Source organism: Muntiacus reevesi, chromosome 4, assembly GCF_963930625.1.
Source record: "Muntiacus reevesi chromosome 4, mMunRee1.1, whole genome shotgun sequence".
In the NCBI taxonomy this organism is placed as follows: domain Eukaryota; kingdom Metazoa; phylum Chordata; class Mammalia; order Artiodactyla; family Cervidae; genus Muntiacus; species Muntiacus reevesi.
The window spans coordinates 158,896,062-159,040,240 of NC_089252.1; the positions used below are offsets into that span (position 1 = coordinate 158,896,062).

Here is a 144,179-nt window from a genome sequence, read left to right on the forward strand (position 1 = left end):
ACATACCTAGGTTTTGTCCTTTCCCAAGGACAGTGACAAGTCTTTTGCCTGATAAAAAAACAGGCAATTGCAGGCAAGACTCACAGACAGCTGAGGTTTCTGGGAATGGCAGGAGTCTGTCAGATTTGGATACCAAACTATGGACTCCTAGTAAAACCCTTCTCTGAGGCTTTAAAGGGACAGGATTTTGAGCCCCTACTTGGATTACACGGTGCCAGAAAGTCTTGGAAACAATGAAAACAAAGCTTGTCTCAGCCCTGGTTTGGGACTGCCAGACTTAAAGAAACCTTTCAAATTGTATGTCCACGAGAGACAAGGCACAAGTCTCAGGGTGTTCATTCAAACTCTGGGGAATATCCCTCCATCCGTTGCCATGATAGCATCACTTCTCCCACAGATTGATTTGTCAAAATACCAATCAATGTATTCAGAAAAGGACAAGGAGAGGGCCAAAGAGCAGGGGTTCACTCTTGATCATACCCCACCTGGCTGGAAATGTCATGCACAAGGAATTATTTTGACTCCTGAGGCCCTCTTGGATACTATGCTGCAGCGCATGTGTAATAGTAAGCATTATGGGAGAGATGCCTCCTTACAATGGATTCAGAAATCAAAAATACATAATGAGGTGTAACCTACAGAGGACCATCCAGCAATCACTCAAAATTGCATGATTTGTGCTAAAAATAATCCAAAGACTGCTGTCAGACCTCCTCAGACAGGAACCCAACACAGAGGAACCTGCCCCACTGAGATCTGGCAAACTTGACTCAAATGCCTCAAACTGTAGGAAATTTTAGATACCTGCTAGTATCTGTGGACCCTTTTTGAGGACGGGTAGAGGGACAGAAAAAGCTTCCGAAGTGGTAAAGGCCCTCTGATGAAAATTACCCCCCAATCTGGACTGCCTAACTCCCTTCAGTGTGATGACGGGCCTGCTTTTGTCTCGAGCATAAGCCAACCAGTGTCTCCAGTTCAGTCACTCAGTCGTGTCCAACTCTTTGGGACCCCATGAACCGCAGCATGCCAGGCCTCCCTGTCCATCACCAACTCCCGAAGTCCACCCAAACTCATGTCCATCAAATTGGTGATGCCACCCAACCATCTCATCCTCTGTCATCCCCTTCTCCTCCTACCCCCAATCCCTCCCAGCATCAGGGTCTTTGCCAATGAGTCAGCTGTTCGCATCAGGTGGCCAAAGTATTGGAGTTTCAGCTTCAACATCAGTCCTTCCAATGAACACCCAGGACGGATCTCCTTTAGGATGGACTGGTTGGATCTCCTTGCAATCCAAGGGACTCTCGAGTCTTCTCCAACACCACAGTTCAAAAGCATCAATTCTTTGGTGCTCAGCTTTCTTTACAGACCAACTCTCACATCCATACATGACCACTGGAAAAACCATAGCCTTGACTAGACGGACCTTTGTTGACAAAGTAATGTCTCTCCTTTTTGGTATGTTGTCTAGGTTGGTCATAACTTTCCTTCCAAGGAGTAACTGTCTTAATTTCATGGCTGCAATCACCATCTGCAGTGATTTTGGAGCTCAGAAAAATAAAGTCAGCCACTGTTTCCCCATCTATTTGCCATGAAATTATGGGATCGGATGCCATTATGTTCGTTTTCCGAATGTTGAGCCTTAAGCCAACTTTTTCACTCTCCTCTCACTTTCATCAAGAGGATCTTTAGTTCTTCTTCACTTTCTGCCATAAGGGTGGTGTCATCTGCATATCTGAGGTTATTGATTTCTCCCAGCAATCTTGATTCCAGCTTGTACTTCCTCCAGCCCAACATTTCTCATGACGTATTCTGCATATAAGTTAAATAAGCAGGGTGGCAATATACACCCTTGATGTACTCCTTTCCCAATTTGGAACCAGTCTGTTGTTCCATGTCCAGTTCTAACTGTTGCTTCCTGACCCGCATACAGGTTTCTCAAGAGGCAGGTCAGGTGGTCTGGTATTCCCATCTCTTTCAGAATTTTCCACAATTTATTGTGGTCCACATAAAGGCTTTGGCATAGTCAATAAAGCAGAAATAGATGTCTAGAGAACTGCAAATTAACTAGAAGCTACATTCACCCTGGAGACCACAATTTAAAGGAAAAACCAAGAAAATGAATTATACATTAAAAAGGAGCTTTGCTAAAATATGTCAAGAGACCAACTTAACTTGGGATAAAGCCTTGCCAATTGCCCTTATATGGATCAGAACAGCCCCCAGAAGCAGGCTTAAATTAAGCCCCTTTGAAATATTGTATAGGCCATTTCAGGTTTACTTTAAAAAGCCTGAATTTGGACTCAGGGAGGATGGTTTTTTGAGACACTCGTTTGTCTTCTTGGTCTGCTAGCTTTCCAATTAAAGTCATTATTCCTTGCCTCAACAGCCTCATTACCAGATTAACTGGCTTGCAAGCAGAGCAAGCTTAGGCTCTGTAACTAATAATGGAAAACGTAATTCACCATCAGCATTGATTCCTCTCCCCAGAAGCAACCACTTTCAACTTTTTGAGCTTTTTAAAAAATTTACCATCATCTTTCTAAATAATATTGCTATTTTAAACATTATTAAGATGAAGACCTACATTTCTTTTATTAAATTATAAAATGCTGGTTTAATTAGTTTTGGTCACGCTGGGTCTTCATTACTGTGTGCAAGGACTACTCCCGAGTTGCAGTGTGCAGGCTTCTCATTGCCATGGCTCCTTTTGTTGCGAGCATGGGCTATAGAACTCACTGGCTCAGCAGTAGTTGCTCTCCGGCATGTGAAATGTTCCTGGATGAGGAATTGAACTCATGTCCCCAGCATTGGCAGGAAGTCCAAATGCTGTTTTTAATTGGACGGTCCGGGACAAGGTCTTGTGAGCTCTGATGGAGACATTTATTTTTGTCCTGCTTGCTCACTTTGAAGAGGTTTTGCCTTTCACTCATTCCCCCCTCTGCACAACACACAGCTGTAGAGATGACTAATATCCTTTTACATAATGGCTTGGTAGAGAGCAAAATCAATCCCAAATATCCCCATTTATTAAGAATAATTTTATACTTTCTCTAAGTTGACCCCCTAGGACATTTAAAACAAAATTTTTGTGCTTAAAAATAATGTTTAGCTTTGCATCTGATACCTTTTTCTCCCTTTGGTTGATCTCTTATCAAGTTCTTGTATTTTGGTAATAGTTAACATTGATAGCTGCTTTCAATTTTTAATCTTTTCTACCTTTGAGATGCATGCTAAGAGGGTCAGTTTACCCAGGGATTGAGAAACCACTGGGAGCCAGATCTAACCTGCCACCTGATTTTGTATGACCAGAGAGTTAAGAATGGTTTTTACGTTTTTAAATGATTGGAAACATAAAAACTGTTGTGATGCATTAAAATTATAAGAAATTTATATTTTGATGTCCATAAACCTTGGTTGAAACACAAGCAAATTCATTTTTATACTGAACACCACAACAGTTATACAATGGAAGGAGTTGTGACGAACTGTAGCCCATAAAGCCTGAAACATTTACTATCTAATGTTTTACAGGAAAATGTTGCTGACCCCAGTTTACACTCTTTCCAAGGTCCATCATGAAAAGGGATGTTCAGATTGGACAAATTATTTTAAATCGACCATGAGTTTTGTGTTCTTTGTGGGAAAGTTTGCTCTTCTTTCAGGAAATGCACCTCAACCAGAAGATTTCAAATCACACACTGGAATGAGAAGAGTTACAATACAAGAAGGTAAGATACCTGCACAATATCGAAAGCAGCTGTTTTTATTATGGGCAAAATCACCTATGTGGAAATACAGATTATGATGTCCTCTGGCAGGCAAGCCTGAGACTATGAGTGATGGAGAACCCAGGGCTCCTTCCCTGCTGGTCCCTGAAGGCGACACTGGGGAGGAGCAATTTAGGGGCTTTTGGATGGGAACTAGGAGGCAGGCTTTGCCACCTGTGCAGTGGAGGCCAGAGACAGCCAGAAGCAGCGCCCTACACGGGGACTCCCAGCAATTTGTCCTTTCTCCAGTGCACGTGTTTTTTACTTTTCCTCCTTTACTGTGTTATTTGGCGTCACCCTTGTGCCTCCAGGGGCTGAACACTCAAAATTTCAGGAACCAGGCTGCATAGGTTTGGGTTTCAACCCTTCCATATATTAGTTTTGTAATTTGGGGTGGGTTCCATAAGCCTGCCTACTCTGATCTATAGCAATGTGAGAATAACATGATTTGTTGCTTTAAGCCAAATGGCTTGTTGCAGAGCAGCACATAACCTCAAAACTCCTTTAAAAATACCTTTGAAAAAGCATTTATCCAGTTTTACCTCCATTTTAGTCTCCTTCCATTATTAAAATGTCATGTCTTCTCCTGTATCCTTCATGTTGATGTCAGAGTCATTTTTATAAAATGTTGTTTCTCCAATGTTTAAAATCCTTCAAATTCTCTCACCTGACTTAGAGTAAGACAAAAACTCTTGCATTCTAAATCTATGGGATGTCTCTAATTTCTCCCTTCTCTATGCCCACAAAGCTGCCTTTGCACTCTATGCTCCAAGCAAATGGAATCTTTGCCATCACTGAACACTGTGATCTTTCTACACCTCTGTGCTTTGCACTGGGTATTTCTTCTCCCTAAGATATCCTCGGAGAAGGAAATGGCAACCCACTTCAGTATCCTTGCCTGGAGAATCCCATGGACAGAACAGCCTGGTGGGCTGTGCAGTCTATGGGGTCGCAGAGAGTCGACATGACTGAGCAACTCACACACGCACAAGATATCCTCTCCACCCTGCCCTAATCTGTAAAAACTCTCATCAAACACTTCAAGGATTACCTTCTTCAAAATTTTCTTAAAAACCTTCATTCTCGGGCTGAGTTATATGCCTTTCCTTTTTATGTGCCTTTATCACAAATTAAGAATTGGAGTAATTTTTTTTTTCCAATTCTCCTAAGGTATATAGCTAGTGTTATTCTAGAGGTATCAGAGAGATTGTAATCTTTTATATATAATTAATATCTTAGGGTTTATTTCTCTGGGGAAAGGAAGGGCACTGCCTCCAGTTAGAAGGGCTGTTCTAAACTACAGATTCTTTTGAGAACAAGAATTAACCATCTTCATTACTAACACTGGGCCTAGTTTGTGCTTATTCATTAAACAAGAACATGTGAATAGTTATTATCTTCAAAGGAACTCAAATGAAAAATACAGAAATAATCCAAAAAAGTTTTTAATTTCTGAGAATACCCAAGATACCTAAGTAAGATGTGGTCTCTGACACATCTTAAACCGATCTGTGTGTTCCACGGTGTCTGGTACATAGTAGGCACCTGATGGTCTGTGGACTTGTCTGTCTGCTCCCTTTACTATTTAAATGATCTGCATCTTGAGTTGTACCCAGGTAGGCTTTACAGTGCCACTAGGTGACCAAAGGTTTGGAATCCCAGCCTAAGAACTACTAGTTTGAATGACCCAAGAAGATAAAAGTTCTTGAGAGTCTGGCAAATACTTAAAATTTCATTTCACTTTGAAACATAATCCTTGACCCATTATATGTTCACTTTGAAAATGGAGGTGGTGATATGAGACTAAGAAATAAAAAACCTCTTATCATAAAGTCTCAAGAAACGTGTGAAGTATAAATACAGTGAAACTTTAAACAGGTATCCAACCAAACTTTTATTGGGGTTTTATTGCAATCTACTTTCGGCAATAAGGGGAAAGTAACCATAAGAACTCTGATCAGATTTTATTAAACAAAGCACTTTTGCATGAATGCTTAATGTTAGTTGTATAGTCAAGCTCAGCTTCCAGTATCAACTTGAGTACCTCGTCATGGGAATTTATGCCAGAATGACAACAGTAAGGCATTGCAAGATCCTAAATAACCTAAGATGAAACCATATTTTACATATAATTTTTAGGACAGTATACTAATACTCTACAATAAATAAGGATTTAAAAAATGTGTTGCTTAGCCCTTGTTGAAATAAATTCAGTTATTAGCTCATTCTTTAAGTACTCCAGTTAATAAAGGTTTGATTGTACTTCCAGAACTCTGACTTTTCCAAAGATAAAAAATTAGTTAAGGATAAAAATTAAGCTTAAAAGCAACATTCACACTTGCCTTTAAAAGCATGTTCACATCATATACGAGATAATTTCCTCATGCCTGGAAACCTGGTTTATGTGGCAGAAAGTCATATGCAAAGCACAACTAGAGGGCACTCCTCCCATCTCCATATCCTCCAAAAAGCCACACTTGGCCTCAGTGTAAAAGTTATATTTTATTGCCATGCTACAAAATGTATGAAGTTGGCACTGACAGGGAGAAATAGAGAACAAGGGTGGGGAGGGCAAAAGGGCAAAAGATGTTGTTACATATACAACAAGGTTTAATCAACAGTGGTAAATTTTGCCAATATTAAAAATGCAAACCAAAATTTAAAATGCTGATATGAAACAGCATTAAAATACCATTTATGCATAGTACAGTATCACTTATGTCTTATTAGAGAAATATGGAATGTTTATAAATGAAATTAACCATAAGGGGTAAAATTCATATTTCATGTACAATTTGGCAATGGTAGTCCCACTGTTAGACAATTTTTTTATAAAATACAAAATCAAAAATCTAATAAGCTACCTTTATACAAAGTTGCTATATTTATGCCTTTACGTAGGAAAAAAACATTTATAATGCAAATTAGGACATACAATAATCTTACAATATTATACAATGTAATGAAAATAAGAACATAACACAAAATTTGTCCTTTATAAAATGTATATTTTGCATTTACTAATGCAAATGTGGCACACTGGTGACTACTGTACTATTAATACCAGTCTGTTTCCATGCTGTTATTATCCAATCGTCATAGAACTGCAATTGTAATGATGCTACAAGAGAATTTTTATACCAAAAAAATGAGGAAGTAGGGATAGGGAAGGGGGATGTAAAGAAGAGCAAAGACAGGGTGCTGGTTTGGGCAGAGTATATTATGGTATGTCATAAAATATGTGTTAGTTTTTCAAGCCAAAAACATTTTCTATACATTCTATGATTTCGTACCAAAGCCTTTATTCAAATTTGGCAAACATCAGGGAAAAGGTAATTTAGTACCATATACCTCACATATCAGAGATAAGAAAAAGATGCCAATACATTAGTTACTTCTGAATGTTGTCTCTGATGGTATGTCTGTTTCAAGGAGATATACATATATATATATATATGTATATGTGAATATACATATATATTTATACACACACACTACACATTGCACAAACACTTGGACATTATGGGTTAGGAACAGCACAAGGGGAAATGGGATGTATTTTTTAGCCTGCTAAAACCTTTACCTTGAGGCAAAAATATGGTGGCACATTATTGGGAAATTATGAAAACATAAGGCCCCTGTCCCATTTTTAATAGAACATTATTGAGGTACATTTTTATATGTTGTGCCACAGATTTTTTGGGAGGGGGTGTGATAAACACTAGCTTAACTTATTGAACTGTGGGGTCAACATTAATATCTATAAAAACAAAGATTGCTTGGCAAATTTTCTTAAGTCCCAAATGTGATCTATTCTGGATATACTGAGAAGTGAAAAGCTTTTTGCTGAGTCTTCAAAAGTAAAGTGCATGTCTCATCACTCCACAGCAGCAGAAAATAAAAGGAACTATTTGCCAATCTTCCTGGAGGGAGGGAAGGCACCATATTTTCATTTTTAAAGGAAGATGAACCTGGGAAATAAAATACACTGAGAAAAAAACACATGTTATACCCATATCAGTTTCCAACCGTGGTCTGGGATAAAAGCTACTATGATCCATACAGATAAGAGGATTCCATTAGGGAGAAAACACATGATCAATGATTATATTTCCAAAGCCAGAAAGTGGGATCACATGATCTATCAACAGAACAGAGTATCTAAAACTAGGTCTGTCTCAGAAAATCTGAAACATATGGCCACAATTATATCCCAATAAAATATCTCATTCTAAAATGTACCAAGTAATTGGTACATTCTTCCAGAACAGAGCTTAATGCCCATTACTAGACTACAGCAAAGGACAAGTAGTGTTCTACATTACTTTTTATTAAATAGGGACACGGGATTTCCAGAGATATCTAGAAATTAATACCAGTTGTATACATCTTCCCTAATACTCATAGTACCTAAAAATCAAATTCTTAACAGACAAATTGGTCCCGTTTTCAATTTTAAAGCACACAGTATTTAAAGCATAAACTGCAATGGTTATATTATAGTTGCTTAAAAAATATAAAAATTAATCAGCATCTGGAAGGAAAAATGAAAAGGCTGAGAGAAAGAAAGAAAAAAAAAAAGTACCCAACCTCCAAAATAAGTAAATAGGTCAGCCCTTTCGTTTGGAGGTTAACGTTCTGTCTTGACTGCTTGTTTCCGAGAAAACCATATGCACTGGTTCCGTCATAGTTCTTATTCCGCGTTACAAAGATCATCACATAAATTTGGCACAATTAGCAATCTACTCAGAAGAAAGCACAGGTGGAACGATACATGAAAGGGAAGCTGCACACCTGCTACACCACTGCACTCTTTTTAGAGAACAGTGACCACTTTAGTAAGCACCAAATTCACAGAAAAAAAAATTCTGCTATGCACATAAACCAATGGCACTGAAAATGATAAAGACACCTTTAATAATTTATTTTCTTTATAATGGTCCCACCCTATTATTTTGCTAATCCACTCACTGTCCCATAATTAGGGCATTTATGGGACAGGTTGGCTGCTATATGACTGAAACTTTTTCATGCTAAATTAAGCTTAGTTACATCTGATAAATCCAGATCATAATCTCAGAAACTTCCTCGTATTTAGAGGAAATGGTGACATATTTTGCAAGGTTATCCAACCTTCTTTCCACTCTACCTTCTCTTGTTTCTCTAGGATTTGGGAAACTGGAAAATTCTTGACTTTCCAAGAGCTAGACATATGAACTCTATAATCAGTTTATATAAACTTCATTTTCAATCCTAAATTATGACACAATCTCATTGCTGTAAGACTTCCACTGTACCTGCTATGCTGGCAATAATTTTAACACGCTATTAAAATCAAGGGATAACCAAAATCACTGAGTGAAAGGACAGCAGCGCCGAGGAGCAGTACAGTGGGCAAAGTGTAGCTGCAGCCACGTGACCGAGGGAACCACTGCTAAAGTGCTGGGAGAGCGCCCACGGGAAAACACAGTACCTTCAGGGAACTCTGCATGTTAAAAGTACTTGCTTTTTTTTTTCCTCTCTTCTCAGCTGCTTAAGAGATCACCTATGGACACAAGTGAAATTTAAAATTGAGAGAATGCTTTTATCAACATGAAAAGTAAACAGCATATAAATAAATACTGGACAAGGGCAACCCTGTTATAGAATAACAGTTAAGTTCCAAATGAACCTTCAAAACCACAATTGGACAAAAATGCAAACTAAACAACAATGAACACATACCAATTTCAAAACTATATACAAACTCAAACATTTTAAATTGAAAAAGACATGAAGCAACAAAGTTAGACATCCCAAACACCAAAGGAAAAACTGAAGGTAAATGGTAATCTAATGGCACAAATGCCTCCAGAGAACAATGTTACTGTAAATAATCTGTAGGAGAGAAACTTTCAAGAGATCATGGTTCAGATTTTTCAAATGTTTTTGGATAAAGTGACCTGAGACTGATTCTTGAGCCTATTTATAATTCTGATTAAGATACTTGGGCATGCCCTTCAAATGACATCATGAGATGATGAAACAGAAAATCTCATCTCTTTCCTGCCTTTCAACACACCAATGGGACACCATGTTCACGAACGTAGAACTTTCTAGAAATGCTGAAGGCAAAGGAACTGACTGGTACACAGGAGGTATGGTACTTCTATTTCCATTACATATGTTTTGGCTCAAGTCAAAAAGCCTACAATTAATGAAATAAAGGATTCCTCACGTTACATGCTGGAGGCCACATACCATGAATAGTGAATCTACAAATAGTACTTTCAAAGCTACAGTTATCTGTTAGCAATGCACGTTATCAAGAGGCTCTGTTTCAAATGCCAACCATGACTTACACATGAATGATATACATGAGTTCAGAATCTTGATAAAAATCGACCAGCCCGTCACTCACTTCAACTCTCATTTTAAATAGGCACTGTGAAAATGGGAATGCTGCTGGACAGTAATGAGTAGTATATAATGAAATTAGTGTTCTTTTATGAGTACCTGCTCTACATTAATTCCCTTTAAAGAAGCACATGAAATATTCAGAAAAAAATTTTTCTATCAGTCTATAAAAGGAGTTAGTGTTTAGAAATAAAAATGAAGCACTTGCATCTTCATTTTTTTTTAAAAAAAACTTCACAAAGGTGCAAATAATGTAAATGCTTTCCAGGGCTCACATGGGCAGATCAGTACTATTGTGTCTGGTTTTCCTAGCTGTGCCATCATCTCGTGGCAGCGCTTTCTGCAGACTGGACATAGCGGCAGTCCTCTCGATGTCGATCACGGCGTACAGCTCTGTGCGCCTGGTGGGGGTCTGTGGGAGGGGGGTGGTCGGCGTTTTGGGAGTTTGAGGGTTGTCAGAGTCACTGCCGCCTTCCAGGTCAACCTGGATGTAATTGAGCTGCCTGTGTTCCAAACTGGGGCGTCTGATATCAAAGTTAAAGACCGTCGGCGTGCAGTCCCGACGCCTCGAGTACTCTATTTTGTGAGCACTTGCCGGCACCGTTACGTTCTCTGTGTTGACATAGTTATGCATTGGGTCTAGACTGTTATGGTAGCCGTTCAGAGATGGGGTCTTTGGTCCTACGTTGTCATCTTCATCCCTACTCAGCTTGCGGGCTTCCCAAACAGGAGGCAAAGATGGTAGATTTTCGTAGTTTAACAATGCAGTTCTTCTCTGAGCTGAGTTGTTGATATTCTGGGTGTCTGAGGTACTGGTGGACGGCAGACGACCTCTCCTGAACCCTGAGGCACTGGGGAGAGATAGGCCATTTAGATTTTCATACACCAGTTTGTTAACAGAGGGCACATCTCTCCGCTCATCACTGTCATAGCCAGTGTCCCATTCTGTGTTATTTGCACCACTTCCACTGATTTGATCTCTTCCAAGTTGTTCCAGTTTCTCTTTTTCCATTAATTGCTTCTGAACTGGTGTTGGTCCTAAGACAAATTTAACTCCTTCAGGTTCAAGAAGAATCTGAGGGTCCCTGTCCTCAATATTACTTGACTCTTCTTTTGGTGTGTTGCTTTCAGCATTAGAAACTCTCGCCTCCAATGGGACATGCACACTTGTGCGGTTTTTCCGTTCTTCTTGCACACCTGTAGTGTTGACATAGGTATGTACCTAAAACAAAACAGGAAAGTGAGTAGCTTTTTTAAAAGAAAAGAAAAAAAGAACAAAAAATCTGCCCGACTATATCAATTAATTTTTATTAACTTTCTAAGTATATTCTTCAAGGCTTTTGTACCTGTTTTTTACTAATAAAAAGGTTGGGAGGAGGTGGGAGAAATGTAGAAAGGTCTTCCTAGCTTGATAAAAGAATAACTACTTCAAAATAGATGTGACGGTGAAACATGATAAGCATTCTATAAAAAGTCAGGAACAAACAGGGATTATTACTTTGATGTTCTAGAAATTCAGTGCATTAAAAACCTGATTTGGAAGTGGGAAATAACAAGTATTAAAAAGGAAGAGAGAAATGTATCATTATTTATAGATCATCTGACTATATAAAGAGATAAACCTTATTAGATTTAGTAAGAGTTCTGTAAGATACATAGAAATAAAATAGGTTCCACCTCGTAGGAAATTATCACTACTTAGAAAAGCTCATGGTATTTGGGGGAGACAATATAAAATGTTTAGAAGTCTGAAAAACTCAAAAAATAAAACTCAAAAAGAGGGATACTTAATTATAGTAAAAACTCATTTAACAAGTAAAAAGTACAAAGATGGATTTTAAAAGTGAAAATTCCTTAATGATAAACAGTCATATTGTTGACAAAAGATAAGTACAACTAATTAATACACAGACAGTGTTCAACCAGATACATCATTCCTATAATGAAAATAGTTGGGGATATTAAATTGCTCTGTTAAAAACACTGACAACAAAATCTGTCTTACTGCTAGTAGTCCACTATTTACAAAAACTGTAATATAAAAAGCTTTCCTTTGAGGTTATTGTAAGAGAACTGACCATTAGTTTTGTCCATCTTCATCTATAGATGCACCTCTCCTGTGGACCCACAAACTTAACTGGAATGCTAAGTTTCCCTCAACACCTGTACATATTTGGGTATATGTCAGCAAATATATGCTCTGTCCTCTGAAACTTCACTACAAAGGTCACATACAAAAGTGACAACTAAAATTCAAATTGACTGAAACCTTCAAGTGTTAGCAGGATAATACTCTAACCCCATACAATACCGTGGGACAGCAGCACATGCTTACTTGTTCCTCAGCCACCAGCAAAGGATGCGTAGATTCTTCACCTACTGAGGGCAGGCGGGCACTCCCCACGGAAGGATGTCTGCTGGAAGGGTGGGATGAAGCATCTCCAAACGAGGGATATCGGGGATATCCATTGGGTAAGTTCTGAGCAGCAAACCCTGGAGCTGAGTTTGCGTTTATTGGTTTAAGAAAGAATGTAGGGGTAGGGCACAGAGAAAAAGATAAATGAGGATACAATCAGCACTGAGAGCTTTAAGGAGGTGTTTCTGGTAAGGCACACAAGAAACTGGAGCAGAACAGCACCTCCCTCCACTTTTAACTTTCCACTAACATTTAAAATAATACGAAACACTTTGTGTTTTCATATTTAAAATGTTTATAATTATAGCTAACAGCTTTTCAAAACTAATAACTACTATATTTATGTTAGCCAATGGTAATTTCTAACATGGTATAGATTAAATATCCATAGTCTATAGTTTATAATAGAAGAGGGGAAAATAGACACTTACTTGTAGGTGTTCGAGGTGTCCTAGGGACTTCCAATTCTGTCTGATGGTTATTCCTTTCAACCACGGGTTCCTCCACTACGTTTATACTATTATTCTGCATAATCTCTTGTAACATATTAAATAATTCTTCTGCACGAGCGCACTTAAAGGCAAAGATTCCTACAAATATAAACCAGAAGAAAAAAACATGGTCACAACATCTAAGAAAGACAAAGGAGCACTTGTCAAAGAACAAAATTATAAAGGAAGCATTTTGTGCACCAACAGCATGAAAGGCCTTTCAAATAAATGTCTGATAAATTAATTATATTTCCTGTTTCAAAACACAAACCCAAAAGAAAGTTCACAGAATAATTTTTGTTTGTCCATGGGTGATGGCTCAAAATAAGGAAGGCAAAAACAAGATTTGCACACTCTCTCTAGTCTGCTTTCTAACAGCAGGGGGAGTCTAACCTATCATTACCACAGGAATCCACCATTTGACAGGCGCTTGCTCTGTGGTTTACAATCATTACCTTGTTTAATTATTGGATTACCATTCCACTCTGATACAGAAGGAATTTGATGCAAGAGGTTCCCCAACTTGTCCAAGGACTTTCAAGAAGTAGATGGCAAAAAAATAAAACTATGTTCTGCTTAACTCCAAAGTTTAAGTTCTTTCTCTCAAGTTGTAACAGTAAAGTGAAAGTCACTCAGTCATGTCCGACTCTTTTGCAACCCCATGGACTGTAGCCTGTCAGGCTCCTCCGTCCATGTAATTTTCCAGGCAAGAATACTGGAGTGGGCTGCCATGCCCTCCTCCAGGGGATCTTCCCAACCCAGGGATCAAACTCAGGTCTCCCGCATTGCAGGCAATTTCTTTACTGTCTCATCCCCCAGGGAAGCCCTATAACAAACAGTAAAGACAGAGGCAATTTCCTGGGACTAAATCATTTACTTACTTCAAATCTTAAAGTTAACATGAGCCAAAATTCTAGACATAGAAAACCTGCTTAATAAATGTAGATAAGTGAATACATAGTGTACTATATCTCCTTTTTAAATAATCCGCTTATTTGAGGATTTTTTTCATTCAGGATAAAAGTAAAACAATAATTTAAACATATATAAAATAATTGAATTACAGAATGATATTCAAATATGATGATGTTTGGAGAAAAAAAAAAAGGCTCTACCTACCTTGTCCAGTTTGACACCTTCGACCACTTTCAAAAGAAAAGAGATTTGAATCATAACCATAGCGTCGGAGGCAGAGGTAGTGCCATTTTACCGAGTCACGTTTGCGAGTGTATAAAATCAGTTCTGTGTCTGTAAGTTCCATTATGCCAGAACCTAACTCATTTCCATCATCATCCACATTAATGACCTAAAAAAAAGTTTAATTAGTGCTAACTTAATGCTCCCTCTTGGCAGTCATGAACATATTTCACTAATTTCAGGAAAATGTACTATTGCTGATTGGTTCAGTTATTGTTATTTCATTCAACAACCAATGTTTTTGTATGGCATGGATTATGTAGCAGGGCAATACCTGGGTCATATCCCCAAAGAACTCACATTCCCACTGAGGAGGTGAGATACACAAAGACAAAGTCAACATCACAGAACTGTAAATGCTTAACTAACCTAACAAATGAGTACAACAGCCACTGCAAAATGCAGGAACTGTAGCCAAGGGTTGTTAGAGACGCCTTCACATATGAAGAGAAGGGACTTTAGCAGGGCTTTGGGTATAAATAAGTGCATGCTCAGTCACTAAGTGTGTCTTACTCTTTGCAGCCCCATGGACAGGATTAATAGCCCACTAGGCTCCTCTGTCCATGGGATTTCCCAGGCAAGAAGGAAATAAAGAGGGTGAGTTGGTGGGTCAGGACTTGGGGGGCACACCCTGAAGATACAGTGCCACAGCGGAGACAAAGAGGGTACATTTCAGAGAGACCAAGACAGTACTGGCACCGAGTCCTTGTCAGGGAAGGCCTTGCACTGCTGAGTTTCAGAAAATGGCCTGAGACCTTAAAAACAGATAACACTCGGGGGGAATGTACTATACGCCCGGGATGGGCAAAGTGCTTTACTTGTATTTTGTCATTTAATACCAATCCTAAACTGCAGGTAATACTATTGTCTCCATCGCAAACAAATGAACAAAGACTTGTTGACAATGTAACTTGTCAAAGGTCACAAAGCTATGAAGCAAGAGGGCTGTGATTTACACCAAGGTTTGTGTGATCCAGAGGCTGGCTTATAGCAGACTGAGGTCAGAATATGAGAGGCATTAATGGCTGTGGGTGAGTAGGGAATGGAGCACTTTGTGTCTAAGTAACAGAACACCACTGAAGTTTTAGAATAATGGAAGAGGAAGATAAATCTGATGTCAACTGCAGGATGGATCACATAGGTGACTGGAGGTAGAGTTCAGTTACCAAATTACCCAGGCATTAAACAATGACTGGGAACTAGTGACGGGACTGAAGAGGCACCTATAAGACGGTGATTTAAAGACAGTATTATCGGGTCATTTCAAAGAGGGCTGATGGGACCAAAGCCAGGGTCTCTTATCACTGTGACCAAAGACTGAGTTCTCTGGAGGGTGTAACAGTCAGTCGATAGCGCTGTGTTCTCCTGACGGAGATGTGATATTTAGCCACTCATATCATGACTGATGATATAGGGAGATATAAGATTTAGCCACTCATATCCATGACTATGATATAGGAAGGTAATAAATGTAAAAGTCTTTCAAGTTGGGGGAAAAAAAAAACTATTATCAGAACTGTGTGGTTCTAATTGGATATGGAAGACCAAAGGAAAAAGGATTTCACACTGTCAGTAAAAAATGTTGTCCTTGTTGGTTAAAACAAGAAAAGGCAGACTGAACAAAAAGGAAAATAAAAAGAGTCTGAAGACACCAGTGAGGAAATAAGAAACGTGTTAAGTGAAGTAAAAGAAAAGCATCCAGGTAGGCAGCAAGAGCTACAACTCATCCAGTTTTTACTGACCTTAAACTTGTTCCGATGGTTATCTGGGACACTGTCTTTATCTGGACAGCTACAACAGCTACCCATGGCTTCTTCAGAAGACCATGTGAGCACTACATGAAAGATAATTTGCAAAAAATTATTAGATATACAAATCCCAAAACAGAAAAAGACTCTAATCACCTAACATTAGCCCTGTATTATTTTAATGAGGAAAACTAAGCCCAGGAAGGTAAATGGCTAGAGCTAGACTTCATACAACTAGCTGGAGAATTTTACTCAGCATCAACAAGAATAATTTTGTGAGGCAGACTTCACAGAAGCCTCAAATTTAGTTTGCAAAAGTCTGCCTATTTTAAAACTAAAAGAAACCAATTTAAGGTTTCATACATAACACTATTATACTTAAGTCATTCATGAAATTAACCCTTTATGGCTTACTAGGATTGAATGTCTATCTTCATTAATAAATTTCCAAAAGGATGATAGACTTCTGGCTTGGCAAGTATTTTGATTCATACTATGCACTGTAGTATTCTTTATGGATCCCTCCAGACAAATCTGGTTAGTAAGACACAAAAACAAATCTGAAATAGTTCATTAAGAGAGAAAGACAACTCAAAATTCAAACAGTAACACAGAATATTGGCAAAACTCTAAGTGTGTCTATCTAATCCATTCTGACTGAGGGTAAGAGATAAGTGGTTATAGTTACATTAAGTGTTCAAGAACACTCCAAGTGAACAAAGGAAACTTCACTTACAAACAAGGGAAAGGATCAGAATGGATGTGAAAGTATTTGAAAAAAGAGGAAGGGAAAGGAGCATAAGAAGTTACTAAACATTAAAATACAAATCTGATTAAAGCTTGTCTAGAATTCTTCAGCAGATCTTTACTACCTTCAGGAAAAATAAACGCAAAAGTTCAAAAAGTCCTTTACATTACGGCCCTTGTCTACAAATCCAGTCTAACCTCTCACTCCTCTCTGCTTCAAGCCCCACCCAGTCATACCTACCAGTTTCCCGAGAGCGTCTTATTTCCTCACACTTTTCCACGCTGCTCCTTCCTCAAGATTCAACTCAGAAGACAGTGCCTTTTCTGACTCCAGTCAGCTGGGCAAGTTCTATTCCTTATGTATCCCCAAAGCACCCTGAGCTTCCCAGTATCACAGCCTCTTCCACACTGTTTACTTAGCAGAAATTGTGATCGACTGTTTACTTATCTTCTGTTTACTATCTATCTTCTTCCCTCCACTCTGAGCTCCTTACCAGGAAGGATGGAATTTATTTATTCCTGCTTTCCATGTGCCTTACATAGTAACTAGCACACAGTAGATGCTCTAAGTCTCTTGTAAGCTAAATGAACTGCACTAAAGGAAGATAAGGAGGTATAAGGATTAAACATTTAAGGTATAAGGTATAAGGTATTTAAGGTATAAGGTATAAGGATTAAACATTTAAAAAAAGTATACTAGTGTATAAACCAAAAGAAGTGATAAATAAAATAGTAAAATTAAGATTCATATTTCGTGGTGTCCTCGCACTGGTCAGAATGGCCATCATTATAAAGTCTAAAAAAATAAAGAAGGTGTGGAGAAAATGGAATCCTACTATACTGTTGGTGGGAATGTAAGTTAGGGCAGCCATTATGAAAAACAGTATGGAAGTTCTTTAAAAAAAAAAAAAAAGAAAAATAGAATTGCCATATGATCCAGCAATCCTACTCCTGGGCAAAAATATCTACAGAAAACTCCAAGTTGAAAAGATACATGCACCCCAATAATCGTAACAGCACTATTTACAATAGCCAAGACATGGAAGCATGCTTAACGTCCATTTAATGATGAATGGATCAAGATGATGTATATACACCTTAAAGTGAAAGTCGCTCTTTGCGACCCCAAGGACTACACAGTCCATGGAATTCTCCAGGCCAGAATACTTGAGTGGGTAGCTGTTCCCTTCTCCAGGGAATGTTCCCAGCCCAGGGATCAAACCCAGGTCTCCTGCACTGTACAATGGAATACTACTCAGCCATACAAAGAATGAAATCTGGCCATCCGCAGCAACATGGACGGACCTAGAAATCACTCACAAAGTGAAGTCGACAGAGAAAGACAAGTAACCCATGACAAAGCACTTCTATGTGGAAACTAAAACGCGACACAAATGAACTGACTTACAAAACAGAAACAGGCTCACGTGCATAGAAAAGAAACTTATGGTGACCCAAGGGCAAAGGGGGTGGAGGGAGGGAGAAATTAGAAGAGGTCTGGAATTAGCAGATACAAATCACTATATATAAAATAGATAAAACAACAAGGTCCTACTATATAGAACAGAACTATATTCATTATCTTGTAATAACCTATAATAAGGAAGAGAACCTGAAAAAGAATATACATATAAATGAATAATATGTATATATTTACGTATATATAAACTGAGTCACTTTGCTGTACACAACAAACTAACATAACACTGTAAATCAACTATACTTCAATTAAAAATGTAAATAAATTTATATAGGGAAAATGTGTGATGACATAATAAATAAAAAATCTTGTTACATACAGGAAAAAAAAAGACTCATATTTGGTATCTTGTAACTAATATGCCAGCTAAGTATCATGGTGTAAAGATGACAGTCAATCGTGTACCACCGAAGAGTCATGAGTCTAAAGGGACAGACAGAGCTGTCAACAGATAGTGCATTATGATAAACCTTGTATTATTAGATCATAAGAAGAGTTCTATGGACACAGAAAGAAGCAACTAACTTTCTGCATTAGGGAGGGAAGAAGCAGCATTTGAGCTGGTACTTTAAAAGGTGAGCAGAAACAGTGTGCTAAGCAAAACACAGAAATAGGCACTAGATAAAAAAGTAGATGCAAAGATAAAGGTCATGAAAGGTGGTGCCATCCTCAGGAGAAAGTGAGGGATCCAGTACCACGAGAGTGCGGGGTAGGCTGAAATACAAGCAGGAGCCAAACTGTACGTCCTCAACAACAACCGAGGGGTCTGGGATGCCAACTAACTGACCTGAAGCTCACCTGCCTGCAATGCCCCCGCAGTCAGATGGACGTGACTCCATCACGACACGTATCATATTCTACTGTCACGTTCCGCTGTCTCACCGGCACTGCACTGTGGTCTCCACGAGGAGAGGAAGCTTGTCTTCTGAATTTTCTAGGGCGCTAAGCATACTGTTTGACACGCAGACAGTTACTGCATAAAAGTTTAATTTTTAAAAATCAAATCACTAACTGTCTGGGCCTTCCCTGGCAGTCATACGCTCACTGCAGGGGCACGGGCTCTATCCTTAGTTAGAGAACAAAGATCCCACATGCCAGACAGCACAGCAAAAAAAAAGAAAAAATTTAGTAAGTGTTTAATAAATTCTGAGGAGACCAAAAGAATATTTCACGAAAAATTTTAAAGCAGAGAGATGACAGAAACAAAAAAACAAAAGTCTTCTTGAAACTGCTTATCCATACTCACCACTCACAACCGAGGGGTCTGGGATGCCAACTAACTGACCTGAAGCTCACCTGCCTGCAATGCCCCCGCTCCTCAAGAATACAAAGAGCTAAATGATTACTACAGTGTGGCTTTTACTTGAATACAAAAATCTCAAATGAATAGTTTTCAACTATTTCTCAAAAGGAGTAGAAAAACCATTCTTCTGCTTAACATCTTCTTAGGCTACCTGTTCAGGCAGCACCTCTGATTCTGTCAGGGATGTATGAATGGTGGTACAACCTACCTGGGGACTCTATCCATATTCAGTGTTTCAGTTCAGTGCAAAAATAATGAAAAGCCTAACATGTGACACGAAATCCTTGTTTGCCATTGCAAAGAGAACAAATTTCATCCTCACAAGATGGAAAGCCACTTAAGCATTTTAAGCAGAAAGTGACGTGGTCATGACTTCATTTTAGATACCTCCATCTGCAAGGTAAAGTTTTAAGTGGGAATTTAGCTCAGAGGAAGGGAAAGCCAGTTAGAAACTATTGAAAACTGAAATATGCCAAAGACTTAAAACTGGAGCAGCAACAGTAGCAAAGATGAAAATTGTGAATTTTAAAAATATTTAGGAAATCAAGTCAGCAGCATTGAGTGTCTAGCTAGGTATACAGGAAGTAAGAGGTAATTTTCAGTGCAGATGAAGGGTGCTGGTTCTATTACTTGAAATAGGAAAAGTCTTTTCAGGTCTTCAAGAGGAAGTGATGGTGGTTAGTTCAGTTTTAGACATGTTAAACTGCGATTCCCTGGGAATAACCGAATGGAGACATGTTATAGAGTTAAGTACATCAGAAAGGGCTTGAGGGAAGAGGTAAAATATTGGGACACATGGTATTTGAAACTATAAAACAGAAGATCCTGCTCAAGAACGGGATAAAGAGCAGTCTGCTGAAGCTGAAATTTTGGGGAACACAAATGTGTAAATACTAGAGAAAAACAAGTGAAGGAGAAGAAAAACAATCAGAATGGTACAAACTAAGAAAAGAAAGTGTCACGAAGGAGGGTCCTCTCCATGATGGAGTATTAGGTAGAGGTAGAAGCCATTATGCAGTGAGCAAATGGAAGATGAGGAGTAGTCCTCCAGAGAATAGAAAAGGCTCTTTTAAGAACACAGTGAGAAAGGAAAGCCTCAAGTGACAGGGTATGCTTGGACATGGTTTCAAAAGAAAATACATTTCTTGAGTTATTTATTGTTTTAAGATGACACAGGTTTATGCAGATTTGTAATCAGCATGTCAGTTCAGTTCAATTCAGTTGCTCATTCGTGTCTGACTCCTTGCAACCCCATGAACCGCAGCACGCCAGGCCTCCCTGTCCATCACCAACTCCCGCAGTCCACCCAAACCCATGTCCATCAGATCGGTGATGCCATCCAACCATCTCATCCTCTGTCATCCCCTTCTCCTCATGCCCTCAATCTTTCCCAGCATCAGGGTCTTTTCCAATGAGTCAGCTCTTCGCATCAGGTGGCCAAAGTATTGGAGTTTCAGCTTCAGCATCAGTCCTTCCAGTGAACACCCAGGACTGATCTCCTTTAGGATGGACTGGCTGGATCTCCTTGCAGTCCAAGGGACTCTCAAGAGTCTTCTCCAACCCCACAGTTCAAAAGCATCAATTTTTCAGTGCTCAGCTTTCTTTATAGTCCAACTCTCACATCCATACATGACCACTGGAAAAACCATAGCCTTGACTAGACAGACCTCTGTTGGCAAAGTAATGTCTCTGCTTTTTAATATGCTGTCTAGGTTGGTCATAACTTTCCTTCCAAGGAGCAAGCGTCCTTTAATTTCATGGCTGCAATCACCATCTGCAGTGTCAGTAAAGTTTAAAGAATATAGGAAAAACCAAAGGAAAGAGACAGTCAGAGGACGGATCAAGACAAGCAGGGAGACGAGACTAGAGCTGAGTTCTGGGACCCAGGCTCAAAAGCGTGCCCAGAGGAGAAGGAATGCCTTGTGCTCCGAGTAGTTGTCACTCAGTAGAAAGTCACTCAGTCAAGTCCAACTCTTAGTGACCTCAGGGACTATGCAGTCCATGGAATTCTCCAAGCCAGAATACCAGAGTGGGTAGCAGTTCCCTCCTCCAGGGAATCTTCCCAACTCAGAGAATGAACCCATGTCTCCCACACTGCTGGCAGACTCTTTACCAGCTAAGTCATCAAGGAAGCCCTCTGAGGAGAGCGAGCAGAAAAGAAAGGTGAGTGAAACATATCAGAGAAGCTGAAACAGATAATATCCATCATCTTTCATTTCTTCTGTAAAACAGAAGGCAAGTTTGCAGAATGAGGGACTTGAGGAGAATGTCAGTATTTTTCCCTGAGGAGCCACACAAGAAAAGCAGCAGGATTATTAAGCAGGCTATGCTGAGACTGAGCAGAAGCTGGAGAGTAAGATTATATTATTTTTCTAGCTGTGCTCAGCAATCCAGAGGGTAGACAGTTCAACTGACCCGGGTCAGAGTGCAAAAGGACAAAGAAATGAAAGGATATTGGCAATATAGGGGTTTGAAGTGATGGGCCAACAGGTCTGCTCAGGAAAGCAGCACAGAAAGAAGAGGGCTGATGAAACCGGAGAAAACAGAGGGAGGCAAAAGGGAACAGGAGGCCTCAGCATGGTTAAAAAAATCGGCTTAGTATGAGTGAGAGTGGCAAACAGCTGGACAGGCCGTTCTGCTCAATCTTCCAACACAGAAGGAGACTTTTTTAAATGCAGTTTTCACCCACGTCTCTGACTCCTCCTCCTGAAGCACAAACTCCCAGGAAGGGGTAAAAACAAGACACTAGATATTCTACATCTATGACAATCAGATTAATACTTGGAGACAGTCTGGGTTACCTAGACCTACTAATATGCATGAATACTGTAAACACTTGATGAGAAACCACATGATCTCATAAATTCATTCAAGTTTATAACTCCGCAAAAATACAAAGAGATGTATTATACTCCCTTCTAAAGGTAGCCTCTGCTTGGGAAGACCAACATTGCAACAACTGTGCCAGACATTTCAATTAGTAAACACTGTCTTCTTAAAGTCAGTTGTCCTTATTTTGAGGTCTGGGAGGTAACAAGGTAGTTTTTTAATCACTCAGTTGTGTCTGACTCTTTGCGAGCCCATGGACTGTAGCCCACCAGGCTCCTCTGCCCACAGGATTCTCCAGGGAAGAACTGGAGTGAATTACCATTCTTTTCTCCTGAGGATCTTGACCCAGGGACTGAACCCAGGTCTCCGGCATTGCAGGCTGATTCTTTACCATCTGAGCTACCAGAGAAGCCCAGAGTGGTATCAGGAGGCAAAACAATTGCATTCAAAATACCGTTATTAAAATCTCCAGTTTAAAAAAATACAGTTTGTGGACTTAGTGATTTTTTTAAAAAGTAAACCTCCACTTACCTAGATCTGGCCATTAATCTTCTTAGCCTCTGCTGCAGCATCAGGAGTTTAATCATACTTCAAAACCCCATGTTTTCTTTGTTTGCTGACTTAACCTAGAATTAACAAGAAAAAGTCAAGAATTTGTTATTTCTTTAAAGACAGTTTTTCTTATGAGACTTCTGGCAGCACTGTTGGTTCAGTTAATCTATTTAAACAAACTAAAAAGTCTAAATTTTTATTTTAAAATTTAATATAAAATATCTGCTGCTGCTGAGTCACTTCAGTTGTGTCCGACTCTGTGTGACCCCATAGACGGCAACCCACCAGGCTCCCCCGTCCCTAAATGTCTACATGGTACCAATTAACACAGCCTTTTCGAAAGAAAAGTAAAAATGCAGTAGCTCTAAAAGCCCATTTTAGCCAATGGCAGGCTAATTCTCCATCTCCAGTCACTTCTCCAAAATCTCACTGTCACTCCTCCCAGAGCTGACTCTAGAATCCACGCTCTGAATCTTCCTAATCCACAAGGGCCCCCAGAATAAAATCAGAAGAGTCAGTCATCAGAAAACAGTATCAACAAGCATGCCATAGAGCCTCAGGATAATGACATAAATTATAGCAATAAATTACAATCTAGAGTTTCAAGAGATTACAATATACTTTTGAAAATTTTCTGGCTATTCACTTTTTACAACACATGGAAAAAACTCAAATTCAAACATGAGCACTAGCATTTACTGAATAGCTATGTTAAGCATTATGTTAGGGGTTTTACAAAGCTTCATTTTAATCTATGTATTAACAAATATGACTGATACCCAAAACAAATATTTTCAAAACCATGAACCCACACACAAACAAAATTTTTCATGCTGGACTTCTAACCTATACATAAAATCAGCGGTTTAGCTAGGAGTTTGCTCAGCACCTGTGAACTGCTGCTACACCCTACATTAGGTGGGCAGCAACCAACTGCCTTCTCCTTAGCAGTTTTCTTCCCCCTCCGGAAGTTTAACATACATCATGCTTTACCTCTAGCTTATAAAACTGTCCAGCTAATTCTACCATAAATCGTTCCTCTTATGTGATGTTTGTCCAACTCTCTCTCTTAAGAGATTTTAGCCAATTAACTAAGGAAAAAAAAAAAAAAACCTCTCTTCTTTTTACTCGATCCACTCATAAGCATCCCACAACCCCTATCCTGAAAAGAGTTTATTCATAGTAAACATGATTAAAAGATGTATCCCAATATCAAGGAAAAGTCCTAAGTTCTAAAATGAAGTTAAACATACAAAAGAACCAGTGTGCAAATCTATAAAGCTCTTGATAATATTAAAAACCCTCTGTGAGAAACTCTGAAAAATTTATATTCTCACCTTCAGATCTTTTTTCTTTTACTTCTAATTTTTAAAATTGTGGGAAAATTACACATAACAAAATTTACCAGCTTACTCATTTTTAAGGGTACAGTTTAGTAGTGATAAATATATTCAATACTGTACAACCAATCTCAAGAACTCTGAAACTCTACACCATTAAAAAAACAACTCATTTCGCCTCCACCCAAACACTAGCAACCACCATTCTACCTTCTGTTTTCATGAGTTTGACTAAACACCTCATGTAAGTAGGATTGTACGGTTCAGTTCAGTCGCTCAGTCATGTCCGACTCTTTGTGAGCCCATGGAGTGCAGCGTGCCAGGCTTTACCTGTCCTTCACTATCTCCAGAGTTTGCTCAAACTCTGCATTGACATGACATGAGATTGTACAGTATTATCTTTTTGTGCCTGCCTCATCTCATTTAGCATACTGCCTTCATGGTTCATCCATGCTGTAATATGTGTCAGAGTTCCTTTCTTTTTAAAAAAAAAACAAACTTATTTTGCATTGAGGTATAGCCAATTAACAATGGTATAACAGTTTCTGGTAAACTGAAAAAGGACTCAGCTATACACATACATGCAACTTGCTCCCCCAAACTCCCCTCCTGTCCAGGCTGCCACATACCACTGAGCAGGGTACTTTGTGCTATACAGTATGTCCTCATTGCTTACCCATTTTAAACACAGCAGGGTGTGCAAGTCCATCCCAAACTCCTTAACATCCCTTCCTCCCAGCAACCGTAAGTTCATTCTCTAAGTCTGTGAGTCTGCTTCTGTTTTGTAACTAAATTCATTTATATCATTTCTTTTTGGATCACACACATCAGGGATGTCATACAGTATTTCCCTTTCTCTGTCTTCACCCAGGACAGCAATCTCGAGGTCCACCCATGTTGCTGCAAATGGCATCATTTCATTCTTTTTAATGGCTGAGTAATACTCCATTCAGAAAACTAAGATCATGGCATCCGGTCCCATCACTTCATGGCAAATAGATGGGGAAAGAGTGGAAACAGTGGCTGACTTTATTTTTCTGGGCTCCAAAATCACTGCGGATGGTGACTGCAGCCATGAAATTAAAAGATGCTTACTCCTTGGAAGGAAAGTTATGACCAACCTAGACAGCATATTAAAAAGCAGAGACATTACTTTGCTAACAAAGGTCCATCTACTCAAGGCTATGGTTTTTTCAGTGGTCATGTATGGATGTGAGAGTTGGACTATAAAGAAAGCTGAACATCGAAGAATTGATGCTTTTGAACTGTGGGGTTGGAGAAGACTCTTGAGAGTCCCCTGGACTGCAAGGAGATCCAGCCAGTCCATCCTAAAGGAGATCAGTCCTGGGTGTTCACTGGAAGGACTGATGTTGAAACTGAAACTCCAATACTTTGGCCACCTGATGCAAAGAGCTGACTCATTTGAAAAGACTCTGATGCTGGGAAAGTTTGAGGGCATGAGGAGAAGGGGATGACAGAGGATGAGATGGTTGGATGGCATCACCGATCTGATGGACATGGGTTTGGGTGGACTGCGGGAGTTGGTGATGGACAGGGAGGCCTGGCGTGCTGTGGTTCACGGGGTCGCAAAGAGTCACACAGGACTGAGACTGAACTGAACTGAATGCTCCATTGTGTATATATACCACATCTTCATCGACTGCTGTGTCAATGGACATTTGGGTTGCTTCTATGTCCTGGCTATTGTTAATAGTGCTGCAATGAACACTGGGATGCATGTGTCTTTTTGAATTATTTTCTCATAGTATGTGTCTAGTAGTGGGACTGCTAGGTCACATGGTAGTTCTATTTTTAGTTTTTTAAGGAGCATCCATACTGTTCTCCATAGTAGCTGTACCAATTTACATTCCTACGAACACTATAGGAGGGTTCCCTTCTCTCCACAACCTCTAGCATTCATTGTTTGTGGATTTTTTGATGACAGCCATTCTGGCTTATGTGAAGTGACATCTCACTGTAGTTCTGATTTGCATTTCTTTAATAATGAGTAATACTGAACATCTTTTCACATGCCTCTTGGTCATCTGTATGTCTTCTTTGGAAAAATGTCTGTTTAGATCTTCTGCCCAGAATTCCTTTCCAAGACAGAGTAATATTTCACTGAATAAAAACTTGCTAATCCATCCATTGATGAACATTTATCTACCATCTGGCTATTGTGAATAATGGTGCTATGAACATGGATGCACAAATATCTCTTCAAGACCCTGCTTTCAATTATTTTGGATACATACCCAGAAGTGATACTGCTGGAGCGTATAGCAATTCTATTCTTAATTTTCTGAGAAACTTCCATACTGCTCTCCACAGTGTATCTTCTTTAGAGAAATGTCTATTCAAGTCCTTTGAATACTTTTTAATCAGGCTGCCTGTTCTTTTTGTTGACTTTTAGTATAAGTTCTCTCTATATATTAATCCCTTATCAAATATATGATTTGCAAATATTTTCTCACATTCTTTGGGTTGTCCTTTTCACTCTGTTACATACTGTCTGAGGTAACAAATTTATTTCTCATTACGTCCAGTTTGTCTACTTTTGCTTTGGTGCCCATGCTTTTGGTGTCATATCCAGGAAAGCATTGCCAAAGCCAATGTCATGAAGCTTTTGTCCTATGTTGTCTTCTAAGAATCTCATTGCTTTTTGTCTTCCACTTAGGTCTTTGATCCAGTTTGACTTAATGTTTGTATATAGCGTTAGGTAAAGGTCCAAGTTCATTCTTTCGCATGTGGATATTCCAATTGTCTCAGAAGCATTTGTTGAAGACTCGTTTTCCCCACTGAATGGTCCCCACTGAATGCTTTTCAAAACTTATTTGACCAGACATGTGAGGGTTTATTTCTGGGTTCTCTATTCTATTCCACTGGTCTATGTCTGTATTTATGCCAGTACCACACTCTTTTTAGTATGTGGCTTTGTAGTAAGGTTAGAAATCAAAAAGTGTGAGTCATCCAATTTTGAGATTGTTTTGGCTATCCAGGGTTCCAAGATTCCATATGAATTTCAGGATAGGATTATTTTCCTATTTTGGGGGGGGGGGGGCGGAAATCATTGGAATTTTGACAGGGGTTGCACTGAATCTGTAAATCTCTTTGGATAGGACTGGTGTTTTAACAATATTGTGTCTTCTAATCCATGAGCATGCGATGTGTTTTTATGTCCTCTGTAAGCAGTATTCTGTAGTTTTGTGTGTTTTACCTCCTTGGTTAATTCCTGAGTATCCTATTTCTTTTGATGCCACTGTAAAAAGAACTGTTTTTGTAATTTCTTTTTCACATTATTCACTGCAAATGTATAGAAATGCAACTAATGTTTACATGTTGACTTTGTACCCTGAATTCGTTTATCAGTTCTGAAAGTACTTTTTGTATGGAATCTTTAGGGTTTTCCACATGTAAGATCACCTCACCTGCAGAAAGAGATTGGTTTACTTCTTTTCTCTGAACTTGGATGACTTTGTTCTGCTAGAACTTCCAATACTATGTTAAATAAAAGTCATGAGTGTGGACATCATTGCCTAGTTCCTGGTCTTGAGGGAAGAGTTCTCAGTCTTTCATTATTGAGAATGACATACGCTGTGGGTTTTTCATACGTAGCTTTCATTGTGTTGAGGTGGTTTCCTCCTATTCCTAGTTTTTTTTCATGCTTTTATATGAAAAAGTGCTGAATTTTGTCAAATGCTTTCTTTGCATTAATTGAGATGATTTTTTTTCCTTCATTCCGTTACTGTGGTGCATTATGCTGTACCATCCTTGCATTCCAACAATAAATCCCACTGTAACATGGTATATAATCCTTTTATTATGTGACTGAATTTCATTTCCTAGCATCTTGTTGGAGATTTCTCAATGTTTACAAGAGATATTGGCCTGTAGTTTTCTTGTAATAGCCTCGTCTGGAATTGTTATCAGGGTAATACTGGCTTGTTATCAGGGTAATACTGAATTGCAAAGTGTTCTCTCCTCTTCAATATTTTGAAAAAGTTTGGACAGACAGTAGTTCTTTAACTGGTAGACTTCACTGGTGAAGCCAGGGCTTTTCTACACGAGAGATTTTTTATTATTGATTCAATCTCCTTACCTTATAGGTCTATTCAGATTTTCTATTTCTTTGTGATTTAGCCTTGGTAGGTTTTGTATTTTTAGGAATTTGTCCTGTTCATTTAGTTTCTTCAATTTGTTGGCATACAACTGTTCATATTACTCTCTTATTATCCTTTTTATTTCAGTAGAAGTGATAATGATGTCACCAGTTTCACTTCTGGTTTTAGTAATCTGAGTCTTTCCTCCTTTTTTCTTAGCCCACCCAGCCAAGAACTTTTCTCTTTTGTTGATGTTTTCAAAAATCAAACTTCTGGTTCACAGGCTTCGTTTTTCTATTCCATCTCATCTCTCTCTCCTCTAATCTTTATTATTTCCTTCCTTCTGCTGGTTTTGGTTTTAGTTTACTCTTCTTCTCCTTCCTGAAGCTGTAAAGCTGTAGACCTCTCTGCATTTTAACATAAGCGTTTGTAACTTCCCAAATCCCCCTTAGCACTGCTTCCACTGGGTCCTGTCAGTGTGTGTGTCGTGCTGTGTTTCCATCTTCTTTTGCCTCTAAGTATTTTCTAATTCCCTTTGTGATTGTGATTTCTTCTTTGTTGTTTAAAAGTATGTTGCTTAATTCCCACAATTTTGTGAATTTTCCAGCTTTCTTCCTGTCATTGATTTCTAACTTCATCCTCTTCTAATTGAAGATGATACTCTGCATATTTATCTTTGAAAATCTTTTGAGACTTAATTTGTGGCCTAACATCACAGTCTACCCTGGAAAATGTTCCATGTATTCTCACCCTATTGAACAATTTATCACTATGTAATATATTCATCTCTTGTAACCTTTTAAAATGTAAAGTCTAGTTTGTTTCATATTAGTACAGCCACACCTGCCCTTCTTTTGAGTACTAATTGCATGTATATCTTTTCCATTTTTGTAAATTTTTTTGGTCACTGAATCTCACCTGAGTCTCTTATAGGCAGTGTATAGTCGGCTCATGTTTTTATCCATTCTGCCAATCTGTCTTTTAATATTGGTAAGGAGAGCTTTGTTATTGTTGCTGTTTAACCACTACATTGTGTCCGAGACTCTTTCCAGATCCCGTGGACCGTAGCCTGCCATGCTCCTCTGTCCATGGGATTTCCCAGGCAAGAATACTAGAGTGGGTTACCATTTTCTTTTCCAGGGGGTCTACCCGACCCAGGGTTCAAACTCGTGGCTTCTGGACTAGCAGCTGGATTCTTTACTGCTGAACCACCAGGTATTACTGCTATCATATTACTGTTTGCTTTCTATATGCTTTAAGCTTCTTTGTGTTAAGTTGTAGTAAAATGTTTAAATTCCTTTCTCAGTTCCTTTTTTGTATATTCTATGGCTATTTTCTTTGTGATGACCATGGGGACTACATTTAACAACTAAAGGTATAACAGTTCTACTTGAATTTACACCAGCTTAACTTCAATAACATACAAAAACTCTACTCCACTACAACTCGATTCCCACTCCTTTCAGTACTGATGCCACAAAATTGCATCTTTATATACCATGTGTCCCAAAACGTAAACTAATAAGTAAATGCATTAATCTCTTAAACGACATAGAAAATAATTACAAACCAAAGATAAAACAATATGAGATTTTAGGCTAATAATTTCTTCCTTTAAATGTGTTAACCTTTTAATCATGTAGAAAATAAAAAGTATAGTTATAAATCTTTGTTACAATAGAAGTAGCTTTTATAATTTCCTCTGTATTTACCTTCATTGAGATTTCTAACTCTCCTTACAACTTCAAGTTGCTGTCCAGAGTCATTTTGCTTCACCTTTCAGAACTGTCTTGTGCATTTCTTGCGAGGCAGGTCTACAGGTAATGAACTCCCTTAGCTTTTGTTTACTTGGGAATATCCTAATTTCTCACTCACTTTTGAAGGACAGTTTTGCTAGATAACAGGATTTTTGAGGGGTAGACTTTTTTTTCTTTTGGCACTCTGAATATATCAGCCCACTCCCGTCTGGCCTCCATAGTTTCTGATGAGCTGCTACTAATCTTACTGAGAATCCCTTATAGTATGTGACAATTAAGGCTTCTTCCTGCTGTTTTCAAGATTTCTGGCCTTTGTCTTTTGGAAGGTTGATTATAATGTGTCTTGTTCTATGTCTCTTTGACTTAATCCTTCTTGGAGTGCAATGAGCTCCTTGGATATTGATGTTCATGTCTTTTATCAACTCTGGGAAGTTTCCAACCATTATTTCTTCAAACGTTCTCTCTGCTCCTTTCTTTTGGGGACTTCCACAGAATGTACACTGGTCTGTCTGACGGTGTCCCACAGGTGCCTCAGGCTGTTTGTTTTTTCCCAATGTTTTCCTTGGGAATCTTAAATCTTTGCTGATTCTTTGTTCTGCTTGCTCACGTCTGCCTTTGAATTTTTGTACTAAATTTTTCATTTTAGTTACTGTACTTTTCAGCTCCAGAATTTCATGATGCTGCAAATGGCATTATTTCATTCTTTTTATGGCTGAACAGTATTCCACTGTATATATACATATGACATCTTCTTTATCCATTTGTCTTTCAATGGATATTTAGGCTGCTTCCACATCTTGGTTATAGTAAACACTGCTGCTATGAACATTGGGGTGCATGTATCTTTTTGAAGTAGTTTTCTCTGGATATATGCCCAGGAATGGGATTGCTGGATCTTTTAAGGGTGCCAGTTCTTTAAATTTTCTGGATATCACTTTAGTAGGTGGGGGAGGGGCTTGCAACAACAGTAGATGCTCACCTTTGTCTACACCTCCGTGACTAGCAGCAGCAATCTCTGACCCAACTGCAGACTGCTGATATTTGGAGAAGTAGGTACTGTTTGCCTACTCCGTCTCCTCAAGCTGTATGGAAGCTGCACAAAGGTGGCAAAAGAGGACGGCTGCAATTTTACATTTGAGCCTTTTCCTGGCAGCACAAGCCTTCAATAGTTCCATAATTCCAAAACAGTTACATCAGATTCTGCTATCTAGGTAGGGAGACAGACTCCTGATGTTTCTTACTCCAGCTTCCCAGAATCCTCTCTCGGGCTTCTCTTGGGGATCAATATTATTTAGCTTCAGTGTTTTAAATTACTTCATTAGCAGTGCCAAATATTATGACTTTTTTGCTTGCTTTTTTATTGCTTTTCAGTGCAAATATACAGCGTATCAGTTGTATCAGGAATTAAATGACTTTATGTGCTCATTTAAAGGGGTCTGCTGTGCTGTGTGTGTGCTAGGTTGCTTCAGCTGTGTCCAACCCTTCCCAACCCTATGGACTACCATAGTCTGCCAGGCTCCTCTGTCCACTGAATTCTCCAGGCAAGAATACTGGAGTGGTTGCCACGCCTTCCTCCAGGGGATCTTCCCGACTCAGGGATTGAACCCACGTCTCTTACGTCTCCTGCACTGGCAGGTGGGTTCTTTATCACAAGCGCCACCGGGGAAGCCCATTTAAAAGGATACTTCCTGTAAAAACAACACATTCTGAGTTTTAAACAAGTGGTGCTGTGTGGAGCGGGTGGACAGAGGGTACCTTGCCTTTGACTTTGGAACATGAATGCCGCAGGTATCTTCTTTGGTTCCTTCTGACTAGCAGAAGGCTTAGAACTGAAAGGTGACTGGGAGGTATTGAGGGGGGAAAAGCAGTTTAGCTACTATACAGAGCTACAATCGTGTAACATGGATGTTTTTCTAGGGAACAGTCATATATGTGCTTATACACGCACACACACACGGACACACACACACACACTGAACTGTGAGTTTATATTCAAGGGGAATATAATGATTCTACCAGAAAAATTATCAAAGAGCTAAAAGTTACACTAAATACAGTCAACTAACATGCTTTTTAAATAAACTGGTTTTAAAGCCCCTACTTTATACCAGACATTGATTCACTTGAATTATCCCAACCCACAGGACCACCCTGTGAGGTAGGCACTGCCATTATTTCTATGAAGCAAATAAGGAAACCAAGGCTTGAGGAGACTAGGTCGCTTGCCAAGGTTAACAACTGATAAGAGGAAAGGCCAGCATTGAATCCAGATCTGACTACAAAGTCCAGGTTCTAATTAATATACGTAAATAGCTTAAAATAGAACTTAGCATATAGTAAGCATGTAGTAAATGATAGCTTCTGAAATAATAACAATAATTTATTATAAGATAATACTGTATGCCTTTGGTACTCAGTCAAAATTTCTATGCCTAAAATTTCTTATTCATAAGATTAGGACACCTATTTCACAAAGTTATTATGAAAACCAAATAAATTCTGGCTATAAAGACATTTAGAAAAATGTACAGTGCTTAAAAAGACAGTCATTATTATATCACCACTGCATGTAAAATCCTGTCTCATATCACAAAGGAGCCTTTTGCACTGTAGACGCAAAAGCCCAGAATTTAAGCACCATCCTTGTAAGAGAAGTTACAGTAATGACTTTAGTAAAGCTGTCTTAAATGATTTCAATACAAATTCTTGCAGAATGACAGGCAAAGAGAACACTGAACTCTATTCATTAGCATGATTATACATTTGCTGCTCAGCAAGATATATTTGCTCTTTAGGTTCACTAGCATGGAGGGTGAACTTGGCTTTTACTACAGTAGTTATGTTCAAATACAGCCATGAAAGAATATCTATAGCTAGAAACATAACAATATAACTATATTTTGGCAACAGCCAACTGCCATATTTATTGATAATTACATTAAGACAATCAAGAGAGCAGCATTCAAAATCCGTATTCTTTGTGTCGGTGGTCTGGTTGATTGTTTTTAAACCAATGGGGAGGTCTTTTCTTGTTATTATTTTTTTTTTTTCATATTTATTTACTTATTTGGCTGTGCTGGGTCCTAGTTGCAGCATGCGGGATCTTTTACTTGTCACATGTGGGTTCTAGTTGAACCTGGGCCCCCTCCATTTGGGAGCACGAAGACTTTGCCAGTGGACCACCAGGGAAGTCCCTCTTTTTTTTTGTACTGATATACCTTAGTTTTCTGTTTATTCTTAACATTGCTAAGGATTTTTTTTATTTATATTACTCTAATGAAGAGAAATTAAAAAAAAAAAAGTTAAGGAAGGAGATTCTCAGTACATTCTGCTAGTCACTAAACCAGAGCCATTCTGTAAAAAGTAAGGATACATGCCACACAGTTTCCTTGGTTAGCTGAAAGTTTAAAATACACATGTATACAGTAAAACAAAAAGGTACCCAAGTATTTTTAAGCATCTATCCATGAACATGGTTGTATCTGCATAACTCTAAATTTTCTTCAGGTTTTTTATTCTACTAAGGGAAATGTTGGTGAACCATTCCCTTTTTTAACTCTCAAAAAAAGTCAATTACATTACTTAAAAATCACTTCAATATCTAGTACTTTATTTTCTGGAAACTTCTTATGTTTAATCTAAATTCCTTGTATTGCAACTTAAACCAGATTCCTCTCATTTCAGTCTTCTCTGTATGAGACAAGTAAAACCAGGATTGTCAAAAAAGATGAAGTACATGCCTATACATATTTGAACAGCCAGAGACTGATTTTCCTAAGGATAAATCTAAAATATTAATAAACATTTATTTCTTACTTTAGACATAGTTTTTTAATTAAGCTAACAAAAAGTTACTTAATAGATAAAAATGATTCTAAACAGCTATCAATAAAAATGAGTTCATTTTTCCATCTGGGCAATAAAGCATCAAACAAGTATTTTCTGAGCACCAATTCTTTGTGCCAGGCACCGAGTCAAATGTTAAAGAAATAAAGATGATGTACACATTCCCTGATTCTAAGAAATTTACTATTTAGTGAAGGAGGCAGACAAGGAAAGGAATACAAGGCAGAGTTACAGATCCATGCAACAGTGCCATATGAACATTTAACTCAGAGCAGAAAGAAAGGCATGGAGCCACTAAGTCAAGTCTCAAGAGATGGAAGTTTGCTAGGGCAAGGACAATCCAAATTAAAAAGAGTGCATACTATTAGGTTAGGAAAAAGTAACTGCAGTTTTGCACTGCTGATATTTGCCAGTTGCTATTAGAATACATTCTTAAATAAATGTGGTTATGGTACACATCATTCTAAAGCGCATTTCTCACATTATGTTTTGTTAGTGACTTATCACATGCTATTTATTTTATATTTATTTTAGACTATGGAAATGATGTTAAAAAGCAAATTCGAGAGATTTTGTTATTCGAATTCAAAATGGGTTGTAAAGCACTGTGGACAACTCGCAACACCAACAATGCATTTGGCTCACAAACTGCTAACAAACAATACAGCGCAGTGGTGGTTCAAGAAGTTTTGCAAAGGAGACAAGCGCAGTGGCCGGCCATTGGAAGATGACAACGACCAACTGAGAGCCATCATCCAAGCTGACCCTCTTACAACCGCACGGGGAGTTGCTGAAGAACTCAGTGTTGGCCATGCTACGGTCATTTGGCATTCGAAGCAAATTGGAAAGGTGAAAAAGCTCAGTGAGTGAGTGCTTCGTGAGCTGACCGGAAATCAAAAAATAATAATAATCGTCATTTTAACGTAAAAATTGCAATGCCTGCAGTTGGCATTGGTCAACTAAAAGGGCCCAATTCTTCACAACACCACCCAATCACACATCGCACAACGAGCACATCAAAAGTTGAATGAATTGGGCTTCCAAGTTTTGCCTCATCTACCATATTCACCTGACCTTTCCTGCCAACGGACAACCATTTCTTCAAGCATCTCAACAACTTTTGCAGGGAAAATGCTTCCACAATAAGCAGGATGCAGAAAATGCTTTCCAAGAGTTTGCCGAATCCCGAAACACAGATTTTTACACTATAGGAATAAATAAACTTATTTCTCATTGACAAAAACGTGTTGACTGTAGTGGTTCCTACTTTGCTTAATAAAGATGTGTTTGAGCCTAGTTATAATGATTTAAAATTCATGGTCCAAAACCGCAATTATGTTTGCACCAACCTAATAAAGCACAGAAACCTAAAAGAACATGATAGCCTCCAAAAGCAAATAGCTCCTTTTAGTTGGAATGTAGGGTATGCATGGGAAAATAACAGGAGACAGTCAGGAAGGTGGGCTCATGCCATTTCATGAAGTGCCAGTTTGTACTGCTGAGGACAGTTCACATTTTCCCTTACAATCTTAAAGATGCCACTGATGTTCTACCAAAATACTTCCCTATAGAAGAAGAAAGTCTAGAATAAATACAATGAGAATATCTAATTCCAAAGAATAAAATTACCAGTGTTCTACTATAATGCCTGAGGTCTAACCAGTAAGTCACAGCATCTATCTTTAAACATAAACATACTTCCAACAGCATCAAGACCTGCAGTGGGTGTCACTGTAAGATCATGACCTGAACATCAGATTCTCCCCATTTCACTTCTGGAAAATGTCACCCACTTTAACACACTGAATTTGACAAAATCACTTTCAATCAAGCATTTGGATTTAGGATAGAAATCCAAGAATCTGTATGTATATCTTGATCTACCATCCATATCACTACCAGCCAAGGATTGTGTGTATGTCTGTGTGTTTAGCAAATACTGAGAAAAAAGTACTAAAATGGCTTAAGATACAAAATATAACCTCTACCTTTAATAGCCCCAGTCATAATTCAATCCTGGAATCATCTATAATCTTGGAACATACTTAAACTCAAAAACACTGGTGATGAAATTTACACAATTAAATCTAGGTGCCCATAATCTCTGCCCTAAGATACAGAAACACACCTACAGATTTGCAAACCCAGTACATGAGTCACACTCTGCCTCAGCTAATCCAATGCTGTAATCAGTTCCAATGGCAACAATCCCAGCACCTTCAATCAGAGGAAAGTTATTATCAGCCTCAGGAGCTCCCAAAGAAAGTTAGTCTAAGTCCTCTGCTGTAATGTAAAAATATGAACCAGAAAACCAAACACTGTTCTCCAGCGACATCAAGGGGTGCACAATCTGTTCGACAGATCACATAGCTCTCTGCACTGAAAATTCAGACTGCACCACAGAAAGAAGACACATGATTGAAAGGTAGCAGCAAAAAAAGTATAGGCGTTCTCCAGAAAGTATTTATCATAACTCTGAAAACTGGGAAGATTACATGTATCAGATCTCATGGAGACAGTGCATTCAGTTTTCTGTGTTTATATCAGAATGCCCTGTTGGTGTTCTTCAACTCAGGGATTAATTCTATGTATCAATTCTTACAACTGTGTCAAATTAACCAATGACTGCTTGTTCCTTATAATAAACCTCTAGTTTATAAATTTAGTAGTAGATACTAGCCCCCTAGCAGGGACTAAACGCTAGTATAATAACTATTTAACTTAGGAGGTTTTACTAAACTGATCAAGAATAAGAGGTGAAGTCCAAATATGAACTTTATAATCTTTTCCCCACTATGACACAACTAATAGTTCTTTAAAGGCACTTGGCTTTATGGCTTATTCTTTAAAACAACAAAACACTAAACACAAACCACTCCTACTTCAATTTCATGTTAAAGAAATATATAAATTATTCAATATCATTCCAACCTGGAGACTCAGATGGTAAAGAATCCGTCTGCAATGTGAGAGACGTGGGTTCGACCCCTGGGTTGGGAAGATCCCCTGGAGAAGGGAACGGCTACGCACCCCAGTATTCTGACCTGGAGAATTCCATAGACTGTACACGTACAGTCCATGGGGTAATAAAGAGTCGGACATGATTGAGCGACTTTCACTTTCACAAATATTAACTTAACACTACAAGACATACAAGAAAATCTCTAGGCATCTTCACTTTTTATATAATATGCTTTACCTAGAACAAAATAAATATTAATGAAGAACAACAGAAAAGTAAATAAAAAGATAATTTTCAAAACTGAATACACAGGTATGTAAGAGGAATATACCATAAACCTGTATTTTCAAACTCAGGTGGTTATCATACTAGTTACTAGACTTATTAAAAATCTAAATATTGATTGCATGTATGAAAAGCATACACACATATTCAATTTGCTCAAAATACATTAAACCAAATGCCAAGCAACTCTATAAAAAAAAAGAAAAAAAAAACCCAAAAAACAAACCAACCCTCAAAACAAACTGCTTCATGAATAGGTCACTCATGACTTTTTGTGTCTGTCTCAGTCCAAACAAATTATCTAAAGAAATGGGCTTGATAATTTATTTTACACTTTTAAAACAATGTCTTCAAAAATAAAAAAGACAAAATCATTTTTTTTAAATGCAATATGGTGTTCTGGATTGAATCTTGGAACAGAGAAGGACATTAGTAGAAAAACTGGAAAAATCCAAGTGAAGTCTGTAGTTTATAGTATTATACCAGTGTTAATTCCCTAGTTTTGACAAGTGTACCCGAGTTATATAAGATTAACATTAGGGAAAACTGAGTAAAGGATATATGAGAATCACTGTACTATCCTTGCAACTCTTCTATGAATCCAAAAGTGTTCCCCAAAAAAAGCTTTATTTTAAAAATCACCTTGCATGCCCAGTAACAAGTTTAAGAGAATTCTCATTTAAAAAAATAACACTTACACTTACTTTTCATTCCATCACCCTAAACAAAATGCATAAACCTAGGGAAAAAAAGACCAGACTAAAAGACATTAAAATGTTAATACTGGCCCACTCAGTAGTAAGATGTAAAGCATTATTCTCTTCATAATTTCTATAGTGTGTGAACTGCTTTTATAATTAACAATAAATAGTTAACTAAAGAATATACAAACCGATATCTTATTAAAGGCTCCTTCAGAAAGAAAAGCTTAGACAAATGTTTAAGCAGGGCCCAAAGGCAGAGGACATACGAAACAGGTTAGGGCAGAGTGTGAAGAAACAGTGGCAAGAAAGATTGCCAGGAGAATCTAAGTAGGCAACACCTAATTAGTAAACCCTGGAAACCTGCCAAAACACAGAGCTTAACATCCACTCTTAGGCCAAAGGTGCTCAGAGTAAGCAATGTTATGCTCAGAATTCATGTCTCAGGGGAATGTCACAAAAGACCCCCTAATAACAGGAATTTATGAGATACAGACCCTGGATTTATTCCAAACAAAAATGCAGTTGGACATGCACAACTTCCCAGTGAGAACTTCTAGAGATACTTAAGGACAACAGTGTGTTCCCCACATTTTTCTCCTTGTTCTTTTCTAAGACCTTCCCACAACCTATGCCCAGTCTTTAGCCCAAAGACGCTATTCAGCAACATGGACAGAGACTACCACGATAGCAGAATCTGAGAGGTGAGTTTCACAAAGTTTTCAATATCTTCAGAGCAAAATATATTCTGACAATCTCATTCAGTCATAAGAGGGGAAATTTTAATCAACAACAAATGTTGTTTAAATGTTTAAACAACAATCAAAATAAAATACATCTGTCCCTTAAAGGGAAGTGCCAGTGGAATCAAACAGACTGCATTTTGATAAAGAACCTCTTTAAAGCTATAATCGGGGCAATCTGTGTGTGTCAGGCCTTCTGTCTGGGTTTGGGACTGTTTTTTAAAAACAGATTTTAATTCTTTATTTATGGTCACCCTCATTCTCAGTTGGTAGTTAGCATGTCCTAGAGCTGTCACTTATTAAACACGTATACGCATTTTTTTAAGTTTATTCTTTCAAATCCTAGACTCTGTAATCAGACACCCATGCCTATTAGGAACAGGTGCAAAAAAAGGCCCTCAGCTCAGAGACCACACATTTTATGTTCAAGAAGATAGTCATCACTTCACAAGCTTCTTAACGGCACCTGTAAGCATCAGAAGACTCTTCTGCTTACTTTCCAGTTCTCGGTCATGTTTAAGAAAGTAGAGGTTGCCAAAAAAGTCATCTTCAGGAATGGTGACTGCAAATACTATCACTGTTATTACTTCTAATACCAACCAAGATATATACCGTTTTCATCAAAACTCAGACACAACTGATTTTAAGACTGATATTTTGTATCCCACCAAGAAGCAGAAGGTGTCAATTAAACTACAGCATACCACTGGTTGTAAGATACACCCAAATTTCAGTGAATAAAACTAGAAAATGTCCCTTGGAATCAATGAAATACCACACAATCAATGAAGACTATCAACTAACACTAATGAAAGGATGTTTAAAATATCTTTTTATTTATGCCTTCCTATACACCAGACAATAGTTACAATCAAGTAACAGGATTTGGGGGGCTTCCCAGATGGCACTAGGGGTAAAGAACCTGGCTGCCAATGCAGGAGACACAAGAGATGTGGGTTCAATCCCTGGGTCGGGAAGATTTCGGGAGGAGGGCCTGGCAACCCACTCCAGTATTCTTGCCTAGAGAATCCCGTTGACAGAGGAGCTCATTAACAGAGGAGCCTGGTGGGCTACAGTCCATGGGTAAAGCATGGAACACGACTGAAGCAACTTAGAATGCAGAACACGATCTCAGTGTCTAAGACCCAATATTCTTTTGAGCCATGATAACTATTTGTCCAGAGAACAACCTTGTATTGCAGACTGTTGGTAACTATTTTCTCCATCTTCAAATGGCGAACTTAAGGGAAAAAAAAAAATCAATCAATCTTCATTGAAAGACAAATTTAGAATTTTCAGTGTCCGTGTCTACAACTTTAACAAAGACAATATGCACTCTCTCCCTAAAGGTTTGGTGGGGTTTTTGCTTCAGATTTATCTTATCTTAAACTCAGAATATCAATCATCTGTGATAAAGAGAATTCTGAAGAGCTGTATTCAAAACTATAGCTAAGGTCACTGGGGCTATTCCCACTGAGCACAACTTATGATAAAACAGAATTTGAAAGCAATGGCTAGAACATCTCCTTTTTTAAAAAAGACAAATGAGGAGAAACAAATCTCTATGGAAAACTGTCAGAATTTCTAACATGCTTTCCTCTGTCACACTTTCAAAGTGCTTCTTCACTAGTACTGGCTTAAGTTATCTACCTTAAATTCTCTTTAAAAAAAACAATGAAAGAAACCAAACCCCCACCCCAAGAAACAAATCAAGAACTTAGTTAATTCAACAGTTAGCTACAAGGAATATCAGTCTCAAAAATATTCTTGTTAGAGCCTTAAAATTTTTAACTTTCTGCATGCAAATTCCAAATTTGAATTCTCTGAAACTATTAACCCTGCTAAAAAGAAGGTAGAATGTTTCTAAGGCAAGAATTTTAATCCTCATATAATGAATAAATGACCTACACCAGGTCTGCTCTCTGAATGTATTTTGAAATACCACATTAGAATCTATAATAATCCTTCATTTTAAACATTCTAAATTCGTCCAATAGAAGGCAGTATCAATCTATGATAATGCTAGCAAAGCAGCATGATATAGTGCAAATATGAGCCTTAGAACTAGAAAGAGCTGAGTTCTCATTTAACGTCTCTGAATCTATGTTTCCCCATAGGCAAGTTAAAAACACCACCACTGCCTAACTCATATGATTGTAACAGGTTTAGAGGCTGCTGCAGAAATCTGGAGTCTAAATTAGAGTAGCGAACAATGAAGATGGAGAAAGGATAGATTAGAGCATCAACAATACCTGCTAACCAACTAGACTGGGAAGAAAAGCAGGAGTCGAGCAGCACACCTACATTTCCACTTGGTTCATATCCATTCAAAGAGCTAGGCAACACAGGGGTGACACAAGGTTTAGAGAAGCAGACAGCTCCATTTTGAACACATTGTAATGTCTGCATATCCAAGTGGAAATGCTCAAAAGACAAACAGAAATGCAAGTACAGAGGCGGAAGAAAGATCTGAACTGGAGATAAGGATCTAGGAGTCATTAGCTTATGGATGCAAGGCACGGGACAAAATGAGATTGCCCCAGTGAGAGGAAAAGTAAGACCTAGAGAAACTCAGAAACACCAACTGCGGAGGAAGGAAACTGCGGAGGAAGAGAAGCCCACGAAAGGGACTGGACAGGCACTAAGAGGCAGGAAGAAAATCACCAATAATTTGTATCACAGGAGCCTAGAGAAGACAGTGATGCAAGGTGAGATGGGATACAAGGAACACTGCAGTACCAATCAGTAAGGGAGATGCAGAAACCATAGCAAGCTAGTTTGGAGAAAATAACACATAGCAGTAAGGAGGAGTAAGCAAGCTGTCTTTAAGCTTTTTGTTTTGCGGTACAATGGACTTAATTTGGACAAAACCACAGACATCTATGAGAATAACATAGATTCTATCAATCTAATGAACTGATTTCCCTTTTAATGCTGAGTTCTTTCTCAGTCACTACCAGTGTTCAGTAGATTCTGCTACTGGTTAAGGATTTGGATGAGATGACTTGAGTTTCTTACAACTGAAGTAAATTTCAAACACTAAACTAAAAAATACTTTGCATTAAAAAGAACACAGGGAAAGATGTAAGAAGAAAGCTTTTAAATACTTAGAAATATAAAGTAATGGTTCTAGGGAATTTTAAAAACCATATTCAATTAATCCTAAGCAAAATGCAAAGAAAAAATAAAGGAAGAAAAAGGAGAGAGAGATAACCCCAATGAACAGCAAGACAGAAAAACTGTTCATCATTTTTGGCCCATTTCAATGTTGTTTACAGTCTTGCCTGACAAAAATCTTGCATGGCTCCCCCTATTCCCCCAGAGTAAAAATTAGAGACTTTTTAAGAGCCTGGCCTACAAGGTCCCAAACACTTTAGTACGGTTTTCTGCCCTCTGACTCCAGTGCTGATCACAGGGGCTTTACAACTCTCCCCTCCACTCTGCTCCAGCCACACAGGCTGGCTCCTGGCTGTTTCTGAATACACTAGGTATGCTCCTACCTCAAGGCTTCTGTAACTGTTCTATCTGGAACACTCTGTGCCAAATACCCACACAGCCTGTTCCCTTGTCTCACGTCTTTGCTCACAAACCAATTCTTAGAGAACTCTCCTGCGCACTGCAGAAAACACCTAAGCCTTCACTCCACAACAGCAAGCCCTTTTCCCATTATACTGCTTTGGTTCGTGGGTGAGTCAGTAAGTCGTGTCCAATTCTTGCGACCCCATGGAGCCCACCAGGCCCTTCTGTCCATGGGATTTTCCAGGCAAGAATACTGGAGTGGGTAGTCATTTCCTTCTCCAGGGAACCTTTCCCACCCAGGGATCAAACCAGTGTCTCCTGCATTGCAGGCAGATTCTCCACCAACTGAGGCACCAGGAAAGCCCTATTACACTGCTATGTTATTCGCCAAAAGACTATCACCAGCAGCAGTGCTATATTTTAATTTCTTCTTTGATTCTTCCCTAAAGCCACAACAAGATGTAAACTCCGTGGGGGCAAGGACTGTTGTCTTCACTGCTGTATCCCCAGCGGTGTGAGAGTGCCATACACATGTTAATTGCTCAGATAGGTTTACTTTGAACAAATAAATACCCTATTATTGGATAATGTCTCACATTAGCAACACACATGATAAATGCTGCGCCTGAATTTCTACAAATATTAAAACATATTGATAAAACTACAAATAATCTCATATTGGTTCATATGGTTGATATATTACTTAATAGTTATTTTTTTTGTTTTTCTCCTACCAGTTTTATTGAGATATAATTGACAGACAGTATGTATTAGTTTAAGATGTATGGGATAATGATCTGACTTATAAAATGAAAAGATGACCACAATACAGTGAACATTCACTTTCTCACACAGATACAAATAAAATAATTTTCTTCTCCTTATGATGAGAACTCTTAGGACTTACTCTCTTAACAATTTTCATGCATAGCATTCAGAGGTGTTAATTATATTTATCACATGGTACATTACATCCCTAGTACTTATCTATCTTCTAACTGAAAGTTTACACATTTCAGCTACTTGCATTCTTTAAAATAGAGCTTAAAATTATCACTTAGATTTGTGTAAACACTGACAGTCACTTCATGAAAAATGCTGTGAATTTTAGTATATAATGCCAGAAAATCTCTCTTAGAAGTAAAGCTATCATGTGGTTTAAAAGTGGGCAAGTATACTCCCAAGATGCAAACTGTATCAGATGTCTTCCTCCTCATACTACATAGAGACTGCCATCTGGACCGACGCCCAAAGAGTGTCTCTGGGCAAGTCAACTGCCTAAGAGTCGTCATCCAAGCTGCAGCAATTCCTCCAAGCTAGGCCAGTCCTCGAAGTCCCTGAAGTCTTGGGATGGGCCTACTTCAAGGAGAATACTCTAGGACTGAGACTACTGTTTATATTAACCTTCAAAAGTGCCTAATATTAACTAGTACTGTCTTTGAATATCAGTTGAACTACCTGTGATGTGCAATTCCAAAACCAATATCTTTGGTCTAATTATTTGATATTTCTATGATTTAGTTACTTGGGAGTTACTTCAGCTAAAAAAGGAATGCAATTACATAAATGGAAAGCACAAATTTGGAAAATCATAGGCTACTGAAATAATGATTAAGCTATTAATAATATATTAATTTCTTCAAAAATTTCCTTTCTTTGCATTAATTCATCCAAAACTCTGTTTAAAAATTCAAAGAATAAAGGGCTCAGCTTTTTTCCCGTTCATCTACAAGTAAGCCAAAAGTAAAGCTAAAAAAGGCGTAAATTCCTATTATGATAAGGCTGAAATTTAAGGTTGGGTTAGCTACCATGCACATTTTCACTTTAACTAAATTACTAACAAATAACATGTTTATTTGTTAAAACTAAGTATGACTGAAAGAAAGGGAAAATATTCAGAATATATTACTTCTCCTTGTTACCAGCCAAGAAATATCTGGATTGGAGGCAACAAATGCTGTTTTCCTAATGTATGGACCCAGTAACACTTGCTGTAGTAATAAAAAAGATAACCAATTAATTATTCAGGTCTCCAAGGCAAAATTGTTCTGAAAATAGAAAAATAAGTTACTTATTTGAAATCAACATCTCTATTTAAACTAGTAAAATTAAGATTATATTAAAGAGTTAAGAAAGAACTTCTAGGCAACAAATTACTCATTCAAAGGTGCTGTCAATATTTCTTACAAGAACTTTGGTTGATTTAAAGATTAAAAACTTTTATGATAGTAAAGGACTTAGATTATAAACACAACTTCCTAACATTTGTGAGTAGGCTTTCAGCTGGCAGCAAATGCAGCGTAATAAATGTTGGGCCTGTTTGCAAGAACCAGTTATGCAATATCCTCAAGCAAATTACTCTTTTACTAGATTTTTTAAAACTTTTGTTGCTCCAGGAGTAAAATATATTTAAGAGTGGAATATGAGCAAAAATCTGGTAAAAGTTGTGAAGCACATGCTGTCTGGGTTTAAAATAAAATTTTGAGGGTTCAGTACTTTTTTAAAAATAAACTTTATTTTTACAACAATTTCAGAAGAAAACTGAGAATACAGATTTCCCATATACCCCACACGCAGAGCTATCTATTGACATTTTATATTGATATCGTAACTTTGTTACAACTGTTGTTCAGTCCCTCAGTATTGTCTGACTCTTTGCACCCCACTAACTGCAGCATGCCAGGCATCCCTGTCCTTCACCATCTCCTGGAGCTTGCTCAAACTCATGTCCATTGAGTCGGTGATGCCATCCAACCATCTTGTCCTCTGTCATCACCTTCTTCTCCTGCCTTCAATCTTTCCCAGCATCAGAGTTTTTTTCTAATGAATCAGTTCTATGCATCAAGTGGCCAAAGTATTGGAGCTTCAGCATCAATCCTTCTAATGAGTATTCAGGATTGATATCCTTTATGATTGACTGATTTGATCTCCTTGCAGTCCAAGGGACTCTCAAGAGTCTTCTCCAACACCACAGTTCAAAAGCATCAATTCTTCGGTGCTCAGCCTTCTTTATGGTCCAACTTTCACATCCATACATGACTACTGGAAAAATCATAGCTTCGCCTAGATGGACCTTTGTCAGCAAAGTAATGTCTCAGCTTTTTAATGTGCTGCCTACGTTTGTCATAGCTTTTCTTCCAAGGAGCAAGCATCTTTTAATTTCATGGCTGCAGTCTCACCATCTGCAGTGATTTTGGAGCTCAAGAAAATAAAGTCTGCCACTGTTTGCATTGTTTCTTCGTCTGTTTGCCACGAAGTGATGGGACCCAATGCCATGATCTTCGCTTTCTGAATGTTGAGTTTTAATCCAACTTTTTCACTCTCCTTTCAGCAAGAGGCTCTTTAGCTCTTCTTCACTTTCTGCCATAAGGGTGGTGTCATCTGTGTATCTGAGGTTACTGATATTTCTCCCGGCAATCTTGATTACAGCTTGTGCTTCATTCAGCCCAGCATTCGCATGATGTACTCTGCATATAAGTTAAATAAGCAGAGTGACAATATACATTCTTGATACACTCCTTTAACAATTTGGAACCAGTCTGTGGTTCCATGTCAGGTTCTTACTGTTGCTTCTTGACCTGCATACAGGTTTCACAAGTGGCAGGCAAACTTTCCACCATTTATTGTGATCCACACAGTCAAAGGCTTTAGTAAAGTCAATGAAGCAGAAGTAGATGTTCTTCTGCAATTCTCTTGCTTTTCCTATGATCCAATGGATGCTGGCAATTTGATCTCTGGTTCCTCTGCCTTTTCTAAATCCAGCTTGAACATGTGGAAGTTCTTGGTTCACTTTGAAGAAGTACTGCTGAAGCCTAGCTTGGAGAATTTTGCGCAATACTTTGCTACCCTGTGAAATGAATGCAATTGTGCGGGTAGTCTGAGGATTCTTGGGCATTGCCCTTCTTTGGGGTTGGGATGAAAACTGGCCTTTTCCAGTCCTGTGACCATGGCTGAGTTTTTCATATCTGCTGGCACACTAGTGCAGCACTTTAACAGCATCATCTTCTAGGATTTGATCCAAATTTCTTGGTTTTAACATAAGTCTTTTTGTGTCAGGGTCCTACCCAGGATACCCACAGTACATTTAATCATCATATGCCTGTAGGCTCCTCTTGGCTCTACAGCTTCTCAGATTTTCCTTGTTTTTGATGACCCTAATACTCCTGGGGGATACGGGTCAATTACATTGTTGAACTTCCCTCTATTAGATAAATAGGATTTATCTCATGTTCTTCCTTTTAAAAACAAAAAAAAATTCAATTTAACAAAAAAAAAAAAACAAAAAAAAAACCTGTCCATTTCTCCCACCCTCCACCCACTGCCTCTGGCAACCACTGCACCCTTCTATCTCTGAGCTGGGCACAGTGAGGTGTGGGTGATTGGTTTCTTTGTTTTTAGATTCCACATATAAGAGGTTCTTTTACTGATAAGTCTTTTACTGACTTATTTTACTTAACATAATGCCCTCAAGTCAATCCATGTTACAAACGTCAAGATTTCTTTCTTTTTATGGCTGAATAATATTCTATTGTATATAAAAACCACTTTGTTATCCATTAATCCATAATGGACACTTGCATTATTTCCATATCTTGGCTATTACAAATCATGCTACAATGAACACGGGGAGGTACACATACCTTGTTGAGCTAGTGCTTTTTATATTCTTCAGATAAATACCCCAAAGTGAAACTGCTACATCACATGGTAGTTCTTGGAGAAGGGCACGGCAACCCACTCCAGTATTCTCGCCTGGAGAATCCCATGGACAGAGGAGCCTGGCGGGCTACAGTCCATAGGGTTGCAAAGAATCAGACACGACTGAAACAACCTGGCATGCATGCATACATGGTCGTTTTAGTTTTACTCTGAGGAACCTCTATACTGTTTACCACAGTGGCTGTAACAATTTACATTCCCACCAACATACACAAGGGTTTCCCCTTCCTCCACATCCTCACCAACATCTATTAATTCTAGTCTTACTGATTGGAGTCATTCTAGCAGGTAGGAGGTGCTATCTCATTATGGCTTGAATTTGCATTTTCCTGATGATTAATGACACAAAGCATCTTTTCATGTATTTGCTGGCCATCTGTATGTCTTCCTCGTGAAAAATGTCCATTTGGATTTTCTGCCCATTTTTTAACTGGATTGTTTTTGGCTATGGAATTATATGAGTTCTTCATATATTTTGGCTATTAACCCCTTATCAGACATGGGATTTGCAAGTATTTTCTCCTACTCAGGAGGTTGCCTTTTTTGTTGTTATTGATGGGTTTCCTTTGCTGAGAAGTTTTTAGTTTGATGTAATCCCACTTATTTTTGCTTTTGTTGCTTTTGCTTTCAGGGTCAGATACAAAAAATCATTACCAAGATCTATGTCAATAAGATTCCCAACTAGACAACATATTCTTAGTACTTCCAAATAATTCTAAAGTTAAAAGTACAAAAGAAACAATTATCAGGAACAACTCATTCACTTGGTTATACTCATTCAGTATACATGACTGAAAGGGATATGTTGGAAAGAACATGTATCTCAAGATAAAATTTTTTATCAACAAGAAAGTATAAGCCAAAAAAAAAAAAAAAAAGAAAGTATAAGCCTATCAAGCAAAATAAACTCATTCCCATTTCATCCACCACAGACCCTCCCCTTTACCCCAAACACACACATATATACACAAGGCAAACCTTTTAAACCTAAGCTGTAAGCCTCGGGCTCACATGAAAACAAAACTAGTTTAACCACACGCAGGCTCCCGCACTCAGACCTGCAGTTCCTACAAGCTGCCCACACGGCACTCTGTGAGCCTGTGATCAGGAGGAATGATGCACAGTCACACCACATTCCTTCCCTCAGCTCACACATCAGGAACTTGCCCTCTCAGCTGCATTCTTCTCCAAACAGCCAGGGTCACCTTAGCAACCCTAGGCTCCTAATATGGACAGCTGCTCCATTGAAAGTCAGCCCTTCTTGGCAGGGAAAATGCTTGTTCTTCAAATTGGGGGAGAGGAGAGGTTTTCCTTTCAATACACATTGCAGGGGTTGATTTAACTTGATCAGCACTTCTGTTCTGCGGCAGCAATTTGTGTTGAGTTTCAACCTACTTTGAGTTTTGCTTTTTTGTTTTTAATCTAAAGGCAAATGGCTAAAAAATAAAATCAAAGCAGCTAAAATGGAATTCTCAGAGAGTGAAACACGAAACAAAAAGCTATCCGAAATAACTCTATTTTATAAAAAGATACAGCTATTCACGTTTTTGAAAGTTAAAATTTACTTAATCTGAACCACAACATCTGAAGCTTTAATATACAATAAGAAATCAGTCAGGAAGACCTGTCAAAGCCTATTTTTGAACAACAACATTGCTAAGCTTCAAAGTGCTGTAATTCCAATCTATTTAATAGGCTATGAGTTGATCTGTTTCCCTTTATCCCACCACCTACATGTGAAATCTTTCTACAGGCTCAAATGTAAACCAGATATTGAACCAAATGACTAGTATAAACCCAGGACCCTCTAGACCTGGAATGACCTAGCACAGCACTGGATTACTCAAAACCAACCTTAATCTGTGTGTGTACCGCTAACGCCGGGCCTGAACCAAAGTAACTCTCTCAGATTAAAGATACAGGTTTATGATAGTTTATCTGATTTTCATACTAAAAACAAATTATTGGGGGAGGGGAGGGGCTACTTTATTCTGAAATATGTGAGATCAAAGTGCTTATTCTATACCCACAAAAGGAATCTAATTCCCACTGGTCAAAATTAAACACTTTATTTTTGAGTATAGAAAACAGGCATGTTCAAACTAAAAAAAATTCACAGTATTTGTGTATTTGTTTTAAGTTGGAAAACTGCTGAAATAATTTTAATATGGGCAAAATCCATATTAATTTATTAAGTACTGTTATAGTGAATGTTAAGTTCAAAGAATACCATCTACATCATTTACTGGTTATATTTTTGCGTGTTACGTATGCTTCTTAAACTTCTCAGGCTATGCGGTTCCTTTGCTTAGAAACATTTCTTCCACATTAAAACAATCTTTGTAATTACATCTTTTAAACAGAGCAAAATATCCATTGATAGGGTGACAATGTAGATTAGTAAAAAGAAACTAAAGCTGATTTTACTACTGGTTTCCTTATTTGTAAAATGATAATACTATTTGTCCTACTGATGGCATGCGTTAACATAACAATGTAAAAATAAGGAAATTATTATGCCATACCAAAAACTCCAAAATTTAAGAGATCAGAAAAAGGGACTATATTACGTGAGGTCTAATTCCCTGAATTTCTATTTTTAAAAAGAGTCAAGGGAGCATTCAACAATGAATGGAATACCAAATCAGTATCAATTTCAAGAGGTTCCAGTTTTCCAACCAAAGATTTTACAAATATTTAAGTGCTGACATACAAATAACTACTTCTTTCAAAAAGGCTCAACACTGGCTTTTAGCAGATGTGAATTCCCTGACCCTTTTTCATTCCACTACTGAATCAATTCCACATTTCCTCCTGGCCCCTAAGATCCTCCACCCACAAAAAAAAAAAAACCACTGCTCCCAAATACCTTGTTATCTTTTTCCATCTGATAGAAGCCCCTCTCTGATCTGATCAGTGCTGGCATTATCCTCCTTAATGTCAGGGTCCATCTTATCCTCTCCTAGGAGTTTCTCCCTCTCCCCTCTTCATGACTACAAGGCATATTTCCACCACAAACTGGGAGATTCCAAAGTTTCCACTTATAGCATCTAGTTAGGGGATCCAACAGAAGTTACTTCTGCTGACACTGTGCTTACCACAGATGAAACTGTCTCTCAAATTTAGAATCTTGCATTTGTACTGTTCCTACTCTGTGTTAAGATTCAGTGATGGGGATTCAAAGAACATTATTCTGCTTCAATGAAGTAATAGAAAAAAGATCAATGTTCATATATAATTTAATGCAGAAATTAACAAGCAATAAATAATGAGAAAATTCTCTAATATTATTGGTACTATCTTTCAACTATTGGGCTTCTGCCACCTAATATTGAGACCTAAGCATTTTAACATACTGTTTCTAGCGGGGGGGGGAAATGTACATTTCCTTTAGGCCCTACAATTCTTTTCTTTGAAAATTCTAACAGACTCCTAGATAGACACTCTTCTAAATAGATGTTTACATTTCCTGTAATCTTCCACAGGATCCTAACTTCTGTTCTAATTCTTAACTTTAATTCTAATATACAGAAATAAGCATAAATTGATCTTTACTAAAATGAAACATAAATACTCATTTTATGTGCCTTATATGTTTAAGAAATTGGGCTTCATTTTAACAAACAACCTGGAATACAATACCAGTTGGACAAAACAAATTAGATGACCACTCAGGTAGATGGCCAGACCTTAGAAAAAAAAGTAAGAAAGAAGAAAGTAGAGGGGACTATAAGAATCAGATTAAGACCTAATGTATAATCAAAATATAAGCATTAAAATAAAAAAATCTTTAGCAAGGTAAAAATGAAAGGATACACAACAAATACATTTAAAGGTCACTTATATAGGGACTAGTTGGAAAATGGAAGAACAATCCTTTAACCAACCAATGATAAATGGATATGACACAAACTGAGGAATATCGCTAACTCACTATTCCTAAACGTGGGGTTAAAAACTAGTACTTCAGTATTTAATAAGATAGTCATGTGACTGCTTAGATACATGGCCTCTCTCCCATCTATGGAATTATTACCACTTTAAATGGCACTCCACAAAAAACGTACAATAGCTAGCATAAAAATGGTGCAAATTTTTGTGCATTTTAAACTCTGTATGCACCTAAATTATGTTGTGTCTCATAAGCAGCAACATATGTTTTGAGGAACAATTCTGGACTAGTCAACATGAAATCCTCTGCATTTCTTTCCTCCTTTGTCTTCAGCAGAGAGCAGAAGTTAAGCCCGTGTTACAGGACTAGGGCAGGGTTAAGGGGGATTCCCCAGGCGTGGCAAGAGTGGAGGCTAGAGCGGTCACCACTTCTCAGCCTAAAGGGTGAAGGGAAGTGTCATCACCAGGACCCAGAAGCGGAGTGGCAGAAGAGGGCCTCTCGACAGAGGCAACAACAACAAACTGGTACTTCAGACAAAGCCACCTTCTTTCATAATAAGCAAAAGTTGCCCCAAATTTTAAATAACTTCTAAAATTCTGATAGGATATATATAACATAAAATTTATCACTTTTAAATGTAGGGTTAGCAATAATTTAACTTGTCATGTCCTTTTAAAACCTTTAACTGTGTAGCATAGTGATACTATATAAATGTGAATAATCTTTTTTAGATTATTTTTACTCTAAAAAAATTATGAAAACATCTAGTTATGTACAAAAATATAGATCTACTGAATACATATAGGAGAACCCTATGGACACAGACAACATATATATAGACAAGATATACATCATCATTGTATCATACTTTTTACTGATGTCTGACATTTAAATTTTATTTGCCAAAAGAACAGTCTCAAAGATGTAACAGATCAGTTCACTAAGATTAAATTTCTTGAAATTTCCGTTTTAACTTTTTAAGCATTGTGGTCCAGGAAAAGAAGGATCTGGATCTCTCCTGAAGTAATAATGCCTTTCAGTAAAGCCCTCGAAGGTCAGACAGTGCTATTCAAAGGTTCAAGGATCCCCTCCCTTAACCCCCTATAAGTAGAAGAAAAAAATAAGGGAAAAGAGTTTCACAAGAAACATGGAAATGAAAGCATGGTAATTCGCTCTCCCTTCTTCCTTATCAGCTAATGGGTCCCCGTTATTTTCAGTTATCAGGATAAACACTCACTTGATAAACTAAATCTGTGGCAGATACAAAAATAGGTAGCAAAGATGTGTGTTGAGTATTTGTGTTCCCCTTAGGACAGAGGATACTGAAAAAGGAGAAAAAATGAGAAAGTTATTTGAGTCCGACAGACTGAATTAATCTGTAGTGATCACTACTACCTACGCCAAAAGTTTCTGAGAAAACTTAGCCAAAGTAAGTTCCTAATGCTGCCAGGCAATTGATTTTAGTTATCTGGTAGAGGGTAAGCACACTGGTAATGAAATTTTACTATCTATTCACTTGAACATTTCATCCTTTATAAATCTAAAGAGAATAATAGTGTACATCAATGATGATTTAAACTCCATTGTAAAGGTGATCATTCAGGATTTTTTTTAAAATACTAGATGTTGTTCAATCTTTTACTACTTACCTGGTAGGAAGCATTCCACTTTTTAAATAGAGGAGTTATAAATTTTCCATAGATAGAAGCGTAGCTAAATAATCTTTAACTTACAACCCCTAAGAGAGTTCCTATGAACCCACTTTACAGTGAAGTCATTTAGATAGCACTATCCACTGAGGTAAAAGGTAAATGAGCCCCAGTGAAAAAAAGAACTTTTTCCTCAAAATGGTCAAACCTATTCCTAAAAATGCTAGGAATGAGCCCTGACTATGAAAAGAGTTTCAAGGTGACTATTTTAATCAGATCCTTTTAATCCTAACTTTAAATAAGATGACCAGTGTCCTGCTAGCAAATTCTGAGGTAGAAAGGAATAGCTAATAAATGTGTGAGAATCTTGTAATAATTAAGAAAAGACATGAGATAAGCATGGGGAAAGGATAAAAAAAACAAAAAACAAAAAATCCAGAGCAATAAGCCTACATTTATTTTATTATTTTATTAACAATGTCTTACCTTGTGGAATTCTCTTCTGAGAAAAACAGATACAATTTTGTCCCTAAAAAAATTTCAGGGAGAAAAGTTTAAGTGTTAGTTTCAACTAGAAAGTCTTCTGAAAATGAACTTACAAAATGCTGGCATAGTACATTTGGATTATTACAACATTTGGTATTAAAAAGCTTAAGAGACATTAAATCTCAAATAATAAAAGCATTTATTATCTTCATTAAAACATTTATTATAAAACTGATTATTGTATTATAAAAATACTTATGATTCTACTGACAAATCATTTTTGCTAAGTACATAATAGCGTACATAATAACAAGTGGCATGTTTTCATATTCTAAGACATCAGTACTTAATCGAATTTTACTCTTGCCAAGATTTGATATTCTGAAGTGTACTTTTTTTTAGCTATAACATATATGCCATAAAATATATCTCTTTAATACGTAACATTCACAGGTTTTTACTGTAATCACAAAGTTACACAACCATCATCACCACCTAATTCTAGAACATTCTCATCACTCCAGTAAGAAACTCTGTACTGAAGGGTATTTTTATTCCTAGGAAGAAGCATCTCAACAAATTTAATTTTTAAATATATACAAAAAGCATATTCTTTACAACACTATGATCATAAGTTGTTTTTTCTTAATGTGCAGAACAAAGGTCAGAAGGGAAACACAAATCTAAAAACTCTAAGAGTGGCTGTATTGGGACAGCAGTATTACAGTGACTCTTTTTCTTATATTTCCTCAAAACTAAAATTTTATATTACCTTTAGAGCTCTTAAACAGCTACAGCTAAGACACACATTTTCCAGAGCTATATGCTAGAATCTGTACTGCAATCCAAAAGAAAAACAAAAACACAAGTCGACACTTTTTTTAAAGTCAACTATATTTTTTATTAAATGTTCTTCAAAGTAGACAAAGTAAGTATAAAGCTAAAAAAGAATTTTAAATTTATACACTTACTAATCTGGTTGAAAAGCCACAGCTGCATCTTACTTTATGACAAATTGACTGTTGCATCACTTTTGCATCTGGGCATCTACTTCTTAATGGTCATTTCTGAAATAAAGATGTAGTAATTAAGAACATATAACAAAAATATAAAATCTTTAAGGACAATTACCTAAATATTAGTGACTAGAGGGAACTGTCAAGAGTTCTTAACCAACCTTCTAAAAAAACATTAACAGGATTGAGGATGAGGTGGGAGGGCCCCAGAATTAAACAGTTATGTACACATACTGAATATAAAAATCAACAATGTCTTCAGTTCTCAATCCCTTTCACCCATCAATTTTGCAATTCCTAAAGATGCCACTTACTGACGGGAAAACAAGAAAAGGAGGAGGTGGAAAAGGAATCCTGAAGTTGCACATTTGGCTTTTGGGTCTTTTTTTTTTGGCCTCATCTTGCAGCTTAAGGGATCTTAGTTCCCTGACCAGGTATGGAACTCAGGCCCATGGCAGTGAAAGTGCCGAATCCTAATCACTGGATAGCCAGGGAATTCCTAAAATTGAATGTTTGAAAACAATAAAATAATTGCTTATTTATTAAGCTTGTCTATTTCCCCCTCACATCTATAGAAACCTAAGCTCCAGAGCAGATTATTTTCTCTTATTTACTGCTATCTCTCGAGCATCTAACGCAATGACTGCCATACCTAAGTGCTCAGTAAACAGTCACTGAAAGAATAAATAAAATTATGAATGATTTCATGTTAATTAATGAAATATTTAACCTGATAGTATGTCAAAGAAGCAACATTTCAAAACATCACTTCTTCCAAACATATACCATTAATGTTAGTGCTGACTACTAATACATCATTAGTATTGTTTCTTTTCTCCAACAAACAAAGTCCATAACTAAAAGACAACCAAGACATGGTCCCCAAGCTTCAAGGAACAAAATAAAGCCATATATTTTGTGATTTTATTACTGCAACCTCTGGGTAAGACTCCTAGAAGAGAACTGCTGGATGTGCGATTTTCCCAAATGTTGCCAAATGGCGTGGATGAGGGCCTTCTTCTTTTTAAAACATGTATGCTCTCTGTTGTAGGACTTCCCCAGTAGCACTAGTGGTAAAGAACATGCCTGTCAAAGCAGGAGATGTAAGAGATGTGGCTTTGATCCCTGGGTCTGGAAGGTCCCCTGGAGAAGGAAATGGCAACCTGGAGAATCCCATGGACGGAGGAGCAGGGTGGGCTATATTCCATGGGGTTGCAAAGTGTCAGACACCACTGAAGCAACTTAATATACATGTTCTCTGATGTGGAGACAGCTAGGAATATAAAGAAAAATCTTTATGAAAGATTTTTATAAATCAGTCAGAAGTGAAAACTTGACTCATCTCTAGAAAAACCTTCAAGGAACCCAGTATTACCCACTACTTCCCATCCTGTAGCTGAATTAGTATTCCATACAATGCTGCTCTTTCAGTAAAAAAGTGAGGAGAAATACAAATATTACTATAGAATTGCTTTTCTTCCTTTCAAAAAGCAGTGGAAGGATAAACCAAAATCTTTTTTAAATGGTTATCTATAGAGAAAGAGAAAGCAGGTTGTAGAAGACAGGGATGGAAGTTAATTCTTCTCAGAATATATCTCACAGTTTTTACTCTGAAGACATGTTTTAAAGTCATATGAACATCAAATGATAATGACATTTTGAACATCAAAATGATAATGACTACCACTGACTGCAACATTAAATGTATTTTTAAAAATCTATCATCTTTCACAGTTATTAGGGCAAGAAGTAATTATCCTGAAAACTAATAATGGAAAAGAATCAAGTATTTATCCTGCCATTTTTACATGAAAGGTACCCCACAGTAACCAGGTCGTCAGTAAGTAAAAGCAGTCTTTTATAGGACTCCAAATAATGAATGTAGAAAGAATGACAGAATTATAAAATACCCATTTTATAATCATTAATGAAAAAATAAACCTAATATTTACCCTGGGAGTTTCAATTTCAAAAAATATCCATAATATTACCACTTCCACCACCTCCACTCTTACAATGGTCCAAACCACCTTAGTTCTCATCTGCATTAATAGTTCTCCATCTGATCTCCTAGCTGCTTCCCTTGCTCACTTCAACAATAGTCAGATTAGTTCTTTTCAAAAGAAAATCAGATCATGTCAGTCTTCTGCTCAAATCTTCTAACTGAGTCCCTCTCATCAGTCTAAGAAGGTTCCCTGGTGGTTCAGATGGTAAAGAATCTGCCTGCAATGCAAGAGACCTGGGTTCAATCCCTGGGTTGGGAAGATCCCCTGGAGAAAGGAATGGCAACCCATTCCAGTATTCTTGCCCGGAGAATTCCACGGACAGAGGAGCCTGGTGGGCTATGGGGTCACAAAGAGTCAGACACAACTGAGTGACTTTCACTCACTTCCCACCAATCTAAAAGCCAAACGCCTTACAGGGACCGTAAGGACTACGGACTGATACCTCCCTTCCCTATCTCCCTGACCTCACCTCCTGCTCCTCTCCCCTCGTTCACTCCATTCTAGCCACGCTGGCCTCTTTTCTGAAACTCATCAAGCACGTTCCCACTTCAGTGCTCAGGCCTTGTACCAATTAACTCCTCCTTTACGTCCTTAAGACTTGGTTTTTAAGTCATCTCATTAAAGAGATATACGCTGGTACCCTGCTGCTGCTGCTAAGTCACTTCAGTCGTGTCTGACTCTGTGGGACCCCACAGATGGCAGCCCACCAGGTTCCTCTGTCCCTGGGATTCTCCAGGCAAGAATACTGGAATGGGTTGCCATTTTCTTCTCCACCTGGTACCCTAGGCAAACCCGAAATATCTGTCTTGGATTTCATTATGTGGTAGAGAATATGTAAGAAGTCAGTCATAAATTTTAAAGATGATAATCACTGAATCAATGAAAAAGCTGGCTTAAAACTCAACATTCAAAAAACTAAGATCATGGCATCTGGTCCCATCACTTCATGGCAGTGAAGCAATGACAGATTTTATCTTCTTGGGCTCCAAAACCACTGCAGACAGTGACTGCAGCCAAGAAAGTGAAAGACGCTTGCTCCTTGGAAGGAAAGCCATGACAAACCTAGACAGTGTATTAAAAAGCAGAGCCGTCACTCTGGCGACAAAGGTCCATAGAGTCGAAGCTATGGTTTTTCCAGTAGTCATGTACAGATGTGCGAGTTTGACCATAAAGAAGGCTGAGCATCGAAGAATTAATGCTTTTGAATTGTGGTGCTGGAGAAGACTCTTGAGAGTTCCTTGGACAGCAAGGAAAGTAAAGCAGTCAATCCTAAAGGAAATCAACCTTGAATATTCACTGCCAGGACTGTTGCTGAAGGTCCAAAACTCTGGCCACCTGATGCAAAGAGCTGACTCACTGGAAAAGACCCTGATGCTGGAAAAGATTGTAGGCCAAAAGAGAAGAGGGTGGCAGAGGAGTGGATGGGCAGATAGCATCACCGACTCAATGGACATGAATTTGAGCAAACTTCAGGAGACAGTGAAGGACAAAGAAGCCTGGCGTGCTGCAGTCCATGGGGTTGCAAAGAGTCGGACACGACTGGGCAACTGAACAAGAATAATCATTGAAACACAAATGTAATCAATTTTCATATCTTTGTGTCTAAACGTCTATGGGATTCCCTGGTGGCTCAGATGGTAAAACATTTGCCTGCAATGCGGGAGACCTGGGTTCAATCCCTGGGTCAGGAAGATCCCCTGGAGAAGGAAAAGGCAACCCACTCCAGTACTCTTGCCTGGAAAATTCCATGGACGGAGGAGCCTGGTAGGCTACAGTATATGGGGTTGCAAAGAGTCAGACACAACTGAGGGATTTCACTTCTTTCTTTTCTTTAAAGATCTATGAAGCTATACTGTCCCTTTTACAAGATTCTCATGTTAACAACTTCAAAGAATTAATGAAAATACAGCTACCATAATGTGGGTGGCTTTTTTTTTTCAGGTTTGATTTTGTTTTTAAATCATCTGTATCATAACCCTAGAAAGAAGTGGTGAAAGATTTGAAGTATATGAGTCCCATTAAAAAGCAGCTACCAAAATAAACGGCATTCCCTTTCCTCCTACTCCTCTAGGGATTTGTTGGAGAATACATTATAAAATTCCAAGTAAACTCAGGAAAAGTTTGACTCTTTCAAATTTATCTGTTACCTTTAGGCACCATGATCACCAGAAAGAATCAAAGGAACTCAATAACTCCAACATGACTAGACTAGCTATGACATGGTAGGGATGTTTGAACTTAACAATTTTTTAAAAATAAACAAACTCCCCGTGGGCTAAGGCCTACTCTGCCTTTTAAACATCCTGTGTGTGGCTGGCAAGCTTCAGGGTCCTAAGAGAGATAGCCAGGGGACAGAGAAAACAAGTATGACTCAGTGATCATATTTTAACAGTCTCTGAAGACCAAAACAAAAGATACCAGTTCTGGCAAGAGTTCTCTAGCATTGCCCCAAAACTGACTTATCCACATACCTTTCATCTGAACAATCTATTTTCACTTAGTTTAAGGCTCACAAAGCATTTGCTATGTGTCTATCAGACCTCATATACAAAAATAAACCAAAAGTATAATGAAAACAATCAGCTGGGGTTCTAAGAGTCGGATGATGAATCTAATGTTAAAATCTGCTTTGTTTGAAGAGGGAGGTGAAGAGAAGTCTTGAATACTGTTGTGCAGCAATGCCGCCACTCATTGGAAATCAGACTTCAACCACTTAAAAAAAGGCTAGAGATATTAAAGGAACCTTTACTGAGCAACTTCTGTGTGCCAGATATTTATATTAGCTTGCTTAATTCTCAGAACTTCCCTACGGGAAAGGGATTAAGAAAACAGAGTGGTTAAATAACCTGTCCAAACCAGAAAGAAACAGCTTCAGAATGCAAAATCTCAGTCTCCCTTTTTCACTGTTATAATGTGCACTAAACTAGAATAAAAAGATTAGTCACAAATACCACATTTGCCCCATAGGAGTAACATGTAACTCCAGGCTGCTCATTTGAGAAATCTGTTCTATTCTTCCAAAGTTGCTTTAAATAAGAATGCAAAAGAGGAAGGTCCACTTTATACATTAATAAGAAACATGTAGCATTAGGGATGAACCAGAAGAATATGCTACATTTAGCTCTAAGAGAACTGAGTAAGAACACAGCTCACTAATTAGTATTCATTCATAATGATTTACCTGAATCACCCTAAGTATCTGACAGCTATTCCATATTCCCTGAGAAGTCAGGAGGAAAATGTTAAGATTTAATAGAGTAGGTAACACAGATATTGATCAAAATAGTTTCTGTACTTTTCTGGATGTTTAAAATACTTCTGTCTCTTTCTTTCTTGATATATAGATATATACATATACATACATTCATTAAACGTTCTTCATTAACTTCTTAAAATTTACAACTAAATTATTAGTTATGATTCCTAATTTTCCTTTTCTGGAAAATTCTCTCATGTGGAACACCTTCCTGACACTATAACACATACTAACTTCAGTTCTGTTTATTGTTGTTGCTATTTACCCAGAAGCAATTTTATTTTTAATTGGAGGGTAACTGCTTTTCAAGACTTCAGTTCTTTATACTCAATAGAACCTGATTTTTAACATGGCATTATACTTTTTTCTAAATTGTACATTTGTTACTAGATGTACGCATTGCCTATCAAACAATGAAAGCATCACACCTACTATAAAATAAAAATCAAGGTGATTACTTAACTATCAAGACACATTACCCAGGAAATGTCCTCAGTTATTTGGAGAACATGAAGATTCCTTGGAACAAATTATCCCTATGGACTAAAAAACACGCCATTTAAACAGCTTACCGCTTTACACAGAACAGAGACTCAACATTCATGACCTAAACCTGCCACAGGCCTAATGCCTCGGTTGTGTCGTCCAAACACTCGTGCCCTGGCGATTGTCAGCATAAACTAACACTTAGAAAGAGAGCTCCCTCACAATCTCAAATCGCTGCCCTGATGGTTAAGAATGATGAAGGAAAGAGGAGGGAAGAGGAGGACACGCCCTTCCAGGGCGCTAATTGTAAATAATACAACTTTCGCCTACAGTGTTTGCTGTTCTGCTCTGCATTTTAACAAAATGGCAGTGCACCGCATATAGAGTACGCATTGCTTCGTGAAGCTTATCATACACACCCCCTCTCCCTACAGTTGGTGTGTCTGTCTCTCTCCTTCCCTTCCCTCCTCTGGCACACAACAGGAATGGCTGTTACTTTTTAAAACTTTTTAAAAGTCTCTCTTGAAGTTGTTACAATATTGCTCCTCTTTTCTGTTTTGGTTTTTTAGCCCAGAGGCATGTGGGAGCAAACCTGCACCCCCTACACTGGAAGGCACAGTCTTAACCACTGGGCCGCCAAGGAATTCCATTAAAACTTTTGTTTTATATACAAACATGCTACACACATTCTGGCCATGATAATAAAATATATTTCTTAGTTAAAAAAATTAAAAAGACATCTTAACATGTGAGTCTATGTAGAACATTAAGGTAAGTATCTCATGAGTTAGTTTTCTTCTATGTCTTCAACATTATACATAATGAAGAGATATATACAAATTAAATTTCACAGAGCCTGTGGCTTCACTGTTTTTCATGAGTTTTTAATATAACACAAAAAAATACTCACTATGGAGAGTAGTTTGGTATGAAGGCAGATTTACTTTGACTCTATTCCAGGGGGTTGAGTTTTTTGAATGCCAAGAGTATTTGATAGTCTCTTCTTGAAGATGCTGTAATATGCATGTGCTCCCACAAACTGTTACCCAACTGCATTAACTTTCTCAAAAACGGCAACAGTTTTTATAAAGCTCACTTTGGCCCTTGTATTTTCTAGGGGATAATCAGTAGTAATTCAAAAATAGAAGTCAACCTAGAAGAGTTATACTTTTTTTCTAAATTCCTTCTTTATCTGCTAGGAGGAAACTACTATTTCCATTCTTTAGTAGTTCTGGTATACTCTAAATATTTTCAACAATGTAATAGACACAAATTTTCCCCACAATCAAACTCTTCATTTCTCATGGTGGGCACTTCACAAAGGAAAATGAAAGAAAGAATGACCAACACCTTCAATCAGTTTTCAACAAAATGAAAAGCAGAATTCATGTTTCACGATAGAACCATCAGTAAATCCATAACCCAGGGAACTCAAATAAGCTATACCTGTTCTCTCTGAACTACAGCTATGAAATATTGTTTCTCCTAAAATCCACAAAACTTTCACTTACAGCCATCTGATAATTCAAAGGAATTCAGTGACCCTCTATAACTTTGTCCTTCCTCACTATATTAATACATAAAGAATTTCCTTAAAATTCTTTATTTAAATGGTATGTAGGGGGAAAAAATGGTAAGGAGGGTGAGAAAGACAAGCCTTATAAATTGGCCATATCAGAAATAACAGAAGAGATTTTGAGACGGGGGGCAAGGACAGAAACCTGTGAAATCATTTTATATTTTATAGGTAAAGAAAATGAAGCAGCAAATAAGCAAGGAAAGATGTGAAGTTCATATTATAAACAGTATTTTACCCTAGAATTACCAATTCCAACAAATCTTTAGCTTAATACACACATAGCATATATATATATAATCAGAACAGATCAGGATGTTGAAGAGTTTAAATCAATGCATGTATTCTGAATACAGTAAACAAGTTAAGGGAAGTCAGAAATGCCTTACGTATCCTTTAGGGATGACAGAATTCCAATAAGTAACCTGATTCCCTGGTACAGTTCTTTAGGACAGTCTATGCCAGATGGATCACTGCTCTGGCCCAGTATGGCATTTTTTACTTAGATGACTAGTTAAATGCACCATTAGCTAAGGTTTATGAAGATAAGAAAGTGTGTATATGCCAACATCCTGCTTTCAACTTGGTAGTTTCATAAAAGGACCACTGCCCATTTGAGGACTGCTGGTCCACTAAACCTGTTCATGACAGAAGAATAAATCTCAAAGTAAAGGAATGGGACAGCAGCAGACTATATATATAACATCAACTGCATTTAGACAAAAACCCATTGTATACAGCCTGCACTAAATCAAAAATTTTTTTAAAAATCATAAAGAAATGAGTTCTCAAATTTAGATTTACATTCTAGGAAAGATTAGATTAGGTAAGGACAAAAAGCATAGTATATTCAATATTAAAAATGTAATACTTTGAGAACAAAAGTCACTTTTAATTTCATGGACATTTACCTTACATTAAGTATTTCTCTAGTACCAACTCATATTTAGACTTCTACAAGAGTATGTGTGTGAAAGGGCACTTGGTCTACTCAATTTCACAAAAATTACAGCCTCCTATTTAGTCCCAAAGGTACAAGTGAACAAAATAACATTATTATAAAGTGCTGTTTTAGTAGCATAGAAAAGTCTGTAGAACAGACAGACTCATACTAAAGGAATAATTAACAAGAGTTTTGGTTCATGAAGAAATACTCTAGCTTGGGTGACATCATGGTAGCCAGGAGAGTATGTCTTCATGATTTCCCCCCAAATCAAGCTGGATATGCCCCAAGTTAAATAACAGTTCCTATTTATTACTCCTAGACATCACTTTTAAGCTTTAAAATAGAAGCATGTAAGTTAATTTAAAATACAAACTGATCCAAAGGCTTAAAACTTAATTGTTTAAAGAAAGCATTGATTCTAACTTAAAAAAAACAAACAAACAAAACCTCAACAACTTTCCTAAAGTAGAAGAGGAGTTTCATCATTTTCAACCTATCAATTTATAATGTGCATGTCCCCCTCATTCCTTCCATATATATGTTTGTCTCTATCCCTCCCTCTCCCAGGGCTGTGTGTACGTGAGAGAGAGAGAGAGAGAGAGAGAGATGTATTATTTACTCCCTCCTTAATCTTGGCCATGCTATGTCCCCTCTTCTTCTTGCTAACAGCTCTTACACTCAATTACTGGCTTCCAAGCACGATACTCAGAAAGAAAACATTTTATCAGACTGTAGCCTGTGGCAAATTAGAAAAATAGCCACAAAATGAAAAAAGGAAAAAAGTCATTCAATTAGTTGAAAATAGATAAAATTAAAGCCATAAATTTTCAATTCCTTTAAAATGCCTAAATACACAGACATATAATACAAACTAATAAACTTAGTAGAGTTACTCTAACAGATTTATTTACAGGAGTTTGAGCGAAATATGTTGGGGGAAGGTTATTAAAAGAGTTCATTTAAGGACCTCCCTGGTGGTCCAATGGCTAAGATTCCACGCTTCCAAAGCAGGCTCAGGTTCGATCCCTAGTCAGGGAACCAGATCCCACATGTCACAGCCGAGTTCGCATGTTGGAACTAAGACACAGTGCAGCCAAATAAATAAATATTTTGAAAAAAAAAAGTTAGTTTAGTACAGCAGTTATGAGCACAGGCTTTGGAATCAACTTTGAGTTCATGTCCCAGCTCTGCAATGACTGACTGTGTGATCTCAACCCGGTCACTTACCGTCTCCCCTTATCACCTCATTTCTACTGTTGTAAGGATGGCCTGTGATAACGCTTATAAGACAAATCTGCATGGTACCTAGAACACAGTTGAGAGCCCAGCACACATTACATGTACAAATTAGATACACTCAATGCTTATCACTATTTTTGTCTGCCTAGCATCTGAACTCCCTTATAAGCTTGGGAACTTCCCCACTTTATGATTTTAGAAAGTCACAGAGTTTCCCACATCTTAAATTTAAGAACCTCACAGCATTTTATGATTTCAAAAGGTGAGACACATTTCCACATGTCCTGTATAGCCAGGACACAGGCTCCGCCAAACAAAAAAAGCTCAGCTCAGAGTAGAACTGGGCAACTAACGAGAGGAGAAGAGACCAGAAGGAACGCTCAGATACTAATGGAGCAACCGCAGGAAGGTCAAGCCCAGGGCAGAGCAGCAGCACGTGGAGGCAACCAGCGCCGGCAGTGTCAGTGGGGCGGGCTGCGGCGTCTGTCAGTCTGTCTCTAGATGGTACGGGCACCCTCATGGGAATCGTTGTGCAATGTGATTTCGGGCATTGTTTCTGGCTGCTTAGTCCTGAATCTGGTTCTCTAACTCTCAAAACAATTTGATGAGCCACTGAGCTCTATCCGATAGCCTTTTAAAACACAATATGCTTTAATTGGTTTTTACTGCCACCAAAAATTCTGATTTAAACAATCCATTCTCACCTGCCCCAATCTCACAGGGGGGAGAAAAGACTGTTTTTAATCTCTCCAAAGAAATACAAAAGTAATGTACACTTTCAACCAATGGATTTATCCTGTGAGGTCTTGAAAATCTTAGTTTTATAAATTTTGGATAATTCCTCTAATTTAGAATATGAGAAATGTCTAATCTATTTTAGATTAGAATATGAGAAATGTCTAATCTATTTTAGATTTACTTCTAAGGAACACAGTCAAGGAGAAGTAATGATACTGGAAAATGGCTATATGCAAAGGAGTAAGTACCACCACGGTAAACAGAAATTATCCCAACTTGCCTGAGACCAACCTTCCTGTATTCCCAAGAGCTTTCTTGCCAGTAGATTTTTCCTTGGGGTCCTATAACCAAGGGAGTCCCTCCTCCTCTTAAGGGTTAATTTAAAGACCAAATTTTTAAATTACCATCAAAAGGTCTTAAATATTCCTATTTGTCTTATCAAGTAACTCAGCAAAATATCTGTATAATACAACCACTTAATTCTCTGTTGAAACAGTGCAGAGCCAGTCAGTGCCTGACTGCCACAGGCTAATTTTTCAGTACATAAAATAATCCTTTCCCTCTGCCAGATTTCTCTGCCTGGCCATTTTGTAGTTCAGTAATGCTCTTTCCATTGTTTAGAATGTTAAGCCCGAATCTGTTAATTTTACTATATGTCGAAATAAATGTAATATAAAGATTGTGGGGATTAAGAAAATGGGAGTCTAAGTTTTTTTTTTTCATCCCAGGAACCTGCTACCATATAGAGTCAGAACTATGTTTTAATGAATAAAAGAGCAATCTAAACAAAAGAGCAATCTTTAAAAAGTGATAGTTTTTTCGGACTAAAAATCTGGAAAAAAGAATCAAGCATTTAGAAATGTACACTGACATCTAACCTATACTTAGCATATTAAAAACTCAGCAGAAAAAAAGTGAATTTTGAAAGAGATTTGTGAAAGAAAAAAAAAAGGCCACAGAATTGTAGGGCTCATGACAGTTAGAGCTATGTTACAGGACAGAAGCTGTTGTGACCCCGAGAGTTAAATTACTCAAGGAACCAATTTTTTGATTCCTAGCTGAGTGATGTCATTAAAACAGCTTGCCCTTCAAACAGTCAAAATAAAGTTAACTGCACACCACATGGTATTAATTCTTGGATTTAAAATAACAAAAAAAATACTAAATCCAAGGCAAGCAATTTTAAAACTCAACTTTTAATACTCTTTAATAAAAAGTTTTGTTCTATGATAATTTATAAATACCCTGGACTTATCAGTGTAGAAAAAATCATCAAGAAAAGTAAAAATTTTCCATAGTATCCATAACTCGCAAGAAGTGTAAAAATCAGTTTTGCCTATGTGCTGAGGGATGTTTCATTAATCACCAGTAATAATTTACTGCTTGTTATTTCCTGGCTGCTATTAGAACATAACTTATACTAAATACCATGAATTTAAATTTATGCTATTTAACAATAACAAAAAAAACTGTTGTTTTTTTCTGGTCATAATCTACCTGCCCTAAAAGACACCATAATCCCTTATGGAAAACTTTCTTTGTATTTGGTCATATTAAAGGCAGCAGAGATCAAATTGCCAACATCCACGAGAAACACTGGGCTGGATGAAGCATAAGCTGGAATCAAGATTGCCGGGAGAAACATCAATAACCTCAGATATGCAGATAACACCCCCCTTATGGAAGAAAGTGAAGAACTAAAGAGCCTCTTGATGAAAGTAAAAGAGGAGAGTGAAAAAGTTGGCTTAAAGCTCAATATTCAGAAAACTAAGATCATGGCATCCAGCCCCATCACTTCATGGCAAAAGCATGCAAAGATGGGCTCAATAAAGGACAGAAACAGTATGGACATGACAGAAGCAGAAGATATTAAGAAGAGGTGGCAAGAATACGCAAAGAACTGTACAAAAAAGATCTTCATGACCCAGCTAATCACGAAGCTAACATACTCCCCATCAAAACAAGGGGCAAGAACAAAAAATACATGATACCCAAAAGAGAACAAAGAGAGAATATATGTATAAAGAGACAAGGTTTACAGCAAAATGGCAAACCTAAGACACATACTGCTATTTCCCCTTCCTCAAAACTGGCTGACACATGTAACAGGTGACAGCTCTGCAGAAGTTACCGAAAGCCACAGAAACCTCTAGATGGCTATTAGAAAGCAATGGATGTTATCAGACCAAGCAAAATATTGCCATTTCTGGTTTAAATTGACAGGAGGCAGGTTACAGAGAAAAATTATTAAGGAGGGAAAAACAGCAGTAGACTCACAAAGATTTACTGAGCTATTTATTTTACTTTTAAGGTTACATACAGTTTCATTTGGGCTTCCCCAGTGGCTCAGCAGTAAAGAATCCACCTTCAATGCAAGAGTCACGGGAGATGGAGGTTCGACCCTGGGGTCAGGAAGATCATCTGGAGGAGGGCACAGCAACCCACTCCAGTATTCTCGCTTGGAGAATGCCATGGACAAAGGAGTATGGCGGGTTACAGTCCACAGTGTCACAAAGAGCTGGACATGACCGAAACAACTGAGCCCTGAGCACATTTGCAGTTTGTTTAGTCCTCACGACAAACTTGTGTGTCAGCCACCCAGTCGTGTCCAACTCTGCGACCCCATGGGCTAGGGCCCACCAGGCTCCTCTGTCCATGAAATCTCCCAGGCAAGAACACTGGAGTGGGTTGCCATTCCCTTCTCCAGGGATCTTCCCAACCCAGGGATCAAACTCAGATCTCCTGGCATTACAAAAAACAAGTTTACAGAATTTTAAAGGACCACCTTGCCAGAGTCATACATACATACAATCAATGTGGAACTGGGGCTCTAACGTGGACCTGAGCACTTTATCACTCCCTTTAATGTATTGAGCAATTCAACTGACCTAACCCTCTATCCATCCTCCCATGTAAATCCACCAGAACAGATTTTTTTTTAAATAAAAGTTTAATTATATAAGCAACAGCCGCCTCTAATTGAAAGTCTGGAAAATATAATGGATGTACCAAAAGTCGTATCTTTTTTTATTGCTTTTATAATTAGTATTTTAATGAATACCTTGTACATAAATCTCTGCACAGTTTTATTCCACATTTATAAAGCATTATAAGTGGAATTCTGGGTCAAATAGTGGGAATACAGTCTGCCAGAACATCTGACTTTAATATTGCGGAACTGAGGAAGAGATTATGGTTCCTTAAGAAAAACAGCTACGCCTTATTCTCCCGTTATCCACAGTGCCTAGGCACATGAGCAAGTGTTCTCACGACTGCTGGATGGAGGTTTCTCTCCCCTTAGTACACAGTCTCTGAAGAGAGAAATAAACAGAGCTGGCTCTCAAATTAGAAGACAACTGTGCCAAATATCAAATCCATTAGTGGGCTGCATAAAACTCTTTTTAGGGAGAAAAGAATATGAACTTTAACATTGCCATTCAATATACTTCCATGTGTTTAAAAGACTTTGGTATCTTATAGTATATTTTTAAAATACAGTATTTTAGCAGATATATAGCATATACTGAAGACTGTTTCTCCCAGTTTACCTATATGTCTTAATCTGCTATTGTCCATGGAAATCATTTCAGAACATGTAGAAAATTCAGAGCTGTATATTTTAATAGTAACTAGATTTCTTTTACTTTGATTTTCTGTCAACAATCATTATCGGTTTTCATTAAGTTCTAATGATGTTATAGCAGACAATGTTCCCAGAAAAATGAAAAGGACTGACTACAAAATGACGTGCCAGCAGGCACTGAACTAGCACTTTCGATGTATTAATTTAACCTTTACAACATTACATTATATTATTATTACTATTACTTCTATTTCAATGGTAAACTCAAATCAGAGAAAGATTAATGCTACTTGTTTGGGGACTTCTGGTCCAGTGGTTAAGGCTCTGTTTCCACTGAAGGGGGCACCCTTACTTCCACTTATTTCCTGGCTGGGAAATAAGATCCCATATGCCAAGCAAGTGGGGCCAAAAAAAAAAAGAAACTTGCTTGTTTTTTTTTTTTTAATCTAGGTATTCTGGCCATTTTTTTGGATCCTAAGTATTCTGGCCATTACTTTGCCAACAAAGGTCCATACAGTCAAAGCTGTAGTTTTCCCAGTAGTCAAGTATGGATGTGAGAGCCGGACCAGAAAGAAGGTTGAACGCCAAAGAATTGATGCTTTTGAACTGTGGTGTTGGAGAAGACTCTTCAAAGTCCCTTGGACTGCAAGGAGATCCAACCAGTCAATCCTAAAGGAAATCAGTCCTGAATATTCACTGGAAGGACTGATGCTGAAGCTGAAGCTCCAATACTTTGGCCACCTGATGCAAAGAGCCAGCCCATTAGAAATCAGACCCTGATGCTGCGTGAGACGGAAGGCAGGAGAAGGGGACAACAGAGGATGAGATGGTTGAATGGCATCACTGACTGAATGGACATGAGTTTGAGCAAGCTCCAGAAGATCCTGAAGAATAGGGAAGCCTGGCGTGCTGTAGTACATAGGGTTGCATAGTCGGACACGACTGAGCAAGTGAACAACAAATTCTGGCCACACTTCTCATCACTACACAAAATTGACTCTCAATATCAAGCAAAAAGCATTGAATAGCTTTCCATGAACACTGGTGGTACAGGGCAGGATGACAGTATGCTTTCCAGAAAACAGGAAATTCAACCAGTCCAAATGGACTACTTATTCATTAGGTAAAGAGTTATTTATTATAGATCAAAAACTATCAAAATATGGGAGCATTCTCCAAACCTTGAGAAATACTAGGTCTAAAAAGTTGGAGAAAGATCAATGTAAGGTAGATTTCCAGTTAGACAGATCTAACCTAGTTAGACTAAAACAGAATTATTCACAAGTGTCAGGGCATAGAGGGAGTAATTAGTTCTGCCTAGGGCATTCAGAGAAGTAGAGAGGAGGAAATACCTCAACTACACCTTGAGTAACAGACTTCTAAGGGAATTTGTAAGTAATAGTCTGTCTCCCAAAATCACTCCCCACAGAAGGGTCAGGTTCTCACTGCTATGAAAACTGCTGCAGTAGCAGAGAACATGTCTCAGCACAAAAGAACCATCTTACGTTGACTGGAGGAGAGTATGGGGTTGCAACAGGTACAAGTGATCAAACCCCTGTCAACAATATGGGAACCACCAGAAGCAGCCTGTCTACCAAGCTTAATTGTATAGCCAACACAGCTACAAAACTGCCTTTATTTAACATACTTGCATTTACATTCCTAATTTTAGAAAAAGCTAAATTTTAAAACTAATGAGGAATTGGGGGTGGGGGGAGCAGACCTTCAGTTAAGCATGACTGGCCTTGACTCCTCCCTGAAACCTCATCTTAAAAAGTTAAAGGACATTTTAGAAATATAAAATCCATAAGGATATGGGATGGGGAAGGATACAATAGCAAATAAGAGAAGTGAACAATATTCTGGATGCTAGAAATGGGGTAGTGGGGGAGAGGTAACTAAACTAACTAACTAGACCAAAAAAGGTGAAGTCTAAACCTGAAAGGAAGAAGTCATCAAGCTGATAAACACAAAACGTAGAATAATGGTCACCAAGGCCTAAGGGTGGGGGTGGGGGTGGGGGGGGTTAATGAGCATTTCCGGGTTAATGAGCATTTCCGGCTTAAGAGGTACAGAGTTTCAGTTAGGGACGATATAAAAGCTCTAGAGATTAAGGGGAATACACTTAATGCCACTGAACTATACACTTTAAATGGTAAATTTTGTTATGTATATTTTACCATATTACCACAGTTTTTTTAAAAAAGCAGCAGCAAGATGACTCATGCTGGAGAGATTCAGGTATTGAAATCATGATGAAGACAAAAATGCAGGGTGCGGCTGGAAACTAGATGACTGGTTGAAAGTTCATTTAAGTGGCCTCACCCCAAAACCGATCTTCTCACCATCCCTGGTGAGGGTGGACCAGAGACACTGATCTTTGGAAAACAGGTCAAAACTGAATGCTAGACCAAACAATTACTGAAAAACAGGAGAATTACTTGAAAGTCTGCATTCTACATAGGCAGAAGGTTGTCTCCAAGAAGAAAAAGGAAATAACAGATTATCTGATTATCTGATGTATCCAACCATATTATAGTATATATTTGTCAGGGAATTGCAAATGAATTAGTAGGCACAAACTCCATAAAATTTCAAACTCAGATAATTATTTGAGAAAACATAGGTTGGATAAGAAAATACGATCACAGTGAATCTTGTGACACAGCTGCAAAAAATTTTGCGTAGTCATAAAAATTTAAATACTAAATAAAGAATTTACCCGCCCCCAAACCTGATATCCTATAAAAGGAAGAATAGAGAAGGAGAAATATGTATAAACGTTTGCAGGCAGCAGAGAGATTAAGATGACTAATCCTCATTTTTCTTAGAAGGAAGTGAGTAGTTACTGTCTAAAATAAAAAGCCAACAAAAAGTAGAACTGACTTGGAAAAATAAAGGTACAACAGAACAAACAGCTGAAAGAACTGAAATCGACTGCCCCTAAAGGCTAGGAACTGGATATGAGATGAGAAGAGATGATGCCCTGCTTTTTTTATAAGCCTTGAATTTTTAAAACTATGTATTTACAAATATCATTCCAATTTTAAAATAAAAGTTCAGGGAGGCAAAACAAAATTGTAATGATGTTATTAAAAAGATCTAAAATGGTCTATATTGACTATACACCTTTTTTTTTTTTTTCAAACTACTGTGTTAGCTTTCTGTAATTCTTAGAATCTTCAGTCACATTGAGGTCAACCATGCTACCTGCTGCTCTGCCTTTCAACGCTGCTGGGCATCACCAAAATAAGGCTCCAGCAGGAGGAAATGGTGCTGAAAATGCTGCCCCTGACCAGCATGCTAACCCACCAGGCAAGAACAGAGGGGTGGGGAAAAATCCTGATGCCAGGATGACCAGTGGAAGAGGAGGAGAACAAGGAGGAAGACAACATAGGCGGGGAAGACGTAACTGATGCCACATGAACTGAAATGCCTTAAAACGGGACCAAGCAACAAAGTGTTTTTACATGGGAAGGAATGCTAAGGCTAGATAGATCACTAGAGTTTCCAGAACATGTCATCTGGGTGGTGTCTTTAAACACACAGTTCATTCTTGTTTATGCACTTTGCCCTGACCACACTGGTCATTTCTCCCTTGTTCGTTTGGGATTTGAAGAACACATCCAAGCATCTCATTTTGAAGGCATGATGACAACCGTAACTGGGTATACACTTTTAGTGATAAAACTGATACTTTATCATGGCCTGGCAACTCCTGTTAAGTTTCACAGGTCTCATCACTTGCTGGGAGTTAGTTATACTGCTGTTAAGGTCGCTGATATCAGTGGCAGAAAAGGGTGTTCCCTCTCATCTGCGGCTGGTGGCTGGGTATCTGTTCCCTGGAAATGTCTGACGCTACTCTGAAAGCTCATGCTTTTGCATTAGCTAGTGGGAGAGGTGTCTCTTTTCTGGTTTGCCTCCTTCGTTCTGTGGCTGAGACAGGTCTTCAAGCTGGTGTATTTTGGTTTCTAAACAATCTGAATGAAGAATCCCCACAGCGTCATGCTCTACAGTGATGCTCAGTGAGTGTACCGTCCCATGAGCTGCTTCTGCTTCAGGCCGCCTTACCAGCGTTACTTGAACAGGGATGGATGCAGCAGTGGCTGGAGGGGACTGTGCCAGCAGAGACTCGTACTGTGAGAAGCTTGCTGGATCTTCATTCCTATTTGTTGGAACCAGGAAGAAAATGAGAACTGTGCAAACCAACCAGTGAACAATGACCAGCGTGTCTGAAGTAGCAACACTACCCCTGTGGTGGGGGAAGGTGTGAGTGCAGCCCACCAAGCCATGCTTCAGCAGGAAGGCTCTGCTGGCTTTCAGCCTTGCACAGGCCTTCATTTTTCCACTCAGACATTTTTGTTGATTGTCTTCATATGCAATAACCTTACTGATCACCAGCCTCATCTGCCTTACTCTACCAGTATTTGCTAGGCATCAGTTAATGTCATTTTGGACGGGGACTGCCAAAATCCACGAGCTCTACACAGCTGCTTATGATTTCTAATTTGCTAGCTAGCCATAACGGCTGGGATGGTGCTGGCAGCACAGAGGCCACACAGATGCACAGTGACCTTCAGAAGGGTAAAAGGTAGTCCTGAAGACTTTGATACTTGCAGTGTTGCTGGCTGGAGTTGTCCTTCTTCTTCTGGGGCTCCTGTTTGAGCTGGTTATCGTTGCTCACCCAAGGATTCCCTTGGCTCAAACGCCTCGTTTTCTCCCACCACAGGACCGGGCACTTGGAATCCTGCCTACCAAAATCACTGCAGCTGTAACACGGACGGGTCCTACATGGTGCTTGAAAACTGTAATTGAGCAGGCTTCGGCAAATGGCATCCAGAGCTCTGACCCTCACTATAACTGGCAGTGCCAGTGACCTCTACGCTCTTGCTTTCCCTATGCATACCTTACATCTGGCACTGCTCCTTCACTAGGTGTGACTGCAGAAATGCAAAACTTGGTCTACTGGCCAATTTGCCCATTTTTACTGATGGTCGTGGTACTGATAGGAATCCTGTCCTTCCAGATCTGCCAGTTGAAGTCCCTTTGTGCGTGTGCATGCTCAGTTGCTCAGTCATGCCCGACTCTTTAAAACCCCATGAACTGTAGCCCGCCAAGCGCCTCTGTCCTTGGGATTCTCCAGGCAAGAATACCGGAGTGGGTTGCCATTGCCTCCGCCAGGGAATTTTCCCGACCCAGGGATCAAACCCGCATCTCCTATAGCTCCTATACTGGCAGGCGGATTCTTTACCACTGAGCCCACTGGCAAGCCCTTCTGTGCCTTTATGAACATGTTTAAAATGACAAGTACCTTGGAGGCCAACACCTTGTGAACTATGAACAGAGATCTGGCAAACAAGGCACCTCCACAGTTGTCCAAGGACACAGTGGCTGTATTAACTGCCCTGACCTTCCCCTTGTGTTTATGTGCCCTTTTCTGTGGACTCTGCGGAGACTTCTCCCAGTGACCTCTCAGCACTGTTTAAGCTGCATGTGTTTGACTTGTGTCCTCACCATGCAGAGAGCAGCAGTTCGAGGCTCTGCTGCCCTTCCTGCATCTTCTGACCTCACTGCTGTCTGGCGTCTGTAAATGTGTAAATACAAGTTCCTGGATACTTTAAAACCTTGGATTAAACAGAATGTGCTTTGTACATCTTTAAACAAAATGTATATTAATTTATTAAATCTGCTTGTTACTTTTTTAAAAAAACACCTTTCTTACAGCACAATTCATGAGCTGATACAGTATGCAATTCACTGGAGAAATACTCTGGGCATGTAGCAATTCTAAAGCCTAACTGTTTAAAACCACTCTATAAACACAGTATTTTATTTATTCATTTCCCCCTAAGAATATATATTTGGATATATTTATATAAAGGCTTATATTATTTGTAACTCTTGGATCAAATCCAAATTTTGACATTTCGAATGACTAACATTTATAAGCACCAGTGATGGTAGAGCTGAACTTAAATAAAGTCTGAGTGTCAAATGATACAAACAGACAAACTGAAAGGCTACTCATGGAAAAATATATAAAAGTACTAAATATGCAAAAGAAAACAGGAAATAATCTTATCTACAAGAACTGTACAACTTGCAGCTTTTTAAAAGTCACATTCTTGTGGGCACAAATTCACCAACTAAATATAATCTAATTAACATATTCCTTCTACACAGTTGAAACAAGAACTTCATTCCAGAAAAAGAAAATACTTCAAAGCACAAGATTAAAACCATGAGCAACTGCATCAGAACCTACTGAATCTTTTTTTAATTAATAAAGTTCTTTTCATATAAAAACCTTGAGACCTGGTTTGCTTTTCAGCAGTACTAAGGGGACAAAAGAGGACGAGATGGTCGGATGGCACCACCGACTCGATGGACCGGAGTCTGAGCAAGCTCCAGGAGTTGGTGATGGACAGAGAGGCCTGGAGTGCTGCACTTCATGCAGTCGCCAACAGTCAGACATGAATGAGCGGCTGAACTGAACTGAACGGACTGTGCTCATCTACAGCATATAGTTGCTCAACTTCATGTGTCAACTACCTGACAAATTTACAAATACTTAAATAACTATCACGAAGGTTTAAGAGCATTAAAATCATATGTGTTATACTGTTTATACTGTGCATCCATATATTCAAGCAAGAAATAAGATCGCAACCAAAGAAAACCTCAAGCATTATCATACTCACATATCAGAGAATATGACAGACAGAAACGCCTATAAGACAAGACTCCTTCACTCAAGGAGTCTGAGATTTAGCAGTGCAGAAGGGAATAAGAAGTGTGTGTGGCAGAGGTGCCAAGACCAAGACAGGAAAATGACTCATGAACAAACTAAATAAAAAACTAAATGATTGAGTACTAAACTACAAAATATAAAGGGTAAATTTAGAGGAAAGGAAGATAACAGGTGCCTTGACAAAAAAAGTAGGCACTGAAATGGTCTCAAAGAAGTAGAGAAGCATTTGAAAAAATAAACGAGAAAGATCAACGTCTCTGTCTCTCTTGTTCTCTCTCTCAATGTTACCGTATACTTAAAATTTTTCATATGAAATACCAGAGGCAAATGTATGCAAAAATCAAAAAAGTAATCTAAAAGAGAACTGGCCCAGAAAAGGGAAAATAAATGAAGTAGTAAACAGAGGAAAACTTATCCACAAAGAAAAAAAAACCTTAACAACCATATATGTTGTATATCAATAACTGTTTGCATTAGCTTCAACCCATTATTTGAGGGAAAACGAAAGTGTTATAATCTCATTTCCACAATAAGAGGCTGACAAAACAAGTTTAAACAACAAAACTATATGAGATTTTCTGACTCCCAGCCCTATAATGTATCCACTACAATACAACACACTATTTTATGTGATAAGCATTTTACACTGAACTGACTTCATCACCAACCTCAGTTTCTTATAACCAAAAACATTAGAATGCTACAAAAAAAAAAAAAAAGCAGCAGCAGCCCATCTTAAAGTAAGTATGCTGTAATACACAAGCGCCAAATGGGACTCAGTTAGGACCACAAAACTTTAACAACCAGAACGGTGGCCTTTCCAGTAAATTGGTATGTTACTATTCCAGAACTATTCCTCTAGCTAACAGGCCATTCTAATGGGAAGACAAGGGGAGAGTACTCCCCAAGCAGCAAACTTCAGAGCTGCAGTCACAGTCCCATAAACAGAACTTTATCATTGTTTATCTAAATTATTTTGATTGTATGCTAACAGCTACCTAGAGACTGAAAATCAAAGAAAAATAATATAAATGAAACACTATAAAATAAATACAATCATGAAATGCACAAGTTACTATGCCATAGAGTTATTAGTTGCAAACTTACAAGCTTTCTCAGGAATCATAGTTAATATTACTTTTTACACCTGAACTATGGAGAAGGAAATGGCAACCCACTCCAGTACTCTTGCCTGGAAAATCCCATGAATGGAGGAGCCTGGTAGGCTACAGTCCCATGGGGTCGCAAAAAATCAGACACGGCTGAGTGAATGAATACACTTCACTCACTTCATACTTTGTCACTGGAGAAGGAAATGGCAATCCACCCCAGTATTCTTGCCTGGAGAATCCCATGGACAAAGGAACCTGGTGGGCCATGGTCCATGGGGTTGCAGAGAGTCCGGACACGACTGAAGTGACTAAGCACGCACACCTAAACTAAAATTTTCCTTAAGTTGATAACATCATATTAGTTTAAATGGTTATCCATGTTTACTAGTATACCCAAGCCTAAATTAATATTCATCACAAACTGAAAAACACTCATTGGTCAAGCACCTGAGAGTCATGGTCCCTTACATTCTCTCTCATTTCTTTCTCTTTTCCAATATCTAAAGGCAAAAGAGTCACACTTCTCCCATTATTAGTTCAGTTCAGTCGCTCAGACGTCTCCGACTCTGTGACCCCATGAATCACAGCACACCAGGCCTCCCTGTCCATCACCAACTCCCGGAGTTTACTCAAACTCATGCCCACTGAGTCGGTGATGCCATCCAGCCATCTCATCCTCTGTCGTCCCCTTCTCCTCCTGCCCCCAATCCCTCCCAGCATCAGGGTCTTTTCCAACGAGTCAACTCTTTGCATCAGGTGGTCAAAGTATTGGAGTTTCAGCTTCAACATCAGTCCTTCCAATGAACACCCAGGACTGATCTCCTTTAGGATGGACTGGTTGGATCTCCTTGCAGTCCAAGGGACTCTCAAGAGTCTTCTCCAACACCACAGTTCAAAAGCATCAATTTTTCAGCCATCAGCTTTCTTCACAGTCCAACTCTCACATCCATACATGACCACTGGAAAAACCATAGCCTTGACCAGACGGACCTTTGTTGGCAAAGTAATGTCTCTGCTTTTTAATATGCTATCTAGGTTGGTCATCACTTTCCTTCCAAAGAGCAAGCGTCTTTTAATTTCATGGCTGCAGTCACCATCCGAAGTGATTTTGGAGCCCCCAAAAATAAAGTCTGACACTGTTTCCACTGTCTCCCCATCTATTTCCCATGAGGTGATGGGACCAGATACCATGATCTTAGTTTTCGGAATGTTAAGCTTTAAGCCAACTTTTTCACTCTCCTCTTTCACTTTCATCAAGAGGCTTTTTAGTTCCTCTTCATTCTTTACCATAAGGGTGATGTCATCTGCATATCTGAGGTTATTGATGTTTCTCCTGGCAACCTTGATTCCAGCTTGTGCTTCTTCCAGCCCAGCGTTTCTCATGATGTACTCTGCACAGAAAGTTAAATAAGCAGGGTGACAATATACAGCCTTGATGTACTCCTTGTCCTATTTGGAACCAGTCTGTTGTTTCATGTCCAGTTCTAACTGTTGCTTCCTGACCTGCATACAGGTTTCTCAAGAGGCAGGTCAGGTGGTCTGGTATTCCCATCTCTTTCAGAATTTTCCACAGTTTATTGTGATCCACACAGTCGAAGGATTTGGCGTAGTCAACAAAGCAGAAATAGATGTTTTTCTGGAACTCTCTTGCTTTTTCGATGATCCGGCGGATATTGGCAATTTATCTCTGGTTCCTCTGCCTTTTCTAAAACCAGCTTGAATATCTGGAAGTTCTCGGTTCGTGTATTGCTGAAGCCTGGCTTGGAGAATTTTGAGCATTACTTTACTAGCATGTGAGATGAGTGCAATTGTGTGGCAGTTTGAGCATTCTTTGGGATTGCCTTTCTTAGGAACTGGAATGAAAACTGACCTTTTCCAGTCCTGTGGCCACTGCTGAGTTTTCCAAATTTGCTGGTATATTGAGTGAAGCACTTTCACAGCATCATCTTTCAGGATTTGAAATAGCTCAACTGGAATTCCATCACCTCCACTAGCTTTGTTGGTAGTGATGCTTTCTAAGGCCCACTTGACTTCACATTCCAGGGTGTCTGGCTCTAGGTGGGTGATCACACCACTGTGATTACCTGGGTCGTGAAGATCTTTTCTGTACAGTCCTTCTGTGTATTCTTGCCTCCTCTTCTTAATCTCTTCTGCTTCTAAAAACCCCGAGCAGCAGCCGGGTCCCACCCCCTTCCGTGGGGATCCACTACTGAATTAACTGAATCTATCTGTTCAGGATACAGAAGGGTGTAACTAAGTTTTCTTTCAATATTTTTACCTGTTTTCATGCGTGACTGAGAGGAGTAAGGAAAAGGAGTTCTAAATGGAGGCACAGAAGAGTCAAAACAACCTTCAGCCCTCTAAGGCAGCTGTGGCACAATAAGAAATCAACGTACCTGAAGTGGAAGGGTCATAAGCCCAGCTCTGCCACCTAACATTTCTTAGTGACTGAGTTCTTTTGCTTAGCAATTCACCCCGCCATGTCCAGCCTAGCAGACACTTTGGTAATATTCATGCTCTCAAACACCTCCACTAAACAGCCATGTATTTGTGGATGTGTTCAATGGATCACTATTTCTACTTACCTTTAGATATATTATATGGTCTTTAGCACACATCTTACTGATTTTATCTTATATTAACATTTACTAGGCTCATATAAGAACGTATCACCAAGGAAATAATTCCCGTGTATATCATCAGCGTTTGATCAGCGTTTTATCAGTAATATTCAGAAAATCAATAATGAATAATAACACTCACTAAAAGTACCTCATTAGCCATTCGTGAATTTATTATTTTTAATTCTCTGAAAATGTTATCAGTTCATACAGAGAACATGGTCTTTTATGTATTGTTACCAATCTATTTCAATGATTACAGATCATGCTAATTAAATATTTGACCAACAAAATGGTATATACTAATAGGATTAGACATCATTTAATTACATGTCACCAGTAACTGTAAAAAAAGCTATACGAATTTCTATAACTTACCAAAAATTAAATTATATAAAGTTCTTACCAAAAATTAAATTATACATAATTTGTATACAAATTATACAAAATTAAATTATACAAAATAACTGTAAAAAAGGCTATACAAATTTCTATAACTTACCAAAAATTAAATTATACAAACTTCCCTGGTGGCTCAGATGATAAAGAATTCACCTGCAGTGTGGGAGACCTGGGTTTGATCCCTGGATTGGGAAGATCCCCTGGAGGAGCGCATGGCAACCCACTCCAGTATTCTCGCCTGGAGAATCCCATGGACAGAGGAGCCTGGCGGGCTACAGTCCACGGGGTCGCAAAGAGTCGGACATGACTGAGCAACCAAGCCCAGCACAGCACACACAGTGTTTTACTGCTTCCCCCACAAAGTTTATCTAAGAGCTGAAAGCAGTACTAACATTTACCAAGCAAAAGAACCTGCCTACATTGCAGAGGAGACGCAGGTCAGGAGCCCTGGCCTGTGTCAGGAAGATCCTGGGGAGAAATCTACTCCAGTTTTCCTGCCTGGGAAATCCCATGAACAGGAGTCTGGCAGGCTACAGTCCATGAGGTCACAAAGAGTCAGACATGACTGAATGACTAAACAACAACTCCTCCTTAAATATATTTAATAAACAGTATTAATGTCTTATTAAAATTATTTCTACTGAAGAATACATATCAGTACTTTCCCAAATGATCAGCATAGTTGTAGCTGAAGTGCTATTCTAAATTACTGGATAAACTAGAAAGAAAACTAAAAGTTAATTATAGTATCTTGAAATATCTGGGATCAAACCAAATGTTACGAACTCAAGTAAAACAACAAAATCAAACATATTCTTTGGAGATACAGAGCAAAAAAATAAGACTCCTGGAATTCTTATTAACATTAAGATAATAAACTAAATTCTGAAACAATTCCAGAAGTGTTAATGCCAGAAATGACTCTTCTCGCTGAAGATAAATTTATGCAAAATAAGTATGTCTTAAAAGCCAACTCAAACAGTGCTAAAGTGAAAATAAAAGACACCTGAATATAACTTTATTGTCTCATAATTTTATTAAAGCACTAGGAGAAAATCTAAGGTTAAAGTAAAAACATGAATCCAAGTATATATGAAGGTGAAAGTAAGAGAAGAAAAACCAATGAAACACTACTGGAACAGAAGGGGGAAGAGGATTCTAACTAACCAAAGATGAAAATAACAAGGGAAAAAAAAAAAAAAAAGATAAGTAACTCATGTGCAAAAACATTTTTGGAATCTGCATTGAAAATTAATCATATAGAGCAATTACTATAAATATGAGGTCCCATCTACTGTACTATAGCATAAAGAGTTTATATCCCATTTTCCCATGCATACTCAATGAAGACTTTTCCTTCACTATAAATCCACAAAAGGTTTTTGTTGGTGCAATTTACTATGCCTATTCTCAGCCCAAGGGATATTTTTGTACCCAATCTCAAATTGGAAGTGGGATGCTATCTGTCCTCAAAATGTCAAGTTATTGGCAGAAACACAGCTCCATGTCTAATAAGAACTTTTATGCTCCACTACAAGTCTTTTAAGTGGTATTCTTGTTTAGATGTAACCGAGACCTGTATATTTTAAAATATAAATAAGAACTTATGGGATACTTTGCTCATTGATGTAACACATCTGAACCACCATTACCCATATCACTCCTAGCACTGAAGAAGGAAACAGACACTGCTCTACCACTTGGCCACTTCCTGCTAGCTACTTCTGCCCAAACTCCTCTTAGGAGCCCAAAGGGAAATCTACTACCATTGCTGCAAAAGCTCAGTTTGTGGACCACTGATAAATGTACTGAGCAGGGCTGACACAACAGAGGCAACTGCGACACTCGCTGTCAGCCACACAACGGGGCCTGCCTGTGCAGGCAGAAAACCAAGCCCACAGCCCTGCTCCCTAGAGGGCTGCCTGTATGATCCTGGGGGCTGCAAATTAATGGGATTCCACTCCCATGATCAGGTTAACTTTAAGAAAGTTAACTTATAAGGAGGAATTATCCAAGTGAGCCTGAACTCACCACATAAACTCTTTAAATCTGGGTCTAGAAATGAAAGACAATTTTTAATGCATCTCTACTGCCTATAATCACAAGAGCTGCCTACTCTACCAGCTTTTTAGGGACTTCTGTAACCTAGCTCCAATCCTACCAATACAAAAAGAAAAGAAAAAACTATATTACTGAAGGTCAAATAGTAATGCTTTAGCAGAAAGTTAAACATAAGTTTAACTACTCAAGACTCCAAACCTGGCATATTATTAATAATTCTGTTAGGCACTATTGCTCAGTACTCCTAAAATTCAAGTTTTTATCACAGACTTCATTTTTTAAAGACTCCATTCTAGAGAACTACCTAGACTGTTTAGCATGCAAGCTACAGTCCAGCCGATCAATACAGTAGGTAAATGCTAGACCACCAGGACAAATTAGACTGAGGATATTCAATGTACCATTTCTGCTCGAAGTTTTCACTAGTTCAATGCAACTGATTTCCTTGTTTTGTAAGGTATCACCTAAAGATTCTAAGCTCTGTTCCGCCTGGAAGGTATTTACTTAGCACTTATGAATGCCATTTCTTATAGTCACTTTTGCCAGAGTATATATTCTGAGATGAGAGACAAATTAGGCAAAAAGCCCCTGCTCATTACTGCTCTTCAGCTCCCAAGGAACACCTAAATGCCTAGGGGATTTAGTCCTCATACTGTTACCAGGCAATACTGAATGAAGACCTAGAATCAACAGGTTGGTCTGGGAGAACTTTCTCAGACATGAGGATTGAAAGTTGGGTTAGCACTTAAAAGATCCTGAGAGAAAGTGATGCCTTAAATTTTGTGCTCCTGGTGCCTCCTTTCTTTACACTTACTCCTGGCCCAGAGCTCAGCCAGGAATACTGCTAAACATCCTACAGTGCATAGCAGAGTTTCCCACAACAAAGATTAAGCTGGCCCAAAGTGCTAACAGTGCTGAAGTTAAGAAATCCTGGTATAAAAGGAAGAATGCTAAATTAGAATTTTTTCTAATTTATAATTAGATTAAATTATAATTTATAATTTATCACCTAAACGACTTTCAGCAAATTATGTAACTTCTCTAAGTTTCCTCACGTATAAAATGGATAGCACGCTCATGTTGAAGGATTTAGGAGGATAAATTGAGATAGACACTTTTAGACACTTTACAAATGGTTAGTTTGCATTCTTCAGAGTGAGTACAAAAATCTTCTCTATCAGAGATAGAGCCCTGGACCTCTCAAAGATTACTCCAAAATATGAATGACACATGGTACTGTAATTGATTTATTTTCTGAATCGCCTATCAAAGTCTAAGCAACTTGAAGGCAGTTCAGTTCAGTTCAGTCACTCAGTCGTGACCGACTCTTTGCGACCCCATGGACCCCAGAGGTCTTACCTTACTGGACTTGGTATACTCAGCCTCTACAAGAAAGTAAGCACTGAGTAAACATCTGCTAAATGACCAAATGTGCAAATAAGCTCTAAGTTATCTACCCAACATAATAAAGCAGTCACTGCGTTGCCCAGTGGAAAATTACCAAAGAGTGTAAAAAAATATAACTCATGTCATGAAGAAATTTTGAATAGTAAGAGATATCTAACAACAAAACAAAATATGTAGAGAGATTTAACAAATAGCTACTCAAAAAAGCACATGGGTAAAATTCACATAAACAGCTAAAATCACAAATAAGTATTAGTGGGATGCATGAAAAATTAGAGTTAAATAGATATAATCAGGGAAAGGCCTGTGTTTAATTAGTATAATCCATCAGAGTACCTGCTGCTAGTATCTTCCAAAAGGCAATGGTACAGTACACTTAGAAGAACAAACGTCAAAATGACAAGTGATATCATTTGTCATTTTAACAGTACTCAGCTAAATTTCATAATTCAGATGATGGCAGCATATTTTAACAGGTTCAAAGGTCACTTTAAGCAATTTTTTAAAACACACTAGATTTTAATAGAAGTTTACCCAATTCCTGACATCCACAATCCATTTTAACTATTTTAAATGGTCTGAGACAGAATAAGATCAAAAAGGATGATGCTCAACTGTCTGAATATGCTGCTGAAAAGGCTGAGCTCAAGCATACCCAAAGTGTGCAAATGCACAAATGTAACAATTTTTTTTGAACCAACAATTTTAGAAAAATAGTAGTTCCTATCTAAAGTTTATACAAATCTAAGACACTGGGTTTGCAACTGTCAGCAGTTTTAAGATCCCTTTCTAAAGTAATAGTCTCCTTCTGTTTTGCTTGCTATCTTAATTTGCCTTTAGTTTCAAAACTAAGTTTGCCAACACTATTCCTCTCAAAACCTCAGGAATTCCATTACTAGTTTTAAACTAAATTAAAGGAAAATAGACCCATTCAACCCATGGCAGAAGTATGCACAAAGTGTTTGTTGATGCTCATAAATAGACTGAGAAATTTAGACATGTCTGAAGGACAACGGCTCTATAGTCAACTTTGGTTTGCTCCACCATGGAATCAAATAGGAAGAGAATTATTGCTACCACTTCAAGTCAGACCAGCACAGATACCTTTAAACCAACTGAGATACAATACACAGAACATTCTCTTTAAATCAGAGCCTTAGTGTATGTTTCCACTTCAGGGAAGAATGGTTAGAGTACTCTTTAAAAAAGTACACATGAAGCCAAGATGTTTCTAGAATCCCCCCCAAAAACAATGCTAAAAATGCCCTCAATGCTGCCCCCTCAGTGGACCCTCCCCTCAAAAAAAGAACAAACTATAAATACCTGACAAAAAGATGGTTCTCTGTCTTACCACTGGAAACCTTTTCCATTTTATATCAGGACTCACAGATTCTATAAATCTTCGTGACAATTACAGGTATTTTCATACTCAGCTCCCTCAGTGATCTCCTTCAAATCATGATTCATCTCAAATCACCTGAATCCCAGGTATCAGGATCCTGTGAAAGGTACCAGTAAAAGAGGAAAGTACTTGAAAGAAAGGAAAAGAAAATCCCATTTCCTGGCTCTCTCTCTTACTCTGTCCCAGTACTTCAGAGCAGAAACAAATGGAAGGAATAAAAGCACCTTAAGCTCATTCTATTGCTATTTCTCATTTTTTTTTTAACCCTAACTCATTCATTCCTCCCCAAGCATCACCCTTTCTACTTCTTACTCTCCTGTCCCAGGTCATGGAACTCACAAAGGCCTAGAGTTTGGGTAGACTTATTTCCCTAAGAAAGGATAGCAACAGAATGAATGAATCTCCAGTGTTATAAAGGGTGATTCCAGTATATTGTGATATAACAGGTTACAAACATTTTTTATTGCCAGACCTAATAAGCTAAACAGCCATTTTTATGACTTATGGGGGGGAGAAGGCTCCTAATCCCCAACTCCCTTTTTTTTAACTCCCCATTCCCTCCCCCCCAGCCTCTCAGTTCAGTTCAGTCGCTCAGTCGTCTCCGACTCTTTGCGACCCCATGAACTGCAGCAGGCCAGGCCTCCCTGTCCATCGCCCCTAGCCCCTAGCTTCTAGCCAGTCTTTTTTAAAAAATTCATTTAGAAGATAGAGGCTACCTATATAAAACTCAGTGACTGCTAATAATTTATACCAATACACTTTTGACAAAGGAAACAGGTGAACGCTAGCAGTTTGTGAAACCTAAGTGTACTATGCTTCAGTTCAGTCGCTCAGTCGTGTCTGACTCTTTGCAACCCCATGAATCGCAGCACGCCAGGCGTCCCTGTCCATCACCAACTCCCGGAGTTTACCCAAACTCATGTCCATTGAGTCGGTGATGCCATCCAGCCATCTCATCCTCTGTCATCCCCTTCTCCTCATGCCCTCAATCTTTCCCAGCATCAGGGGCTTTTCCAATGAGTCAGCTCTTCGCATCAGCTGACCAAAGTATTGGAGTTTCAGCTTCAACATCAGCCCTTCCAATGAACACCCAGGACTGATCTCCTTTAGGATGGACTGGTTGGATCTCCTTGCAGTCCAAGGGACTCTCAACAGTCTTCTCCAACACCACAGTTCAAAAACATCAATTCTTCCACACTCAGCTTTCTTTATAGTTCAACTCTCACATCCATACATGATTACTGGAAAAACCATAGCTTTACTAGACGGACCTTTGTTGGTAATGTTATGTTTCTGCTTTTTAATATGATGTCTAGGTTGGTCAAAACTTTTCTTCTAAGGAGCAAGCATCTTTTAATTTCATGGCTGCAGTCACCATTTGCAGTGATTTTGGAACCCCCCAAAAATAAAGTCTGTCACTGTTTCCACTGTTTCTCCATCTATTTGCCTTGAAGTTATGGGACCGGGTGCCATAATCTTAGTTTTCTGAATGTTGATTTTTAAGCCCACTTTTTCACTCTCCTCTTACTTTCATCAAGAGGCTCTTTAGTTCTTTGCTTTCAGGCATAAGGGTGGAGTTATCTGCATACCTATGGTTATTGATATTCTCCCGGAAATCTTGATTCCAGCCTGTCCTTCATCCAGCCCAGTGTTTCTCATGATGTACTTTGCATATAGGTTAAATAAGCAGGTGACAATATACAGCCTTGACAGACTGCTTTCCCTATTTGGAACCAGTCTGTTGTTCCATGTCCAATTCTAACTGTTGCTTCCTGACCTGCATACAGATTTCTCAAGAAGCAGGTCAGTTGGTCTGGTATTCCCATCTCTTTCAGAATTTTCCACATTTTGTTGTGATCCACACAGTCAAAGGCTTTGGCATAGTCAATAAAGCAGAAGTAGGTATTTTCCTGGAACTCTCTTGCTTTTTCAATGATCCAATGGATGTTGGCAATTTGATCTCTGGTTCCTCTGCCATTTCTAAATCCAGCTTGAACATGTGGAAGTTCACAGTTCATGTATTGCTGAAGCCTGGCTTGGAGAATTTTGAGCATTACTTTACTAGCGTGTGAGATGAGTGCAATTGTGTGGTAGTTTGACCATTCTTTGGCATTGCCTTTCTTTGGGATTGGAATGAAAACTGACCTTTTCCAGTCCTCTGGCCACTGCTGAGTATTCCAGATTTGCTGGCATATTGAGTGCAGCACTTTCACAGCATCATCTTTTAGGATTTGAAATAGCTCAATGGGAATTCCATCACCTCCACTAGCTTTGTTGGTAGTGATGCTTTCTAAGGCCCACTTGACTTCTCATTCCAGGATGTCTGGCTCTAGGTTAGTGATCACTCCATTGTCGTTATCTGGGTCTCAAAGATCTTTTTTTGTATAGTTCTTTTGTGTATTCTTGCCACCTCTTCTTAATATTTTCTGCTTCTGTTAGGTCCATACCATTTCTGTCCTTTATTGTACCCATTTTGTATGAAATGTCCCCTTGGTATCTCTAATTTTCTTGAAGAGATCTCTAGTCTTTCCCATTCTATCGTTTTCCTCTATTTCTTTGCATTGATCTCTGAGGATGACTTTCTTATCTCTCCTTGATATTCTTTGGAATTCTGCATTCAAATGGGAATATCTTTCCTTTTCTCCTTTGCCTTTCGCTTCTCTTCTATTCACAGCTATTTGTAAGACCTCCTCAGACAACCATTTTGCCTTTTTGCATTTCTTTTCCTTGGGGATGGTCTTGCTCCCTGTCTCCTGTACAATGTCATGAACCTCCATCCACAGTTCTTCAAGCACTCTGTCTCTCAGATCTAATCCTTTGAATCCATTTCTCACTTCCACTGTATAATCGTAAGGGATTTGATTTAGGTCATACCTGAATGGTCTGGTGCTTTTCCCTACTTTCTTCAATTTCAGTCTGAATTTGGCAACAAGGAGTCCATGGTTTGTGCCACAGTCAGCTCCCGGTCTTGTTTTTGCTGACTGTATAAAACTTCTTCATCTTTGGCTGCAGAGAAAATAATCAATATGATTTTGGTATTGACCATCTGGTGATGTCCATGAGTAGGTTTTTCTCTTGTGTTGTTGGAAGAGGGTGTTTGCTATGACCAGTGCATTCTCTTGGCAAAACGCTTCTTAGCCTTAGCCCTGCTTCATTCTGTACTCCAAGGCAAATTTGCCGGTTACTCCAGGTATTTCCTGACTCCCTACTTTTGCATTCCAGTCCCCTAGAATGAAAAGGACATCTTTTTTGGGTGTTAGTTCTAGAAGGTCTTGTAGGTCTTCATAGAACTGTTCAATTTCAGCTTCTTCAGCATTACTGGTCAGGGCACAGACTTGGACTACTCTGACACTCAATGGTTTGCCTTGGAAATGAACAGAAATCACTCTGTCATTTTTTAGACTGCATCCAAATACTGAATTTCAGACTCTTTTGCTGACTATGATGGCTACTTACTATGCTTACAACCAGATAATTAATAAAAAGAAAGAAAATAAATCTGGTTATAGAGAGCACAGCAACAACTAGTGATCATACTTTTCCAAAGAACATATGTTAATACCAATATTCTAACTTCAGAAATCAATTTACCATGAAGAATAATTTGGCAATACCTATCAAAGTTTTAATGCATGGATTTATTTGGCAAAGAAATTTTACTTCTAAAATTTAACGTACTGATGTATTTACACAGGTGTGATATATGTATATAATACTCTGCTGAATTATTTATTAAAGCAAAAGATAAGTAACAAGCTACATGTCAACCAAAAAGGGAATGTACAGTATATTTAATACAATGAGTACTATGCAACCAGTAAAAAGAGCAGATATGGTTGTAAATGTAGGAAGAAACTTGCTACAAACAGCAGTAGCCTCAGGGGAAGGGAAGGGACCTAGTAGACAGGAAGGTAGGAAATGAGGCCAGCTTTCACAGTAAACCCTTCTGCACTTTAAGTTTTAAATCATGTACATATATTACCCCTTTATTAAAAATGAGTAAGTTGAGCTTCTCTGGTGGTTCAGTGATTAAGAATCCACCTGCCAACTCAGGGGACACAGATTCAATCCCTGCTCCGGGAAGATCCCACATCACAAGGCAGCTAAGCCGATGAGCTGCAACTACTGAAGTCCATGAGCCTAGAGTTCGTGCTTTGCAACAAGAAGCCAACGCAATGAGAAGTCTTCACACTTCAACTTGAAAGTAGCCCCCTGAAGACCCAGCACAGCCAAAAATAAAATAAATAAGTTAAAACTTTATTAAAGAACTTAGACAATTCTCTCTGATCCTCTGATGCATAAACAGTTTTACTTTCCTCATCTCTTGTTGTTGTTCAGTTGCTAAGTCCTGTCCCACTCTTTGCAACCCCATGAACTGCAGCACGCCAGGCTTCCCTGTCCTTCACTATCTCCTGGAGTTTGCTCAAATTCATGTCCATTTAATCAGAGATGTTATCTAACCATCTAACCCTCTGCCACCCCTTGCTCTCCTTCTGCCTTCAGTCTTTCCCAACATCAGGGTCTTTTCCAATGAGTCTGCTCTTTAAATCAGGTGGCCAAAGTATTGGAGCTTCAGTTTCAGCATCAGTCCTTTCAATGAATATTCAGGGTTTATTTCTTTTAGGATTGACTGGTTTGATCTCCTTACTGTTCAAGGGTCTTCTCCAGCACCACAGTTCAAAAGCGTCAATTCTTCATTCGGTGCTCAGCCTTCTTTATGGCCCAACTCTCACATCCATAAAAGACTACTGGAAAAACCATAGCTTTGACTAGACAGACCTTTGTTGGCAAAGTCATGTCTCTGTTTTTTAATATACTGTCTAGGTTTGTCACAGCTTTTCTTCCAAAGAGCAAGTGTTTTTTCATTTCATGGCTGCATTCAACATTTGCAGTGATTTTGGAGCCCAAGAAAATAAAATCTGCCACTGTTTCCACTTTTTTCCCCATCTATTTGCCATGAAGTGATGGGACTGGATGCCATGACTTTAGTTCTTTGAATACTGAGTTTTAAGTCAGATTTTCCACACTCCTCTTTTACCCTCATCAAGAGACTCTTTAGTTCCTCTTCATTTTCTGCCATTAAGAGTGGCATCACCTGCACATCGATATTTATTTATTGATATTTCTCCCGGCAATCTTGATTCCAGCTTGTGAGTCATCCATCCCAGTACTCCACATGGTGTACTCTGCCTATAAGTTAAATAAGCTTATTGTATAAGCTATACAATATACAGCCTTGACGTACTCCCTTGCCAATTTTGAACCATCTGTAGGCAACGTTAATTAGGACTGAGACTCTAGGCTAGTTACTAGAGGCTACCAATAGTCAATACACCAGGGTCAAGGGCTCATTTCCTCTTCCGTAAGAATGGATACAACTATGGCAACTCTGCATCAATCAAAACAAAGTATAACAGGTGAAGAAACAGGTGAAGAATTTATCTTACCCAAGGCAACCTTTATTACAGAAATAAAATTGGACACAGTATAATTCATCAGCACTCTAAAACTGCTTTGCCAAAAGGGGGAAAAAAGAAACCTATCTGGTTGAAATTTCTGATTAGGGTCTAGATCTCAAATGGCTACATGCACCAGAAACATTTTGTAAACCTAAGAAGTGCCAAAATCATTAAAATCCAAAAAGGAGTTTAAAAAAAGATAGAAGGGGAAGACAAAGTCATGGGCAATGTTTCAGATGTCAAAACGTTTAAGATACCATTTTTCTAACACAATTTTTCTCTTCATCTCAGATTTCCAAGTAATATTGAACATAGCATTGCCTCAGTAATTAAAACTCAAGCAACTGAAAGAAACAAGTCAAACTCTTTTTCAACCTTATTTTTAAAATGTTATTTCATTGGATTTTTGGTTTTGCCACTAGATAAAGAGAACAATTAATGTAACAGCCACTAATACTAATCTAGTTCCTCTGATTCAACTTTATTACAATCTTACCCTCCAATTATAAAACCAGAAAAATAGGGGAAAAAACCTTGAAAGGGAGTATATAACACAGTAACACCTAGGAAGAGGATTATTTTTTGTTAAAAACATATCATTTAGGGGGTCTCTTATTAACAACACTATGAAGCTTATGACTTGACCATCTCTTCACACAACTATATCACTATGTACAATTTAAATTTTATAGTCTTAATGACTTGTCTTTAAAAAAAAAAAAAAAGAATCAGGGCTTTCCTGGTGGCTTAGACGGTAAAGCATCTGCCCATAATGTGGGAGACCTGGGTTCAATCCCTGGGGTGGAAAGATCCCCTGGAGAAGGAAATGGCAACCCACTCCAGTACTCTTGCCTGGAAAACCCCATGGATGGACAAGTCTGGTAGGCTACAGTCTATGGGGTCGCAGGGAGCTGGACATGACTAAGCGACTTCACTTTCACCAGTCGCTCACTGGTGAAGAGTCCACCTGTCAATGCAGGGGACGCAGGGTGGATCCCTGGTCTGGGAGGATCCCACATGCAGCAGCTAAGCCCAGGTGCCATACCTACTGAGCCTGTGCTCTAGAGACTGGGCACAGCACCTACTGAGCCCCCTGGGCTGCAACTACTGACGCCCAAGCACCCTAGAGCCTGTGCTCCACGAGAGAAGCCACCGCAATGAAAAGCCCTGCACCCAACAGAAGAGAAGCCCGCACGCTGCAACTAGAGAACAACCCATGCCGCAACAAAGACCCAGCACAGCCAATAAACATTTTTTAAATCAAATTATGTAGCTCAAAGGTTTGTTGTCATAACCAATTATTCTCCTAAACTCTAAAATATATTACCTAAGTAAGTGAAAGATGCTAGCTGGCCTATCAAAAAATTCAGTATATTCCTTTGCAAGATTCAAACATTCAGACTAATGCCAAAAAAGAAAAAAAAAAAAATCACAAAATAGAGTTACACTTAAGAAGGGAGGAGAGAAAAGTGCCTTAGAATTAATATGTGGAGTTTACATATCTTGACATTTACAAAGAAAATGGAAAAGAATGTTATCAGCTGATAATTTTCATTTTCATTCTGTATTACTTTGTATTTACTAGTAAACTACTTACTGTGGCTATAGAGTGTCCAAGGCACTTAATAAACAACAACAGTACTACTTATCATAATATTAGTTATAACCAGTTATAAGTTACAGGTTAACAACTACACAAATAAACATTTAAATTCATATCAATGGTTTTCAATCTTAAGTCGAGTAACACCTAAGGTAGAAGTGAGAGTTCTTTAAGCTATTTTCAAGACTTAAATAGCCTATCACACACTGTCAGAAATATAACTTTTTACTCTAATTATATAAGCATATGTGTACATATATCCCTTTCTTTAAATTCTAATGGCTCTACTGATGTTCCATGAAATAATAAGTAGTGACAGGGATAAAGATGACTGTTTAGATTCCAAACTAAGAATGAAATTTCACAGAAGGAAGAGCAAAGTTTATGTCTGCTCCCACTCCAGTCTTCCCCGTTACATTCCCCTGTTTCACGGTTACCTCAGCAGTTACAACACTGCAAGATTTCAGTCTTGCTCTCACATATCCAGAGCCAATATAAGATAAAAACAAACAATTATAAGCCTAATATTCACCTTGGGATGCACCTTCATTTTTTAGTTAGTACAAAAGAAACATTGAGGAGAAAAATGAAAGAAGGGCCCAAGACGTGGGATAACTGTAAAAACACTACCCCAGACATACCCAGAGACCACTCAAGAACACCTAATGACTGGGTAAAGAAGATGACCTAAAAAGCACCTAGCGCCTGCCCAGGAGGGAAAAGGACGTGCTGTATTCGAGCTTCATGCAGACCCGGAGTGCAGCAAGTACCCTAGGTACAGACCTTCACGCTGTGAGCTTTCAAGGATGCAAACGTGTGTTCACACGTCCAGTCACGTAAGCCAGCTCCCGTGTCTGGCACACACGGTCAGGGGTGTGCATCCCCACGGGCGGTTGCGCTTTTGTGTACTTCCCTGTGTAACACTGCAGAGCATGCCGGAGTGCCTCTTCTTGCCTGGCCCCTGGATGCCGGCCCCTGGATGCCAGCAGCTGTACTGTACTTTCAAGGTACCATACTGTAAAAGGTTAAATGTTTTATCTCCTATGTTTATTTTTCATGTATTATTTGTGTGAAAAAGTGTTATAAATCTATTACTGTACAGTAAGTTCCCTCCATACGAATGACTTCCATTCTGAGAGTGTGTTTCTAAGTCTAATTTGTTCCTTAGTCCTGTGGCTCCATCACTTATTACCTGCCTGATCCAGGGAATCTTACTTAACTTTCTGAAGCCTCACTGCTTTCCTCTCTAAAACAGAAGTGAGGACTGCCCTGGCAGCACCGTTGATAAGAATCTGCCTGTTAATGCAGGGGACACGGGTTGAATCCCTATTCCGGGAAAATCACACTTGCCGCAGAACAACTAAGCCCGTACGCCACAACTACTGAGCCTGTGTACCACAACTACTGAAGCCTTTGTGCCTTAGAGGCCATGCTCTGCAACAGGAGAAGCCACCACGATGAGAAACCGCTGCCCCACGATGAACAGGCGCCCCCGCTCACAACTAGAGAAAAACCACACAAAGCAATGGAGACCCTGCACAGCCAAAAATAAAATAAATAAAAATTATTTTAGAATAACAGAAATCAGAATAATAATTCAGTAGAAACTCACTTAACAGACCTCTACTTTATCACCTTAGAGAAATAAACAGCTTCAATTCCTCCGTAAATCACTTCCTGATGCTCACCACAGGCTGACTACGTGCACCTGGCAGTCCTCTAAGTCAGCCACGTTCCTACTGAGTCCTCAACCTTCTGCTCTCACCAAATGAGCTGGACGCCTAACAAGAGCCAGCTGCTTGTTCCCAAACTCACGTATGCCAACTGTACTTGTTATTGTAATTATGTAATTTAAGATTATGTAAACCGATGAATTATGAGCGTGAAAGGGGTTGTTTCTTTGAAAATTATGTTGGAAAGTTCAAAAGATTCAAAGGCTAATTATTTTCTTTATTATGGAAGTTATTATGGATTTGGATGTATGTAAAAACAGTTTTAAGAGAATAGTGGGAGAAGCATAAAACTGCAGAAGGATTTTTACATAAAACTGCCTTTAAATTCTGTTTTATTAGAAAGGGATACTTCACAGATAAATGCCTCATGGGTATGGATTATTCTAAGAAGACAATCCAGAACTCGAATGAAAGATCCATCCATAAAGAAAAACCCTGATCCTGTGGGGAAAAAGTGGTGAAAGAATGTATATTTGAGTTAAAAATTAAAAATATGTATCATTTTTTATGATCCCCTGCTAACCAACTTGTCCAATCTCCTACTCAACAACACTTATGAGATCTTCACATGTAGCTATCTCAAAAATTTGTAGGAATACTGTGACAACTAAAATTAAGCAAAGTGCTGGCATTAATGATATTCTACTTAAAACTTCTGCTTTAAGGGTTTTGTTAGTACCCTGACGGTCTGACTACTACTCAAAGAATATAGCAATGCTTTCTTTCAAAAGAAAAAAGTAAAAGGTGCATAATTTCCTCTTATTCTGCTATTTTTGTATTTGGGTCTATTTTACATACTGCATACACAATTAACCATGTAACTTCTGTGGTGGCCATCGAAAAAGTGAAGATGCCCAGCAGTCCTGAGACTGCAGGCTCCCAGGCTTACACTGTAAGGATAATATTATGGTAATCCAAGGGATGTATCAATGGATTGGCGTGACCCAGCACCTAAGGCCGACAAGAAAGCAGGTAAAGTGAATGAGGTGCTGGTGTGGTGCCAGTGGAGGGAGCAGTGCTCTGTCAAGAGTTAACAGACAGAGGGAAAGGTCAAGGATCCAGACTGAGGAGACTAGCTAGATCATGGCAGAGGCCAGAGGAAGCAAAGCAGAAACTGTATCATTCTGTAGGTCACAAACTTATACACTGAAGAGGTTCCAGGCAAAGTAAAGGGAAGGAGCTGGTGACTCAACCTCCTGCACAGAACTCTTCAACACTGGCACAGATACTGAAAAGCTTTTCCAAAGTACTTAAAACCAAAATCACATTTTTAAAGTTCATGGCATTTTGATGTTACAATCAATTGTACTCTTCATAGAAAAACTGTTACATAAAGAAATGCACTCTAAAATTAGAACAAAGAAGTACTTTTTTCATCTTAAGTTAGGGGGTAAAAGTTAACCCTAATATCCAATCTAACAAAGATACAGTGAAACAGTACTAGTAATACCACCCTTCTGAAAAGCAATTTGACCAAATTCTCAGGATTAATAAACCCTCATATCCTTTGGCTCCATATCACATACCTGGGAATTTGCTGTAAGAAAATGACTAAAAACATGAAGAAAACTACATGCTTTTAGGTGTCTTCTGCAACATTCCTTACAACAGCAAAAATTATATATGATGATGACATAGAAATAATGTTAAGTTTAAAAAAATTATACAAGGGAATTCTCTGGCAGTCCAGTGGTTAAGACTTCACATTTCCACTGCACAGGGCGTGGATTCGTTCCTGGGAACAATATACCACATGCTACACAGCACAGCCAAAAACTGTTTAAAAAGCAAACAAAATTGAGCATACACTATAAATATGATATAAAACATCATATAAGATGGGGTATTAAAAAATCAGAATGATGACTGTATTAGGGTGGTAGACTCAAAATCTGTTTTTCCTACCATCTAAGCACCTTTCAGAAAAGTTATTTTACATTGAGAATTAAAACATTATATTTTTAAAGCTTGCATCCCAAAAGGTTACACACTCTACTTTCACTCGCACAACATCCTCAGAATGACCAAACGAGGGCTGAGGGGACGGGCTGCGAGCACAGAGGCAGCACAGGGCGCTCCGTGGTGATGGACCGGCTCTGCGCTGTGACTGCAGCAGTGGTGGGACGGACAGACGGGGCAGGACCGCACAGAGGGACACCCACAGGCGCGCAGATGCTGTCTGTGCACGGGCTGTATTCCAGCTAACAGTGCTTAGGCTTAGTCGCTCAGTCATGTCTGACGGTTTGCAACCCACGGGACTGTTTGGAGCCCACAAGGCTCCTCTGTCCATGGGATTCTCCACGCAAGAATACTGGAGTGGTTGCCATTTCCTTCTCCAGGGGATCCTCCCGACCCAGGGACCGAACCCAAGTCTTCTGTGTCCCTTGCATTACAGGTGGATTCTTGACCTCCTGAGCCATCAGGGAAATTCTATGTTATCAGTAATGTTAACATATGGTTAACATTACATATGGGAAACTCTAGTTAACAGTAAGGTCTCAGTATCAATTTCCTCATATTCCTGTTCTATGACAATTATCCAAGATGCCAATATTGGGGAAACTGAGTGAAGAGTACACAGGGCCCTACAATTTCTGCAACTTTCCGTAAGGCTCTACCTCAAAATAAGAGTTTAAAAAAAAATACATGCATTTGCTCGTGTAACATTAAAGTTTTTTGTGTGAGGGTGAGACAAGGGAATGTAAAAGAACCATGTAATACACTGATATAACTTCTAAGACACTACTTCTAGTAACTATTCATAAAACCCCATAGGAGGCAAATAGCAGTCTTTATAGCATCTGTAATTTACTTAGGTTAGGCTTTAATAAAAGACTTCAATTGAAATTAAAGTTATCAATTTTCAGAACACACTTACTGAGTAGCTTTCAGTCTCAAATTCTGTACTCACACAATCCATTGAGGGTCTCGAGAATTTTCTCTCTTGCCAGGAAAATTTCAGCAGATATAAATAAAATTTTCTCAGAAATATTCAACTTAAATATATAAATGACTAACACAGACAAAGGGATATAATAGTTCATCACCTCTGAACTGTGCTCCATGACAACAACTACATCTATCTGGATTCACCATTTTAACCTCAATATCCAGCATGATTCTGATACCTACTAGGGTCCCAATAACTGAAGCCAAGGGGTAAACTTGTGTCCTAACCAAGGTTCTGTGCCCAAGTCCCTCCGGCTTTAACCAAGAATGGGAGGTGGAAAGTCGTAGGTAAAACGGGAGAAAAGGTGAATCTGGAAAGGGCCCAGCATCCACCAATTAACCAGATCAAGAGATTACTTAACCAATACTACATTATAGTAATACACTGCTGCTAAGTCACTTCAGTCGTGTCTGACTCTGTGCAACCCCACAGACAGAAGCCCACCAGGCTCCCCCGTCCCTGGGATTCTCCAGGCAAGAACACTGGAGTGGGTTGCCATTTCCTTCTCCAGCGCATGAAAGTGAAAAGTGAAAGTGAAGTTGCTCAGTCGCGTCCGACTCTTAGCGACCTCATGGACTGCAGCCCACCAGGCTCCTCTGCCCATGGGATTTTCCAGGCAAGAGGACTGGAGTGGGGTGCCATTGCCTTCTCCGAGTAATACACTACATTCCTCCAATCACCCAAATCTTAAAGATTTGCTTAACAATTAAAAAAAGAATTGAATGGATATCAGAAAATCTGCCTCACTTATCTTTATCACCTAATGCCTTCGAGAAAGCCAAATGTGGGGGAATTTCCTAGCAGTCCAAATGGTTAGGACGCCACATACTCATTGCTGAGGACCAGGGTTCAATCCCTAGTCAGAGAACTAAGATCCCACAAGCCATGTGGTGCAGCCAAGAAAAAGAAAGCTCCAAATTATCTTCATTAAAGGCAAATCCATATACTTTTTAATCTAAAAAAAAAAATCTTACCTAGAGTTATGCAAAGCATCAGAAAAATCTTCCACACAAGCTTTAAGCTCTAAGCAACTACATATATATTATTATGTACTTACAGGAGAGGGGGTGCCAGTGGACAGATGGTTAAATAGCATCACTGACTCAATGGACATGAATTTGAGCAAACTCTGGGAAACAGTGGAAGACAGGGAAGACCCTGATGTGCGGCAGTTCATGGGGTCGCGAAGAGTCAGACACAGCTTAGTGACTGAGCAACAACCTACATACACATTATCCATATGCCTACATTTAAATATATAAATATAAAATGTGAACAAATACAATTACATTAGAACTACTACCATGCAAGACCCTTACGTCAGATAGCAACTCCTGTCTGTATGTTATTTATTCACTCAACCGTCCCAGGTACTGACAACACAGGAGACAGGATACAGACCATGCCCTAAGTCCACAGTCGATCTACCAACTTAAAAGGCAACTGTAGCTACTTTTAAAAAGTCTTAGGAAAACTTTAAGGGTTTGAATTCCAATGCTGCCTCTTATTAGCTATGTTTCCAAGTCTTAGTTTCCAGAACTATAAAATCCGTACTACTGCCATAAAGATTAAAATAATGTCATAAAATACAGGCATACCTAAGAGATACTGCAAGTTCAGTTCCAGACCACGACAATAAAGTGAGTATCACAATAAAACGAGTCACACAAATTTTTCTCATTGCCCAGTGCATATAAAAGTTATGTTTATGTGATCCTGTAGTCTTTTAACTGTACAACAGCATATCTAAAAGACATGTGCATAGCTTAATTTAAAAATACTTTAAATCAACTGTATTTCAACAAAAAGTTGTCTTAAAAACTTTATTGCTAAAAAATGCTAAGCATCAACTGAGCCTTCAGCAAGTCATAGCAGTTAACATCAGAGATCACTGATTACACATCACCATAACAAATGTAATAATAATAATGAAAAGGTTTGAAATATTGTGACAATTGCCAATATGTAACAAAAAAGACATGAAGCTAGCAAATGCTATTGGAAAAATAGTACCAATAGACATGCTCAACACAGGGTTGCCACAAACCTTTGATTTGTAAAAAATATAATACAGCAAAGTACAATAAAAGCAATCTTTTAAAAAAGCAATAAAACAAGGTATGCTTAAAAATGCCTGGCAAACTAGAAATCTTTCATACAAACGAAAGATATACTATTACTGTACTTATCTTTTATTTTGGTGATGACCATTTTTTAAATCCTTATTGAATTTGTTACAATATTGCTTCTGTTTTATGTCTTCGTGTTTTGGCCTCAAGGCATGTGAGATCTTAGCTCTCTGACCAGGGATCAAACCCACATCCCCTGCATTGCACTGGGTTGCCAGGTAAGTCCCACTGTACTCATCTTTTCATGAAGAACAAAACACTAGGACCTCCCTGCAGATTGCTTATTAACTGTAAGGAGAAAAACAGTACCTATACAGTGGATAAACCAGTTAACACTCTGACCAAAAGTAAAATCACTAATGAGGGGCAAATGGACATAATGTATATCCAGATATAATATTCTGAGAGGGGCACATACCTTTGGGAGTAGTCTGACTGAAGATAAATAACCTGAAACCATGAGACAAATCCAAGTTGAACATTTTTCTATAAAACAACTTATCTATATTCTTTAATTGCAAAAAAGACAAAGAAAAGCTCATTTTGCAGGACACTGGAATTTAAAGCGTATGGAGACTAAAGTATTTACCAATGTTAAATTCTTGGAATTTGATAATGGTACTGTGATTACCTAAAAGAATATCCTTATTCTTAGGAAATACACCCTGAGCTATTAAGAAGTAAAAAGGTATGCAACGAACTCTTCAGTGGTTCACAAAAACAAATAATAACGTGTGTTTATGCCATAAATCAAATACGGCAAAATGTTTAAAAACTGATAAACATGGGTAAAGGATATATGAGGCTACTGTATCATTCTTGCAACTTTACTGTAAGTTAGAAATCATTTCAAAATAAAAAGTTTAAGAACACAGGATACTAATCTCCAGGGGCTTACTTATAAGCTCTAAGCTATATATTAATCCTACTTTTTAAAAATCACTCTGCAAAATTAATACAGAGAAGGTTCTAAGGAACCTCACAGTCAGAACACAAAGTGAGTTAGGAAAGCACAGCACTGTGAGCAAGAGCAAGCAGAACAACACAAGCACATCCGCAGACTCCAAACACTGTAATTATCACGCACAACAAGAAATACGCATATTAAATAGGTTTTTAAGAAATAAAGTACCTTGAAAACATGACTTACAAAAGGAATAACTATTTTTTTTTAAAAAAGGATAATGTTTAAAAGGAACTGAATGCAACTTCTAGAAATGACCAAAAAATATAGTAAATGAAATTTTCAAAAACTCAATAAACATGGTACAACACAGATGAACTTTCAAGACATTATGCTGAGTGAAATAAACTAGACAAAGTGACACTGTATGATCCAACTATATGATCACACAGAATAAATTCACAGAAGTAAAATAGTTGTTGCCAGGGGCTCAGTGAAGGGGGAACAGGGGCTTACTGTTGAATGGGTACAAATTTCATGATGATGAAAAAAGTCCTGGAGATGGACAGTGGTGATAGTTGCATAATAAGGTGAATATACTTAATGTCACTGACCTGTATGCTTTAAAATGGCTAAAATGGTAAATTCTATTTATATGTATTTTACCATAATTTTTTAAAAAGACATAATTGATAAAATAAAGTGAAAAAAATTCAATGAAACAGGTGAACAAAACTGAAGTGAGAATTAGCTAACTGGAATAAAAGGCACTAATTATTGAGAACACAATACAAACAGATACAGAAATAGAAAATATAAAAGACCAATTAAAAGACCCGATGGGTAGAGTAAAAAGATCTAACATACTTCAAAACACAAGTTCCAGATAGGAAATAAAGAAGATAAATTTTGAGTAGAAAATAGCCAACAGTTCTCCAAAATTGACACCAATCTTTAGATTCCAAAGCCTACTGAATACCAAACATGATAAACAGAAGAAAACATCTTTAAGACATATCAAAATAAAAGTCCAGAACACCAAGGGTAAAAAAAAACAAAACAATGTCAAAACTAGCTATAATGAAACAACAGTCAACCCTGTTTTCCAAAGGGGAATGAATGGTTCCAAGACTCCAGAGGATACCCTCCAAAGTTCAAGTCCCTTCTACAAAACAGTGTAATATTTGCATATAACCCATGTATGTCCTCAGGTATACTCCAGATTTACTCAAAATACCTAAGACAATGGAAATGCTATATAAATAGTTGCCAACATGCAACAAATTCAAGTTCTGCTTTTTAAACTTCCCATAATTTTTCAAATATTTCAGTTCATGGGTAGTTAAATCCAACAAGGCAAAACCTGCAGATATTGAGGGTCAAGTGTATCTTTGAAGCAATGGCAAATCACAAGGATTACTGATTTTTCAAAAACAGTAAAAGTTAGAAGAGAATGCTGCAAGATCTATAATAAAAATTATTGTTAGCATTGAATGCACACACAGGAAAGTCACCTTTGGGAATAAGACTTTCAAACAAATATAGTTTTTCAAATAACAGACCCTCTAAAGGATGTTCAGGGAGAGAGAAAATTATCTCGATCCCAACAGGAAGTTCAAGACGCAAATGAAAATGAGCATAGACATTTGTATGTATGTATGTATGTATGTATGTGTACATGTGTATTACACAGGCAAATCAAAGCAACAGTGCTTAAAACAAAAAGAATATATAATTTATTGGAAGTCAGGGAGAACTAAAATAAACGGAAACTAAAAACTTCCAAACATGAAGAAAAGAGGAAAATGGATTTTTTAAAAATACATTAACCAAAATTGAAAAGCAAGGGAATGATTAACACAAAATTCAGATCATGGTGACTCAGGAAGCATGTCAGAGAACACAAGTGGTGAGAAGTACAGAGGGGCTTCAAAGAGGCAGTGTCCTACTGTTTAAGCTAATTATTTAAGCTGTACATTTATTATCCTATATGCTTCTGTAATAAAAGTAAATTTTAAAAATCAACAACAACAACAAAAAAGGCTAGCAATCATTCCCTAAAAATCTAGAATATGCCCCAGAGCTTGGTATTCAAAACTGAAACAATAAAAAGATTCATTATCTTCTTTAAGAACTACTTGTGGAGTGCCTATAACTGAGCTGAGAGTAGGCATGAAGATTACTAACCTCTCTTCTTTCTCTTGTCTTCCTAACCCTAGAGAGCAGCACTGTCTAATATAGTAGCCACAAGTAGCTGTTCACATTTAAACTCATTAAAATTAAATAAAATTTAAAAATGAGTTCATCTGTAACACTAGATACACTCAGTGCTTAGTGGCCCATATGAGGGCCACTATATTAAATAGTACAGATAGAGAGCACTTCCATCATTGCAGTAAGTTCTATTAGACAATGCTGCTATATTTTTTATAACAGTAGAAATACACTGATAACTGAGCAATGTTAAATTTTTCAGATGTTCTTACTTTTATAATTATTCAATTTCCTTTCAAACTCATGTTATTTCTATGAAACTACAGCTCCTCAGCAGTAGTTTAAAATAGTTTGCTGTTTGTTGAGAAAAACACAGAAAGTGTGAAGACCTTTTCACCATCTCCCATGTCCCACCAAAACCATCAGAACACAAGATTTTTTTTTTCATGAGCCAAAATTAAATAGTTAAGCACAGTGCTACTAAATTGTAATACAAGCCATGTCAAAACGAATACAAAAATCCACAGGATGAACATATGACCCTTCTTGGAGGCACCAATTTTAGCTGGCAGCACTTTAAAACACTGTTTACATACATATAAAATAGCAATGCAAAATTCATAAGAATTTTTAAAACGAAATGCTACAGACATCGTGAAATTTTCACTCTGGGCTACAGCTCCAGACTTCTGAGCATACCATTCATTTCTGCCATTAGAAGCACTTTAGAGGAAAATTGCAAGCATTATTAAATAAATGAATATACGTGATTTTTTTTTCATTTACCAGAAACAAAAATATATAACAAAACTATCAAACAATAGCATCCTTAATATCTAAAGCAGCAAACCTCAATTTTTTTAAAAATTAAAGTACAGAGGTCCTAAGCTATTTCAGCTTAACCCGAATATTTTGCTTTAGGCATTCTAACACAAATTAAGTATTTCTACAGCAGAACTGAACAGCACTCCCAATTTTTTAAATTACCTAACCAAAAACACTCAACGGAAACAAATGCTAAGCCTTAATTTAACAAGCTAGGTTTGCAACTTAAGTTTTCTCCTCAACTCTAAGTGAACCAGGGGGTCAATAAGCTTCTCATCTAAACAACTGAATGCAATTTCAATAACCACTTATGCTAATAATTATTTTTTAGTCCCCAGGAGGACTTCTGAGGCTCCACTTACATAACCAATTATGCAAAGCACTGAATTACTCTCTTTCTCTAGAAAGCATTTCAAATACTGATATGCATACAAGGTTTACTTGCTACATTAAATAAAGCTTTTCTAACTCTAGCTTCAACAATTCTATAGAAGAGGTGAAAAGGAAAGCCAGTTTCTGCTACTTCACTATGTCAAAGGCGAGTGACTGATTTATCTTCTTGGTGAATCAACAGAGGAATGAGTGACAGCGGCACCCCCAGGCAGCCCCCAGAGTCCACCAGTTTCCTCCTGGGACTCTGGTTGAGAAACACAGCTTTAAACAAGTAATTTAGAGCAAGTTGTTTGAACTCAACTGAAAACAATCTGAACTGCTCCTTGAAATATGCTGTAAGTATTCATGTAAAACTTGACAAATTCAAATTCAATGAGGTGAGAATCACAATACAGCCCCTATAGGGTAATCGAAGGGTAGAATGTAAGCCAAACCTTGAATATGCATAAATATGTTGAATGAGTACTCTTCCCTAATCTCCTGATTCTGTTTAACCAAGACCTGAGATTTCACAGAGCCATAACCTAAAAAAAAAAAGGGGGGGGGGGTGGTAACTTTTATTCTGCCAAAGACATTTATAAAGAAAATAACTACCAATTACTATCACCATTATTTCATTTTAAAAATTAATATGCTTATACCAAAAATGGTAAAAGATACTTTTAGAAAAACATATCATCTTCTAAACTCAATAAGTGTAGCTTTATGAGAAGTTCATTCATTCTCATTTCACTTCAGACAAGTGACAACTCTGTCGTGGACTGACACGACTCCACAGTCCAGCACTTGGGAACCACAGGTCTAAGCAGTTAACCTCCACTTGGAAAAAGAAAGCAATGGTAGGACATGCCCAAACCAAATATTCACCTATTCAACAATGAGGAAGTCGAGGCTTTCTCCACTGGAGGGGTTTAGAGGCTCTCCCAAGATCACAGACCAAGAATTCTGACATCAGTTCAGTCGCTCAGTCGTGGCCGACTCTTTGCAACCCCATGGACGGCAGCATGCCAGGCCTCCCTGTCCAACACCAGCTCCCGGAGTTTACTCAAACTCATGACATAGGTCTGTCTTATTCCAGAGTCAGAGTTTCTAATCACTATGCTAAATTTCCTCTAATATTCTTCCAGTGGTTTAAAAAAAAAAAAAAAAATCCATCCTAATTCAGTCACCTTTGTGACCAGTGACAACCGAGGAATTTCCAAGACAGCTGGCAGGAGTGAGAGGTGTACTCCCTGGCCATCTCAGACTGAAGTTAAAAGGAACTCCTGACCTTTGCCTTATTAATACCAGGCTCACTGCGGCTAAGCTAACCAGCCCAGACAGAGCACACCCAGGCCCCACTGCCTCCAAGGACACTGACAGAGGACTCGGGGTGCTCCCAAGTGCCTGCGACAAGAGCGGAAAACATATCCCTGAAAAACAAAAGGAATACATTAATTCTCAAGAAGGAAATAAACACTTCCATAATAATTTAATCTACAAATAATCAGCTTGCTCTCAAAAAGTTACAACTCTAAGCCTCATTCTGCAAATAACGACCATTTTTTTACACACTGATATACAGGTTCCCTTAAATATTTAAACAGGAAACCACACGAAATTCTATAAATCTATATAGTTCTTAAATACTTTCAAAATCAAAATGTATAGTTTTTAATATATGTATCATTATATGGTAAGTGTCTTATCATTCTCTCTAAAATAATCCAAACATTAGAGACAAAAGTACTCAAGTTAATCAAAAGTACTTATAAAAGGGAGTTCGAAGAAAAATACGCAATTAAATACCATTTTCTATGAAAGGCACTGCTAGCAGCCAGCAGTAATCAAAGGGACAAAAACTGTCTTTGAATAATCAGAAATTCTTGATATTGAAACCAAAATTGAAAGTCATACATATAAAGAGAATACAATGACAGAAATTTTCCAAATCCTCACGTATCACTTGCCAACAACTGTCCAAAAGAAATGACCAGACAGCTCTAAAGTAACCAAAGACTGACAATGAACCAAATGAGTCTGACATAGTTCCTCCTCCCTGAGATAGAGTAATGATAGCACAGTATTCTTGGTAGTACAGCAAGAAAGTTGTTTCCCAACCAGATTGTCAATGATCAGATTCTTTGTACGCCATTTGAGTCTACAACGTGAGGGAGCAGTCCACAGACTACCAAAATTTTTACTCACTGAATAAAACTATCTATTTAGTGTCTTTTCCTTCTGTTTTAAACAGATGCCATCGAAAATAAAAGGTTCTTCTTTTTTTCTTTTCGTCTAGACTCTCCCTTGACTCTTTCATCTTCTTAAACAGATTCAATGAATACATCTATTTATATTATTCTCTACACCAATGTTTAATATATGCCTGGCACTGACCTCTCTCATGAACTACAAACCCATATTTTCAAAAAATTCTGACTATTTTCAGTGTTTGTCAAGTATATAAAAAACTCACTATATTAAAAGCTGATCTCATTATGCACCTCCTTGCCCATATTTTTTAGTAATAATACCACCAGTGCCGTCACCTACAATAAAAATGTGTGTAATCATTAACCTCCACTTCCTCCAAATCTTTCCCAACAATCCCTCCTCCCACCCACCTACCTACCTAAACCATGATACCACCACTGCCTTTGCCTATTATTTATAGTCTCTTGAAAATCGGCTTTCTACAACAAATCATTCTACACGCTACACTATTAGACCTTGGTAGTGTCTCATTACCTCCCAAATACTCCAAAATACAGCATTTAAACATGTTCTACAATCTGGCCCCAATTTATATTTCAAACCTCACCTCTTCTTCCCCAAAATGAACCCTATATTCTAGGTAATCTGGTCCACTTACTTTCCTCTGAGTACACAATGAACTTTCCCACCTCCATACTTGTGCTCACATCATTCCCTTTATTTAACAAGCCTTCTTCATCCACCTACTTCCAGCCCCTAAATTTTTGTCTTAGAAAAGTCTTACCCTCTGTAATGTTGAACTCAGGCTGCTGGTTTATCCGGATTAGCATGTTGTAGCAAAAACACACAGATTTTGGCACCAAACAGACTTGTATTCAAACTAGGGCTGTTACTTGCTACTACATAGTCCAAATAAGTTACTTAAGTATCAGTGACCTCATTATTAAGAAATATACTCAGATATTATTGTGAAGCTTAGAAAAGGTATGTAAAGCAACTAGCATAGAGCCTGGTATGCATGAAATGCTCAATAAATAATAGCTTCAGAGCTAACTTTAAAAGTACTACTGTACCTCCACCACCTTCCATTTTACTCAAGAAAAATGAACACATTTTCCTTTCAAACAACTCCAAACTTTAGATCAAACCACTCACATAGGAAGTATTTATTTTTATATGCTGTAAATTATTATACAAATATCTGACATCTCATTCTTTATTTCAAATTCTTGAAGACCCAAGACTTAACCTTTGCATCCTCTAATGCCTAGCAGTGCCTTTCATGAAGCACAAGGCAGTCACTTCCAATTAGAAAAAAAATTTAATACGCCTAAATATTTAATATGCTCTTCATGACTTCTGACACACCTTAGAAAATTACTGCCAAAACATGAAGCTTAGTTGTTATGGCTGTATCTTTTCTGGCTCCTACATGGTTGCCTAACAAAGTTTGATGCCTAACACGGCAAGTCTGTTGAACTGACTTGAATAATATAATTTCCAATGCAAACGTTCAGTATCTGCTGAATTAACGTGAACATAATTAAATTTACTTTGGGATCTGATTTTTCCTTTTTCTATTCTTACAACTCTTGAAATCTTTCCCTTCAAAACAGTGTCACAACTTCAGTATGAATTCATAACTTTATCTAACCTGACTCCTTTTCCAGATTCTCTCAATTTCAATATCCCAAGCATTTCAAATAGCTAAGAATCTACAGTTTCCATCTAAATCTAAAAGTTGGGCAACTAGTCTTCACGCCACAATCTTTTGCAGGGGCTTTAAAAATCCTCCACCCTTTACCTGTAGAAGATCAACAGTGGTGAAATAAATTTTCTTGTACATAAGACAGCTCCCTGAATAATCACTTCAGTCTATTTTCCCTAATTCATGAGATCACTCCCTTCCGGTGGTGGAAGGAGAAGGAGATAAGTACTCCCAAAAAACTAGAGCATAAGTCCTAAAACAAGCACAAGATGAGAAGTACAGGGAAGTGTCACTGGTTTCACAAAGGTGGTGTGCATATACTTTACACTGCAAAAGTAATGGTTATTTGCTGGCAGTCAAAATCAACAGTAACTGCATTCCTTTATGATCATAATTTTAAAATCACTATTAAATGTGGGAAATCCTATTTCCTACAAACCTTTCAGGAGTAGTTTATTACCTAAAACCTGTTCGCTAAAAACAACTACCTACATCACTTTCTCCTCTACGAAAGACTCAATTTTTCTGAAGTAAACACCTAATACAATAAAACAGCAAAAAACACAACAGCAAAAACACCTCTGGCCACCTGTGTGAACCTCTGCACTGCAGCAACAGCTGTAACAGTCTAAGGAATCTCCTTGGAGTTACAGAGCACAATTTTTCTTTAAAAGTTAAGAAAAATGACAATTCCAAACATGAAGGTAAACAAACTTGCAGAAAGGGAGGGTGTAATAATTCTCCAACCCTACGCGGTCAATTCTTACAACAACCGCAGACTGAACTCACCAAACCACTGTGACTTCAGATAGCCACAGAAATTAGGAGTGCAGATTAGAGAGCAGCAGCATCTCCTAACGTCGGGGGAGAAAATAAGGGAACTTACCTCAACTCCTGATTTTTCTCAAGCAAGTTTGTTGTTTTAAGAAGTGACTTCAACAACAGCGTGAGTAAGCTTTCCAGTGAGTAAAGATCATGGGAGGCACGCTGGTGCCACACTGCCCTACATCTCCAACACCGGTCCCAAGCGCAGTCCAACCCGATCCTGAGCAACCCCTACACCAGTCTAGACCGAAAGCCTTGCAGTAGATCTCTGGCGTCTACACACGCATCGCCCCGCCCTGGGACCGAAGAGACGACACTCCAGAGACCCCAGCTAATTACTGAGCCCGACGACAGACCTAGAGGTCGCCGAAGTCGGGAACTACAGTCCACGACTGAGTCTGACGTCCAGATTCCCAGCCCCGGGTCGGACACAGAAAAACCAAATCGCAGAGACAGCGCGAGGATACAGGGGAGCAGAAATGAGGGGGCTGGATGGACGGAGGCCCAGCCCATTCTTAACTCTCCCAACAGCAACAACAGCTCCGGGAACCCACTCCCTGGCTCCGCCCCGCCCACCCCACGGCCCCCACCGCCAGCTCCTTCCAGTCCCCCCGGCTCGGCGAAAACCGCGGCGGTCGACAACCCCCTTTCTCGAACCCCGACAGCACAGCCCGCAGCCTGGAGCCCAGAGCGGGTAGCGGGGGCCCGAGAGCGCCAGCCCCGACGCGGCCCGCGGCCGTCGCAGTTCACTCCCCCGGCCACTCACCGTCGGCCCGGGAGGTGAGAGGGGCCAGGGCGCGGGTCGACCGGCGCTAAACCCCGGGCTCCCACACGGGCGGGAGCCCCTCCTCGGAGCCGACCAAGCCTCAGCGTCTGTGCCTACAAGGCCTCTCTACGGCCCGAACCCTAGAAAAGCACTTCCGGGGGAGCGGGGGAGGGAAAGGTTTTGGCACCGGAACTGCTCGCGGGCTGGAGCTGCCAGGGCCTCCCAAGCGGGGCGGGGCGGGGCCTCTGCCGCCGGCGCCCGCAAAGCCGCCCCGGGCTCCTGGCTAACCCTTTCTGCCCCGCGGCTCCGCCTTTCCCCAAAGTCCGGGTGAAGCGTTTACAGCTCTTCGACGAGTTCTACTCAGGCCACCTGATTTTACAGAGGAGAAAACTGAGGCTCAGAAGATTTAGCTGCCAGGGTCCAGCGCCTTCACCCGCCTTCCGACTCTCTCCAGTATTCTTACCACCCCAGTTTGCCTCCTTTAAAAATAATAATAGTTAACATTTATTGACCGCCTACTGCGTGATAGACACTGTATTAAGCGTTTTGGCGCTTAGTTCAGTTAATCGTCCTCAAATCCCTTGAGGTTGGTGCTACCCTTTACTTCTGGCAGAGGAGGAAACCGATCAAAAGAGACCAAACCCGATACCGCAAACATTAGTTCTTGATTTTATTTTAACTCATGTTGTGTGTGTAAATTTCACCCATCCCTGACACGAGTTTTAAGTTCTTTGAGGACAGGAATCAAATTATATTCCTTTATTCCATCACTTGAGGCCAAGAACTGGAAAACTGGAAGCTTACTGCCTGGGCCCTGTTATTTTATACTTTTATTTTTTCACCCTGGGCAAGTTACTTTACCTCTCTAGGCTTGTTTTTCCTCCTTTGTGATAAGTTTAATGTAGTTGCTGTGTATGTGTGTTTGCATGTGCACACACGCACACATATATAATCATCTCTGGATTGTTAGAGGAATTCAGAATGAAAATGCTGTGTGCTAAGTTGCTTCAGTAGTGTTCGACTCTGCAACGCTATGGACGGTAGCCCACCAGCCTCCTCTGTCCATGGCATTCTTCAGGCGAATACTGGAGTGGGTTGCCATGCCCTCTTCTAGAGGATAAGACCCGGTTGCCGACCCGGGGATGGAACCGGAGTCTCCTGCATTGGCAGCCAGATTCTTTACCTCTAGCACCACCTGGTCTGGGTAAAAATCAACCATTTTCATACCTTGTCACTAATAAGAACAATTTTTCCTCCAGTGGAATCACTCTAGAAGGAGGTAATTTGGAAAACTACAGATTACTAATAGGTGATTGAAAAGGTTAGTGAAGGAAATAAGGAAATAAAATAGTAGAGGGCTTCCCAAGAGGACCAGTGGTAAAGAATCCACCTGCAATGCCAGAGACATGGGTTTAATCCCTGGGTCAGGAGGATCTCCTGGAGAAGGAAATGGCAACCCACTTCAGTATTCTTTCGGGGCAAATCCCATGGGCAGAGGAGCCCGGCAGGCTGCAGTCCACAGGGTCGCGGAAGACTAAACAACAGAGGTTTTTGCAATGGGAAAAATGAAGGTAGGTGAGCCACACAATGTCCTGGGGCCAGCCTGGCTACTTGTGACACTGTGAGCTGAGACAGTTCGAGGACCTAGAGTCAGAGGACAGGCAGGGAAAGGAGGCGGCAAAAAGGATTCCTTAACCACAAAATCAGAAAGGCACCAAACATCTGAGGTAGTTTCTGTATTTGAGGCTAGATTCTGGGTCAGGGGCTGGCAGGGAGCGCTTAGCATGCATACTATCTGCCAAACAAATTTACAAGCATCTCTTAAAACTGTAGGGGAGGAAGAGGAAGATTTTTTAAATTTTCTACTACGAAAGTCAGGGGAAATGAAAATAGTTCACAACCTGTTATTACGAATTGAAAGATGCAAACAATGCCTTTGCTTTGGGCTTTTTTCTTTTTTTAACAGTGCTGCCTTGTTTTATTTCTGTGATCACAGAAATGTTTGTAAATACTTCTCTAATGGCCAAATTTATCAGCCTTTCGTGCCTTGGAGTGCGAAGAAGTAAAAAACGGAGCCTGGGCTGGCAGGACTCGCTACTTTCCACCGAGGGCTTAGAGGGATAGCGAGAGGAACCCTGAATCGCAAACATTGTCAGGCTCCCTGCTGGATTCAGTGGCACCGCAGGTTTGTCATTGAATCTGGTCATCTAACTAGTAAACGGTGCAACCAGGATTTGAATGTGAGTCTTTCTCCTCAGCTGCTTTTCACCACTATGCCAGAGGTTCTAGGTCTTGGAATGCCTCGGAATCACCGAAAGGTCTTGTCAAAACACAGAGGGCTGGATCTCACCCCCAGAATTTCACTTAACTAGTGAAATGCTAGTGCTTCTCTCAAGTGTAGTCCCTGGACTACTATCATCAACATCATCTTTGAACTTGTTACAAATGCAAATTATTAGGCCCCACTCCAGACCTTATAACTGGTGTGGGGCCCAGCCATCTGTGTCCTGACAGGCCTTCTCAGTGGTTCTGATACATCCTCAAGCTTTAGAACCTCTGAACTCTACTATCTTGTCTTCCACAAATCCCCACCCCCACCTTTTTTTTCTAATTATCCCCAACAGAAATAACTCTACTGAAGCAAAAGTTCTTCCCAGTAAATTAAGTGATTTATTTATTTATGTTTTGCTTTCAGTTGGAGAGGAGACTAGAAAAAAAAAGTAATAGGATTCTTTTTTGATTACTGTCAATTTGTACTGAAATTTAACCAGATACTACTGGGTTGGAGGTGGAACTAATCTCATTTGCGAACTACTCTGTGCAAGGGTTTAACCTGCATTTTTGAAATTGATCTTCACTTCCCTACTATGAGGTTTGATGGCCTTAATTGTACAGAAGAGAAAAACTGAGGCTTAGATGAAGTAATTGACTTAAAGGCCACATTCTTATTAAGGGACAGAAATCAGGGTTGTTCAAACAAAGATCCCTCTAATTCCAAAACTCATGATCTCTCCACTTCGTGGCAGGAGCTTGTGGAACCAAATTCCACTGTGGGCTTCACCAGCCCAACTATACAACATTGAGTAAGCGATTTAATCTCTATTTCAATTTCTCCATCTCTAAATAATGTTATCATAAATCTGCCCCTCCCACACTGGAATGTTAGAACAAATGAGGAAATAAAAGCATAAGTTCTTTGAACTTTTTTGAAGAAAAGCAATAAAAAGGCAAGTTATCATAGTCCTCATATGTTTAGCCAAGTGTTGCTATGTCAGCCTAAGCATTGACTCTTTCCTGGTTCTCTCCGGATTCATACATAAGAGGTTCAAAGATTGTAGCTGATGCCACAGAAAATGCATTTGACTTCATTTATCAGTATCTACTGGAGGTTAAAGAGGATAACAAAGGATCTCTTAAAAATCTCTCTTAAAAATTACAAGAAATCTCTCGCCAGGTTCATAGGCTCCAGGTTGTTGTCACATTGCTGGCCCATCCTCATCCTAGAGATCTTTTCTCCAAACCCTTTTCTTCTCCCCATTACAAGCATCCCTCCACCCTCCTGCCTCCACCCCCTAGGCAAAGACTTAAAATTCCTCCCACTTTATTATGTAGAAGGATTTAGCTCTCAATCCTCCTCTCAGACCAGACTCTAGGCCTATCTTTGTTGACAGAGTCGCCAACTTGCACAATTCCAGGAGGTACCATTCACAAAGAATACAACCTAAATGGTGCTCAAGGGGGTGCCAATTGCACAGGGCACAATAGGAATGGTCCCCCTGGAACTGTGCAAGGCTGTCACCCTGTCTATGCATAGCCCCCACCCCAAAAATCCATTAAGGTGTTTTGTTAAACAAAAGAGCCATCTACTTGGGTGTCCACCAGTTTGCCAACTTTTGAAATAATGGGGTTCTTTGTGGTTTTTGTTTGTTTGTTTTAACGTACGCCTGATCAAATACTTAAATCACCAGGCTTAAGTCCTGGGTTCCACATTCTGCTATGCCATTTTTCACTCTCTTCTCTGACGTTATTGCCGATCGCTCCACTAAACTGTGAGTTTCATGAAGGCTTTGTCATATTTCGTCTGTACCTTCTTGGCACAAGTGCTTTAAAAACCGGTTTGAATAACAGCACAGCGTACTCATATCTATCATATCTATGTACTAGTATATTTGGCAGAGATTTGACAAATGGCCTCAACTGTGTTGTTTGACCCACAGAGTTCTGTAACAAGAAATAAATTGAGTCAAAAATCTTAAATTGAGTAATGTCATGTAAAATAACAATCCCAATTTCTGGTGTCTCTTGAAAATTTGGACACTATGGCAAACTGGGCATGCATCCCACAAGGTGTCAATGCCTTTAGCTCATGTGCAGCTCTTTATTCAGTAGTACAATGAATTGGCTTCTCTCACACATGAAATCTTCATGGCACACACTTAGGTTGGGGCCATGGTGTGTGGAATCATATGGGAATCGTAGAGAAACAAAAATAGAATGCTGCCTTATATAATATGTATTTTGAGGTAATTTTAAATTGTTTTTCTGGGGTAGAAAATTGTGGGGTACCATGCTGTACCATTTCTAAACTAGCCAAGCAAGTGCAGGCATCAGATTATAAATACAATTACCACCAACATTTTACAGGCATTGTAGCTGATGTTATTTGTCAAGTGCCTTGGAAACAGAAATGACAAATAATAACAAATACTTGAATAAACTTCGTGATAAATTAACTTTATGGATTGTGATTTTTTTTTCCCTAGATGAAGAAACAAAAGCACAGCTAGTTCAGGTAACAAGCAAGTAATGGGGCCACGATTAGAACCCAGGCAGCCTATCTCTGGAGACATGGTCTTAACCACTGAATTAATATTTATTGAGCCTTTCCCATGTGCTATGGCCATGACTGCCTCCCAACTGAAAGAGACTACTAGATTTATAGAAGAGTCCATGCATCTCTTCCAGGCCTTTTATAGGGTACTATATTAAACCCACACAGATCCTTCTCATCTCTCTCCTCCTTCTATCCCAAGTCATACTGACACGTTTATAATCTTCAGTTTTGAAGTGTACAAACTGCAGATGTCCAGGATTTCCTTTAATTCCAATATAATTCTTGCACAGTTTGTTTTTATTGCAAATTGTCATAAAGAGTCCTATACATGTGGTGAAAAATAGGCATCTTTTAAAGACAATGGAAGCAATTTGAAGCGATATAATATTGACACTGGAAACCAGTATCTGTAGTCAAATTATGCTTGTGTAGAGAAATGGGAGATAGCAAGGTTGAATTTGAGCAAAAAAGTCACATTGACACAAATGCAATAAAAGCTTAAAAATAAAGGAATGGTCATCAACATTCCTCATCAACATTCAAATATGTCATCAGCACATTTTACTTTTAATTTGTAATTAAAAATGGAGAAAAAATTTGGAACTTACGTTTTCCTTTAAAAGGTGTAAAAAATTAAACTGTTGTCCAAAATGAGCTGTTTTTTAACAAGTCTCAGCAAGTTGCATACTACCTTCATACTTACTTATGAAGATGTAACCCATCTTACTCTGCCTCAGTTTCTCCATCTACAAAAATGCATAAGTGCATCTTTATATTGTAGAGATGTGAGACATAACTAATAAATGATTATAAAGCACAGTTCTTTGAAGTATAAAGCACTGCATAATTACTAAATACTATAATAATCATCCTCATAATCATAGTAATTTTCAGCCAACACATCAACCAGACCCAGATGCCTTTAGTCACCTCTCAATTAGACAAAAGTGTATATGCCAACTATGAAATAAAGAAAAAACTTTAAACCACAAACCAGTTCCACTCCCTCCCTCTTTCCTATATGGAATCTGAAGTCAGATGGCCAGAGACATAGCTCAGTTTCATCACTTGCTAGCTGTGTGACCTAGCTTGTACAACATTAAGTTAAATCTCCCCATCCTCTATTTCTTCAACTGTAAAATGACAATAATAATAATACCCACTTCACAGGGTTTGTTGTGAGAGTTCAACAAGTTAATACATGGAGCGACTTCCCTGGAGTCCAGTGGTTAAGAATTTGCCTTGTAATGCAGCAGACACAGGTTCAATCTCTGGTCAGGGAACAGGCCCCAGAAAACTAAATCCACTGGCCATAACTAGAAAGCTCAGTGCTCCCATGAAGATCCTGTGTGCCATGACTAAGAGTGTGCTTAGTCGCTTAGTCTTGTCCAGCTCTTTGAAACCCTTTGGATTGTAGCCCTCCAGACTACTCTGTCCATGGGATTCTCCAGGCAAGAAATACCGGAGTTGGTTGCCATGTCCTCCTCCAGGGGATCTTCCCAACCCAGGGACCAAACCCAAATCTTCTGTGTCTTCTGCATTTGCAGGGGGATTCTTTATCTGCTGAGCCGTTGGGAAAGCCTAGCTAAGACCTATCGAATTCAAATAAAATTTTAAAATATTAAAAAAAATAATACATGCAGAGCCCTGTACCAGTGCCTGTCAGACTGAAAGAGCTCAATGGATGTTAGTGGTGATGATTATTAGCAGTAATATAGGGAGAAAAAAACTATTAGTGTCTAGCTGTCTAACCATGTTATTGGATGAAAGAGAAAGAAAAATCAATGCAATTTGAAGGATGATTTCAGCGGCCCTCTATATTACATTCACATGTGTCAAATATAAGCACTTTAATGTGAAATTTTGATTAAAAAAAAAAAGGATGAAGTATTTTACTCTACTGCCATGTTAGTTTTTAATGACTGTGCATGAAATAAAATGACTATAAGTGTTTGGGGGAAAAATAGAATAAAATGGAAAAATACAATGCTCTCCACTCCCCAGCCCACTCCTCAGGTATAACCACTGTTAATGATTTGGCATGCTCCTTTCCAGACCTTTTTTAATACATTTACGTTTATATAAGCAGAATTACCCAAGAGGCAGATGAAGTATGTACTTAAGGCACCAGCAAACCAGAACCCAAAAAAAATTTTTGTAAAGAATTTGCTATTTTTACAAATGCATAGATATAAAAAAAAAATCACACCTTCTTTGGACTTCCTCACACTTATTTAACTTTAAGATGATTTTAATCTTAAAGTAAATAATAGGATATTATTTCATATGCATTATAATCTCTTCAAGTGCTTTGGACTTTTCTTAAGACCTTAATCCAAGTTTGCTTTGTAATTAAGACCATAAATATAATCATATTGTTTTGTAACTTTATTCATGTGAGTGATTTTAAAAATTATGATACTTATATAGTGACAATCTAAATAAGAAGGAACTTTCACCATCTATGCCATTTTAATCGAAGAACTGTCTCTGTATAAAGGTCCTATTAGAACAATTTGAGTTTCAAAAGCTTCCTTTCTTGGTAAAGCAAATTTCATTTTCCATCACATTTTCAAACCAATGTAATGCAATCCTTTTTTAATCTCCACAGAGTGTATGATGGATTGAAATCCTGCCGACCTGGAGTTTTCTAAATGGTGACTGTGGAGAGATGCCAAGGAAAGAGAATGGTGCCAAATGCAGAATCCTCAAGTTGCTCTCTAAACCAACAGAAATTCATCTGGGAGCTGGATTTCACCGAGGCAGGAAGTATTGCACCTACAAAGATAGTGCATGTGTGGAGATTATATTTGGGATCAGGAAATAAAGAAGAAAAGTAAAGCTACATTGTATTTCAGTAGGCAGTCAGAAGAAAACATTCCCTGAAGAGAAGACCAATGACCTTCTGTGAGGGAAGAAAGAATGCTTAAGCAATGGTTTATAACTACTTGCATTTAAAATGTTTCCCTTAGAGTAAATTAACTGTGGAATAAGCTTAATGCATTTCGAAGATACAAACATAGATGTAAAAAGATCCAGAGTTATTTCAAATTTTAAAATGTATATGTGTGTGTGTGTGTGTGTGTGTGTGAGTCATGCAGTCGTGTCTGACTCTCTGTGACCCCATGGACTATAGCCTGCCAGGCTCCTTTGTCCATGGGATTCTCCAGGCAAGACTACTGGAGTGGGTTGCCATTTTCTTCTCCAGTATGTGTATATATCTGTATACATATTAATGTATATGTGTATGCGTATATTTGAAATAACCTCAGGTTTAACCTATTGCAAATATTTATTACACATTTACAGTGAACAAGACACAATGATATCAGGGAATACCAAGAACTCTAAGTCCAGAACCTGTACTCTAAGAATCAAAATGCCAGTTGGGGAGATAAATTAGAGACACAATAATGCCAAGCATCCTGTGGTAAATGCAGAATAAATAACAGAGCCCTAATCTCTAAAACCTCTTCCATCATTAATGGTCTTGGTACCAAGTAAGAGATGGAACTTGAATAATATCTTAAAGGACTTGTAGAAATTATAGGGTAAGGAAGGAAATAAAAAGGATTTCAGCTTTCAGAAACCATGGAGGTAGGAAAATACAGAGCGCATCCAGAAACCTTGATCAAATCCTTTTAATTGAAACAAAGATGCTGGATAAGGGGTTTGGGCCTCTAGTCTGAAGGGTCGGACTGCTAAATTAAGATATTTGAGTATTATCTTTGTAGGTAGTAAAGAATCAAAGCTGCAATTCCACTTCTGAGAATAGACCTACAGAAAATGAAAACAGGAATCCAACATGTTAAATGTACTCCCATGTTTATCAGAGTATTACTCACAATAGCCAAGACATGAAAACCCACCCAACTACCCATAAAAGTATGAATGGATTTTTAAAAAACGATGTAGCGCCTATTGACTTCCTTGGTGGCTCAGAGAATAAAGAATCTGTCTGCAATGCAAGAGACCTGGGTTTGAACAAGACAAGGATGCCCACTCTCACCACTACTATTCAACATAGTGTTGGAAGTTTTGGCCACAGCAATCAGAGCAGAAAAAGACATAAAAGGAATCCAGATAGGAAAAGAAGAAGTGAAACTCTCGCTGTTTGCAGATGACATGATCCTCTACATAGAAAACCCTAAAGACTCTTCCAGAAAATTACTAGAGCTAATCAATGAATATAGTAAAGTTGCAGGATATAAAATTAACACACAGAAATCCCTTGCATTCCTATACACTAACAATGAAAAAACAGAAAGAGAAATTAAGGAAACAATACCATTCACCATTGCAACAAAAAGAATAAAATACTTAGGAGTATATCTACCTAAAGAAACAAAAGACCTATACATAGAAAACTATAAAACACTGATGAAAGAAATCAAAGAGGACACAAACAGATGGAGAAACATACCGTGCTCATGGATTGGAAGAATCAATATTATCAAAATGGCTATTCTACCCAAAGCAATCTATAGATTCAATGCAATCCCTATCAAGTTACCAACGGTATTTTTCACAGAACTAGAACAAATAATTTCACAATTTGTATGGAAATACAAAAAACCTCGAATAGCCAAAGTAATCTTGAGAAAGAAGAATGGAACTGGAGGAATCAACCTGCCTGACTTCAGACTCTACTACAAAGCCACAGTCATCAAGACAGTATGGTACTGGCACAAAGACAGAAATATGGATCAATGGAATAGAATAGAAAGCCCAGAGATAAATCCACGAACCTATGGACACCTCATCTTTGACAAAGGAGGCAAGGATATACAATGGAAAAAAGACAATCTCTTTAACAAGTGGTGCTGGGAAAACTGGTCAACCACTTGTAAAAGAATGAAACTAGAACACTTTCTAACACCATACACAAAAATAAACTCAAAATGGATTAAAGATCTAAATGTAAGACCAGAAACTATAAAACTCCTAGAGGAGAACATAGGCAAAACACTCTCCGACATAAATCACAGCAAGATCTTCTATGACCCACCTCCCAGAATATTGCAAATAAAAGCAAAAATAAACAAATGGGACCTAATGAAAATTAAAAGCTTTTGCACAACAAAGGAAACTATAAGTAAGGTGAAAAGACAGCCCTCAGATTGGGAGAAAATAATAACAAATGAGGAAACAGACAAAGGATTAATCTCAAAAATATACAAGCAACTCCTGAAGCTCAATTCCAGAAAAATAAACGACCCAATTAAAAAATGGGCCAAAGAACTAAACAGACATTTCTCCAAAGAAGACATACAGATGGCTAACAAACACATGAAAAGATGCTCAACATCACTCATCATCAGAGAAATGCAAATCAAAACCACAATGAGGTACCATTACACGCCAGTCAGGATGGCTGCTATCCAAAAGTCTACAAGCAATAAATGCTGGAGAGGGTGTGGAGAAAAGGGAACCCTCTTGCACTGTTGGTGGGAATGCAAACTAGTACAGCCACTATGGAAAACAGTGTGGAGATTTCTTAAAAAACTGGAAATAGAACTGCCATATGACCCAGCAATACCACTTCTGGGCATACACACTGAGGAAACCAGATCTGAAAGAGACACGTGCACCCCAATGTTCATCGCAGCACTGTTTATAATAGCCAGGACATGGAAGCAACCCAGATGCCCATCAGCAGATGAATGGATAAGGAAGCTGTGGTACATATACACCATGGAATATTACTCAGCTGTTAAAAAGAATTCATTTGAATCAGTTCTAATGAGATGGATGAAACTGGAGCCCATTATACAGAGTGAAGTAAGCCAGAAAGATAAAGAACATTACAGTATACTAACACATATATACGGAATTTAGATAGATGGTGGCGATAACCCTATATGCAAAACAGAAAAAGAGACACAGAAGTACAGAACAGACTTTTGAACTCTGGGGGAGAACGTGAGGGTGGGAGGTTTTGAAAGAACAGCATGTATCTTATCTATGGTGAAACGGACCACCAGCCCAGGTGGGATACATGAGTCAGGTGCTCGGGCCTGGTGCACTGGGAGGACCCTGAGGAGTCGGGTGGGGAGGGAGGTGGGAGGGGGGATCGGGATGGGGAATACGTGTAACTATATGGCTGATTCATGTCAATGTATGACAAAACCCACTGAAATGTTGTAAAGTGATTGGCCTCCAACTAATAAAATAATATTTAAAAAAAAAAAAAAAAAAAAAGAGACCTGGGTTTAAGCCCTGGGTCCGGAAGATCTCCTGGTGAACTGGTGAAGGGAGATGGTAACCCACTCCAATGTTCTTGCCTGGAGAATGCCATGGCCAGAGGAGCCTGGTGGGCTACAGTTCATAGGGTCACAAAGAGTTGGACACAACTGAGCCACTAATACTTCACTTTTCATTTCACAAATGCCCCTTAATGGATGAATGGGTTAAAAAAAGATGAGGTACATATACATAATAGGATATCATTCAGCCAAGAGAAAGGAGTATATCCTTCTATTTGCAATAACATGGACAAACCTTGAGCACATTATGCTAAGCGAGATAAGTATGGTGTCACTTATAAATGGAATCTTAAAAAGTTAAACCTGTAAAAAAAACAGACTGAAATCATGTGTACCAGGAGCCAGGGCAGCGGGGGTAAGGGGTTGGGGGATGGATAAGAGTGGTGGTGTTTAAGGGTACAAATTTGCAATGAGTAGTGGATGAGCTGCTGAGATCTAACACACAGGATAATGAATATAGACAATAACATTGCACTGTAATTAGGTAATGTGATAAATACCACTATATCAGCAATCATATTACAGTATATAAATGGATCAAAGTAACATGCTGTACATCTTAAACTTACACAGTGTCACACATCAAATATATTCAATTTTTTTAAAAAGTCAAACCAGAACTTCCCTGGCAGTCCAGTGATTAAGAATCACACTTCCATTGCAGGGACCAAGGATTCCATCCCTGTTGGGGAATGAAGATCCTGCATGCCTTGTGGCTAAGAGGAAATTTGGAAAACACAGAAAAGCATAAAAATAAAAGTCACCTGGAAACCCACCCGTTTCCAGAAACCCGTTCAGAAACACACTATACTTTTGATGGATAAACTAATAGCAGTTTTTCCGGTACATATGTGTGTGTGTGTGTGTGTGTGTGTATAAACTGAGAGTATGCTTAATTCATTAACATTGTCCTGCAAATATTTTCTTATTAAAAATTTAAATGCACTATATTTCATCATATAAATATAATATATTATACTTACCCAATTTTTCATTTTCATCCAGGTACAAATAACTAAAGTTAATCCAAGGTTAATCTAAGCAGTATGTTGAATAGATTGGAAGAAGGATGAATTGAGAGCAGGAGTAACAGGAAGCTTTTGTTGAGCACTGCTTATTCAAAAAAGGCATGTTCACAAACTAGAATCGTTTATAACTATCATATTACATAACTCTTATTTCAAAGAACGATGCTGCTCCATGTATATTATTTCAGGATAAACTCTCAGATATATTTTCTCTTCTCACAGTTTCTTAGATTTGGAGTGCTGCAGAACTCAGTCCTTTCTCTTCTCCTTCATTTCCATCTCTTCCCTTGATGATCTCATCCAGTCCCAAAGATTTAAATATTGTCTACATGCTAATCACCTGTGGAAAGAAAGGGTATTCTATATACAGAAGTAGGTACAAGTTTTATGAAAATGAATCCAAAACTCTAAGTAAAAAATAGCTCCTCCACTCCAATGCTATCCACTTGGAGAAATTACGAATACAAAATGCTGGCGTTCTGCTCTGAGAGGGGTCCTTAGAAGTCAAGAGCCTTGAAACCGGTGGATGCAACAGCTTAATCAAGGGCCTGGAGACAGAAGCAGAAGAATATGATGAAGGAATCAGTAAGTGGGCATCACTTTTCAAAGTCAAGGCATGGGATGGTAGGAAAATTCACCCATCAATTTAGGCAATTTGCTCTTTGACCTTTATTCATTTCAATGTTTGTTGAATAACAACCTGAAACCATTATTTGATTTGGAGTCCTAAAAAATGATACATAACTCGTGAAAGGCAGAAAGTTTCTGTAGGTAAATGACCAGAATAATGCTCCCGAGACAGAAAGCAAATGTACTTGATTCTTCATTTCCAATACCTTCTCCATGTCAAAGTTTCTCTCACCGTTCCTATTCCAAGCTCTGCAGCAGGTTTCTTCAGTCTTGGCACTAATGATACTTACATATGTGTGTGCTCAGTCATGTCCGACTCTCTATGACCCCATGGACTGTAGCCCGCCAGGCTTCTCTGCCCTTGGGATTTCCCACAAGAACACTGGAGTGGGTTGCCATTTCCTCCTCCCGGGGATCTTCTGGACCCAGAGATTGAACCCGTGTCTCTGGAGTCTCCTGCATTGCAGGAGAATTCTGCTTTTCACCAAGTAACACACTCAGCTAAAATCTGCAAAGAATTTTTTTCTTTCCATATTGAAAAGGTCTGGCTACTTTCATATGACTGTGGTTTGCCGCCCATTATTTGTGAATACAAACATGTGAAAATATTTATACATCTCTCCAATCTATAGAAAACCATTCTGGGGTCTTGGAAACAGTCTCTTTACAGATGGAGAGAATGTGAGAGAAATGCCCTCAGTGTACTGGCTAAAAACTGCAGTGTCTGCCCAGCACTGTGCCTCCTCTCATAACAGGGGATGCTCTGCTGAATGAGCCCTTGTGTGTCAAGATTCAAAACGTTCTTGTTTGCTCCGGTGGAACAAAGGTCTCACAGACAGTGGGATCTGCAGGGTAGCCACCAAGTGTGTTAAACCAATGTTCCCTCCACCACATTGCCGAGGAGTTTATCGTAATGGCAGCTCTCACCTTCATGTATAGAGGCCGGTGTTCGAGCTGCCGTCCTTCACAGAGCTCCCACTGACTTCAAAGGAAATGACATAGAACAGAACCCCATGGTGTACGCAGAAACAAGCGGCATCTGATCAGAATCAGGCCACGGTTTTTTTTTCATTCTCTCTGTATAAATGGCTAAATTTATATACAGAGTATCTAAAGGCCACCTTTTACTTCGGCAGTTATGGATCGTCAGATGTACATACACTTATTGGAAAGCTTGACACTGAGCTGTTTTTCATGTAGGAGAAGGGAGGGAGTTGTGTTGTAGAGAAATCCATTCCAATCCTACAGGTTTTTTGAAGGGTGCTGTCTACGAGAACCCCAAGAGACCAAAGTGATTGGGGCTTGTTTAGCGACTTTTTTTACTTAAAGCTGGCCTTGAGGCAAACCCTTAAAAAAAAGAAGAAGGAGAAGAAAAGAGGAGAGGGAGAAGAAGAAGGAAGGAGAGGTAGAGAAAAAAGAAAATATAAAATTACTTTTATTAAATAGGGGAGGTCTCTTTCTAAGCCTAGAAAAAAGAAGAGTCAAAAGATTAGTAAATTTAACAACAAAAAACAAATGAAAAACTCTACATGTCAAAAATCAAAATAAGATTTAAATGGCAAATAAAATGCCGGGGAGAATATTGGTGACAACTGTGATGCGGAAAAAGGATTAATGCTGTTAATATTAGCATTTTCTACAGGTTACATAAAAATACAGCAAAGTAAGTTCCAAATAGAACTTGGAAATATTTAACATATTTCTAAAAATGTTTAACAAAAGTATGTAACATTTCTTAAAATGGAAAGTTTCTCAAAATCTTTAACAAAAATAAAGTGTAAGTGAATATCTGACCTCTGGAAGTTAAAAATAACTAAGAAAAGATCAAAATATTAGACCATATGAAATTTTTCAATTCTGTAAATGTGAAAAAAGGAAAATTTAAAACAATCAGTTAACTGGGAAGATCCTTGCAGTAAACAGGCTGTTATTCTGAATCTATTAAGAACTCAAGAAAGTTGAGTTTTAAAAACACATTAAAATTCTCAGAGAAAAAAACAAAAGATGCATACAAGTCACAGAAATATAAATTAAGATGACTAATAAAGTATCTGAAAAATGTTCACTGTTCCTAGTAACCAATAAAAGTTATGAAATAAAAACGTTCTTACCTCAGATTGGCAAATATAAAAACATGGAACTCTGCATTATAGCCTTTTCAAATATAAGCAATAAACAGAAAATGCAATTTTTTTTTAAAGTGCCTTTTTAAAATAGCCATAAAACAAATAAAATATCAAAGAATATACATAATAAAACACTTGCAGAACCTCAATAAAGGAAATGAACTTCCCTTTCTTCCTGACCAGAAGAGCCACGTGAAGGCCAGGCCTACACTAGAAGAGTGTTCTGGCAAGGCGGTGGCCTAAAAGTGTCAGGAAATTGGCTCCACACAGATTAATAGAATATTGAGGATGATGACAGCACTGTTTTTCACTGTGTGAGGAAAGAGGTATAAATACGGAAGGAGGAAAGCTAGAATGAACTCTATAGTGTGGATGGACGTGGAACGTGTCAGGATGAATTCATGGTTTTCAACATAGGTAGGTACAGAAATTGGAGGAGGAAATGGCAACCCACTCCAGTGTTCTTGCCTGGAGAATCCCAGGGACAGAGGAGCCTGGAAGGCCACGGTCCATAGGGTCGCAGAGAGTCGGACACGACTGAAGTGACTAAGCATGCGCACACACGGACACAGAAATAAACACAGATGTAAATGGACGTGTGATCATGCGCACATTCCCAGCTCAGTCTGGTAGAAAGGCCTAGAAAAGACACTCCTAGTAACTGATCTAGCGCGTAGTTTCCATTTTTTGGCCGTGCTGCTTGTGGGCTCTTAGTTCCCCAACCAGGGATTGAACCTGGGCTCCGGTGGTGAGCCCACTGAGTCCTAACCACTGGATTGCCAGGGAATTCTAGATCTTGGTTTCTAAACAACACCTTTTTACCGCCTAGACTTTAGTCTTTGGAGAGCTCGTCCATTTCCTAAGCTTCCTGATGAAATCAATATTAACATGTCAAAACTAAACCTTTCCTCTCAGGTGGCTCAGTAGTAAAGAATCCGCCTGCTAGTGACAGAGACCTAAGAGACACAGGTTCAATCCCTGGATCAGGAAGCTCCCCTGGAGAAGGAAATGGCAACCCCCTCCAATATTCTTGCCTGGAGAATCCCATGGATGGAGGAGCTACAGTCCATGGGGTTGCAAAGAGTCAGACATGACTTAGTGACTGAGCATGCATGCAGACCTTTTGTCTAAGTCCCAGATTAATATATTCAAGATGCTAATTTGACAGCTCTGCTTGGTTGCCTCACAAGCATTTCAAACTTAAAATAATCAAAATAGAAAGCTTGATTTCCCTGTATACTCCCTAAGCCATTTCTCCCCATTTTCCCTATTTCTAAAAATATTTATATAAATATAAATATTCACTCAGTCACTGGACTCAAATAACTGGGAGTCATCCTAATCTCCTCCCTTCCCCTTATCCTTCATAGTCACTAATCCATCAACAAGTCCAAATTGTTCTACCTCCAAAGTATATCTTGAAGTCATTCACCTGTCCCCATCTTCCCTTGTGACTCTGCTAGTGTAAGCCACCATTCTCCCTGTCCTGGATTACTGCAGTGGCTTTTTAACTGGTCCCTAACTTCCTTGGTAACCTTCTTGCTTTCTATTATCAACACAGCCAGTGTGAACTCTTAAAATGTAATTGGAGCATGCCTCTCTCCTTCTTAAAACCTGCCTATGATTTTCCAACCTGTTGGAACAAAGCCAAGTGCTTGGCTATGGCCAAAAAGACCCTGCATGATCTGGCCTCCTGCCCAAGGCCTCCAACTCCATACCAGGTACCTTATCCCACCAGTCAGAATTCTCCAGTCCAAGTGTCCTTTGCAGCCAGAGTTCCTGCAACACATCAACTTTTTTCCATTTCAGAAATTTTGCATTTGCTCTTCTTTCTGCTTACAATGTCCTTCTTTCAGTTTTCACATGATTGGCTCCTTCTCATTTCTTTAGTTCTTAGCTTCGATGTCAATTCCTCAAAGCAGAATTTCTTGACCTTTTCTTCCTCACTGTTGTCAACTGTTTATTTTCTTCCTAACACAAGCAGCAGTATTTTTGTTTATTTCTTTGGTTCACTGTCTATCTCTCTCACTAGAGTAAAAATTACCTGAGGGGAATAACTTGTCTTTCCTGTTTTCTTTTGTATTTGCATATCCTAGTACAGTATCCACTATCTATCATGCAGCTGATTAATTTTAAAAATATCTGAAAAAAATTAAAAAATTAAAAAAAAATTAAAATAAAAATATCTGTAGTAATGTAGTTCGGGTGTTAGAGATTTTAGGTGTTAGGAATTCAGAAGAACACAGAATTCCCTCAAATGGTTTATAATCTAGAAGAGTGATCAATAGGAAGGTAAGTAAGAGACTGCAATTCTGCATGATTAGTTCTAAAACAAGGAAATTATAATGGAGGGAAGCCCCTAATCTGGGCTCAAGGAAGATCACAAAAGGCTTATTGGAAGATGTAACATGGTAGCAAATCCTGCAGTATAAACAAGGTTGGTTATGAGAGATAGAGTGGGAGATATAGTCTAGCGGGAGATTTGAGAGATACAGCAGAGCAGAGGCAAAGAACAGCATGTGCCTGAAAATGAGGTGGAGTATGACACATTCGGGGAACTAAATGCCTTAGGGTGGAGAGTGGGGATGAGCATGAGGAGGATGATGGTGAGAGATGACACTACAGAAATAAGCTGATATAATGGTTTGTACTTCACCTTAAGGGAATGAGATGGTCACTGGAAGATTTTCTGCGGGGAGTAACATGAGCAGTTTTGTGTAACACAGAGGTCATTCTGACTGCAGGATATGTCAGGGATTGAAAACCAAGAGTCAGGAGGTTATGGAAACAATCTAGGTGGAGGTTGGCAGGATGATAGTGACCTACACTAGGGCAGAAATGGTGAAAAGATAAAGAATAAGACTTGAAGCCTATTAAAAGATCGTAGTGGTGGAAATTAGCAATTCAATATATAATTTGATAAATGATGTGGGGATAAATTGCTAGGTATTTGGAAGAAAAGAGATACATACTTCAAAACCACATCAAGATAAACCCCAAATCAATTACAGATTTAAATGTTTAAAAAAGTTATGAAACTATCAGAACTTCTGGTCAGGATGATATTTTGAAGCACCCATCTCTTCCAAATCTACAGTTCATCCACTTATGAGAAGAGGCTGAAAAACAAAGCTGATGCTAACCCTCTTGCTGAAGCAAAGGCATTATATAGAGTCCTGGGCCTGAGGAGGTAGAAGAACAAAGACCCAGCAACTAGGAACTGAACAAAGTTGGCTACTGTCTCAGTGGTTGAATCTGCAACATCCCTGATATCCCATCGTTATTACAGGAAATTTGAAGGGCTGTTATAGACATGATTTTGGATGGAGGGAATAGAGTGTGACTGGAGGCAGTCACAAAACTGCTAGATAAGGAGAAACAGAGGAATTAGAAGAAAATAAGCAAACAAATAAACAATAACATCAAAACACACACATACATGAATCCCTCTTACTTAAAATGAGTCTGAAAACCTAAATTCCAAAACACATGAAAACAAAACTAACACTAGGAAAAAAGGAACATAAACAGTTGTTACGGGAATCCACACCAACTGTATAAAACAGCCTGAAAATTATTTTTAAACAAGTATTTTTATGATGCTCAAAGATATAAAATTATGTATTAAAATTAAAAAGAATTTATGAAACATAAGTATAAATAAAACTAAAAGCATGGATATAAAAAGGAGGCAACCAGGGACTATTAGTATATGTAAATTTTTATAATCATTAAAAACTTAATAGACAGGATAAACTCTAGACTAGACACAGTTGAAGAGTGATTCTTCTGCATTGGAAGACAGTAATTTTGTCTAGAAATAGTACAGAGAACCAAAGAGATAAAGATATTTTTTTGAAAGAGCAGTTAATTAAGAAACATGGAAAAGAGATTGAAAAGCTCCCATCTACATTCATTAAAAATTCCAGAAGAATGGAAGAAACAGTGGAGAAACAATTTTTGAAAAAATAACAACCAAGGAACTGTAGAACTGAAATACACACACAGTACTGTGTAGGATATATCAGCATAAATCTGAAGCTATGCACATTATAATAAAATGAACATCATCTGGAATAGAGAGCCAATTTCAAAAGTTATTAGAGAAAGTAATATGATGGCAGTAGCATTGTAAGAAATGATAAGACTTCAACAAATATGCTTCATGGTGAAATGGAGCAGGTCCCTCTCATTCTTCCCCCCTCATGTCCTCTGCCTACATTTTGTCTGTGGAAAAACTTTAGCCAAAGAATAGGTTTAACCAGAGAAGTGAGAACATGCAGAATCAGAGGAAAGCAGTCAAAAAAGACCAAATAATAATAGTTTAGTTATTAAGCATAGTCAAGGACATTTAGTTCCTTCTTAAAGGCTGTAGATAATATTCTGAGCCATATCTTGTGAGCTGTCTTATAGATACTGAAACTCCCAGCAAGTGTAGAAGTTAACTACATGATACCAGACTCTAGCCATGACATAAGCTTCCACGATTCCAAGAATTGGCCTCAAAGAAATGGGAACGAACTGACTTTGGAACTGAAGATTAACTGTACCTAAAACAATCGAGGTGATGCTGGTCAGATCACTGATGACAAATTTCAAGATGACTGTCACAGCCGACTGTGCTGTTTCTGCATGTAGCCCCCTCCCTCAGCCTATATAAGCTCTTGCCCACTGATTGTCAGGTGTTGGGGGGTGGAGAGTCAGCTTTTGGATAGCAAAGGCCACCCAACTGGATTCTTGAAGTTAGAATTCGGTCCCAGCCCAGTGTCAGTTCCTAGTTAGACAACTGAGATCCCACAAACCAAGTAATGGGCCAAATAAACAAATAAATAAAATTTGTTTTCTATTGCATATCATACATAAAAAATAAACTTGAGAGGAATTAAAATTTTAAATGTGGAGAGCAAACATAACTTTTAAAATAAAACATAAAATGATATATTTATGACCTTGGGAAAGAATTTCTTAATTAAGATATAAAAATGGGAATAGTAAAAATGGTGAATAGTTTTTCAAATTTAAGAAGAAAAACTTTTCATCAACAAAAGCCATCATAAGTAAGTGGTAAGGTAATCCACAAACTTCTCTTTGCAGTGGGAAAATAAAAGTTTCAAAGCATATTAGTATACTATTAAACCTAAGTAAGGAGTAGGGGTCCTCCTTGCATTGCTGGTTCTAATATTTTCTCTTTCCTTCCTCCCTAAAAGACTTAGTTTTGATTAGCTTCACATCTGACTCTACCACTTACTTTATTTTTTACTTATCCTCTCATCTTGAGATACTTATCTTTCCTTGAAGATTGTAGCTGGTGGTTCACTGTCACTTTAGTACTATTCTTGTTATAATTTCCGGAGATTTCAATATCCACTTGCTGCTGTGACCTTTCAAATAGTTTAGCTTCTAAGTCTTGGGCTTAGAAGTTTTGAGCTTCCTTTTCTTTAGTAATGTTGTCTTCCATCTTCAGTTCAGTTCAGTTACTCAATCGTGTCCGACTCTTTGCGACCCCATGAATCGCAGCATGCCAGGCCTCCCTATCCATCACCAACTCCCAGAGTCTACCCAAACCCATGCCCATCGAGTCAGTGATGCCATCCAGCCATCTCATCCTCTGTCGTCCCCTTCTCCTCCTGCCCTCAATCCCTCCCAGCATCAGGGTCTTTTCCAATGAGTCAACTCTTTGCGTGAGGTGGCCAAAGTACTGGAGTTTCAGCTTCAGCATCAGTCCTTCCAATGAACACCCATGACTGATCTCGTTAGGATGGACTGGTTGGATCTCCTTGCACTCCAAGGGACTCTCAAGAGTCTTCTCCAACACCATAGTTCAAAAGCATCAATTTTTCGGCGCTCAGTTTTCTTCACTTAGCCCCTCACTAACATGGTCATAATATCTAGAATAGAGGAAAACAACAGAATGGGAAAGACTAGAGATCTCCTTAAGAAAATTAGAGATATCAAGGAAACATTTCACGCAAAGATGGATTCGATAAAGGACAGAAATGGTATGGACCTAACAGAAGCAGAAGATATTAAGAAGATGTGGCAAGAATACACAGAAGAACTGTACAAAAAATATCTTCACCACCCAGATAATCACAATGGTGTGATCACTCACCTAGAGCCAGACATCCTGGATTGTGAAGTCAAGTGGGCCTTATGAAGCATCACTATGAACAAAGCTAGTGGAGGTGATGGAATTCCAGCTGAGCTAATTCAAGTCCTGAAAGATGATGCTGTTAAAGTGCTTCACTCAATATGCCAGCAAATTTGGAAAACTCAGCAGTGGCCACAGGACTGGAAAAGGTCAGTTTTCATTCCAACCCCTAAGAAAGGCAATCCCAAAGAATGCTCAAACTGCTGCACAATTGCACTCATCTCACACGCTAGTAAGGTAATGCTCAAAATTCTCCAAGCCAGGCTTCAGCAATACGTGAACCGAGAACTTCCAGATGTTCAAGCTGGTTTTAGAAAAGGCAGAGGAACCAGAGATCAAATTGCCAATATCTGCTGGATCATCAAAAGAGCAAGAGAGTTCCAGGAAAACATCTATTTCTGCTTTATTGACTATGTCAAAGCCTTTGACTGTGTGGATCACAATAAACTATGGAAAATTCTGAAAGAGATGGGAATGCCAGACCACCTGACCTGCCTCTTGAGAAACCTGTATGCAGGTCAGGAAGCAACAGTTAGAACTGGACATGGAACAACAGACTGGTTCCAAATAGGAAAAGGAGTATGTCAAGGCTGTATATTGTCACCCTGCTTATTTAACTTCTATGCAGAGTACATCATGAGAAACGCTGGACTGGAAGAAGCACAAGCTGGAATCAAGATTGCCAGGAGAAATATCAATAACCTCAGCTGTGCAGATGACACCACCCTTATGGCAGAGAGTGAAGAGGAACTAAAAAGCTTCATGATGAAAGTGAAAGAGGAGAGTGAAAAAGTTGGCTTAAAGCTTTACATTCACAAAACTAAGATCATGGCATCTGGTCCCATCACCTCATGGGAAATAGGTGGGGAGACAGTGGAAACAGTGTCAGACTTTATTTTTGGGGGTTCCAAAATCACTGTGGATGGTGACTGCAGCCATGAAATTAAAAGACGCTTACTCCTTGGAAGGAAAGTGATGACCAACCTAGATAGCATATTAAAAAGCAGAGACATTACTTTGCCAACAAAGGTCCGACTGGACAAGGCTATGGTTTTTCCAGTGGTCATGTATGGATGTGAGAGTTGGACTGTGAAGAAAGCTGATGGCTGAAAAATTGATGCTTTTGAACTGTGGTGTTGGAGAAGACTCTTGAGAGTCCCTTGGACTGCAAGGAGATCCAACCAGTCCATTCTAAAGGAGATCAGTCCTGGGTGTTCATTGGAAGGACTGATGCTGAAGCTGAAACTCCAGTACTTTGGCCACCTCACGCAAAGAGTTGACTCATTGGAAGAGACCCTGATGCTGGGAGGGATTGGGGGCAGGAGGAGAAGGGGATGACAGAGGATGAGATGGCTGGATGGCATCACCAACTCGATGGGCATGAGTCTGAGTAAACTCCGGGAGTTGGTGATGGACAGGGAGGTCTAGTGTGCTGTGATTCATGGGGTTGCAAAGAGTCGGACACGACTGAGCGACTGACTGAACTGAACTGAATATGGTAGCTACTAGTTTCATGCTGCTTTTAATTTTAAATGTATTAAACTTAAATAAAATTTAAATATCATTTCCTTAGTCAGCTCATTTCCAATGACCAATAGCCACAAATTGCATATTAGACAGTGAATGTGAAAAATGCCCATCGTCACAGGAAGTTCCATTAAATAGTTCTACTCTAGATCTTGTCATTACCAGTGCGGCAACTCCTCTATAACGTCAGTATTAAGCATCACATTGTGACCAAGTCTTCCTACTTTTTAAGCTTATTCCTGACTCCAAAAATTTGTCAATTATACCTACACTTGTAATTCACGATTCTTCTGTCATTTTATTATCCCAAATCTACTTCCATTATTATCTGATATACATCATCAACCACTGTGATGAAATTTCCCCTGCATACACATGTCTCTCTTGCTTTTTTTTTCCACCTTGACAAATTCGGATTAAATCTAAATTTCCACCTGTTTATCGCCTGGACACATCCAATTCTCCATTTAGCTCTGCACCCACACCTGTGCAGTAGATTGTGATGGGACGAAAAAGACACACAATTATCACTAACCTCAAATTGGCCTTTAATGCCACTACCAGTGGATATCATTCCCCAGTGCAGTCAATCTCCCATTCCACTAGATGACTCCTACATATTCCTAATTTTCAAACCTTTCATAACTTCTTACTATCCTCACTCTCATCTGATGATTTGTATCTTACTTAGCTGAAAAATAGAAGCAATCAAAAGAGAACTTTCCTATGTTCCCATAATTATATCTCCTCACCTACCTGCACTTGTGTCTGTATGCTTTGCCTTCTCACCTATTACTCCGAATGAACTATCTATACTTCTAAGGAAGAGCAGTGCACTAGAGCCCATCCCCTTTAGCAAAAGCCTCAGTACAGTAATCTTCTGCTTTCTTTCTGGCATTGTTAGTTTTTCCCTCATTACTGGATCTTTCCTTTTTTAAGAAGTTATTTATTTGGCTATGCCAGTTGAAGTACTCAGGATCTTTAAATCCTTCCTGCAGCACGCATTTGTGGTTTGTGGCGTCTTTAGTTGCGGCATGTGAACTCTTAGTTGAAGGATGTTGGATCTAGTTCCCTGACCAGGGATTGAATCTAGGCCCCCTGCATTGACAGTGTGGAGTCTTAGTCACTGGACTACAAGGGAAGTCCCTCCTTTTTTTTCTTTTTTCGACTGTGCCACACAACTTGTGGGATTGAGCCCACCAGGGATTGAATCTGTACCCCAGCAGTGGAAGTGCCGTCCTAACCCCTGGGCCTCCTGGATCCTTCCTGTCATTATGAAACCATGGTTTTATTTCTCCCATCTTAAAACAATTTAAAAAAAAACTACTGTTGACCTCACTTTTCCCTTCAGTTACTCCTGTTTCCTTCCTTCCCCTTTTAGCAAAAGTCCTTGAAATGGCTATAGGCAGTAGTCTGCTTGTAGCCATTATCTCTTATCTCTAACCTCTCTCCTCCCACTCTCTTGAATCCACATTGGTGAGGTTTTTGCCCCACCGGGTCATTAATTCTCTTGTCAAGATGATCAAAGATTGCCACATGGCTAAATCTAATGGTCAATATCAGTTCCCACCTTGCTTGACCTACTAGCCACGTGTGACATAGTCAATCCCTCCTAACTTCTTGAGAAAATTTCTTTACTTGACTTCCAATCTGGTTTTCTCCCTCCCTCACTGTTTGCTCCTTCTCATTGTTGGTTTTTCCTTATCTTTCCAACCTCTGAATATTGAAAAATCTGTCTTTGGATTTCTTCTCTTCAATGTACTTACTTTGTGGTAGATTGAATTATAGTTTACAACTATATGCTTTCTATGAGAATTGTACATCTGCACCCTTTGGATTTGTTTTGAAATACCTCTTCTGTGCACAATATACATCTTTGCCCCATGCGGGGCTGGGCCATGTGACTTTCTTTGGGTAATGGAATGGAATGGAATCAAGTGATAGATGCCACATGCAAAGAGAAGCTTCAAACTGAGTTTCATTTTTTAGCCCCTCTCGATTCTGCCTTTTGCCATGAGTATGGCGTGTCCTGAACAGTGGTTGTTTATTCAGTTTAGGCCCCAAATTAGAATATACTTGAAAAAGACACCTAGCCTCGAGCAGAAAAGTAATCAACCTGTTACCCATATGTGACAAGAGCAAGAAATAAATGTTTGTTGCTGTAATCCACTGAGATTTGGGAATTGTTTATTACATAAAAAATGGTGACTAATAAAGCTCCTTTTAAATTCTCCTGAATGCCAAGCTCACACATCCAGTTGCCAGAATGAATATCTAAAAGGCAACTCAAATTCAATAGTCCAAAAATGAGCTCTTGACCTTTTCTACCAAATCTGGTCTTCTTGATGCTTTTTCACTTTCAATTTATGGAAACTCTAACCTTCAGGAAAAAACAAAACAAAACAAAACACCCTAAAGTCACTCCTAATTTCTCACTTTTGCTTATTTTCCATGCCTAATTTATCAACAAATCCTTTTAGTTATACTCAAAATAAATTCAGATTCCACAAACTTTACTAGTACCACCTTAGCCCAAGTCATTATCATTTTTGCCAATTTACTGTTATAACTACACTAATCCCTATCACGGGCTTGGTCATTTTGCCTTTTCCATCCAAAGTTTCAGTTACTAATCATTATTAAAGTTCTTCTAGCATAAGAAAACAAAAATTAATCAATACCTAACAAATGCTATTCAACCTCAACTAGGTCATAGTCACTCATGGATTATTTATCAATTTTCTCTGATTACTTTTTTACCTCAGTATTGCCTTAACACAAGCTACCATTATCTCTCACCATTATGTTTCACCTGGATTATTCTGAATGTCACTCAGTTTACTCCTGCCCTTGTCCCCAGAATGGGTCTTTTAAAATAGTAAGTCAGATTGTGTTTCTCTTTTGCTCGCATCTTTCCTTTTCTCAAATGGCTTCCCACTTCATTGAGAATAAAAAAGTCAAGTCCTTACAACAGTCTACAAACATTCTCTACATTCTGCACATATACCTTCTCCATCTTACTGTTCAGATCTCGCGTCTTGGAGATCAGCATGGGGGTTCCTTAAGAAACTAAAAATAAGACTACTATATGACCCAGCGATCCCACTGCTGGGCATATTCCTGGAGAAAATCATAATTCAAAAAGACACATGTACCCCCAATATTCATTGCAGCACTATTTACAACAGCCAGAACATGGAAGCAACCTAAATGCCCATTGAAGGAGGAATGGATAAAGAAGAATTAGTACATATATACAATGGAATATTAGCCATTAACAAGATCAAAATAGTTTATAGCCATACCACCCTGAACGTGTTGAATCTCATCTAACCTCAGAAGCTAAGCAGAATCAGCCCTGGTTAATACTTGGATGGGAAAAAAAGATCAAAATACTGCCATTTTGCAGCAACATGGATAAATCCAGAGGCTGCCAAACTGAGTGAAGTAAGTCAGACACAGAAACAGAAATATCATATAATATTGCTTATTAGTGGAATTTTTATTTAAAAAAGGTAAGATGAACTTATTTACAAAACAGAAGTAGAGTCACAGATGTAGAAAATAAATTTATGGTTACCAGGAGATAAGGGGGGAGGGATAAATTGGCAGTTTGGGATTGACATATCCACATTACTATATATATATATATATAAAATAGATAACTGATAAGAACCTATCTTCCCAGTACTCTGTAAAGATCTATATGGAAAAAGGATATTTAAAAAAAAGAGTGGGGACTTCCCTGGTGGCCCAGTGGCTAAGACTCCACGTTCCCAATGCAGGGTGCCGGGGTTCGATCCCTGGTCAGGGAACTAGATTCCCACATGCCGCAACTAAAAACCCAGCATGCCTTAACTAAGACCCAGTGCAGCCAAATAAATAAATATTAAAAAAAAAAAAAAGAGGAGATATATGTATATGTGTAACTGATTCACTTGGCTATACACCTGAAACTAAAACAATATTATAAATCAACTATACTCCAATAGAAATTTTTAAAAAACTGTGTTATTACCAAAAACATTCCCTCTAAAAACAAAAATCCAAGTGTCATGTCTTATGACTCAGTTTCCTCATTCAGCTTTAGTCACAACGGACCCTTTGCTGTTCTTTGAACATATCACTTATGTTCCACCTGCAGGGTCCTTGCATTTATTATTCTACCTAAAATGCTCATCCCCAAAACTTCTCTGTGGCTTGTTTCCTGACCTCCTTCAGAGTTATACTCAACAGTCGCCTTCCTGGGACTTTCCTGGTGGTCCAGTGGTTGGGAATCCATCATCCAATGCAGGGGACGCAGGCTAGACTCCTGCTCAGGGAACCGAGATCCCACATGCCTTGGGACAGCTAAGCCTGGGTGTTGCAACTATTGACCCTGTGAGCTGCAAACAAAGCGCACAGCCTGGGGCAACTAAGATCCACCCAGACACGGCCAACCTTTTTTAAAAAGTTGTCTCCCTTGATCACTTGATTTTATTTATTGGCTTCACCATGTGGCTTTGCAGGATCTTAGTTTCCCTGCAGTGGAAATGCTAAGTCCCACAACCACCAGGGAATCCTCTTGACCACTTCTAAGTTTCAGCCTTCCCTCAGATTTCCCTAACTCCCTTCCCTGCTTTATTTCTCTCTATAGCATTTATCACAGAATACATAAATTTTATTTATTTTATTTTTTTAAATAAATTTTAATATATCTTCAGTTTTGCTTATTCATTATGTTTATTGATTTACTCCTTATACAGGATTGCAAACTTCATGAACTAAGAGGAATTTTTTGATCTGCATTGTTCACTGCTGTATCCTTTGAGCATAGTAAGTGCTCAAAAAATATTTGTTGAATATCAAAATATCCAAAGAAATACAAAAAAACCCCTGAAAAACTAGCCAAGGATATGAATAAAGACTTCACAGAAGAAATACATAACCAATAAACCTAATAAAAGGGACTTGACCTCACTGGTAATCAGTGAATTAAGCAGAATGAACTCTTTCTTTTTCTTTTTGTGGCTGTACTTTGCAGCATGTGGATCTTAGCTCCCAGACCACGGATTGAACCTCTGCATCCCTGCATTGGAAGTGCAAAGTCTTAACCACTGACCCACCAAGGAAGTCCCAGAGCTCTCTTTTCATAGTCATCAGATTTACAAAAATTTTGAAGTCTACCAACCCTTGGCAAGGAGTAGAGCAACAGGAAATCTCACACATTGCTGGAACAACTTTGGATATTTGAAATAATCTAGTAAATACTAGATACAGACTTGCCCCTCACCCCACAATCCCAGTCCTGGATATAAACCCAAACAATAAGTGCTAATATATATTTTTACAAGAGACATGAAAAGGAATGCTCATGTCAGCATTATTAATAATAACCCCAAACTAGAAACCCAATTGTCCATTTATTGTAGAATAAATGCATACATTTGGTGCATTCATACAATGGAATGTTTTACAACAATGAAAATGAGTGAACTATAGTCAGACAACAATATGACAACTATCTGAAATAACCAAACAAAAAGTCAAAGTGTAAGGGATCCTGGATGATGCAGTTCCCTGTAATACAGCACAGAGGAGGGAAAGGTGGGAGGTGGTTCTGAGAGCAAACGGGAAATTGACAGGCACCTGTACAAAGTTGGGTTTGAGTGCAACTCCTCTTCTTGATGAGACAGAACGGCATGTAGTTCAATCAGCCCATTTCCAGGCAATTCAGAATGAGTTCCTGGAATCATTCTTGGTTTATCCAGTTTGTCATTCTACTGTGCCTCTCCCTGTAGACTCTTAACCACCTCTATTCACCGCCTCCCCCATCAGTCACTCCTTCATTTATCAGATAGTACATTAGGTACTAGCTACATAGAGATCAAATTGCCAACATCCGCTGGATCATTGAAAAAGCGAGAGAGTTCCAGAAAAGCATCTATTTCTGCTTTATTGACTATGCCAAAGCCTTTGACTGTGTGGATCACAATAAACTGTGGACAATTCTGAAAGAGATAGGAATACCAGACCACCTGACCTGCCTCTTGAGAAACCTGTATGCAGGTCAGGAAACAACAGTTAGAACTGGACGTGGAACAACAGACTGGTTCCAAATAGGAAAAGGAGCGTGTCAAGGCTTTATATTGTCACCCTGCTTGTTTAACTTCCAAGGAGAGTACGTCATGAGAAACGCTGGGCTGGAAGGAGCACAAGCTGGAATCAAGATTGCCGGGAGAAATATCAATAACCTCAGATATGCAGATGACACCACCCTTATGGCAGAAAGTGAAGAGGAACTAAAAAGTCTTTTGATGAAAGTGAAAGACGAGAGTGAAAAAGTTGGCTTAAAGCTCAACATTCAGAAAACTAAGATTATGGCATCCGGTCCCATAACTTCAAGGCAAATAGATGGAGAAACAGTGGAAACAGTGACAGACTTTATTTTTGGGGGGGCTCCAAAATCACTGCAGATGGTGATTGAAGCCATGAAATTAAAAGATGCTTACTCCTTGGAAGGAAAGTTACGACCAACCTAGACAGCATATTGAAAAGCAGAGACATTACTTTACCAACAAAGATCCGTTTAGTCACGGCTGTGGTTTTTCCAGTGGTCATGTATGGATATGAGAGTTGGACTGTGAAGAAAGCTGAGCGCTGAAAAATTGATGCTTTTGAACTGTGGTGTTGGAGAAGAGTCTTGGGAGTCCCTTGGACTGCAAGGAGATCCAACTAGTCCATCCTAAAGGAGATCAGTCTTGGGTGTTCATTGGAAGGACTGATGTTGAAGCTAAAACTCCAATAATTTGGCCACCTCATGCGAAGAGTTGACTCATTGTTAAAGACCCTGATGCTGGGAGGGATTGGGGGCAGGAGGAGAAGGGAACAACAGAGGATGAGATGGCTGGATGGCATCACCGACTCGATGGGCATGAGTTCGAGTAAGCTCTGGGAGTTGGTGATGGACAGGGAGGCCTGGCGTGCTGCGATTCATGGGGTTTCAAAGAGTTGGACAGACTGAGTGACTGAACTGAACTGAACTGAATAGAGAATGGAAGGAAGTATAGGATGTAAACTCTGTCCCCCAGGAGTTTAGAATCTAGGGTTTTTTTTTTTTTTCAAATAATTAATTAATTAGGCTGCATCAGATCTTAGGTGTGGCATGAAGGATCTTTAGTTGTAGTGTATGAACTCTTGATTGCAACATACAGAAACTAGCTGTCTGACCAGGGATCGAACTTGGGCCTCCTGCATTAGGAGCACGGAGTCAGTCACTAGATGACCAGGCAAGACCCTAGTTGTTTTTTTTCCCCTGGCCCCACCTCATGTCTTGCGGGATCTTAGTTCCCTGACCCACACCCTTGGCAGTGAAAATGAGGAGTCCTAACCACTGGATGATGAGGGAATTCCAAAGAATCTAGTTTTCAACATAATGCTTATTGATGATGAAGTACCACATTCATTTGCTCATTTAAAAAAATGTTATCATAAGGTAATCTACTAAGTATCCTGGGAACTTAGGCCAGAAAGAGATTGCTTCTGACTGAGTGAGACAGGGAGGTTTCCAGGAGAAATTTGAATTTCAAATATGTTTTAGAAAATGGCTAAGGTTCCTGAGAGCACACATGGGGAAAATCTCATGAATAATACTAATTCATGATGGTAGAGATGGAGTAGGAAATGGCAACCCTCTTCAGTATCCTTATCTGGGAAATCCCATGGACCAAAGAGCCTGGCTACAGTCCATGGGGTCAGAAAGAGGCAGACACAACTGAGTGATTGAGCTCGTGAAGGTAGAGAACGCAAGGGAGGTTCAGAAAAGGGTATTGAGCAAGGGTGGGTCAAAAGACAGGACGGAGGAGTAGGTACAGAAGAGTAGGGAGAGAAGGGTAAAAAGGAAGGCTGAAATTGTAAATGGAAGAATTTGAAAGGGGTGCTAAGGAGTTTTAACTTCAATGAATAGGTTTTGATACAAAAATAACTTGGTCAAAAATGCTATGGAGGAAGAAACTGGCAGTAGTAATGCAGATTAGCTTGGAAAAGTGTGTCTGAAAGCAAATATGTTTATTACAAAAAAGAGACTGTGTTAACTACTTCATGGGAGTTCCCTGGTGTCCAGTAGTTAGGACTCAGAGGTTTCTCCGGTGAGGGTGCCCGTTCCATCCCTAGTCAGGGAACTAAGGTCCTGCAAGCTGCACAGCACAGCCAAAAAAACAAAAACAAAACCCCATACTTCCTATGCATCGTTTCATTTAATCCTTGCAATAACTCTATGAGACCATCTTAAGAACCTAATTTTTTTAGGATAGAAAACTAAAGTTCAGAGGCAATATACCATTCATTCATACAGCAGAGAGATTATAGAGTCATTCAGCAAGCAGATGATATGTAATTCCTCAGATTCAGGTCTCTTTTAAACCAAATACTGTACTTTAACTCTCTCCTAGATGGCCTCGATTATAATACTGCCAATTAGATTCTCTCTGTCTCCAAGGAAGAGTTAGTGTATATCCAATCTAGGGTGGTACCAGAAAGGAGTTTTACTTCAGAAAGGTCAAAAGCAAACACTGATAAAAGTGATTTTCCAACCAGAGGAAAGTACTGATGCATGGATATGGTAGGCAACCTAAGGTGGCCTCCCAGTGATCTCTGGTTCCAGGTATTCATGTCCTGTGTAATATCCTCCTGTTGAGTATGGGCTGGATTTAGTGACTCATTTTGTCTTTCTTTTCATAGATAACCTTTATTTTTCACATATCATATAGCCTAGATTATTCCTCATTACATTAAAAAATGTAGAAATACTGATGAGAAATACTGGACTGGATGAAGCACAAGCTGGAATCAAGATTGCCGGGAGAAATATCAATAACCTCAGATATGCAGATGACACCACCCTTATGGCAGAAAGTGAAGAAGAACTAAAGAGCCTCTTGATGAAAGTGAAAGAGGAGAGTGAAAAAGTTGGCTCAAAGTTCAACATTCAGAAAACTAAGATCATGACATCCGGTCCCATCACTTCATGGCAAGTAGATGGGGAAACAGTGGCTGACTTTATTTTATGGGGGCTCCAAAATTACTGCAGATGGTAATTGCAGGCTTGAAATTAAAAGACACTTACTCCTTGGAAGGAAAGTTGTGACCAACCTAGACAGCATATTAAAAAGCAGAGACATTACTTTGATGACAAAGGTCCATCTAGTCAAGGCTATGGTTTTTCCAGTAGTCATGTATGGATGTGAGAGTTGGACTGTAAAGAAAGCTGATCTCAGAAGAATTGATGCTTTTGAACTGTGGTGTTGGAGAAGACTCTTGAGAGTCCCTTGGACTCCAAGGAGATCCAACCAGTCTATCCTAAAGGAAATCAGTCCTGGGTGTTCATTGGAAGGACTGATGTTGAAGCTGAAACTCCAATAATTTGGCCACCTTATGCAAAGAGCTGACTCATTTGAAAAGACCCTGATGCTGGGTAATATTGAAGGCAAGAGGAGAAGGGGATGACAGAGGATGAGATGGTTGGATGGCATCACCCACTCAATGGACATGAGTTTGGGTAAACTCCGGGAGTTGGTGATGGACAGGGAAGCCTGGTGTGCTGCAGTTCATGAGGTCACAAGGAGTCGGACACTACTGAGTGACCAAACTGAACTGAACATTAGAAAATAGTTGAACAAAAGTTGTTCAAATAGAGCTGCATTTCTGTCATTTTTTGCCTTGAGAGTTACAGGGACAGCTGAAACAGATGATTTCAACCAAAGTACATTTTAACATGGTCTTCAGTTGTTGATGTCATTATCTCATGTGTAGTGACCCATTTCTAACGAATAGAGAATATATAAGTGATGGGCTGGCACCTCCAAGATTAGGTTATAAAAGAGACTATGGTTTCTGTCCTGGGGGCTCACCCATACTTTCTCTTGGATCTTTAGCTGCAAGGTCGTAAGCATCACTACTGAGAAGTCCACGTGACAAGGAACTGATATCTCTGGCCAACAGCTAGCAAGGACTAAGGCTTACTAATAGCCTAATAACCTTACAATGGTCAACGTTGAGGTCAGCAACTTCTCATGTAGTTGTAAGAGAATTAGCTTCAACGATCCTCTCAACTGGTCATTGTCATCTTGCAATGGCCAGTCACTTTGCTTGTCATCTTCAAAGCTCTTGTCTTCTTTGCAAGACTTCTTGAACAACCACTGCACTGTATGTTTGTTAGAAGCTCCTGGCCAAATGTGTCATTGATGTTGCAAGTTTTCTCCACTGCTTTACAACTCATTTTGAACTCAAATAAGAAAATCACTTGAATTTGCTTTTTGTCTAACATCACTTCCCTAGTCTAAAATAAATATAAAATAAATAGCAAATAATAAGTCACTAGCAAAAAACGTAAAGCAAGAAATGTGTATTAAAATGATGTGTAACAAAACTGCATTTATTTAAGAAAGTATTCCAATATCACACAGCAAAGATCAAGAATGTAAAACCACAATTATTTTTGCACCAACCTAATAATTGATGTGGAATCCTAAAATACCGTAGAGAAATAAAACAGATTGTGCAGGAGGGAGAAACAGAATGGCATTAGACTTCTCACAGCAATACTGGAAGTTGGAACATAATGAATGAGTGACTTCAAAATTGTCAGCAAAGTAAATTTCCAGTCTAGAATTCTGCACAGACTGCCAAGTGTATATAAGGGTAGAATAAAAACAGATATACAAGGTCTCAAAAAATTTATCTCCAAAAACCCCTTTTCAGGAAGTTATTGGAGAAAGTATTCCACCAAAACAAATGATAGAAACCAGCAAACAAGCATAGGTGGAAAGCAGGAAAAGGAAGATGGTACACAGGAGGGAGGAGAAGGAAATTACCAGAAGTCCCAGGTGGCCAGCTGAGCAACAGGCCCAGAAAGCAGCCTGTCACTGGATGGAAGACTTGGATGGGCTATTTGTTTATTTATTTTTTGGCCAAGTTGCTCAGCTTGTGGGATCTTAGTTCCCCAACCAGGGATTGAACCCATGTCCCCAACAGTGGAAGTGCAAGTTCCTAACTATTGGACTGCCAGGGAATTCCTGGAAAGGATTATTTATAAGGGGGGGGTGAGGAATCCCTGAAACTAATCAATCATCTGATGTATTTAAATACATAGGAATTTTACAGGTCTGAGGAGAGGAAAAGAATAAATCATGATGAGTACATAGTAAATAAGGCAAAGAGAAAAACAAGGTAATTTTTATCATAGTTATTATTATACAAAAGTATGATTAAAGTATGCTATATGTCTCAGCAGTGAACAGTATTTCCATGAACATAACAATATAAACATGAACACTGAAACAATCGAAGCTCCAGTATTGGGAGGATAGAGGTACAGAGAAAGATGAGTTTTCTTTTATCCTGGTTGAGTTTAAGTTATACCTGATGGGACTCCAGGTGGAAATGTCAAATAGCTACAGAACGTCAAGGTAAGAGGTACACATTTTTTTTTTTTAGCAATGTGTTTAAACTGTGAACATGGGTAAGATTACTAAAGAGGACAATATAGAGACCAAATCAAAGACCAAGAACAGAACTATGACCCTCTTTATGTCTGGTGAAAACATTCAATGAAGATGTAAATAAGCAGTTAGAGGAAGAGGTACTTGAAATACAAAACTTTATGGAAGAAAGAGGAAAAGATATTCTTTAAAAAGGTGTAATAATATAAAATGTATCTGTAAGTTCAAGGAAGATGAACAAAATCTCTTTTCTTGGTTTTACTTTTTATTCTTTATTTTTTAAATATAGGTGAAAAAAAATGCAAGTTAAAATTAGCCAGTTGAACTCAGTTTAGGGGATCTCAATTTATCAGTCAGGAAACAGTGGAACGCATGCCTTCTTCTCTTCATCCAGCCTGATGAGAGTATTGACCTTGGCCACATCAGTGTCATAGAGCTTCCTCATAGGCTGTTTAATTTGGTGCTTGTTGACCTTGATATCAACGATGAACACAAGTGTGTTATCTTCTATCTTCATGGCTGACTGATGATGGCATAGTGATCAAGCTTGTTTCTCCTAGCTCATCTGAGGATATTTGGGGTGCTTTCTGAGTTGCAGTGTTTTAGGCCATTGGAAGGTGGATGACATTTCTTTCTTCTCTTTTATTGTGGCTGTGAATGCCTTTCATCACTGCCTTCTTGCCTTCAAAGTCTTTGCTTTCATCTTCAAGAAAAGCCAAAGGCTTTTGGTTTTCTTGGTAAGGAAGTCACTAGTGACTGTCTACAGAAGAGAAAAGGGAAGGGAAGAAGAATTAGGGAATGGGGTAAAAGGCAGCAATATGAGAGTCTTAAAAGTTTCTTGGTATTACATGAGGTCAAAGTATCACTCCATGGACTGATTATTTACTGATTGCAATGAAAAACAAATGTAACTTAACAGTGGGAAGATCTGGCTGTTGCCTCCTTAATTCAGCGATTAATGTTAGCATCACTAAAAGTGAGAAAGTTGGAAGTTATATGCATATAGACTTCCTTGGTGGCCCAGTGGTTAAGAATCCACCTACCAATGCAGAGGATGTGGGCTCCATCCCTGGTTGGGAAACTAATATCTCACATGCTTCGGGGCAGCTAAGCCCATGCACTGCACCTATTGAGCCTGTGTGCTCTGGAGCCTGATGTAGCCAATAAATAGATAAATAAATAATAAAGAAAAAGAAAAAAAGTTATGTACCTAAAATGTGATGCAATATAAAGTGCATACCACCAACTACCAATATTCCCAACAAAAGTGTTTAACTTGAATTGAAATTAGCCTTTATAGCTCATCTCCAGATTACAGAAAATACAGGGGTAGATGAATCCCTAGTGACACTGAAAAATAAACAACTAGACAAATCCAGAAAGTGGAACATTCAATAGGGACAATGGGCCCAGTCTCTTCAACAACTCAATGACACGAAAAGAGGGTGGGAAGCACTGCTGAAATCAAAGGAGAAGCCATATAGCAACCAAGATAATGCATGGTCTTTAATTGAATTTTACTTTAAAAAGCTAGCATTAAAACACATTTCTGAGACCACTGGGAAAATTTAAACATGGTCTGTCTTACATAAAATGAAGGCATCATTATTAGTTTTGCTAATTATGATAATAACATTTTAAATAGGTGCATTCTAAAGTATTTAGGGGTTAAATGTCAAGATGTCTATAATTTGATTTAATACTTCAGGAAGAGAAAGATGAAGAAAATATGTCAACTATTAAAACTGGGTGCAAGAATGTAGATATCTATTTTGGTACTCTAGTATGGTACTCTACTTTTCTGTATATTTGAAAATTATAATAAATCTAAAAATACAGTTAGCGGTAAAAAGGAAGTAGTAGCTTGAGGCTATAATTGGGTCAAGGTTGCTTTTCCTGTTGACACGCTTGCAAGCTGAAAGGCAGAAGGCAATACAGAGAGAGAGAACTGATGGAGCAAGGCCAGAGAAGTGAGAGAGGATGGAATGAAAGGACACTTGAAGAGTTCAAACCCAGAAAGAAGTATCAGCACCTAGTCTTCTGAGACAAAAGGGCCAAAAAATAATGAGTGAAGAGAGAAGAACATTCTTAAGAGGAAATGGCCAAACTGGGGAATGGCTTTCCACTGGAGGAAGGCTAAAGATAGACTATGAATAATGAAGGTAGATTTGGGAACTTGAAGAGAACGCACCCAATCAGCATGACTTTATCATTTCCTTCAGGCATGCTTATCAACCTGGAAATGGAAGAAAAACCAGAGAATGCTAGATCTTTCCTAAAGTGGGAGTAGGAATGGTGACAGTCCTACAAATCAAATAGGTGACAGTAGGTGTTCCTAGGTTTTTAATAAACCCATGTATAACTAGCCACTCGTAGAAAATGCCCTGTGTGGAGCTTTGAGTAAGACAGGAAAGATGTTAATAGACTAGAACTAGAAAGAATGAAAGGGCTGGGAAGTCATGTCTGCTATGAGTGGAGGTGTGGGACAAGTGAAGGGAATGACATGTTGTAGTCATGACAGAAAGCACAGTGGGTGAATGTTTGGAGAACATAAAATTCCAAGTGGTACTGAGGTTCCAGGTATTGTTATACAGATTCTGACTGAAGTAGAAACTAGTCAGCCAAGTTATTAGAGGAAAATGCACTTGGATGTGCTTCTCAGGTGGCTCAGTGGCAAAGAATCCGCCTCCCAGTCCGCCTGCTCATCCAGGAGATGCAGCTTCCATCTCTGTGTCTGGAAGATCCCTTGGAGGAGGAAATGGCAACCACTCCAGTATCCTTGCTGGGAAATTCCATGGACAGAGGAGCCTGGTGGGCTTCAGTTCATGGGGTCACAAAGAAGTCAGACACAACTGAAGCGACTGAACATGCATGCACACACTTGGATATAGGAAGGCAGCCTCTAAGATTG

General features: G+C 38.7%; 1 protein-coding gene and 1 pseudogene across 7 annotated transcripts; one reads left to right on the forward strand and one right to left on the reverse strand.

Annotated features, from left to right (window-relative positions):
- Positions 1 to 6,250: 6,250 nt before the first annotated feature.
- On the reverse strand, positions 6,251 to 107,370 carry FRS2 (fibroblast growth factor receptor substrate 2). 7 transcript variants are annotated; one of them, XR_010663070.1, is made up of 10 exons: positions 107,230 to 107,370; positions 53,897 to 53,992; positions 52,926 to 52,968; positions 22,906 to 23,000; positions 16,010 to 16,101; positions 14,190 to 14,376; positions 13,011 to 13,169; positions 12,499 to 12,662; positions 10,109 to 11,385; positions 6,251 to 9,312 (listed from the first exon to the last, which is right to left on the reverse strand). XR_010663070.1 is itself a non-coding variant. In XM_065934652.1 (10 exons), the coding sequence occupies exons 5-10, from the start codon at positions 16,073 to 16,075 to the stop codon at positions 9,309 to 9,311; spliced, it is 1,527 nt and encodes a 508-aa protein (XP_065790724.1). In that variant the 5' UTR covers positions 16,076 to 16,101; positions 22,906 to 23,000; positions 52,926 to 52,968; positions 53,897 to 53,992; positions 107,230 to 107,370; the 3' UTR covers positions 6,251 to 9,308. The 7 variants fall into 7 exon arrangements, 6 of the variants coding, with proteins under 6 accessions (XP_065790724.1, XP_065790721.1, XP_065790723.1 ...); XM_065934652.1 differs by having other exon boundaries at positions 10,439 to 11,385; XM_065934649.1 differs by adding an exon at positions 83,449 to 83,624 and having other exon boundaries at positions 6,251 to 11,385.
- LOC136167577 (E3 ubiquitin-protein ligase MARCHF6-like) lies at positions 70,975 to 107,560 on the forward strand (annotated as a pseudogene).
- Positions 107,561 to 144,179: the final 36,619 nt, after the last annotated feature.

Coding starts and splice junctions, on each gene's coding strand:
- FRS2 (XM_065934652.1), bottom strand. CDS start 16,075: ATGGGTAGCTGTTGTAGCTGTCCAGATAAAGACAGTGTCCCAGATAAC. Junction 14,377..16,009: donor ACCATCGGAACAAGTTTAAG/GTCAGTAAAAAC, acceptor ACTTTTTTTTAG/GTCATTAATGTGGATGATGA. Junction 11,386..12,498: donor TGCTGGTGGCTGAGGAACAA/GTAAGCATGTGC, acceptor GTTTTGTTTTAG/GTACATACCTATGTCAACAC.